The sequence below is a fragment of the Panthera tigris genome, chromosome E3, assembly GCF_018350195.1.
Source record: "Panthera tigris isolate Pti1 chromosome E3, P.tigris_Pti1_mat1.1, whole genome shotgun sequence".
Lineage (NCBI taxonomy): Eukaryota > Metazoa > Chordata > Mammalia > Carnivora > Felidae > Panthera > Panthera tigris.
In genome coordinates this window covers 1,232,653-1,366,374 of record NC_056675.1, presented here as the reverse complement: position 1 = coordinate 1,366,374, position 133,722 = coordinate 1,232,653, and the positions used below count along the sequence as shown (strand labels likewise).

Sequence of the window (133,722 nt, the reverse complement as noted above, 5' to 3'; positions counted from 1 at the left end):
GACGCATCAATCCCTGAGGTCTGTGACAGGATGGGAGGCCCCGAAGCCCCCGGGACGGGGTGCGGGGGGGGGGGGGCTTTCGGGAGGAAGCCCACGTCTGGGGACATTTTTTTTTTTTTTTTTTGGGACAGAGAGAGACAGAGCATGAACGGGGGAGGGTCAGAGAGAGAGGGAGACACAGAATCGGAAACAGGCTCCAGGCTCTGAGCCATCAGCCCAGAGCCTGACGCGGGGCTCGAACTCACGGACCGCGAGATCGTGACCTGGCTGAAGTCGGACGCTTAACCGACTGCGCCACCCAGGCGCCCCAAGGGGACATTTTGATGGGGACTGTGTCTCCGTGGGCCCCAGGAAGCCCAGGCCAGGGGCCAGAGAGCCGGCGGCCGACAGTCTTAGGGGTCCACGTCTCTGGAGGAGGCGCGCTGGGACCCCTGCGCTGGGCCGCTCAGGGACAGGAGCCCATCCGTTGTGAAGGCAGGTGGGGACCCCGCGGGCCACCTCGATTCCTGGGCCTTGCGATCTGGCGGGCCAAAGTAGGGAGGCAGCTGGAAGGAGGGGAGGGGGAGAGACGCTGAGAGAAACAGGGGTCTCCGAGAAACCACAGGAAGTCCCAGGCCGCGCCGGCTCCCGGGCTGTGCAGGCCCCACGCTCAACCCGCACACGACCTGGGAGCACACGGACGCCTGAACCCCCCCTGCAGCCGGGAAGACCAAGGCTCAGGGCTGTGCAGGTGAAGCCAGTGGGACTGGGGCCACAGCATCGCCCCGTTTAACCCTCGCTGCACCAGAGGAGGTGGGCGTCAGACTCCCGCCCACACAGACTGGCGATGCAGCCACGGGGGTCAGTGGTCCCGACGAGATCCACACCCAGATGGCAGGGACCCGGAGGCCAGCTTGTGGCCCCCGCTGGACGGTGGCAGGGCAGGGCAGAGGGTGTGGCCCCGGGCGGCACCCCAGCAGGCAGGGCCGGTCCGGCAAGGTGGGCAGGCAGCAAGGAGGAGTTTTCTGGGTCCAGGGAAAGGCCAGGACTTCCCCAGAAGCGACAGCGTCTCAGACCAACCCTGGCTGCCGTGAGGAGGAACCGCGGAGGTCCGGAGGCCTCACCGTGGGGCCGGACATCCCGGCCACCCCTCCCCGGCCTGAGGCCCCGCCACCGAGCTGCTCGAGGGGCCCGGCCGGACAGCCGAAGGAGCCGCCATGGAGGTGAGCTGTGGGCCCCAGTTCACGGGAGGGGTGAGGGGTCCAGGCCGGGGTCCCATTCACTCCAGTGGGGCAGGGGCTCTCAGAGAAAAACGCCCACACCTTGAAATTCTGGGAGTCCCAGCGTCTGTGCCCCACTCCCTCTCCCCTCAAGAGGACAGGGCCCGGGCAGGCCCCAGAATGCCACCTGGTAGCCAGAAATGGTCCTCAGGCCAGCACCCCAGCCCAGCCCCGCATAGAGACGGAGGAGGGCCTCCAGGTACACACCCAGGACAGCCAGCTACCTCTGGGGCAACGGGCAGGTACAGGCAGGCCCTGCACACACAGCTTCTCTCTGGGGACGGAGGTGGCACAGAGGAGGGGGCCGCCAGGGAATGCGCAGGAAGGACGGGGGAGCCCCAGAGGAAGGGAGGGAGGCCCCCAGATCCCACGCTGGGGTCCCCCGGGGCTGATTGGCCCAGATGACGAGAGAAGCCTACGGCAGGCGACCTGGCTGGCAGGACAGCAGGACTGAGACGGCCGTCCTGGGCTGTCTTGGGCTCCAGCGGCCTGCGGCCACCTCCAAGAGAAACAGGTGGCAGGGAGCCCGGGGCACGCGGGGGCTCCAAACACAGAGGGAACCGAGGTTCAGAGAGAACCAGGGTCTGCCCAAGGTCACGGACACAGAGAGCGGCGCATCAGGGTCCCACCCCGGTGCGTCTGACCTAGGGCCCTGGCCCAGGTCAGGAGCCAGCGTCCTGGAGCCTCCCTGCTCACCCAAGTGTGTAAGGGGGCCCGGAATGAGAGCTGGAAGGACCCGCCGCCCCCATCCCTCCGTGGCCCAGAGGGAGGGAAAAGCGACTCGGGGCCCCGGCTAGTAGGTCCCTTCCGCAGCCAAAGTGATAGGGCCACAGAGGCCCCACCGCTGCCCCACTTCTCCCAGCTCCCACACAAGTGGTTTAAAGGCCCGAGCACCCAGGACCCTTGGCTGCCAGGGGCCCCAGTCCAGTCACCCCAGGCCCCAGGCCACGGTGGGTATTAGTTGAGTCAACGGCCGCGTGGGCTGTAAGAAAAGCTTGTGGCAAACCCTGTCTGCCACTCCCAGGGCGCCAGCAGGGGAGGGCCCCCGGGAGAGTCAGAGGACTCCGATGGGGCCAGCCTGGGGGGAGCGAGGTGTCTCGATGCCCCCACCGCCGTGCCCCAGCCCTGCCTCCGCCTGCCCAGGGGTGGGGGTGGGGGGCAGGGAAGGGGCTGCGAGCCTTCAGTGATGTCCCCAGGTGGCGGCCCGTCTGAGAAGGGGGCTGGCCTGGCAGGGCAGGTGAGGAAGGAGGGCCAGGGCCAGCAGGAAGGCCAAGGAGGCACGGGCCGTGGGTCATCAGCGGTGAAGGGCAGGTGTGGGGATGAGGGCTCCCAGGTCTCAGCCGCCCCACAGCCCAGCCAGGACCTGCCGGGAGTCCAGGCAACTGGTCACTGTAGACAGGGGTCAGAGGCCCCGGCTGCCCGGATCTGGGCAGGCAGGTCCGTCCTGTGACCGGCTCGGTCAGCGTCCAGCCCCAGGCAGGGAAATCAGGCCTGGCCGGCCCACCACCTCTCCTGAGTGTGCGTGGACCGTGACACCCGCGGCCAGGGGTGGGGCCACATTCAAACAGCCCCACGGGCAGCCAGGTGGCTGAGGAATCAGCCGTCCTGGCCCCCACGCCCCCAGGGCCGAACCCCAGCCCCCACCCGGCTCCTTCCCCTGCCGCCCTCCCATGCTCCACCCACCCAGGCTCCTTCTCTCCAGGGAGAGCCCTGGGGCCGGACCCTTTCCCTGAACTGAGAGCAGGCCGAGGGGGGTTGTCCCAGGCCCCCACTGACGGCAGGTGTACGACAGGCCGTACCCCAAGGAGCGGCGGGAGAACTCAGACTCGTCCGCACAGATGAGAAAGCAAAGGCCCAGGGGGGTGAAGGTCTCTGCTAAGGTGACCGCCCAGGGCATGGGCAGAACAAGGCCCTGAGGGCCGGGGCTGCCCCCTGAGCGACAGGTCAGGACCCGGAGAAGGAGGGGAGGGGATGGCCCCCACCTCGCAGGGTCCCAGGCTTCTAAAGGGCACGCATGGCTGGCGCTGGTAGGAAGGCAGCCATTTCCCAGAGTGTGCAGGAGGCCCTGGAGTGGGGACCCCTGGAGGCCTTCCTGGAGGCAGTGGCTGAACAAGAAAACTTGAGGGCAGACCTGGCCTCCGCCATCAGAGCAGGGGTGGCCTTGGGCAGAAGAGGATCCCAGACGTCTTGTCCCCACCTGCTGCTGTGCCCCACAGCGTTTCTGCCTTTGAGAAAGCGGCGCTTGGAAAGTCCCTCCGTCTGGGTCCAGGGTCCAGGCCTCGAGCCTCCCCAAAGCCAGGCCCTTCAGTGCCCTCCCAGAGGCCTGGGCCTGCTGACTCCAGCTAGGAAGTCCTTCTGACATCTAACCACAGTGCCCCTGCTGCATTCCCAGTCACTCCAGCAGCAGCCTGGGAAGGATGTAGGCCTGTTTCCCCGCCTGTAGCACGAGTGGGTTCCCCAGGCCCCTGCCAGCCCCGTCCATGTCCCAGAAGCTGAGTCTTCTCCCTCGAGGGTCCCCAAGCTATTGTCACCAGGGGCGATGATGGGTGCTACCTCCAGAATTGCCCCATAAAGATGACAGCCACGTCCACGGCCGGCAGCACCACCCTGCACACAGCGACGGACGCTCCTGCGGGTCCCGGGGCACCGGCTGGGAGCTGACATCGAGGGATCAGGGCACACCAGACTGCCTACCCCCCACGTCCGGGGATGGGCACGGCAGCCCCTGTGCAGGGGGTGGGGGGCAGCACAAAGCCAACAGGTGGACAGAAGTGCAGGTGGGATTTGAAGAGGAGACAGGACCGAGTGGGTGACATGCGAGCCTGCGGGACGAGGAGACGGCTGGGAGAAAGGTCGGTGTGGAAGGTTCCAGGCAGTGCTCAGAGGAGGCCCGCTGGGGGTGATGCGGAGTGGGGGGCAGACTCAGGCAAGGCCTGTCCTCAGGGTGCTCCCCGGGGCTGGTGTGTGCAGGGGTGGGGCCGCAGACACGCGGATGAACCTCTCTGAGCCCCCCACCCCTACATCTAAAAGGGAACGGTAATTCCAACAATTCAGCCCTTGACCCCATCGCCCAGGTCTGCGGGGAGCGTTACGTGGCACAGAGGACACGGACGGGGTGTCCCCATCACGGGCACAGAGCAGGCACTTGGTCCTGGTACCCACGGCCGCAGCATGAACGCGTCTGCGACCAGAGCATGGCCCCGACCCCGACGCCCCCTCCAGAGACACAGCAGACACAGCTGTTCCCCAGAGGGCCTCTGGGCTCAGGGTTGAGCCCAGGGCAGCAGAAGCCAGGCCCCCAGCGAGCCCAGTGACCTGTCTGTCCCCCTCCACCCCTCCACCCCTCCACCCTGGAGTGTTTCCAGCATACCTGTGGGGGACAGGGTGAGATTCTCACAACGCAAATTCACCCATCCTTGAAGCAAACCGTTTCACCGCATTGAGTGCAGCGGCCTGCCTACCTCGGTCCATAACTTTGTCATCGCCCCTCACGGAAACCCGTGGCCCCATGCAGCCCACGCCCACCCCACCCACCGAGACTCCTGGCCGCCTGGGGCCCAGGCAGGAGCCACCTGACCGGCTGGCACAGGCAGGTGAGGGCACCTGGCGGCCTGTAGGATCCTGGGAGCCAGCTGCCGCCGGCCAAGATAGAATGTCAACCGCAGGGGGGAGGGGACAGGCCTCAGCTCCTCCCACTCCTGCTGGGCCCCTCCCTGCAGGCAGCAGCTCAGGTGGGCTACCCTGAAGAGGAGGCTGAGGCCGCCCCTCCCCAAGCCCGATACGGCCTCCAGATAGCAGCCCTTCCCCACCCCCGTGGGGCTGCCACCAGGGCCACGTGGCCACACAAATGACCAGCCAGGCTTCCCTGGAGGCCGGGCCTCCCAGGGCCGGGCCTGAGCTTCCTGCCTGAGAGGTAGGCGCTGGGTCGCTACGGTGGGGCCGGAGGGAGGGGGAGAGGCCCGGGAAGGCCTGGATGGGAGAGGGGGAGGTGCCCGGTGCCCCAGCTGGCCGGCAAGCAGCTGGAGAACTGGCATCCGGGGCCGGCGAGCGGGCTCGGGGCGGAGAATGGCCCCGCAGCAAAGCTGGGCACCCCGACAGTCCGGCAGGTTCCGGGGAGCCGGTGGGTGCCGGGCCGAACTCCCCATCGGCTGCCGCGGGCAGTGCTGTCCGACTCCACCCCGGGCAGCCAGGGCAACGGGGGCTCCCCCACTTTCCCAGACACCTCCGGCCCCTAACGTGTGGGGTCCCCGCAAACCCGAGCAGTGGAGGCGGGCACCACCCCAGGGAAGGAGGGCGTCCCGGGCCCAGGCCTTGGAGCCGAGTTCCTGTGCACGGAGCTGCCCAGGGCTGCCCGGGGTCAGGGGAGCGGGCCAGCCGGTCAGACTCCGGCCCCGCCTGCAGCGACGGCTGCCCCCTCCCTGCCCCCGCTCCCTCCTCCCCGGGCTGCTCCCAGCTGCCTGGGCCCACCTTTGCCCTCGCTCCTCCCCGCATCCTCTCTCACCTCTGCAGATGACTAACGCCTCGGGGCTCCTGGGAACATGGCCACGGCCCAGCCCCGGGCCGGCTGTGCCCACCGTGCCCGCCGGGCCGCAGATGGACCGCATGGGGAACAGCTCCCAGGGCGCCTCCCGGCTCTTCCTCACCACCGCGCTGGCCCGCGGCATCTCGGGGGTCTTTGTGTGGACCGCCCTGGTGCTCACCTGCCACCAGGTAAACCCTCCCCTCTGCGTCTCCGGGTCCCCGCTCTCCGTGGGACGTGGTCCTGGCTGGCCCTGCTGGCATCTGGGACCTCCAGCCACGAGCTTGGGGCAGACATCAGAGGCGGCAGCAGGCCAGGGCACAGGGGCAGGGGAGGGGGCCTTGTCCAGAACGTGGCATGTGGGAGCCAGGGATGGGAGGTCTGTGCCAGGGACAGAGCTGGGCTGGGAGGACAGGGCGTAGGGGGGCCGCCCCCTCAGATTCAGGGAAGCAGAGGAGCCCCCCGCCCCAGGCGGTGACAACCCCCGGCAGACAGGGCAGCCCCCCAGAGGGGGAATGGCCGCGCCCAGCAGCGAGGAAGAGCGGGCGCGGGCAGCAGGTCTTGGGCCTGAGCGCAGGGGCGGGGCAGTGGAGAACGGACATTCGGGGAGGCACCGGGGCGACAGCGAGGTGGGAGGCCAGGGAGCCGGCCGTCTGGGCAGAGGGCACTCAGGACGCAGAAGAGCGGAGTTTGGCTTTCAGCCTGGGGGGTGTGGGAGCCAGAGAAGGCGATGGGGGGGGGGGCTGGGGGGGGGCAGTGCCGAGAGCAGAGCTGGCCTGCAGGGTAGTGCAGCCGGCACTGGGGGAGGAAACAACTGGCGGGGGCTCCGGACCAGCAGGCAGGGGGGTGGGTGGCCCAGCGGCCTCCAAAGCACGGAGGGGTGAGCAGACTCCCACCTCGATGAGAGCTGCCTGCTGTGTGGTCTCAAATCACCACAATACATGATAGACACAAGGGTGTGATGGGGGCCAGTGGAGCACAGTGCAGCTGAGAGCGGCAGGGGCCATCAGGGAGGACAGCCTGGAGGAGGCAGTGTTTGCACCGCCCCTGGACAGGTAGACCGCACAGGCGGGTGGTGCCTACTCCTCGGTGGAGGAACAGTGTGGGGTCTTGGGGAGGCTGTGATTTATAGAGCAGAGAGCAGCAGAGTCCTGGGTCCGGGTGTCCGGGTCTCGGCTTCCCCGTCTGCGTAACCCTAACCTTCTGCAGCGCTGGCGACTGTGTGTGTGTGTGTGTGTGTGTGTGTGTGTGTGTGTGCACGTGCGCGCGCGCGCTTCCTGGGCCCCCACCGCCTAGACAGGGCAGTCAGGGACCCCCCCTCCCCACCATGGAACGCAGCTCCCGTCCCCGCCCACACTGCCAGGCCCCCGGAGCTCAAGGGCAGCTAGACTCTGCCCTTCCAGAGCCCAGAAGGACAGAGCGAGACGCAGCCTCTCGCTTTAAAGACGGGAAGGCAAGGCCGGAGAACACGGGGAGTACTTGCCAAGGCCACCCAGCCGGGCAGCGCCAGCACCGGGCAGAATCCACGGCTCCTACTGGCTGGTCATGCCGGGCCCCTCCCACTGCGCCAGCTGGGAGTGAGGGACTGATAAGGAGCCTGTCCCCCGCCCCCGCCACTCCCTGCGGGGTCCGCACGGGGCTCCACACACAGCCTCCCCGTCAACCGCCCTCTCTCCGCCTGGCACTCAACGGCACCTCCTCTGGGAAGCCTTCCAGAGGTGCTGTGGGACCACAGCCAGCCCTGTATACCCAGCGCCCTGGTGCATCTTCCTCGTTAAGACCCCGTCACTGGTTTTTCACGTCCTCACAGACGACGTGGAAAATCAGGAAAGGTTTATCGATAAACAGTGATCACCTGTATCTTCCTACCGTCGTGGAAAGACAGGGATCTTTCCTTTTGGGTCTGCCCTGCGTTTCCAAGGCGTGCGGGGCCGTCCTTGGTTTGTCTTCTGGTGTTTACTCGGCACCTGCTGGAGCACGTCCCCGCGTGGGCATCTCGGGACGCCCCCTCCGCTGGCTGTGTGGGGCTGCTCTGGGGCAGCCTGGCCCCTCGGCCGCGTATCCGCTCCGAGGGACAAATCCCGGAAACGGGTCAGGGCCCCGGCCCCGGCGACGGCCCGTCACGCTGAAATGCCAAACTGCCCGCCCAGGGGCCACGGACGGCCCCTCCCCCGGGGAAGTTCTCCTTGGACGAGTGAACACACGAGTGCGTGCATGCGTGCGCGTGTCCGCTGAGAAGGGGCCGCCGCGCCCGGCGAAGTCCTCGCTGCTGCCTCCCACCGCCCCTCTGGCCCGTCGCGCCCACGTCTCCCTGGCTCTGTCCGCCCAGATCTACCTGCACCTGCGCTCCTACACGGTCCCCAACGAGCAGCGCTACATCATTCGCCTGCTCTTCATCGTGCCCATCTACGCCTTCGACTCCTGGCTCAGCCTCCTCCTCCTGGGGGGCCACCAGCACTACGTCTACTTCGCCTCAGTGCGTGACTGCTATGAAGGTGAGCGCCCCCTGGCTCCGGGGAGGGCCCGAGGGACGCACAGCCGGCTCCGGAACCACCCACCCTCCGGGGCCGGGAACCCCACCCTAGGGGGCGGGGAACGGCTCCGTCCAGCCCGGTCCAGCCCTGCGGGAACCAGACGCCTGAGCCTGACGGTCAGGATTCGGGATGCGAGGGCGGGGTCCAGGCCCTGGGTGGGGCATCGCTGCCTCAGTGACCGATGAGGGCTCCGCCCGCCCCGGGGTCACCGGGGATGGCGTGGGCTCCCAAAGCTGAGTGAGGGTCCTGGGCGTGGGCACACAGGGGGTCAGAAAGCCCTCCTGCAGCCGGGCGTCCCCGGGGAGCCCAGGCTCACTGCCGCCCACCCTGCCCTGCCCCTCTGCAGCCTTTGTCATTTACAGCTTCCTGAGCCTCTGTTTCCAGTACCTGGGGGGCGAGAGCGCCATCATGGCCGAGATTCGGGGGAAGCCCATCCGGTAAGCCTCTCGCCCCGGAGCCCACGGGGGTCCCTCCACGCCCAGGGCAGCAGGGAGGGTCTGGGGACGCGTCCTCCCGGAGCCCTGCTTCAGGGACTGGTCACCCCAGGTCAAGCTGCATCTACGGCACCTGCTGCCTCCAGGGCATGTCCTACTCCATCGGCTTCCTTCGCTTCTGCAAGCAGGTGAGTGGGGGTCTTGCCTGCCTCTGCCCTCCCCTCCCAGCCACCGCCCTGAGCGCCCCCACGCTCCCCTCCCCCACCCAGGCCACACTGCAGTTCTGCATCGTGAAGCCCATCATGGCCGTGGTCACCATTGTCCTGCAGGCGTTCGGCAAATACCACGATGGGGACTTCAAGTAAGGCCAGGCTGATGTGCCTGCGGGGAGGGGGCGGGCCCGGCCTGGTGGGGGCACCGTGCTGGGCGGAGGCAGGCAGGGCCTGGGGGAGGGCTCAGCCCAGGGCCAAGTCCCCATGTGAACGGACAGGCCTCGCCCTCCTCTCGGGAACCCGCCAGGGCAAGGCCGTAGCAGGCAGACCCACGTGTGCCAAGGACCCCAGGACCTCACAGCCTGCAGCCGGCCCACCCGGAGGAGAACGAGGCGGGGGGGGTTAAGGCATTCAGGTGCGGGGCGCCGCCGGGGACCTCCCTGGTACCAGGAGCCCTGTGCCAGGTCCACGCCCACGCCAGCCCGTGCACACGCACAGGCACACACAGACCCAGCTCGCACGCACGTGTCCACACCCACGCCAGCCCATGCACACGCACGGACCCAGCTCACATGCTTATGCGCACACAACACTGACTTGTGCACGTGAACACACACCCACAGGTCACACCAACATGCACACACATGTTCACATACACCCACCCGTGTGTCCACGAGGTAGAGGCCCGCTCCCGCAGGCCATGCCCAGGTGGACAGAGGAAGAGAGACACAGGGTTTCACAGGGAGAAAGGCTACCTCCTCACTGCTGTGGGGGGCACCTCAGCTCCCTCGCTGTTGCCCTTGGGTACCGTCCGCCCGCCACGCAGGGAAGGTCCAGGTCTGGGTTACTGTCGGTGCCCAGGCTGGAGCGCATGGGCCAGTGATAACGGCCGAGACTGTGGGGAGGGCACGGGGCAGGGTCCTGCCCTGACCCCCGACCCCTGCTCTGGCCCCAGCATCCACAGCGGCTACCTCTACATCACCCTGGTCTACAACGTCTCTGTCAGCCTGGCCCTCTACGCCCTGTTCCTTTTCTACTTGGCCACGAGGGAGCTCCTGCAGCCCTTCGAACCTGTCCTCAAGTTCTTCACCATCAAGGCCGTCATCTTCCTCTCTTTCTGGCAGGGTGGGTGGGCTGTTGGGGCAGGGGCTGGAGCCCAGAGCCTGTCCCAACCCCATCTCCGCCCCGGTTCCCCGGGTGCCCTTAGGCCTGGCCTCAGTCTCTCTGGTTGTAGCACAGGTCAGTACGACCGCTCCCTCAGCCAGAAGCCACACAGCCCCTGGTGCAGGGGAAATGTCGAGTCCCTGTCCAGTAGGTCTGGCCTGTGGTGGATGGAACGGACAGGCAGAGGCCCTGGGCCAGGCTGGGGACACTCCCAGACCCCACTCTGCAGAGGCGGGGGTGGGGGTGGGGGGGTAAGTGTCAGGCGGGCCCCAGCTCTGGGACCAGGGAGGTCAGGGCAGACGCTTGGGGAGCGCCCAGATGGCCACCGTGCTGAGACCCTGGCTTTGGAGGCACCCCTCCCCGTGAACGTCAGCCACCCCCCAACCCCCACCGTGGGACAGGACCACACGGATGGGAGGTCCCAGGGCCTGACCCTCGTCCCCTCTGCAGATCCCGCTGAGCTCACAAGGCCCGTGTAGGGCGGGTGCCTGAGCGGCTGTCACCACCCCCCAGGGATGCTGCTGGCCATCCTGGAGAAGTGCGGGGTCATCCATGAGGCCCAGGTCATCGACGGGAGCAAGGTAGGGGCCGGCACGCTGGCCGCGGGCTACCAGAACTTCATCATCTGCATCGAGATGCTGTTTGCCTCCATCGCCCTGCGCTACGCCTTCACCGTCCAGGTCTATGCCGAGAAGGAGAGCTCGCCAGGTACGCGGGCCCCACGGGGGGTGGGGGTGTGCCGAGGGCCTGCGGACGGGCCCAGGCAGCCCCGCCTGCCTCTGGCCGCACCACATCTCTGTCCCGCCCTCCTCACGGGCCCAGGGGATGTCAGCAACACGGACAGGGAGACAGCCCCATCGGAGGCTAGACGGGTGCGGCGTCTGCTTCTGGCCCAGGGGCAGCGAGGTGCACGGCTCCGAGCTCGGGGTGAAATGGCTGGACGGGACGTCTGGGCCCCAGGGCCCCGGGCATCCCTAGCGAACGACGCTCAGCGGCAGAGATGGCCTGCGGCCGCTCCAGCAGCCTAAAGTGACAAGTGTGAAGGGCTCACTGTAGGCCAGAGAGAAGACAGGAGCCAGCCTGGGCAGCTTCCCCCTGTGGCCCCTGAGGAGTCCCGGCTGGGACAGTCCCAGGGTAGAGGAGCCAGGCTGGGATTCAGAGGTCCTGAAGTGCCCCCTACTGGCCGAGCCCGGGGCCTGGGGATGCCAGACCCCAGCCCTGGGCAGCCCCGAGGCCGGTGGGGGCAGGGCCGTGTCCCCAGGGCCCAGGCCCCGGATGGGGGGCGGCTGGGGGGTGGGGGGAACAGCTCCAGAGCGCCCTGGCCCCACCCACGTGCTGTCTGCCCCCAGCCCCCGAGGCACCCATGCACAGCATCTCCAGCGGCCTCAAGGAGACCATGAGCCCACAGGACATCGTGCAGGACGCCGTCCACAACTTCTCACCCGCCTATCAGCACTACACCCAGCAGGCCACTCACGAGGCCCCGAGCCCTGGTGCCCACCCCAGTGTGGCCGGAGGCTCTGGCGGCCTCAGGAAGAGTCGCAACGTGGAGAAGAGAATGCTGATCCCCGCAGAGGACCTGTAGGAGGGCCACGGGGGTCCCCGGCCGCCTGCCTGGACCAGGCTGCCCAGGCCTCTGGGAAAGCACAGGGCCCCTCACCCTCTTGCCAAAGGTGAAGCCCCTCCTGGGAGCCCTGGTGCCAGGCCGGTGGCACCACTTCCCGGCCTTCCTCCCGCCAGCAGGCCCGTGGCCCCAGGAGAGGGCGCCTGAGTTTATCTGACGAACCAGGAACCCACCGGGCTCACCTGGCCGTCATGGGGCTGTCGTGAGGCAGGCACTGGCAGGGCAGGGGCGGATGGACGGACCTCACTCTGGGCCCTGGGAGAGCGAGGCAGCCCCACCCTGAGGACGCCGGAGCTGTAGGCGCTACGGGCCGGTGGGGGCAGGGGACTGGGCTGGGCAGAGGTGCTTTGCACCCCCTCCAGCCCTGGGGATTCCTGAAAAGCCTCCACCCGGGGAAGGCGTGCCTGATGAGCTCTGGGAGGCGCCCAGGGCCACCTGCACAGAACCTTCACCCTGGGCAGCCCGCGAAGCGTGTGGGGCTCCTGGGGGCATCACCTATTTATACATAAACAGCCTGCGTTTTCTAGTGACTCCCGTGGCCTCTGTTCCTGCAGGGTCGGCACCCGGTGGGTGGTCACGGGAGCCCCACTGTGCTAAGTCTGGGTGTCGGGGCAAGTGTCCCGGGCGACGCTCAGAGCAGGGCAAAGAGCTCACGCATGGACAGAGAGCCCTGCCCTGTGGCTCGGAGAGACCCAGGGTCGTGCTCACCTTCCTCCATAAGATGGGCCTCCTGCCAGCCCCGCCCTCGGTGGGTGGATGAAGGCCACGGACGCAAGCCCGGAGAGGGCACGGGGCGCAGACCTGGAGCCTGCCTTCCTTCGTCCTTCTCTCTTCCTGTGCGCCAGGCCAGCACCCCGAGAGACACAGGCCCTGCCTTCCAGAAGCTGTGACATGCCCGAGCGGCCTGGGAAACATGAAAGAGGGGCCAGAAGCAGCCAGTGGGGTGGGGAGGCCTCCGGGAAGGCCTGTGTCTGGGAGGGGGTGTGGGCAGGGGCCCGCAGGTGTGGGGAGCCAGGGCCGCCGGCCGGGCAAGAGCGGCCTGGTGGGCGCCACCCAGTGACAACTTCCCGACCCGTCACCGGGGAAAGAGGGAAAGGCGCTGAGGGTCCAGAGACCCCGCAGGGCAGGAGTCAACTACCAGCATGGGCTCACCCCGAGGCCTCCTTGCTCCCTAGGCCTGGAGACACAGGACTCAAGGCCACAGCCTCTCCAAGGGCCCGGATGGGCTGCCCGACAAGATAGGCCAGGCTGCCTCCCCGAGCGAGGCCCCCACCCGCCTTATCATGCCCTCTGCAGTTGGCGGACCAGAGTCCGCCCAGCTCGGGCCCCACAGGCTGCAGTCAGCAGGTTTGGGGACAGGCGTGGCGCCTCCTGCAGAGACCTGTGGACCACGGCTGGAGGCTGTCTGGAGGAGGCGAGACACGGTGCCAGCCCCACCATGAGCGAAGGAGGGGGCTGCCCTAGAGGCCCGTGCCCGGGAAGGGCCACCCCTTTAGGGCCCAAGGTGCCTAAGGCTATGTGCACAGGGTAAGTGGGCCAAGACCCCCTTCAAAAGACCAGACGCACTGCGGGCTCCTGGCTGCAGGGGCGCCCTCGGGCCAGGCCTGTGCACTGGGGGCAGCCTGGTCAGCTTGGCACTTTGGGGTGAGGGGAGACCACGTTTACCGAGCACCCACTGTGGGACCCGGCCTACGCTTAGTCCTCACGACAGCCGCAGGGAAGGTGACGAAGGCCCAGAGAGGTTAAGCCACTTGCCTGAGGTCAGAGCCGGCAGGAGGCAGACCAGCTTCCCAAAGGCCAGCTCTCCCACCTGTCCAGCCCCTACAGACACCTCTGCCCAGACCAGACCCCGCTTCTCCTGGACACCCACAGGGGAGCACAGAGCCTCAAGGTCAAAGCCGCTGCAACCCCCTCACTGGCCTCGTCTGCCAGGGGGGAGCTTGGGTGCTCTGGAGGCACGTCTCACCACCTAGGACAGCAGGGCCGGCTTCCGGTTCTGGGCCCCACCGCACAGGGCCAGGAGCGGCCGGCTTATCTAACTTATCCTGGCCTCCGTGCTCTTATGTGGGAAATGACCCCGACAATCCAACACCAAGGAGGCAGGCTGGAGACGTGGGTGGCCAGGGCGGGGCAAAGGGGTACCTCTTACTTCCCAGGGGCCCGGAACAGGGCTGGGGTCCATGCCTCCCCAGCTCATACCCACAAGCTTGCTGCCAGCTGCGGTCACCTGGCCGCCCCAGGGCTCTCGCAGGAGGCACAGGCCGGGCTTCGGGGGCGTCTGGCTTAGCCGTGGGCCATGGTGACCCCATCGTGCTGGCACACTCGGCCCCCTGCCGAGTTCACAGAAGGGAGCGCTCGGCTAGAAAGGGGAGGGAACGGGCCCTCCGTCACTCAGAGGTTAAAGCCAAGGCGCTGAAGCACCCTGCCCACAAGTGACCGCAGGAGCCACCCTGTCAGCTCAGGCAGAGGTGTGGCAGGAGGGCTGGCGGGGCTTGGAGACCCTAAGGCCACACCCACCAGCCCGCCCTCCGTCAGCAGCTAAGGCTGAGCTCGGACACGTCTACCCCTCGGAGGAACAGTGGGAAGGGAAGACCGGTAAAGAGGGGACAGCATCCCCAGAGGATGGGCCCTCCACTCCACTTACTTTAGGCCACCAGGCAGGGCACCTCGCTGCCCACCCCGGGCAGGACGTCTCTCTCCCCACCTCCAGTAAGACCTGGCCTGAGACGGGGGCACAGGCCGCCGGGGGGGTGGGAGGGAGCAGCCCCAGCTGGAGAGGGAGGGCTGCCTAAGGGCTGGGGGGCTCCTGGTCTCGGTGGATGGGACCCTCGGGAACGGTGCCCACCATTCAGAAGGCCAGCTGGCAAGCTCTACCAGCCTGACCCCCTGCACGCACCGTGGCTGACCGGACGGACCCCGCAGCCAAGGAGACCCATCGCAGGGGAGGGCGACCGGGTCGGGGGCTGGGATGTGGGGGGTGCAGCACATTCACGGCCCCTGCACTCGAGGACTCGGCCCAAAGCACCAATCACAAGACCAGGCGGGTCTGAAACCAGAAAACTCTTTATTGCAAAGGTACAAAAGCATCACAGCAGAGATGTACAGCAATAAATTAGGTGGTGGCCGTGAGGGGACAGGGCGGGCGCAGGGCACATGTCATACGGACAAGGACCACGACGTGGGGTCTCTTCTCAATAATTTATACCATGATAAAAGCAGCACAAAAATAAATATTGAAATGGAATAGCTGAGTGACCAAGGCCAGGAAATGGGAGGCCTTGCCCCCTGGGAGGACAGAGTCTGCCTCCCTCGGGAAGGACCCCGAGTCTGAAGCACAAGAATCAGGAAAACAAACCCAAGGGACAGAGATCCTTGCCTTTTAAATAAAACAAATCCATATATTAAAACGGGGACAATGAAATCTCAACGAGCTGAAAGGAAAGGCATGAGAGAATGCTCCGGTCTTCCTTCCCCGGCCCCTGGTCCCCGGGAGCGGGCAGGCATGGCGAGGTGCCCCGGGCGGTGAAAGAAGCCCCCTCCGGGCAGGGGCGGGGGGGAGGGGGGGGAGAGGGCATGCAGGGCGCCAGCACTCCCGAGGGCAGCAGGCAGCGGCGACAGCCCCCGGCTCCCACCCCCCTACTCCAACCGCAGCTCTGCTCGATTAGGGATTTACAGTAAAAACAGGAAAAAAGTTACGAAAAATCTGTACGATAAAATGTGTATATAATTTTATATATATATATATACTTTTCTCTCTTTTAAATATTTCCCCGTGGTCCTTATTGATATCCAATGTGGATTACCTACCATGGCTATGGTATCGACAGCTTTTTTTTTTAAATTTTTTTTTTACACACTGGGCCTTTTGCTCCTTAAGGATCCAGCACGCCCCAGACCCCTCACCTTCCCCCAGGACAAGGCCAAGGCCGAGGCCGCACGGCAGTGCGGCCGGAGAGACCCAGACGTCTTCCGTAGGGAGCTCTCCGGCGTCTGTCCCGCCCAGTCTGCCTCTTCCCGCACAGGGGCCTTGCAGCTCGCTGGGGGTCTCCCTAGGTGGCGGGGGACAGGCCAAGAGGAAGCCGGGAGCCCCAGCAAAGGTCACCGAGGTCATCAGGGGCTCCAAGTGTCAGAAAGAAAGAGCAGGTAAAAGTTTCAGGCGAGGAATAAGCACCAAGGTGGCCGCGTCCCCTTGTCCTCTGCACCAACAGACCACCCGGGAGCCCCCAGAAGGCTGGTCCCGGCCCGGTGCCTAGCGTCACCTCCTTGGCCATCACACCCTCCTCACCCTCGGACTCCACCGGTCACTCTGGCGGCGGGACCACAGCCCACTCCCGAGGCCGCCGCCGACTTCCCACCTGCCCGGCAGGGATAGCTCCACTTCTGCCCCGGCCCCTGCCGGCCCTCCCTGCGCAGGGCTCCCGGCCAGCTCCCCGCAGCGGACCTCCCCGGGGTCGGCCCAACAGAGGGGAAATTCCCGAGTCCTCGTGCAACTCTGCACGTGTACCCCGGAGGCCCCCAAGGGACCACCCGGACCAACCCGCTCCTCCGAGGCCCCGCGCCGCCGGCACGCGGGTGTCACGGCAGGCGCGCCCCCAGGCGCGCGCGGCCCTAGAGCAGCACCCCCTCCCTCCGCCTCGCGGGGCGCGGGCCTCTGGTGGGGCCGAAGCAGGCTCAGGGTGCTGTTCGTCACCGGGGACACACGGCTCCTCCCCAGGCACCCAGAGCTCAGTCAGGGCAGGGAGGGGGTGCCCGCACCGGCCGCTGGACCACGACAGGCCACTCTCGGGAGGGGTGGCAGACAGAGCCCCTGCCATCCGGGCCACAGGGCCGGCGGCCTTCTGAGGACCTTCCCTCCATACGCCCCGACGCCCCCTGGCGCAAGACACGCGCCCCCGGGGACCTTCTGGAGAGCGCCGGCGGGGCCCGGGGGAGGGCCGGCCGTGTGCGTGCGCGTGCGTGCGCGTGCGTGCGGGAAGGCGTGCGGCCCGCGGGCTCGCCAGACCCCATCTGCGGCCGCACCCTCGGCCTCGTCCCCGCCGGGAGTCTGCGCTTCGACTGGGGCGTTAAGGGGTCCGCGCGACGCGGACCCTCCGGCGGGCACCCCCCCCCCCCCCCGCCCGCCCGCCCCCCTCCCGGCGGCGGGCCACTAGGAGGCGGCCGAGAAGGGCACGGAGGCGGAGGAGACGTCGGCGGACTTGACGATGGTGATGACGCTGGTGGTGGCCACCTTGGTGGGGGCGACGGGCCCGCGGGCCACGGTGCGGGCGAAGGTCTGCAGGGCCTCGTACTTGGAGCGCAGCGCGTCGAGCTCCAGCCTCATGCTGCTGTTCTCCCGCGCCAGCTTCTCCACCTCCTGCTGCAGCTCCACCCGCTGCCGCTCCAGCTCCTCCTTCTGCGTCACGCGCTTGATGCGGCAGCTGGCCGCGTAGCCGCGGTTCTTGAGCGTGCGCCGGCGCTGCTTCAGGCGGGCCACCTCCTCCTTGGTGAGGCCCCGCAGGTGCTGGTTCAGCTCCCGCACCGACATGGACACCAGCTCGTCATCGCTGAGCACCGGGGCGTTCTCGCCCGCCTCCTTCTTGACCTGCGGGGGCCGCGCGGCAGGGCGGTCAGCGCGGAGGAGGGGGTGGCGGGAAGGGCCCCGGAGGGTGGCCCGGCGTCTGCCCGGGAACGGAGGCCGCGTGGACGAGAGCCTGGTTCCGGGCAGCAGGAGCACCCGGAGGCACCCTCTCTGCCTCCCAAGCCGGCCCTCACGCCTCCGTCGGGGCGGGGGGCCTCCCGACGTCACGCACGCGGCAGAACGCGGGTGGCTCCCTGACGGGGAGCCCCGCTGCGCCTGCCTGTCACCTGGTTACCACCTGCCGTCCAGAACCTGCGAGGCTGTGGCCCACCCGTGCGCAGCCCTCTGTGAGTCTCCAGTGCCTGGTGCGGGGGTGACGCAGGCAGGTGGGGGGAGAACCCAGGCAGGTGAGTGGGGGGGACCCAGGCAGGTGAGTGAGGTGGGATGGGGGGGACCCAGGAAGGTGAACGGGGGTGACCCAGGCAGGTGGGGAACCCAGGCAGGTGTCCAGGGCCAATGCAGGCAGGTGAGCAGCGGGGGTGGGGGGGACCCAGGCAGGTGTGCGGGGCCGACGCAGGCAGGTGAGCAGGGGGACCCAGGCGGGTGAGTGAGGTGGGGTGGGGGGGGACCCAGGAAGGTGAACAGGGGCGACCCAGGCAGGTGAGCGGGGGACCCAGGCAGGTGAGCGGGGGACCCAGGCAGGTGAGTGAGGTGGGGTGGGGGGGGACCCAGGAAGGTGAACAGGGGTGACCCAGGCAGGTGAGCGGGGGACCCAGGCAGGTGAGCGGGGAACCCAGGCAGGTGAGTGAGGTGGGGTGGGGGGGGACCCAGGAAGGTGAACAGGGGTGACCCAGGCAGGTGTCCAGGGCCAATGCAGGCAGGTGAGCAGCGGGGGGGGGGGGGGGAGACCCAGGCGCAGGTGAGCGGGGGGACCCAGGCAGGTGAGCGGGGGGGGGGGGGGGGGGGGGGGGCCAGGAAGGTGAACGGGGGCGACCCAGGCAGGTGAGCGGGGGACCCAGGCAGGTGTCCAGGGCCAATGCAGGCAGGTGAGCAGCGGGGGGGGGGGGACCCAGGCAGGTGTGCGGGGCCGACGCAGGCAGGTGAGCAGGCGGACCCAGGCGGGTGAGTGAGGTGGGGTGGGGGGGACCCAGGAAGGTGAACAGGGGCGATCCAGGCAGGTGAGCGGGGGACCCAGGCAGGTGTCCAGGGCCAATGCAGGCAGGTCAGCAGCGGGGGGGGGGGGACCCAGGCAGGTGTGCAGGGCCGACGCAGGCAGGTGAGCAGGGGGACCCAGGCAGGTGAGTGAGGTGGGGTGGGGGGGACCCAGGAAGGTGAACGGGGGCGACCCAGGCAGGTGTGCGGGGTCCACCCAGGCAGATGAGCGGGGGACCCAGGCAGGTGAGCGGGGTCGACCCAGGCAGGTGAGCCGCAGGGAGGCACAGCAGCCTGTCCTTCCACACCCCTCGGACAAAGTGGGGCCTCGGAAGGGGCTTCGACGTGCATGGCCCACGAATGCACGGAGGTCCCCTGTCCCGCCAGACCCAGCTCTGTTCCCAAGACGAGATAGCCGACCCAGGAGCCCACGCCAGCCTCAGAAGCTGGGAGGGCCCGGGGAGGCAGCACGCTGGGCCTGGTCGGACCCGGCCCCGCGAGCAGGAGTGCCGAGGTTGACACGCGCCCTGCCGGTGGTACTGCGGGACGGAGGCCACGCTGCCCACCCCTGGGGGCCGGGGATGACCATGTCCTAGCAGGCAGGGATCCACACCTGCCACTCCCCCCCAAGGAGGCCATCCCCCCTGGACGCCAGGGCCCACATCTCCTGAGGCCACAACCCCCAATCCTGTCCCCAGCTCCCTGGCACGGCTCTGCTGGCCAACAGCCCCCACCCGACTGCAAGGGACAGGGCCTCCCTCTTCACACTCAGGGCAGTCCTGGGAAAGAGGGGCTGCTGGGGCCGGAACGGACCTTTCCCAAGCCTGAGCCCGAGGCAGAAACGGGGTCTGCCCACCCCCACCCCACTTACCTTTAATGCCTTGTTTGGTTTGGGATTAGTCGTCATAACCTGGGCACAGTCACCCGAACAGAAGGGCTTGGAAACTGGATCTAGAAAATCAGACAAGAAACAGAAATGAGTGAGGTGAGGTTCTGGCCAGGCTGGGGACGGGGCCGGCTGCCGTCGCACGTGACCTGAAGCAGGGACGTCCCCACCACAGAGACGCTCCAAGGAGGCTCGGCCTCTCGGTCCACATCCCCCCGAAAACAAGACAGGAGGCAGCCGGGACTGAGGGGGCTCCCCGCAGGGTGGGCATCCCGGCCACGCTGCCCAGTCCAGCATCAGCCCACGAAGCAACCCAGACCCACCCCGGCCCCCACGCTGGCAGCCACCCGCCTGGGGGGCACCAGGCTTGGGCGGCCACTGCCTCCCGTCCGACTCCCCCTAAGCTGAGCCGCTCGCACCCTCGAGGCACGGGACGCCACGTTAAAGGGCCAGAGCGCACGGCCCCAGAGCCCCCTCCCGAGAACCGCCTCACCCGGCACACGAGGAGCACCGCTGGCCCCCAGGACGGCACCCTGCCCGGGCAAGAGCCCCCGTGACTCCTGACCTGGTCTGGCTGCAGAGAGGAAGGGCCCCTTTGGGGAGCCCCTGCGTTTGCCCAGCACACCCCCAGGGGCGGGTGCAGCCCCACCCTCCCTAGCAGACCTACCTCCGCAAAGGGCACTGCAGCTGTGACATCACCACCCCCGCCTAGGCTGCCCCACAGCCCTGACCTGAGGCCCGCAGGATCCCGGAGGTAGGGGCCGCTACTGCGCGAGCTCACCGGCTGTCTGGCGGGAGCCGTCCCCGCCGCCCGCCAGCCCCCCCCTCCCCGCCGCTGCCCGCCCTTCTGGTTTTGGCGTCTGCATTGTGTCACACATTCTAATCATTCATGAAAAAGCCAGCCAAAGCATCCCAAGCATGATTCCCCTCTGATAGTTGCCATGGCGACCTTGGGAAGTAGCCAGCCCCTGATGGTCGTCATGGAAACAGAGAAGCCCACAGCAACAATGGCTTTGGGCAGGCCGGTGCAGACATCACAGGTTGTGGGACAGTAAACAAACCAGTGGGCCCCGGCGGCTGGGGTGGGGGGCGGGAGGGCCCGGGCTCTAGATGTGCTGGCACATTCTGTAGCTGGCTTAGGAACCAGGGTCCACGTTCCAAACGCCAGGCAAGGTGAACTGAGCAGAGGGAACATCAGAAAACGCACGGGGGAAGGGGGGGGACCCGGGCCCCAGAGACGGAGCCGCACCAAAGCCTTCACCCTGGGGTGAGTGGGGCTCGGGTGGACGGTCTCCACCCCTCCTTCGCCCACAGCCCCAGGACCCTTGCTACAGCACAGCCTAGACGCCACGCGCCCCCAACAGCCCACCTGCCTCCCACTAGCAGGCGTCTCAGGTCTCAGCACCCGGGCCACCGAACCCCCTGGTTCACTGTTGCCTCTGGCAACACGGCCACTGTCCCAGGCACTGACGACGGATGATGGAGAGCAGGACAGCAGCAGGGCCGGGGCCAGGTGCACCCTCAGGAGGCTTCTGGCTCCTCCGCGCCACCCACGCACGCGCAGGAGGCAGACGCGCTACAGCGCGGGGTGACCCCAGCAGGAAGACAGGAGCTGCTTCCTGACAGCGGCCTGACCCCCAGCATCTGCAGGGGCACGGCGGGCCCGATGAGTGCCCCTCCCTCCAGGTCCCGGGGTCAAAGCCATGCTAGAGAAGCCACCTGGAGGGCCAGCAGGAGCCAGGCGGCGGGGAGAGCCATGAGAAACTTTTCCACGGGAGCAGGAGGGGTGGCCGGGTGTCATTCCAGCACACGTCAGCGCACAAGGGCCTGGGCCGCCAGGGCATAGCTGTGTGGTGAGTCACGCCTGTTTACAGAGCGAGGAGCTCACATTCCCACAGACCCAAGGCCCTCCCACCCCGCACGGACCGCCCAGCCCGCCCGGCTCCAGCGGAGGAGGGACCTCCGCTCAGACCCCCGACCAGACAGGGGTTTCTGTGCCTCACCACCCCCCCCCCCCGCCCCGCCCATGACGGGCCAGCTCAGCCAGGACCCCGGGCCACAGCGCTGCGTTCAGGGCAGGTACGCCCCGCCCCCTCTGGGGACCTGCCCTCCGTGACCGCGCGAGGCGGGGAGGCCCAGGTAAGCAGGAGCTACACAGGACTGGACTCCGCGTCCTCCCCTCCACACAGACCTACGAGGGTCGGCTGGCAGGTCTGCAAGGTCGAGGTCACCTGGGGAAAGCCCTAGGTCCACCAGCTCTGAACCCACCTTGCCCAGCTGCCTGGCCTTCTGCGGGCAGGACACAGACAAGAGCCCGGGCAGAGACGGGAGAAGCGGGACCCCCGGGGCCGGCCTGGGCTCCAAGCAAGGAGGGATGCCTTTCTGCGGGAGGGCGCCACGTGCGGGTCTGACCTCCGGGGACTTCCTGCAGTTCTCAGACCTTCTGTCCAACAAGAACAACGTGAGGCCTGAGAGAACGGGAGTAAACGTAGACACGAACCTGGAGAAAAACCCAGCAAAGCTCTTCTCTCTGTGGGCCTTACGCTCTTCCTCTGGAAATGAGAGCCTCAGAACCAGGGGCCCCAGGTTCTGTCCACCTCGCAAAGGCCTCGGCGGAGCCGAGCAGGTGACTCAAGGAGACGCCCTGACTGGGGGGGGGGGGGGGGGTTCCCTCTCAACCCCCAGGGCTCCGGGGGCCTGGACCGGCACCCTCCAGAAGCCAGAGACCCCGGGCCAGGTGAGCAAGCCCCAGGCAGGAGCAGACACTGCCCCGCGGCCCCGCGCTCGAAGACACGACCCCCACAGCCTCGGGCGGACCAGGTCTTGGCTCCTGCCCCCTGTTCAGGCAGCCGCCCCGCGGGAAGTCTCCGCCGGCTGACGGAAAGCAGGAGTGTCCCCCCCGCCTCGAGAGGCGGCGCGCAGACCTGGGCTGCAGGTTCAGGGGCCCGGCTCCGGGAGCGCAGCGTTGGCCCCGGCTGCCCTTCCTGCGAGACCTCGGTACGCGGACAGTAAGGGCACGAGGGCTCACCTCTACCCAAGCCACACGAGGTACATGCAGTAGTGACCCGAGGTCGCTTCCTGCACGAAAGGCAAAAACCCGGCAGCTTCTGGAAACAGGCTCAGAGAGAAGTTTGGTGCTTGTGACGGTGCGTAAGACAAAGGACTTTAAAACAACTGCCCTAAAACATGTGTTTATAAACCGCTGCACCTCAGGCCACCTCCACGGCCACCAGAGCGCACACAGGAAGAACTGTGTTCTGAGACTCAGGGGGGGACCCAGCCGGGGTGAGAGGCCACAGCCTGAGAGGCAGGTGCACCAGCCACTCGGCCTCCCTCCCCTCCCGCCGCAGGCCGGACGCCCCGTCGCCGTGTAAGAAAACACCCACCCTGCCCCCGGCAGCTTCACGAGGGGTCGCTCCGGGGATCGGGCCCCACAACCATCGGTCACGGCAACGCCAGCCGGGCCGTGCACGCAGCCCGCGCTCTCCGCCGGCTCTTCTGAACTCCGGTCAAGTCGCGGGAGCGGCTCAGCGGCCGGAGCGGGTGGGGGGGTGGGGGGGCCGGGAGCGGGTGGGCCTCCTCCGCGCCCGCCTGCCTGTCCGTCCGCCCAGTGAGAGCACGGACAGTCTCCCACAGCCCTCCAGAAGCTTCTGGTCAAAAAGTCTGCGCGGTCAGCACTTCTAACTTGGAACACCTTTCAGGCGACCACTTCCCCAACTAAAGAGGTCGGTTTTCAACCCAACGCCAGAAATTCGCTCTGACGCGCCCCTACACGAGGTTAAGGCAGAGGCCGCTCTAAAAGACACGTGCCAGCAGCCCGGACAGGGCCCGGCTCTGGGGACGGCACGGTTGAGAGTAAGTGAGGGAGCCGGTGCCGGCCCTCCCTCCCGGGGCCCACGAACAACGGGACCGCCCTTCCAGAGGCCAGGATCTCAGCCCCTCTACCCCCCCAGCAAACGTGTACCTCTCGCCCGTCGTCTGACGCAGCTCATCTGGGGCGACTCACGGCCCCGGGTCATCCCCACTGTGCTCTGGCCTTCGCGGGGCTGGACCCAGGCTCGGGGCCCGGGGGGGACGCTTTCTCCACCGGTAAAGCCAGGTGGCTGACGGCAGCAATGGCCGGGTCTAGATGGTGTGGCAGAAAAGGGGGTTTAGAGTCTCACGGGGCTCTTAGGTCGGTTAGACCAGCCTAGACGGGGAGCTTCACGTGCACAGGAAGCCACAGCTCTGGCACCTAGCAGGGCGGGTCTCAGAAAACACCTGTTCCCGCTCAGGGTGGAGTGAGGGCGCCCACCGCTCCCCGGCCGGCTACACCCGGCCCTCCCAGAGGACTGCTCCACGCCGGCTCTCCCAGGCCTCCCAGGGCGGCGGGTCCAGGGAGAGGGAGGGGGCAGGGGGCAAACAGGCAGAGAGGAAAGGGGCTCTGTCCTGGAGCACGTCTGCGCTCCCCCGATGGGTGCAAACCCCAAAGGCACAAGCCACGCTGACGTGACCGCCTCTGTCCCAGGGGTGCCGAGCGCCCCTCCTGCCAGCGCCACAGGACGCACCTGCCCCGCGAGCAAAGGTCAGCACGGCCAGCGCGCCCCATACGCTGACGCCTCACCCGACCGAAGACGGGCCCCAGGAGGACCGGGAGGGCTCCCACGCCCCGCCCACCCCAGACACTGGGTGTCCGTGTCCCATCCGGCTCCCTCAACGTGGGGGTGCGTCCTGCCGCTCCTCGCCGCCCCCCCCTCCCCCAGCCCGGCCCACACCCAGCCTGCAGGCCGGCCCTGGCCGGCCGCCCTCCGGCAAGACACGACTGTCTGCCTGGCTCGGAGGACGTCTGGTCACCTTGTGTTTGCGGTTCGAGGAAGCTGTGTCATCCTGGCTCTGTCCAGAGGTGACTCAGGCAGCTGCCAGGCTGACAGCGGGCCGAGCGCCTCACCTCCCCGGCCACGCCCTGGCCCCCCACTCCTCTGGCCCCGCTCTGGGTGGTCCTTCTGTCTCTAAGCTCCCCTTTGGGGTTCTGTTCGCTCCACAGCTGCCCAGGGGTCCCACCAGCCCCCACCTCCACGTGCAGCCAGGCTGAGACAGCTTGCGTGTCTGACAGACCCCAGAGACGTGTCCTGTCCTTGCACCCGCCCTCCTCCTGTGTCTCCAGCTCAGGTGATGATCCATCACGCCGTTCACGCAGCAGTCACCCCCAAGACCTTGTCCCTCCTTCCGTGGCCACCTGCTGAGTCGGGCCTGCTGGACTTGGCCCTCCAGGACTCCCTGGCTCAGGCCCCAGCTTCTTCCGTCTGGACCGCGGTCCCTCAAACGCAGCGCCTCAAGGTGGTAGAAAAACCCCCTGCTTGAAGTCCCTCCTGAGCCCCTCCCTCACTGCCTGGACCGCCTGTTGCGTTCCAAGCCTCCCCCTCTGTCTGTGCTGGGCTCCCACCCTCCTTCCCCAGCCCTTGCTTCACCGAAGCCCCCTCCTGCTCTCCCTGTGATAGGCAGACACCCTCTCCTGAGCCTCCATCGAGGGCCGTGCCCAAAACTTGGTCCTGATCTTTCCGTCCAAGGCTCGCTTCCCTTGCTGGATGGAGGGCGGGGGACATTCTCACCTACACCTGCTCCCCGCACCCCCCGGCGAGTGAAAGGCACGCTGCCTGGGGACGTGCGTCAGCACCGCACCCGAGGGCAGCGGGGTCTGGGCGCCCCACCTCAATACCTCTCCAGCCTCCCCTCATCCAGGACAGCCGACAGGCAGCACAGAAAAGCAGGCAGGGGGCCACCCCAGACCCCGGATGTTAGACTCCGCGGCCGCAGGCCAGGTACCGAGGTCTCGGGCTTGGTGTCCTTGGGTAAAATGGGGTGGGGGTGGGGGTGGGGGGTATGTGTGTGACACGATCCCTACATTCATTTCTACCCGTTCTGAAGTTCTATGATTTGAAGACAACACTTCCAATTTCCTGAAACTGCAAGAAAGAGGAAACATGACGGACAAAAAGCAAAAGTAAACACGGGAGCAGCGCATCTTCCATGAGCAGGGAGCAGGGAGCAGGGAGGCGGGGAGCAGAGGGGAGGGTGAGTCACTGTTTACTGCTACGAGGAACAGCCACACAGAGAACGCTCACAGCTGCCCGGGTTCCATTTCCCGTGTGGACTGGACCCTAAGCCAGAAAGTCCACTCCAGAAACCTTTAGACTCGGGAACAGCCAGGACGCGGGCAGGACTCGTCCGCCGCCTGAGATGGTAAACAGACTCTCAGCTACCGGAGCCCCGAGAGGGACAGCGCGGTGGACAGGGGCGCGGAGAACCTCCGGAAAGCGGCCTCGCTCAGCACAGCCCGGGCGCTGGAGATGGGGCTGGAACGCAGCGAGCCCCGGAACCACCTTCCCCGAGGAGCCCCGATTCAACTCCCATTTTTAGCAGCCACCTTGAAAGTGAGTGAGGCTGAACTTGGAACGCGTCCCTTAAAGTCCAGCTCCGTTCACGCGCGGAAGGCAAGTGTGCTCCGGAGAGAAGACTTGCTTTGTGTTTTCGAGTTAGTAAACTTCAGTGTGGAACCGGGAGAGATCCCCTCGTTAAGTTCTAAAAGCAGACCCCCTCTAAGGAGCTCAAACTCCAGCATTCCCACTGGTTTGCCCTGGGAGGGAAGTCCTCCAGAGATGTCAGCTACCCGCAAAGCGCAAAGCGAGAGAGGCTGGCCAGTGAGTCTCGCCCACCTGCACAGCCCACCGTCAGCTTCCGGACCCCTCCCACCTGCTTAGACGGACGCTCTTTAAAGAGCCCAGCCCCAGAAGGCGGCAGATTGAGACGGCCCGGCACACGGCTGCGCTTTATCAAGATACCTGTGCAGTGAGGGCTGTAAGGGCAAATCCTCACGGAGGCCAATAAGGGAGAAGGGGCAGGGAGAAGGGACACCCAAGCCACGCTTGCGGGAACCCACTGACTCTATCTGCTGTGTGGGGCGTGGGTGTTCGAGACCAGGGAGCTTCCCGGGCCGGCACCTGGTGAGGGAAGGTGGCCGGATCTTCCACACTGACAATTCATTTGGCAGGGGAGCACCTCTGCCCCGGCCGCGAGAGCGGCACGACAGGTAAACAGCAGCATAATCATTAACACAGCTCGGAGAGCAGGAACTTCCAGCGGCCCCAAACACCAACTCCACCAATGTGGAGTCTTTGTCAAAAGACGCCACAACACGTGGCGAGGAGCAGTACGATCAGAGACAGCAGGCAGAGCGGTTTCTTTTACCTAAGGGAGACCTAGGTGGAGAGAGACACGTTTCCTGTACCCTCCCCAGGCTCCCGGAAAGGTGTGCGGAAGCCGGCACCCTGGCACACTGTGTCCCGAACGCGGCAGGATCACAGAGGAACCCGCGGTCCGACTTAGAGGAGATGGAGCCCCCCACTCACCGATGAGAAAACTGAGAACCACGGGGCTCGGGAGAAGGGACACGTTCGCCCTGTCCCCCTCCCCACCCAAAGCTTCCACATCAGGGCCTCCCTCCGGGGAACCCCTGGCAGGTCAGCTGCTCAGAACGTGACATCGGTCATGAGTCCCCTTCTCCTTGCCCTCCCACCCCCTCCCCCGGAGCGCGGGTGGAAGCCACCGCCGGGTAGGGCAGCACCGGCCGAGCCGGCGGAAGCACCCAGGTGGACGCGGCCGGGTGGGCCCTGCGCGACCACGCGCTCCCCTGCACGTGGCCGTGTATTTTCGCCCCCGCCTTCCCGCCTCGCAGCGGACCTCCGCGGGCTAAAGGCGAAGCAGGTGGGGAGGGCAGGGCAGGGGCGCCGGGCCCGCAGGAACGTCCGGGCTCCCTAGGCCGCCCCCCCGGGGTGGAGGGGGGGGGCACCGCCTCCGGCTCGGACAAGGGGCGGGCGGGGGCGCGCTCCCGGGCCCGAGAAAGAAAAGCCCCGGCCCGCGCGGCGCGCTCGCGGTTGGGCACCTGACGGCAGGTGCGCGGGCCGGGGTCTCGGGGTCCCGCCCAACTTCGCCGCGGATCCGAGGCGCCGGTGACTCAGCGGCGCGCGGCCCCGACCCGCCCCCGCCCCGGCCCCGGCCCCCGGCCCGGCCCGACGCGGCCGCTCCTCACCTGGCGTCGCGCGGGGGGGCGCGGGCGCGCGGCGGCTCCTCGCGGGCACGCGCTCTCCTCGCGCTCGCGCTCACTCTCGCGCTTCCTCTCGGCCGCCGCCTCGGCCGCGCGCTGGGGCTCCGACTTCGCGAAGAACAACAAGTCCCCCCCGCCGCCCGCCGCCAGCCCGCCCGCCCGGCTCCCCAGCATCTGACACCGCTTCCGGGATCGGCGTCGGCGCGCGTCACGCCGCCCCGCCCACCGCGCGCCGCCGCCCGGCCCGCCCGCCCGCGGCCCCGCCCACCGCGCGCCGCCGCCGCCCGGCCCGACCCCCGGCCCCGCCCATGGTTAGGCCCCGCCCCTAGGCCCCGCCCCTCGTCCACCGCTGCCCCGCGCGCCACCCGAGTCGCTGTTCCGGATCCCGCAGTGTTGCGGCTGCGGGAGCCGCCGGCTCGCCGCCCCCGCGCCTGCACCTGTGCCCACAGGTGTCGTGCGCCCCGCGTAGTGACAGTCCTCCGGTTGAGGAAGCCTGCCCGGGAGCACCCCTGTTGCCCACAACGGCGCTCCCTGGCCTCGTTGCTCTTCTCCCTGAGCACCTACTTCCCAGGTGGCCCGGCGCGCAGGCCCTCAGCCCCATCAGAGCCCTCAGGAGACAAAGGGAGTCGAGCTGGAGTACGCTCGCTCTCCCCGAGGACAGGGCGCTCGACGCTAGGGCCAGCCTCAGGGTCGCGGTGTCTATCACAGGAGATGAGTGAATGCATCACAGTGCCCACCACCCTGTCCGAGGGCAAGCAGGCCCTGCAAATGAGGGAAGGGCACCTGGCATTGCCTCCACCCCGGGCCTTAGACATCCCCAGGAATTTCTCTTTGGATAAGGAGGATTCTTCTCCATCATAGGAAAGACAGCAAGGTAAAATGGTGATAAGTGGCTTTGACCTACGTCCTCTGTGAAAGTCTCAGAAACTCAGGAGCCTGGGGAACGGTGCCCAGCTGAAGCCCCAGCTCATGGTTTCAGTGGGGAAACACAGGCCCAGCAAAGGCAGGCACGGACGGATATTCTGGTCTCAGATCAGGGCCCAGCTCCTCCAGGAGAGAGCAGCCTGGTCCTGTCCCAGGTGGAGGACAGAGCTGGAGAGAGGACCCCACTGTCAAAATCCAAAACAAACAGAGACCAACCTTGCAAACTCCCTGAACAGACACCACCAGTTTGGTCATACCAACGAAGCTGAAGGTAGCAGATTTTGCAAGGCTAAGTTGACCCAAGTCATTTCTTGCTGTGCCTCTGAAAATCAGAAGCAAGGCTTACTCTCTTTTCCGAGGTTGATGTGAAAGGGCCACTAGCCAATTCCATCGCTTAGGAAAATTCTGATATGAAAACAAATCCCTGTGGAGAATGAACACTGTGCCTTCTCACCATAGAAGCTGCTCTTTAAGGACACCCCCCTGAGCCCTATTCCGTGTTTTGGTTTGAGTGTTCCTGGATTTTCCAACTGTCTTTTTGGTGTATACACAACAAACTCAATAATGACGGCTTTGGCCATTCGTTGGTTTTATTTACTTCTGTTACATAGGGACTTTTGACGTTTCATGGTGTCAGAAGTGGGATTCAAACAGAAGACAGCCCCCCACCCCCACCCCACACACAGACCCCGAGGCTGCTGAGCAAACAGACCCTGGCACCCACAGAGCCCACTGAGCTCACCACTTTCTTGTCGACCCTGAAGAGTGAAGGTGAGTCTCTCGAATCTGAGCTCTCTCTCTTAGGTTCTAAGCTGCCCAAATTTATTGTGCATGCCTGCTCAGATGGCCAGTGTTTGTGTGCAAGACTCTCTATTTGCAGCCTGTAAGGACCCTTTTGGAGCTGTGTTTTGGAGTCATTTTGTCCTTTAGCAGCTTCTGTTTGCCAATCAAAGAATGTATTCCATTTTCTCTCTCTTGTTTTTGAATAAGCTATGAAGGAGATGGGTTTTTGTTGTTATTGTTTTGTTTTGGTTTTGGTTTTGGTTTTTCTTTGGGGGGGTAAGGGAGAAAGGAAATAATTTTGTCTTGAATTAAAATGAGTGTTCCAGAATAAGAAGGGAAAAAGGACAAGATCTAAATGGTTAAAGAATGTTGCAGGTTTGTGGAAAGAGATCTTGAAAAAGGAATTTAATGTGAAGTCAAGCTAAGATTGGAATGGATTTATTTAACTTAAAAAAAAAAAAGAAGATTTTAGGAGAGCCTGGCTGGCTCAGTCAATGGAGCATGCCACTCTTGATCTCGGAGTTGTGAGTTCAAGCCCTGTGTTGAGCGTGGAGCCTACTTAAAATTAAAAAAAAAAAAAAGGGGGCGGCTGGGTGGCTCGGTCGGTTAAGCGTCTGACTTCAGCTCAGGTCATGATCTCGTGGCCCATGAGTTCGAGAGCCATGTCGGGCTCTGGGCTGATGGCTCAGAGCCTGGAGCCTGCTTCCAATTCTGTGTCTCCCTCTCTCTCTGCCCCTCCCCCGTTCATGCTGTGTCTCTCTCTGTCTCAAAAATAAATAAACCTTTAAAAAAAATTAAAAAAAAAAGAATTTTAATATCAAAAGTACATGGTACAAAATTAGAATTTGGTTTCTGCTGTTAAAATCACATTTTTTTTTTAGATTGTCAGTCTGCCCCTAACAAGAAATTGTAAACAAAGGTGTTTCTGTACTTTTAATGTATTTTGCCTGCAAAGCAAAGATTCTGTATTTTATGAAAATAATTTCATGTGCTTTGTCCTTACCAAGTCTTGGATTAGGTAGGAAAATAACTGAGTCCTCTGTATTAAAAGAACTGAGTTTCATTTTTGCAACTCTAACTTTCTGTACCTGCCTCTGAAATTTTAATTGTCACTTGGTAGGAATGAATAACTAAGTACTTTACTGTTTTCACAGTGAACTCTGATCCTGTTTGATCACGTGTTTTAAACCTTTGGATATTTTTGACAAATTTCTCACATATCAAATTCTAAATGAAGTCCTTTTGACCCCAAACTAACTTCGGGATTTTAAAAAGGATTCCTAGACTATCTCAAAAGATTTGTTCCCTCTCCTTATAAAAGAGATGCTGAGCAAATTATGTTTTGTTACATTCCATGGGAAGCATTGTCAAATAAAAAATGAAGTCTTTAGCTGATATCTGTATAAATATATGTTAGTAATATAAGCATTCCAGAATTTCTATGAAATTCTTAAAGTCTGACATGTCTTGCTATAATGTTATCAGTCATAATTCAGGTTATTGTTTTAAAATGTATGTCACATAAAATAACCAAATTTCTGGGGCTTCTGGGTGGCTCAGTCGGTTGAGTATCCAACTTCAGCTCAGGTCATGATCTGAGAGTTCATGAGTTCGAGCCCCACATCAGGCTCTGTGCTGACCTGCTTCAGATTCTGGGTCTCCCTCTCTCTCTGCCCCTCCCCTGCTTGCTCTTTCTCTCTCTCTCTTTGTCTCTCTCAAAAATGAACATAAAAATTTTTTTTTAAATAAGAACCAAATTTCCTTGTCAAAGGCATTATAATGAACTCTCACTACATCTTTAACCATGGCCATTTTTAAGCCTTTTGCCATTTACAGACACTTACTGTTTTATTCTGATGCTTTCACAAAAAAACGTTCCTGCAAAAATGCTTCCTTTACAAAGACATTCATGGGAACAACCCTAACAAGCAGTCCAGAATGCAGGTTCTCTGAAAACCTCAAGACCATAGCACTGAACTGAGTGAGGATTTCTGAAACTTTAATGGAAAACTGATTGAGTCATAAAGCCGCTAACTCAAGATGAAGCAAAACAATTTTAATTACAAAACACTGACAAACTGATAGAGATGACTGTAATTTGGACGACTTCATTTACAACGTTGCTGGTTCTTTAATGTCTTGTTTTCCAGATGTAAAGGATCCTTTTTCTCCTCTGTCTGAAGTTATCTATGACTCACAACAGTTTGGTAAAGTGTATCTTTGCAACAAAGGTTGAAACATTTTTCTTCCCCCTCCCCCCATTCCTCCAGAAATTAGAAACTCTTACTATTCTCTTTTTAAATTGTTTTATTTTTTAATTAAATATTCTTATTTTTCATGACAATATGTGTGTTTGCATAAGTTTAAAAATAATCTGTTTTCCCTATAACAAGACAAAACTGGCTTGGCTTCCTGGCCTGGAGATGCTTTTGAAAGTCTAATCTGAGTTCCTTTATGAAACATTCCAGCAAAGTAGATTTAAAAGCACCTATAAGGGGGCGCCTGGGTGGCTCAGTTGGTTAAGCATCCAACTTCGGCTCAGGTCATGATCTCATGGTTCACGGGTTTGAGCCCGTCTTCAGGCTCTGCCTTGACAGTTCAGAGCCTGGAGCGTGCTTCGGATTCAGAGCCTGGAGCCTGCTTCGGATTCTGTGTCTCCGTCTCTCTTTGCCCCTCCCCTGTTCTCTCTCTCTCTCTCTCTCTCTCAAAAACAAATAAATAAACATTTTTGAAAAGCACCTATGTGATCAATCACTATTCCTGTGTACTTATGTAAATAATCATACCAAGTATTTGGAAACAGTCTTAATTTGCAAGCAAATTAGTCTTACTGTGGTTATCTTTGATAGAAACGGGATGATTACAGAGAGAAAAATAGGCTTCGATAATTAATCTTTGTGGATATCAGATTCTAGTGCTGTTTCTGGTCTCTGAGATTTTGTTTTCTACCTGTAATCTGGACCGGATCCTGAATTCTTCCAGTGTCCTCCAAAATTTGCCTAGAATTTTCCAAACTAACATTTCCAATTCTCCCATTCTCTGGACTTGGAATCTTTATGAAATTAAAACCATCCTTTGCCCAACGCTGGACAACTCGATGTCAACTTCGGAGAGCTCAGCACAACAGCTCGTGTGTGGACGCGACCCGTGCCTGGGGCCGTGTGACTGCTTGGAAAGATCCCCAGGCACATTCATGCCGCAAGCCAGAGAAACGGGTCAGATGACCACTGCCCTGCTCTCGCCTCATCTGAAGAGTCTCCAACCCCGACGTCTGCAAACTCAACTGGCCACTCTCCAGACACAGAAACTGAATTTGTAATTTGCTTGAAGTATTAACCTTTTTCTTTTGTTGCCGTAGAAATGTCTGTCGTTAAACTACCCGCTCGCTCGCGTCCTATAGAGACCTGATTTAGATGGAGCCCAACTGAGGCACTGGCCAACACCCTCAAGTTCACCCTGTCCTGGGCAACTGTTGGGCGATGCGACTGTTAAGACATTATGCATGCTTTTGAAAAATAACTTTAAAAAAATATAACCCATTTAATGTATTTGAATTGTGACATCTTCGCTCCTGGGAACCTCAGTCCTCGGGTATTGCTGCCCTTACTGTCATCCTGCTGGCCTCTCCAGTATCTTGTACACTCTCCAGGGTTTGAAACGCGGTAGGCAGCTCCTGGTGTGCCGAATGGTACCCATTAGGACCAATCCCCTGGATGAAATCAACAAGAACCACAGAAATGACGGAGACTGTGACCACGGCCCTTGGGCCTGAGGACTCAGCAAGTCTGAAGGTGAGGGAACCCCACTGACAGAGCCACCAGAAAGGGGACCCCTCTTTCAAAATCCAAAACAAACAGAGACCCACCTTGCAAACTCCCTGAACAGATACCACCAGTTTGGTCATACCAACGAAGCTGAAGGTAGCGGATTTTGCAAGGCTACGTTGACCCAAGTCATTTCTTGATTGTGCCTCTGAAAATCAGAGCAAAGCTTCCTCTCTTTCCCGAGGTTGATGTGAGAGGACCGCTAACCAATTCCCTGCCGTTTAGGAAAATTCTGATACGAAAACCAAACCCTGTGGAGAATGAACACTGCTTTCTCACCATAGAAGCCGCTCCCTAAGGACCCCCCCCCCCCCCCGAGCCCCATTCCGTGTTTTGGTTTGAGTGGTCCCGGCTTTGCCAACTGTCTTTTTGGTGTATACACAACAAACTCAACGATGACGGCTTTGGCCATCCGTTGGTTTTATTTACTTCTGTTAGGTAGGGATGTCTGGCGCCTCCCAAGTCACGTGGCCCACCAGCCCACCAGCGCCACCCCCCCCCCCCCAGCACTAGGATGGGAAGCCGAGCCCCTTGACCGTTCCTGGGTCCGTCTTGCAGAAAAAGCGAGCTGCCTCAACGAGGCTGCACGTCTGAGTTCCGGACGAAGAGCGGAGGAAACTCGCCAGGGCTCTGGGGGCGACCACAGGCCTCCCGTGGGCACGGCTGCACCTGCTGAGGGGCGTTCAAGAGCCTCAGTTGCCTTGTGGGGGGGATTCCAGGAAACAGGCAGGAGAAAGTGCCAGGAAGTTTGTGGGCCTGTGGTCCACGGTTAGCGCCGCAGAGTGGCTTGGTATTCAGGAAGCCGCCCGGAGAAATGGGCCTCTTCCTGAGCGACCTCGTTCTCACTGGGCGTGCCGGGCCTCGGGGGCTAACCGGGCACACGGGTGTTTGCTGACCGCCTCAACACCGGCCCACCGCTCCAGGGTCGATCCCCCACCCCCGCCCCGACGTCCCCTCGGATGTGCAAGGGGCCTCCTCAGAGGAAAGCTGGGGCTGCCGGCCCCTCGGGTTGTGAACGATTTGGTTCCTCGCGTCCACTTTCCCCTATCTGGACCTCAGCGTCTTCTAGAACGTTTGGTTTCTGAGAGCAGCTCCGAGGTTCTCCCACATCAGCTCCCCGAAGGCAGGAAGAGCCGGACCCTGGGCGGCTGGGACGAGGTGGAGGGTGCAGGTGTGACCCGGGCACTCCTCACTGCACCGTCCTGGCCTCAGTTTCCCCAACTGTAAAACGGGCTCAGTAAAATAGAAGTAAGGTGGGTTTTTCAATGAGTCATGTAGAAACAGCGTGACGACCATTTACAAAAAGAGGTCCACACCGCACATCAGTATTGTACATTTCCAATGGACCAGAGACCTGACGGTCTTAAGAAGAAGCCGTTAAGTGATGAAAACCTTCTGGAAATGGGCTGTGGAAACGCTTGCACAACGAGAACGTACTGGGTGCCACTCAGCTGTGCGCTTAAAAGTGGTGAAAATGGAAATCTTGGGGCGCCTGGGTGGCCCAGTCAGTTAAGCGTCCGACCCTTGGTTTCAGCTCGGGTCATGATCTCACAGTTTGTGAGTTCATGCCTCACGTCAGGATTTGCAAAGACAGCCCGGAGCCTGCTTGGGATTCTCTCTCTCTCTCTCTCTCTCTGCCCCTCCCTGCTCTCATTCTCTCAAAATAGGTAAATAAACTTAAAAAAAATAGTAAACCTTATAAATATTTTCCTGCAATAAAAAATGAATTTAAAAAAACATTAAAATATTTGCAGAAAACACGAATGACTCCTTAGAAAACTTGGGAGCAGGAAAAATGTTTTTAAATCACAATTAAAGACCCAGGCCCTGGGAGCGCCTGAGTGGCTCAGTCGGTTGAGCCTCCGACTCTTGATTTCAGCTCAGGTCATGATCCCAGGGTCATGGGATCAAGCCCCACATCACCATGCTAAGCATGGAGTGTGCTTAAGATTTTTTTTCTCTCTCTCTCTCTCTATGCCCCTCTCTCCTGGTCACCTGCTCTTTCTCTCTAAAATAAACCCCCAGACACACTAAAAAAGATTTAAGGCAAAAATCACCATAAGCAAAGTCACAACACAAAGTATACACTAGGAAAAAATATTGGCAACCCACATCACAAAGGTCTATCTCCCTAATCTACAAAAGGCTCCTAGGATTATAAAAGGAAGCGATAGAAAGGGGCAGAGGATAGGAACAGATCCCTCAGGAAAAAACATAAAATGACAAACACAGAGAAAGCTGGGTGTGATCAGAGCGGTGCACGTTCACACGGTATCCAAATCCCATTTCGCAGCCATCAGAATCCAGAATCAGGCGTCGCCGTCGGGCAAGGCGTGGGGAGCAGGCGGCCGCGGCCGCCGGTGGGGGTGCAGGAGGGGAATCCGGGGGCTCCTTCCCCGTGGACCCTGCCCGTCCCCAGACCCGGCCTCCCCCCTCCCAGGGCTGGCTGCCACAGGCGCACCTGCTCACGTGTGAGACCTGGGGCGCGCGCGGCTCATCGCGGGGGCGCCGGTCGTGACAGCAAAAGGTGAGGCGGCCACGTCCTCGCTAAGGGATCGGCCAGGTGAGCGGCGGGACGCGGGCACCGGGCGCCCCACGCGAGGCACACGCCAGGTCACGTGCGCGGGCGCGTGAGTCTCGTGAGCGCCGCGTGAGTGGGTGGCCTGCGCCACCTGCGGCGCCAGGAGGGAGGGAGACCCCCGTGTGTCCGTGTGTCTGTCTGTACCTGCCAGGCGGACGCCGCAGGAAGGACAAGGTCAGAACGAGCGTCTGCCCGCACCAGATAAAGCGCCCGTCGGAGCCCCCGGGGAGCCCCGGCGAGAGGCGCCACCTGCCCCTCGACCAGCTGTGCGCGCGGCCCCGCCCTCCTTCCAGAGAATCACACGTTGGCAGCGCCGCCCGGCGGACTCCGGTGGCCCTGGCGGAGGTCCGGGGAACGGGAGGGACCCCGAGGCCCCGAGTTTGACTCCTCCGGGGGAAGAGGAGAGGCAGGGGCCAGGCCAACTCCAGCCCCCCCCCCCCCGAGGGGGCACCCTGGCCCCGGAAAGGTGGGGGTTGGGCCTCGGACAGCCGGGCCTGGGGGACCAGGTAGGGCGGGCGAGCCGGGCCCTCTGGGAAGTCAGCGGGGCGGGGTGCTTGCGCCCCACGCCCTGTGAGGGGGAAGCCTTTGCAGGCGGATGTTTGCTGACCCGGAACGGATGAGTCATGCGTCAGCGCAGGGCAGGCGGTGCTGGTGCTCGCGACGCCCTTTCCTCGGCCCTCCCGGCCCCGACTGCCCCGGAGGATGAAGCTTGGCAGGGGAAGCCCCCCTCCCCGCGCCCGGGGAGCCGGCAGCTCTGCCTGGGCCGGGGTCCACCTGCTCTCAGGGCCCGTCCTCAGCCTCGCTGGGGAGTGTCCAGGGCCTCAGCCCGTCCCCCCGCGTGCGGGTCCCACCCGTTTCCCTGCACCGGAGCCCCCCCCCCCAATCCTGGGTCCTCTGCCAGGAAGCAGCGATGGCTACCGGGTGACTTGGGGGTGGCCGAGAGCCGCCGTCTGCTTGTCCCCGGCTCACTTCTGGGGTGGAGGACTGGGTCGGCTGGGCTTGGGGAGGGGCCGGTCTGGAAACCATCTTTCTTCCGCTAGTGGGGGGAGAGGGGCCCCTCCCTCACCGCAGATCCGGAGGGAGCAGAATTTGTCTCCCCGGCGCTCCCCTGGCACTGGGCGGCTGTGTGGCCTCGGGCGGGACGCCCGATCTCCGAGCCTGCCTCCACGTCCCTAAACTGGGAGGAGGACTGCCTGAGGGTCAGATGCAGCGAGCTCTTTGTAAGCTGCCGAACGCTCCCAAACGAAAAGGCCCCCGTCGCCAGGATGATGGTATTGATGAAGTAATAAAGTTGACATCCATTCGACCGGGTCAAGATTCCTGAAGAACAAACTTCTCCCGACCCCTCCCACCTGCCCCGGGCGGCAGGTCCGTCCTCTGTGCAGTCCGGCGAGGTTCCTGCTGCCTCCTGGTAGAATCTCCAGCCTGGTCGGCTGCCAGCAGGCCCCTCAGACAGAGAACGGTCTGGCACCGATGTGACTAGCGGGACGTGGAAGTCTCAGCGGGACAGCCATCTTCGCTCGCCCCAAACGACCGCAACGGTATCGATGAGCAGCCGCGGATTCTCTCGCTCTCGTGCCCCAGACCCCGGGGGAGGTACTTACTGTGGATTCATCAGACCCTTCCGAGGAGCCGGGCACGGGGGCTCTGCCGTCTCCACGTGACGGAGCGTCAGGGAGCCAGGACTGGGGCCTGGACACTTGTGAGCAGGGGGACTCTGGTTCCGGTGAGAGGCCCGGGCACAGGCATTTATTCTGGTCTTGCCAAACGGAGACAAGCTGCGTGTCCACGCCGGAGGGCGTGGCCCTTACCGGGGCGGCCGGGAGCCAAGCTCCGTGACCACAGCAAGCTACACCTTCTAGGGATGCCGGGACGGTGCCTTCCCACCAGGAACCTGGCCAGACCTTCCCCACGGCCTTGGCCGACAGAGGACGGCGGGCGTTACGTCCGGCGTCGCGAAGGCCGGGTCGCGAAACAAATTGTCGCGTTTTCCCAAACGCCAACCATTTCTCCCGCTCTCCAGCCCCGGCCGGGCGTCGCACGATTCAGTTCTGTCTCCACTAGGCACCGGCACAGAGCACAGGTGAGGCGCTCCGTCCCCAAGCTGCCCCCATGTCCCCGGACGCCAGCGCAAGCCCCGGGTCCCCAGGCTGCGCCCGTTGCTGCCCGGCTGACGACAGATTCAGGGTCAGTAATTCTCTGCGATGGAAGCCATCACAGTGCTGCTCACGACGTGAGAGCGTCACGCGTAGGGTGACAGCGTTACCATAAAGGAAACAAGGCAGGAACAGTCAGAGGAGGACACGCATCAGAGGAGGACACGCATGGACCAGAAAAGAGAAGAGGGACGAGGGCCTTTGCGCCCTGCCCAGGCACATCCTCCACATCCTTGGGTTTGCCCATCGCCCCGGAGCGGCCGCCTCCGCCCCCTCCCTGGGGGCCCAGGCCTCTAATCACGCTGGCCACGGTCACGGCCTTCCCCCGCCCCCGAAGCTGACGGCCCCACCAGTAGTCACCTCCTGAGTGCAAACTCAGGTAAGGTCAGGGCGGGCTCATCGGGGATGACAAAAGAGGTTCCCACCATTCAGGAAACACCAAGGCTTTTAGGAACCCGGGGGGAAGACGGACGTATCTTTCTTATTTTAATGCATCACAGCGCAAAGCAGCTCTGGGAACCCAGAGCCACGTGGTGCGGAAGCCCGAGTCACGAGCAGGTGAGCAGGGACGCTCGAGGACGAGAAGCACCCAGCCGAGCCCCGTCGACCCGGCCGTAACACATCACAGCAGAGGATCCGGTGGAAGCGTCGGTTGTAAATGATCGATACCACGAGAAACGCCAATTTGCACCTGACGTCAAGATGCCAAGATCTGGACACTCCTTTCTGTGCCTCCACTGAGCCCGAGGTCACTTTGGACCCGCCCCAACCTGGGACACCTTGTCCCTGACCAGAATGTCGGCACCGAAAGTCAGGGCGCGGGGCGCAGGACGAGTGTGTGGTGGCACTTTTCTGCGAAGGAAACACGGGCTGCGGCTGCCGTCAGGACACCGCGTGGAATTCCTCGGACGTTTATTTTACGTATTTATTTACTTTTAAGAAAAGCGAATGAGGGTCTTTTTCTCGTTTCAAACCTACTAATATGCTCTTTGCAGAAAACTTGAACCCCAAACAAGGAAAGAAAACCACGTGTAACCCCCCCCCCCCGCCCCCAATAGGACAGCATTGGGGACACTTGGAGGGCTTATAGGGACAGTGAGACAAAGTGTGAAGTCAGGTCTGTGCTGTGCAGGGCGGGAGGGCTACAGTCACTGCTCTGGGTCCCTCCCACCCCACCCCACCCCACCCCACTCCCACTCAGCCCCCGGACCAAGAGAGAAGGAAGGGGCACAGGCCGAGGGACTGTCATCCCCTGAGGAGATGCCGCATCTGGGGGACGAGACTTTCCCCATCCATGCCACCTTTCGGTCCTGCCTGACGTGGGCTGCGATCTCTACCCAGCCCCATGCCCTTGGCCTCTGCCCCCCCCCCCCCACTGCTGACCGGTCACAGGGTGTCCCCAAGAGCTCCCACCAAAGAAGGCCTAGGGGTGCCTGGGGGGCTCAGCTGGTTAAACGTCCAACTCTCGACTTCGGCTCAGGTCACGATCTCACTGTTCGTGAGTTCCAGCCCCGCGTCGGGCTCTGTGCTGACAGCTCAGAGCCTGGAGCTGCTTCCGATTCTGTGTCTCACATTCTCTCTGCCTCTCTCTCTCTCAAATAAATAAGTATATTTTTTTAATTAAAAAAAAGAAACAAAGAAACCCTACATCCCCTCTTCAGCTTCAGCCTTTCCAGGGGAAACTTTGGAATGTGGGTGAGGTGCTAGCTGGGAGTATGTCGCTGGGCTAAGGGATTCCCTCCTCCTCAGTCCACGGCCCTGCTTGCACTGGTTCCTAAACTGTGGCCCCCAGAAGCCCCGGGTCCCACAGAGACAAGCCATGCAGAGGGGCCCCGGGAGCACCCAGCTTTCATCTGCCCTGCCCTTTGTGCCTGACACGAGTGTGCCCCCTCAAAGGCTTGCAGGGGTGGGGATGTCACAGCCGGCTCCCCTGCGTTTCCACTCCGGAGCCCAGAGCTGGGCGGCCCCGAACTCAGCCTCAGCCTGGGTCCCGGGAGTGTGGGTTACACGGGGTGGGGTCTCCAGAGCACGAGCTCCTGAGCACTGGGACATCAGCGTGTGACGTCGAGGGCCTCTACCCTGACCCTAATTGAGGACAAAGGGAAACTGAGGCCCGGCCAGAGGGGCACAGTTGCCATGGGACCAGGCGCGTTCCCCGCAGCGACTCTTTGCGCACTCAGGGTCCCGGAGAAACTGCTCTCTGCCACCACCAGTGTTTCCTCCCGGCAGCACGTTTGGGTGCTAGGTGCCCGGACCCCAGTCCTGCTTCCTCTACCCCCCCCCAACACTTGGGGGTGCCCGCAGGTGAGAAACCCAGGACTCGGGGCCTCCCGGGGTCAGAGAGCTCGTATTCCCGTGCCTGTTCCTGCGGCTGCTTGCTCCCTTCCCGTGACGGGGGACTCATTTCCTCGTGAGCCAGCCCGTTCTATTTTCAGACAATTGTTGGAAAGTACTTCCCGCCTCCAGCCAGAGGCTGCCTCCCCGGAGCTTCCGCTCGCTGCCCGGCCGAGTCTCAGATATCACACCGCTCGGCCCGGCTGCCAGGGCCCCGGCCTTCCTGGGCACTGGCAGAGCGCGGTCCCTACGGCCCCCTCGCACGCAGCCCTCCAGCCTCACCGCAGGGGCGTCTCACGGGCGGATTCCGGCGTCCCGTGCTCTGCAACGGACTGTTCGCTAGCAGAGGAAGTTCCAGAAACCTCCGCCTGAGCGTAGACGGGTCTCCGAACTTGCCCCAGCCCCCCCCTCCCCCCCAGCACACGGGCATCTAGGTCCTGATAACCGCTGACTCATGGCTTTGAGACTCAGGCACCAGACTGGTGGGGCTTCCGGCAGGGGTGAAGCAGTTTCTAAATTTAGTGGACGAGGTAGTTGGGAACCGACCAGCGCCCCGGGGAGCCCTGGGTCTCCTCTCCCCGTCCCCCCCACCCTGAGTGCCGGGAAGGGCCAGGCCTGGGCTGGGGCTGGGGACACCGACCGGCCCGGGCCCCAGCTGCTTCCTGGCCCGGAGGCAGTTAGGCCACAGGCAGCTGCGGGCCCGCCACTCTCCCCGTCTCCCCTGGGGGGCTGGCAGGTCCCTGTTTACCTCCGTCCCTCCCTCACCCTGCGGCCACCCAGCCTGGCATTTCAGCTTCTGGGACGAGCTGCCCGTCTGGTCCCTGCTGCAGGGAATGCCCCCACCCCCGGCCTTGGTGTCACCCGAACCACCAGTCGCCAGGTCAGGGCCAGGTGCGGGTACGGTTCTCGCAATGACCCTGGGACGCGGTAAAAATGAACGCGTCTGCCCCCCTGACCTGCCCCTCAGGCCTGTGCCGGCTCCTGATGCTCCTGGCTTCCCTGACCGGGACCTCGCCCTGTGGGTGCTGTTCCTTGGTCCTGGCGGGTGGCCCTTGGATGCAGCAGGAGGCCGCAAGGACAGTGGTGCAGGCTGCCCACTGGGGGACGAACAGCGGTTCAGCAGTGACAGGAGGTTGTCAGGTGCGAGCTAGGTCCAGGGGCGTTGGGGCCGTGGGTGTGGGGGCGAAGGAAGAAGGCCACACCAGCAAAGACCGGTGATGGATAAAGGCAGCTATGGGAGGGGGGGCTCTGATGTGGGAGTGGGGGGCTCCTGATGTGGGAGTGGGAGTGGGGGGGGGCTCCTGACATGGGAATGGGAGTGGGGGGCTCCTGACGTGGGAGTGCAGGGGTGGGGCTCCTGTCATGGGAGTGCGGCGGGGGGGGCTTCTGACGTGGGGGGGGGCAGCTCCTGATGTGGGAGTGGGGGGGCTCCTGATGTGGGAGTGGGGGCTCCTGACGTGGGGGGGCAGCTCCTGATGTGGGAGTGGGGGGGGGCTCTGATCTGGGAGTGGGAGTGGGAGTGGGGGGGGCTCCTGACATGGGGGGGCTCCTGACGTGGGAGTGGGAGGGCTCTGATGTGGGAGTGGGGGGCTCCTGACATGGGTCTACAGGGGGGGCTCCTGACATGGGAGTGGGGGGGCTCTGATGTGGGAGTGGGGGGCTCCTGACGTGGGACTGCAGGGGGGGGCTCTGACGTGGGGGGGCTCCTGACGTGGGAGTGGGGGGGCTCCTGACATGGGGGGGCTCCTGACGTGGGAGTGGGAGGGCTCTGATGTGGGAGTGGGGGGCTCCTGACATGGGTCTACAGGGGGGGCTCCTGACATGGGAGTGGGGGGGCTCTGATGTGGGAGTGGGGGGCTCCTGACGTGGGACTGCAGGGGGGGGCTCTGACGTGGGGGGGCTCCTGACGTGGGAGTGGGGGGGCTCCTGACATGGGGGGGCTCCTGACGTGGGAGTGGCGGGGGCTCTGATGTAGGAGTGGGAGTGGGGGGGGGCTCCTGACATGGGGGGGCTCCTGACATGGGAAACAGCAAGAGCAGAGTCCAGAGAGCAGAGCCCCACGAGGCGCCGGCACGTGGCTGCCAGGGACACACGCCCACGCTCCCCGGGCGGTGGCCCCACACAGTCGGGCCACATTTGGAAGCGGTCTTTGGCAGTCTGAGTCAGGTGAGGGTCTGAGATCACCCTGGATCGGGGCGGCCCTCGGCCACTGACAGGACGGGGGAGACACGGACGCAGAGGCCACGGAAAGAGGCGGCAAGGGCTGGGGATGCCAGCTCCTCCCTGAGCGAGCCACGAGCGCCAGCTGCCGCCGGGAGCCGGAGGGACGCCGAAGGACCCTCCCCCGGAGCCGGAGGGGGAGCGCGGCCCTGACACCTTGACCTCCGACTCGGGCCCCCCGCACCTGCAGAGAATAATCCCCCGCGGTTTGGGCCTCGGTCTGCGGCGTGTGCCACGGCAGCCCCGGGACGCGACACAGTGCGTCTCAGGGAGGCACCTGTGCTGGCACCCACGGGAGGCCGTGGAAGGCAGACCCCTGGGCCCGGCCCAGGCCCCTGCACTCGGTTCTGGGACGGGGCCGCCTCAGTGTCCCCCGCGAGCCCTCCCCCCCCCCCCAACGAACCGTGGCGGAGTCCGGGGTGCAGCTTCGGTGGCGGAGGCAGTAGGAGAAGAGCAGCACAGCTTGCCCGGGGAGGGAACCCGGAGGGCTTCTCGGAGGAAGGGGTGGGGCTGGGAGGTTTTGAGGCAGAAGAGGGGCGTGTGTTTCCGGGGGTCCTGCAGGCAGCACGCGGTGGCGGGTCCTGGGCGGGGAGGTCTGCAGGACCTGGGCAGAGGCGGTCCCCCTGCGCCCGGACCCTGGGACCCCCCACGGGCGAGCTTCTTCGTCAAAGAAAACCGCCTCCAGGGTGGTCAAGCCAGAGCCTGCGTCTCCAATCCTGGGTCAGAGGTCAGAGGTCGGGCACAGCCCACTTTCCGCCGGCTCTCGCCAGCCGTCCCATCTCCCCCCGCACGCGGTTGGCACCGGGCAGAACGTCGGCAGACTCGGGAGTGTGGCTCTGCTTTGGCCCTTCTTGCCCTCCTCCCGGCCCCTGCCGCCCGCAACGGCCCAGCTCCGCCCGCCCGGGGAAGCCTGGAGGAGGCTCTTCCCCTACGCTCCCCGGGGCAGCCTGGAAGGGCAGGTGGGGAAGCTGGCAGCCGTCGGCGGTGGGAGCAGACGCTCAGCCCCAGCCCCCTGCCCGGGGCTCGCCCGGCACCTGCCCCTCTCCCGTGACCTGCCTCCCCTCCGTCTCTCCTCCCACCCGCCCAGCCCAGCCGTCTGTACCAAACAACCTCCACACTCGGTGGCTTCGAAAAGTAAGGACGAGCTTCGCTCACGATGGGGTCGCGTCAGCAGACGACAAGCCAGCCTCGCGGGACCCCACTGTCCAGATCTGGAGTGTCTCGTGCCTGCGATAAACAAAGATAGTGAAGGACCGAATCTGCTGGATGAGGAATCCTCGAGTCCATCCTGAGGGGAAGGTCACGGGCCAGCGCTGCGGGCGGGGGTGGGGGGGAGGGGAGGGGAGGGCAGCTCTCCCCGACATAGGACGAGGACGCGGGAGGACGAGGCAAGCACAGAAGCGCCTCCCGCCAACTGTGGTCGTCGTGACGGCGTCGGGCACGGGTCAGCAGGGAAGCTGAAACAGAGTGGCTGAACGTTTGGAGGGTGAAAGACGGGAGAAACCCAGCAGACGCCCCTCGAACCAAGTAATCAAGTTATCGCCAGGAGTGAGATAAGTTACACTTAAGGTCACGTGCCTACTGATGGGGAAGAAGTTAGCGTCTCTGCACTGTCCCTGCCAGAAATGTGTAACCTGAGCCTAATTGTGAACCAGCAGACAAGCCCGAATTGGGGGGAATTCTACACAGTAACAGGCCTGGACCCTTCCAAAATGTCAGTGTCGGGGCACCTGGGTGGTTAAGTCCGTTGAGTGTCTGACTCTTGATTTCTGCTTAGGTCACGATCCCAGGGGGGTGGGATCGAGTCCTATGTTGGGCTCTGCACTGAGCATTGAGCCTGATTGGGATTTTCTCTCTCTCTCTCTCTGCCCTCCTTCCCAGCTTGCTCTCTCTCTCTCTCGCTCTAAAATTAAAAGAAAGAGAAAAAGAAAAAGAAAGAAAGAAAAAGAAAGAAAGAAAGAAAGAAAGAGAAAGAAAGAAAAGAAGCCAATGTCGTGAATTACCCAGGAGGGCTCAGGGACTATTCCAGAAGAAAGACTACAAGGGTGGGGGTGGGGGGATAGGGCCATGGAACGCAATGCAGAATCTTGGATTGTCTCTGCCCTAAAGATATTGCTGGAACAGTGGATGGGGCCTTGATAAAGCCGTAGATTAATGAAAAGCATTGCTTTGATGTTAATGTCTTGATGTTGCCAATAGTCTGATTATTGTATAAAACAGCTCCTTGTTTTCAGGAAATACACACTCAAGCATTTACGGGTGAAGAGGAATCTTCTACTCATTCTTAAATGGTTCAGGAAAAAATTATGAATGGATGGAAAGAAAGGGATAGAGCAGAGACAATGTTCTGGGATTCAGGATGAAGGCTGTCTAGAATACTCGGTACTATTCTTGCAAATTCTGACAACACGTCCCCCGACTTGTTTTAAAGGATTCCTCTTTTGTTGTTTATTTATTTTGAGAGAGAGAGAGAGAGACAGAGCATGCAAGCGAAGGCAGGGCAGAGGGAGACAGAGAATCCCAGGCAGGCTCTGTGCCATCAGTGCAGAGCCCGATGTGGGGCTTGAACCCACGAATCGTGAGATCATCATGTGTGCTGAACCCAAGTCGGACACTTACTGAATGAGCCACCGGGGCGGCCCTCAAATTTCATTTAGGCTTCAGGGGCTTAAAAGAACAACGGTCACCACCTTGCTCGAGGGTCTGCACTCTGGGCAGGGCAGCAGCGGCGGTCTGTCCCTGCACCCCCCCCCACCCCCCCGTCAGGTGGCACAGTGGCTGAGTCACAGCTTGGAGCCTAGCAGGAGCGGTGGGCCATCCCAGCGACGGGGAGGGAAGCGGGCACGGCAGGCTCCAGAGCGGGCACAGAGGCTGGGGTCTCAGACAGCTTTGTTTCAAAACCTCACTGCCCTCCAAAACTATGTAACTGTGTGAGAACAAGGAAATGCTAATCAGCTGGATTGTAACAATCGCTTCGCACAGCGTACGTACATCAAACGTCGCACGTCGTACCTTAAATACCCACAAATTTTGCCAATTATACATCAGCGAGCTTGGAGACAAGTAAGTTTTTTCTGGCTCTTTTCTCGATAACTTTATTGGGCTACAAACCGTAACATTGACCGTTTTGAAGTGTGTGATTTGGAGGTTTTTGGTGTTTTCACGCGTTGTGCGTCCAGAGCCATCCTCAAATTCCAGGCGTTTCTATCACCTGGAGAGAAACCCTGTGCCCGCTCAGCAGCACCCCCCCCCCCCCCGCTGCCCTCCCCACCCCCAGCGCCCACTAATCTGCCTTGCGTCTCTGGGGATTTGCCTGTCCTGGGCTTTTCATATCAATGGAACCAGACAACGTGTGGTCTTTCTTGCGTGGCATGTTTTCGAGCTTCTTCGTGCCGTGGATCGTGCTTCCTTCCTTTTTATGGCTGAAGAGCATTCCACCATGGGGACAGACCACTTTCTGTTTATCCGTTCATCTGTTGCTGGACGTTTGTTTCTACCTTCTGCCTGCTGCGAACAGTGTCGCCGGGAACATGGGTGTGCAAGGCGTTTATCTGAGCGCTTCCCGTTCTCTGGGGTGCACGCTCGGGAGCACTCTGGCAGGGCTCCGTGGCAGCCCGGCCCCTTCCCACCGCCGGGCCACATCTTGGCCAGCACTTGTTGGTGTCTGTCCTCGCCGGGTGCAGCGGCCGCCCTTCTGCTCTGAGCCCTACTCCGTGCCCACGCTGAGGACCGAGGACCAGGCGGTGACCCTGTCCTCCCAGCCCACGCACAGGGCGCCGGCCCGGGGTCCTGGAGTTCCCGCAGGGCAGGGATTGAACGTGGGGGGCTGCGGGCAGGTGTGGCTGGCACACCGCCAGGCCTCCGGCGGCCTCTGCACTGTGAGTCACGGCCACCTGCTGGAATGAGGGCCCACGTCCCTCTCCCACCCCAGAAAAGCAGGTGCGCTCCTGCTGTGGGCAGAAGGAGGGCTTCGGACGGGGTCTCGGCTGCGGTGGCTACGGCGTGGTACCAGGTGGGGGCCAAAGAGCAAACATTTCCTCATCATGGTTCTGGAGGCCAGGAGTCCGAGATCCGGGTGCCGCAGCCCCGGTGTCTGGTGGGAGCCCGCTTCCCGCCTTGCAGACGGTGCCTTGTCGGGTCCTCATCTTGGAGGGCTGGGGAAGGAGTGGGGGAAAAGTCTCCCAGCTCCCGGCACTTCTTATCACGGCACCAATCCCAGGACCAGAGCTCCACCCTCCAGCCCTGGCCCTTAGAGCCTTCCCCTGCTGAGGGCAGGGCCTGGGCTGCCAAGCTCCAGGGACCTGCCGGCCACTTCCTGGGGCCCGTGGTTCTGAGTAAGGACAACGACCACGGCAGGGAGCGTGGCGCCTCTTTGGGGGGGGGGCGCTACGGGGCACCGGGCACCTCCCATGGGCTTTCTGAGTTACACCCTCCACTGCCCTTGGCAAGGTGACCCCACTGCTGCCTCCCTCCCCTGGCAGAAGGGCCCCCACTGGCCACGCCAGGGGACACGGCTCTGGGCTCCCAGTAGGCCCCCCCCCCCCGTGACAAAGGATCCTCGCTCGTGCCTGCTGTGCCCACCGGTTCTACCAGCCACCGCTGACAGAGGGACCCCCGGTGGGGCCAGCAAGGCCCCTGCCCCCTGCTTTAGAGCATTCGCTAAACGGCTTGCAGTGGTGTGCCCTCCTGTGTCCCTCTGAGACACACGTGGGGACCCACAGCCATTCCTCTGAACGTGACCGTCACGAGGGTGGTTCCGTCTCCCCTGTCTGGTCACTGCCCGCCTGCGGACACAGCTGGCTACGCGTCCACACTGACTGACCGCCCTTTGCAGGTCTTTACGTGGGCCCCACTGCCTCCTCCTCCCCTGAGGCTCGGCCCTTCCCTACCTGCAGCCGCCACTGAGGAAGGTCCCTTAACTGCAGACCGCTGCTTTGCCAAAGCTCAGGTCCAGTAGGAGCGCCACGCTCGGGGTTCCCACGGCCTGTCCCTTCACGCCAGGCCGCCCACTCTACAGAGGAAGGCACCTGGCTGGCCAGTGAGACTGTGGGCCGGGCAGTCGCTCTGGCCTCGTCCGTTCGTGGTGCAGGGTGGGGCTGCGTCGGGAGACCCCAGGACACCATGGTGACCCCTGATAGGAGGGGGGGCGTGGGGTTTCGTCGCCATGGAGCCGCACCCCGGGAGGGTGGACACGTCCTCTGCCATCAAAAGGCCTGGGAGAGGCAGCAGAGCCCCACTGTGCAGGCGGGGAAACTGAGGCTGGGATCCCCGCTGCAGACGTGCCCATTCGCAGCCCTGGGCTCCCTCTTCGACCCAACGCGGGCATCCCAGAAACCTGGCCTTTGACAGCCAAACGGGAGGGCGGGACCCTGAAGGTGCAGCACCTCCGGTTCCGAGTCCCCGCGACCCCCTCCCTGAACCGCGTCACCCTCACCTGCAGAGGGCACGTGCCACTCAGGTCGGCGACAGCGAGGCTCGGCCGGCCTCCCGCCGCCAGAGGGCGCTGCAAGCACCGCGCAGGCGCCTCCCGCCCAACCCGTGCTGTTTTGCTTCCGGTTGTTCTGGAAGTCGTGGTGCCGAGGGTGGCAAGGGTGGCTTCCGGTTCCGGGACGGCCGCGGCTGGGGCGCCGAGGCGGTTCGCTGGGCGGGTGGTGTGCGGGCCGGGCCGCGGCTGCCGGCGGTACCGATCCCTCCCCGGCGGATCCGAGGCGGGGCCCGCGCGGCCCCCGAGTCGCTCCGTCCTGCGGGGCCGCGGCCCCTTCGCCCGCAGGCCCCAGCCCCGGACGGCCCCGGGCGCGAATGAATGAATGAGCGAGCGAGGGGACGGCGGATCGGCGCCGGCCTTCTCCTCGGGTGACACCGCGGCGGCGAGGAGCAGTGCGGGGAGGGGGACAGAATGAACCGGGCCAAGCCCGCGACGGTCCGCAGGCCCAGCGCGGCGGCCAAGCCCTCAGGTGTGGGCTTCTGCCTGCGGCCCGGGTTCCCGGGCGTCGGGTCTGGAACGGTGTCCCTGGGCGGATGGGCCGGTTGCGACCGCCTCCGGGAGGCCGACTCCCTCTCGGGGCACACCCGAGGCTGCAGAGAAGCAGCTGAGGATCTCGCTGGCCGGGGGCGGGCGGCAGCACGGGCCGGAGCCGGGCTGCCTAGCGCCGTGGCCGGGCGCATGTGACCGTACGTCTCGGTGCCTCGATTTCCTCCTCTGCAAAGCGAGAGGACGGGCGCCTGTGTCAGAATCTTGTTGGGATCAAGTGAGCCGACGCTCCCAAAGCAGGGGTCTGGTCTGGTCTGTAGTAAGCACCGCGTGACTGACCGCACCAGACCCTGCTCTGCCCTGGGCTTGCTGGCAACTGGTTTCTTGCCTGCCCTGCCGCTCGTCTGAGCCCCTCTGAGAAAGCGGGAGGTTGGAGTCCCTGCGCAGCATCCTCTCCCCGCCCCCCCACCACCGTGTAAAGGTGCACGTGTCCCCATCTCCCCTCTCTGCAGGGCACCCTCCGCCGGGAGACTTCATTGCTCTGGGCTCAAAGGGTCAGGCCAATGAGTCGAAAACGGCGTCCACCCTGCTGAAGCCTGCCCCTTCCGGCCTGCCTTCGGAGCGCAAGCGGGACGCCGCAGCCGCTTTGGCCGGTGCCTCAGCGCTGACCGGCCTCACCAAACGCCCCAAACTCTCCTCCACACCCCCTCTGAGTGCCCTGGGGCGCCTGGCTGAGGCTGCAGTCGCGGAAAAACGCGCTATCTCTCCATCGATTAAAGAACCGTCTGTGGTCCCGATCGAAGGTAAAGCCGGTGTCCGGACTTGGCGGAGAGCAGGCCCCACAGCTCGTCTGCCGGGGGCTCAGGAGAGGCCACGTCCAGGCTTAGCGTGGGTGCGGCACAGGCGGAAGGGTGGAGAGGAGTCCTCTGCGGGTTTGTTCCCCAAGGCGCTTCTCACGCAGGCGCCTCCACCCACCTCGAGCCGGCGAGCTCGTGACGGGGACGGAGACCGGGAAGTGTTAATGCGGGCTAGGGCTTGGCACAGGGGGGTCTCGGGCCCCGGCGTGCGGCAGGAGCAGGTGTCCACAGCGGGCACGTTGCTGCAGTGAGCCTCAGCGGCCTTCTCTGAGGTTAGGGTGACCCACGGTTCGGGATCCTTACCCTGAAGCACGCCCAGCTTGTGCCCGTGCGCTGTCTGCTGGGAAGCGGCTGGGCTTCGCTCTCTCTGCTCTTCAGCCCCTCTGCGGGGCTGGCTTGGGGTATGACTGGCCGCACTGCCAGCCACTATCCTCCGTGAGCAGCTTCTGTCCTTGGCTCGCCTCCGCTCTGGGCACTGGGGGTCAGCAGTCACCGAGGCAGACCAGAGGGGGCCCTGTGTTCTGGGGAGTCCCCCTCTGCCCGCGCTTCAGTGACCCTCGCCAACGGGGCAGGAAACGCTAGGACATTAACGTCAAGAGAAAGTACGTTAGTTCTGTAATTTACAGAAAGGCTTTGAGCTGCGCGCATCTGAGATCGCTCCTGGTTTTCTGTGCCATATTCCCACTGATTAATTTTAGCTGCTCCATGAGGCCATGTAGATCAGATCCGTCAAATAACCAGCCAGCCCCAGGTTTGGAACACACAGGTACTCACGTGACAGTGTTGGCAGAGAGAAGCCTCACGAGGGAACTGTAAGGTGCAGGTGAGCCTTAAAGGCTGGCTAGGATCTTGACAGGTGCTCGAGGATGTTGGGGAGTAAACCGCCGGGCAGAGGCCCGCATTCCGGAGAGGAGAGCGTGCCGGGAACGGGCTAGGTCCCGGCAGTGCAAGGGGCGAGAATCGAGGCTGGCCGCCGGAGAGGTGCTTGTGCCTGATTCGGTTGGCGGTAGGGAGCCCTGGGGCATGGGGAGCAGAAGGCACAGCTGGGGCTAGCTGCGCTTTGGGAGACGAGTCAGGCCTCCAGTCCAGGCCCGAGCCTCGCGGGGCGGCAGCCCCCCGCCCCAAGGCGCCCTCCCCTGGCAGCGAGGGCAGGCAGACGCTAAAAGCACACACAGGGCTGGGGCTCCTGCCCGGGCCACGGCTCTGCCAGTTAGTAGCCGTGCGTCTCCCGTAAACGGTGGTTCTGGAGAGCAGGTGGAATGCGGTGTGGAAAGCATATCCTGAGCGATGAGGCACTTTGCAAACAGGAGGCCGCACGTAGCTGTGCGTAGCCCCGGGCGTGGGGGACGTCAAGGTCTTCAGCAAGTCTGGCCCACCTGCCCTGCCTGCTCGTCCGCCGTCCTTGGCCCGCGGAAAGCCTTCGGTGAATATCACTGACTCTGTCCTCGTTCGGTGAACTCAGCGGTCGACAGCAGCGCCTCCCTCTGTGTGTTTGCGTATTTAAAGACGACCGGAAGGATCTCTCTGGTCAAAGCAGACGGCAAGGGGGAGTGGGAGACACCTGGACCCGAGCGATAGCGGGTGGCGCCAGGAGAAGGCGTGGTGGCCCCAACATGCTTTCGGGAGGCACGCTAAGCGAGGTCGCCGCTGACTGTGCGGGGAGGTTGGTGCTCGGAAAGAGGGAAGGACTGAAGACATGGGGGACGTGAACACGGGGGACAAGGTCAAAACCCAAAAAGGGTGCTTTGCAGAGACTGTTAAGGCAGAAACCTCCCTGCAGGCCAGGTCTGGGGAGAGGGCAGAGGCGGGGTCAGCGGCGGTGGGAGGAGACCCCCAGAGAAGCAGCCGCGGTTAGGAAAGTCGACAGTGCGAACCGCATTGGGTCAGTCAATTGGAAGACTTAGAAAAAGTGGGCTCGTTTCTAGAAAAGCGTATTCTGGGAGCGGGTAACTCCAGGGTAGCCGTGTGGGACGTGGTAGCCAGTCACCTGGAGGTGACGGGGCCGGCGCTCTGAGGCTGTGGGGCACTGTCCCTGCTGCGGGCCGTCGATGGCTGGGTCGGCCCCGTGAGCCCAGCGAGTCCTGCCCTGCTCCCGTCCTGGCGGTTACTGTTGTCCTTCTTGGAGAAGGGGCAGCCACAACACAGCCCTGAGACCCCGCTTGCTGGGTTTCAGCCCTGTCGTCCCATGTCTTGGGGGGGGGGGGGACCCAAAGGTGGGTTCTGCTTGTGGCCGACCGCCCTGACAGAGCCCTTCCTGTGCCTGCCAGTCCCGCCCTCGGTGCTGCTGGACGAGATCGAGGCCGCTGAGCTGGAGGGCAACGATGGCCGCATCGAGGGGGTGCTGTGTGGGGCCGTCAAGCAGCTCAAGGCCACCCGGGCCAAGCCAGACAGCGCGCTGTACCTGAGCCTCATGTACCTGGCCAAGATCAAGCCCAACATCTTTGCCACAGAGGGTGTCATCGAGGTGAGGGCTGTGGGTGGGAGGGGACGGGCCCCGGCGCCCTCCTGCCCTCCTGCCCCCCTCCCCTGACGACACGCCGCCTCCCGCAGGCTCTGTGCAGCCTTCTGCGGCGCGACGCCTCCATCAACTTCAAGGCCAAGGGGAATAGCCTGGTGTCCGTGCTGGCCTGCAGCCTGCTCATGGCTGCGTACGAGGAGGACGAGAACTGGCCTGAGATCTTTGTTAAGGTGAGGCCGCCTCTTCTGGGAGCTCGGCGCGGCTCTGGGAGCAGGAAGGGGCAACACTGAGTGTGCGCTGGCCGGAGGCTGGATATCTAACGGCCTGAGGCGTCTCCCCTATGCGGGCCGCCGCGGGGTGGGGGTGGGGGGTTCGCCCTGGGAGGCCCCCCCCCGCCCCCGCCCAGGGAGCTGGGACATCGGGGGAGCGGTGGAGGGCAGGCGGAAGCGAGCTGCCCGCTGGGGCACGGGACGCGGACTTGTGTCACGTGCAGGTGTACATCGAAGATTCCCTGGGGGAGCGGATCTGGGTGGACAGCCCGCACTGCAAGACATTCGTGGACAACGTCCAGACAGCGTTTAGCACCAAGATGCCCCCCAAGAGCATGCTTCTGCAGGGGGAGGTGGGGCGCAGCGGCGGGGATCTCAGTGCTGGTGAGAGGCACCGGTGGCCGGGCTGGGGAGAGGACGGAGTTTCCGTGAGGGGAGGGCTGGGGTCGCCTCCCTCCGCAGAACCCGGCGTGGGCAGGCGTGGGTGCTCGCGGGACGGCTGGGGGGAGGGGGGGTGTCCACGAGTGGCTCTGTGTGCAGGCGGCAGCCCTCACCCCTCGCTCACGGAGGAGGAAGACAGCCAGACGGAGCTCCTGATCGCCGAGGAGAAGCTCAGCCCCGAGCAGGAGGGCCAGCTCATGCCCAGGTAGGCGCCCCGTGCGGCCCCCGTCGGCAGGGCCCGCGTGCGGCCGGGAGGCAGACGGGGTGGGCCCGTGAGGAGAGCCGGCCCTCCTTCCTTCCTCCCCGCTCTGGCCTAGGTACGACGACCTCACAGAGAGCGTGGAGGAGTACGTCCTCGACATGCTCCGCGACCAGCTCAACCGGCGCCAGCCCATCGACAACGTCTCGCGGAACCTCCTGCGGCTGCTCACCTCCACCTGCGGGTACAAGGAGGTGCGGCTGATGGCCGTGCAGAGGCTGGAGATGTGGCTCCAGAACCCCAAGGTGAGGGCGGGGAGCCCCGCTCCCGGGCCCTGTGGGTGCCGAGCTGTGTGCGGGGCTGACGGGGACCCCCCCCCCCCCCCACGTCCCCGCAGCTGACCAGGCCGGCCCAGGACCTGCTGATGTCCGTGTGCATGAACTGCAACACGCATGGTGTCGAGGACGTGGACGTCATCTCCCACCTGATCAAAATCCGTCTCAAGCCCAAGGTTCTCCTCAACCACTACATGCTGTGCATCAGGTGCGGCCCTAGTGGGAGCGAGGAGGGCGGCGGGAGGGCAGGGCGGGGGGCGGCCGCGGTCCGCCTCAGGGCCCCTTGGCTCGGCTCGCGTCCAGGGAGCTGCTGAGCGCGCACAAGGACAACTTGGGCACCACCATCAAGTTCGTGGTCTTCAACGAGCTCTCCAACGCGCGGAACCCCAACAACATGCAGATCCTGTACACGGTGCTGCAGCACAGCTCAGAGCTGGCGCCGAAGGTAGGGCGCTGCGCGCGGGGCGGCCTGGCGCTCGCGGGCAGGAGAGCGGCCCCTGGCGCGGGGGCTGCCTCGGCCCGGGAGCCCCACGCCGGACTTGGGGGCTCCGGGCCGCACGACCGGGCGTCTGGGTGGAGGCGGCGGTGTGGTGCAGAGCCGCGTGGGAGAGAGCCCCGGAAGGGGACAGAGGGCCCAGTGAGCCACGGTCGCTCCCGATCTTGGGTCAGTTCCGGAGCGGGTGCGGCCGTGTCACGGGATTCTTCCTTAGAAGCTGAAACCGGATTTGTTCCGGAGGGGGCGGCACCGAGGCCTGACAAACACAGCCGTTTGCAAGCGAAGTTCCCGTCCGGCCACCCGAGGGGTGGACTCTCCCGGTGGGGCAGGCGTCTGTGGCGCTTCGCAGCTCTGCGAGTCCCTGGGATCCCAGGGTGCTTTGGGAGAGCGAGAGCAGTGCTGTTTTTAAGGGAATGGGCTACGCTTGGAAACAGCTGTGTGCAGGGTGGCCGGTAGGCGAGGCCCCTGTTGTCACGGCCGCTCCTTCGTCCTCGTGGCCTGCGGTGCGGCGTGAGGGGGTCTGGGCCGGCTGAGCCAGCGCGTTCATGCCTGAAGCTCGGCTGCCGCGGTGGGGACCGCGTCTTGGTCCATCCCCTCGTCTAACGAGGGCCGGCCCCCTCCAAACTGGCTGCCAGGACAACTAAAGATGTGTCCCCTGCCGTCCTGCTGTCCGTGTGGCGCCCGCTTGTGCCCGTGCGCTCCCGGGAATCGGGCGGGACGTTTTCTCGGAAGCGTTCTGGGAAGCTTCCCGCAGGACGGAGGGAGCCCTGAGAGCAGGCCTGGGGCGGAAGGAAGCTGACGGCGGTGAGGAGTGACCCCACGTGCCCCTCTCTCTGCACAGTTCCTGGCCATGGTGTTCCAGGACCTGCTGACCAACAAGGACGACTACCTGCGGGCCTCGCGGGCCCTGCTCCGCGAGATCGTCAAACAGACCAAGCACGAGGTCAACTTCCAGGCCTTCTGCCTGGGGCTCATGCAGGAGCGCAAGGAGTCCCCGTACCTGGAAATGGAGTTCAAGGTGCCGCCGCCGTCCCCTCGGCTCCCGCGCGCGGCCACCTCTCGGGTCGTCTGTGGTTGGCGCCCCGTGTGCCCAGCGGCCGGCCCCAGAGGGCAGCACGTGCGGGTCACGTTCTGTGCCTGGCCGCATGTGGGCGACCTCCCGGCTCGGCGTGCGGGCGGGTGGGGGGGAGCCGAGGGGCAGTGTGCCCAGGAAGCCGGGGCTGCAGTGACGTGTTTGTGAGGGGGCGGGTGGTCTGCTCCAGGGAGACTTTAGACTTTGGGGGGTGGAGGGAGATGATGGGGAAGAGGAGGATGGGGGCAGGTGGCGGAGGGCCTCGAGGGCCACGCGGCAAGTTGGCAGCTTCGTTGGCTGAACCTTCTTCCCGCGTGTGACCCGGCCCTGGTCCCCAGACCTCCTCCCGCTGGCCCTCGCAGGGCACAGGGTCCCGGGGCGTCCTCCTGTCCTGGCCGCCTGTGTGCGGGGGGCCTGAGCGAGGCCCCCCGGGCACAGGCCCTTCCAGAGCACAGACCTTGCCCCGTGCTTGCAGGAGCGTTTTGTGGTGCACGTCACAGACGTGCTGGCGGTGTCCATGATGCTGGGCATCACGGCCCAGGTGAAGGAGGCTGGTGTCGCCTGGGACAAAGGGGAGAAGAAGAGTAAGGACCCGAAACAGGCCCGACTCCGCTCGGGTCACGGGTGGGGACAGCAGGGTGGCAGCGGCCGCTTCCGCGGCTGCAGGCCGTCCCCCGAGGCCCAGCAGACCTGCCCCAGGAACCCTGGGGACCCGGGGGCTTCCTGGGGGCGGCTCCCGGAAGCTGCGCCCGCCTGGTCTCTGGTTGGGTCGCCTGCTCGCTCCAATTGCGGTCTCCCTCACTTCGAGCGTGCCCCGCGGCCAAGGACGGGAGGGGAGCGGGGCGGTGCTGGTGAACTGTGCCTGGTTTGGCTCGTCACGAACCCCGCCGGAAGCCTGGTGCAGACACCTTTCCGGTGATTCACTACCTTAGTGAGGTTGTGAAGAACTCGAGGGGTGACATCATTTGGAATTTGAGATCTCGTTGAAGTTTTCTTCCACGCGCTGGAGGCTCGTCCGGTGCTCCCTGCGGGTTCTCCCAGCCGCATCGGGGTGTCCCGTCCACCTCTGTGTCCCCTCCGTAATCCTTGGGGGGGTGCGGTTGGGAAGCTCCGAGTGTCCCCCAGGCCCGCCTTGAACCCGGCCCCTCCAGCTGCCGTGCAGGCGGGCCGTAATCCCGCGTGTCCTTTTCAGACCTCGAGGTGCTGCGCTCCTTCCAGAACCAGATCGCCGCGATCCAGCGGGACGCCGTGTGGTGGCTGCACACCGTCGTCCCGTCCATCAGCAAGCTTGCCCCCAAGGACTACGTGCACTGGTACGGGCCCGGCTCGCTCCGCTTGGACGACGCTCCGGAAAGCCCCGCAGCCCCTTCCCTGGACCCAGCCAACAGGAGCCAGCTGTCCCTTGAGCGGGGGACACGGGCTCGCCTGGGGGTGTCGGGGCTCAGGCGGAGCCTGCCGCCGTGAGGGCAGAGGCGGGGTCCTCTCTGGCCAGCCTCGCTGAGGCGGGGGCTGCGGGAGGCTCTGGAAGACACCACGGGAGCATCCGCCTCGAGTGGGCAGCTTCCGCACCTGCGGGGGATGTGTCTTTCTGGGGCCTGGCGGGGTGGGGGGAGCTCGCCGGGTCCCCGCGGCCCGACCGCTCGTCTGTCCCCCGCAGCCTGCACAAGGTGCTCTTCACGGAGCAGCCCGAGACCTACTACAAGTGGGACAACTGGCCACCCGAGAGCGACCGCAAGTGAGCATACCTGCTGTGTGTGCAGGGGTGGGGGGCTGGGGGTGGGGCGGTCGGCCCCAGGAGGACCACGCAGTCGGGGCCCCCTCGAGCACACCCTGTGCCTCGTCTCCTTCCGGATCCCCAGCCCCGGCGTGCTGTCCACTCCCAGGGGGCCAGCCGGCCACACTCCCCGGGTCAGTGTCACGGCCCCGTCTCCCCGGGTCCGGGGCCACCCTGCCCTGTGTGTCCCCCGTGCCCCAGCTGTCTTCACCACTGGGCCCCCGCTGCCCCGTCGGCTTGCTCGTCCCCTACCTCCCGTGCCCTGTGCTCTCCTCGGGCCGCACTTCAGCGGGTGGTGGGCGGTGCCCTGCGTGTTTGTGCCACCGGGGGCGAGGCGCCTTCTCCCATTCTTACCTGGTGCGGCCGGGCCTCGCCCACAGGGGCCTCCGGAGCGAGGGGACGGGGGAGGGGGTGGCTGCCCGCTTCCCTGTCCAGCCGAGCCTCGGAGCTGGGGCTCTTCCTTCCCGTGGGCACGTGCAGCCCCCGCCGAGCCCACCCCTGCCTGCTCTGCCCGCAGCTTTTTCCTCCGCCTCTGCTCGGAGGTGCCCATCCTGGAGGACACACTGATGCGGATCCTGGTCATCGGGCTGTCCCGGGACCTCCCGCTCGGGCCCGCGGACGCCATGGAGCTTGCCGACCACCTGGTGAGGCGGGCCGCAGCCGTGCAGGCCGACGGTGAGGGTCCCCGCAAACTCTGTCCGGGCCCCCCCTCGGTGGCGGCCTCCACCGCCCCGCTCGGGCGGGCCTGCCTCCACGGTTGCAGCCAGGCGTCCGCTCCTCCCCGTGGCCCCGGGCTCGCCGGACCCCACCGGTCTCTGGAGTCGGGGATCGGGCAGAAGGTTTGCGCCTTCCGTGGCGACGTGCCGCGTGCTGCTTCTGGAGCTGCCCTGGGACCTGCACACGTTGTCCGTGTGATGAACCGAGGCCCCGTGCAGGCCGCCACCGCGGTCCCACAACCCCGCTCGCGAGGCGGGCGCCCCTCTCGCTGCCGCCGGGCCGGCGTCTGGCCCTCGGTGTGCCGGGCAGGCCCACGGTGCCCAGGGCGCCCGCGTCAGCCCCCGCCCGCCCTCGGCTTCTGGAGAGCTAGCCCCCGTCCGCGGGCTGTCTGTCCGTGGCCCAAACCCCGTGCCTCGGTGGCGCACCACCACATCCCCCCACCGCCCCCGGCACGCGGACGGGCTCCTGAACCTGTGCGTGGCTCTCGCGTTTCAGATGTGGAGGTGCTGAAGGTGGAGAGGATCCAGCTGATCGACGCGGTCCTGAACCTGTGCACGTACCACCACCCCGAGAACATTCAGCTGCCCCCTGGGTACGGCGCCCCCCCCCCAGCCGGGCTCCCGTCCGCCGCCCCCCTGCGCCGGCCCGTCCGGCCTGCAGACGCCCGTGAGGCTGCACTGCCCCGAGCGGCCCCTGCCTCCCTGCCTCCCTGCCCGCGCCTGCGCCCCGGGGACGCGCTCCCCTGCTCTGTCCGTGTTGCTCTGTGCTCGGCACGGACGCTCCCGCCCTGTTTGCTGACGCGCCTGCTCTTCTGCGTTTTCTCACGTGTCTTCTCGAGGGATCGTCCGCGTGTGTTTCACCCGCTTCGTGTTGCTGACGCGTTGGTTTTAGTAAATTCCCGGGATGGGCCGCCATCGCCACAGGCCGGGCGTAGAACAGCTTTGGCCCCTAAAAGCCCGTACCCGGGAGCCGTCCCTGCCCCACCCCACGCTGCCTTAGGCAGCCACTGATCTGCCCTCTGTCCCCGTGGCTGTGACTCTGGGGACACGTCACGTAAACAGACGCACACGTCGTGACCTTGTGCGTCCCGCCTCTGTTACCGGGCAGCCCGTTTTCGAGGTTCACCCGTGTCGTGACGCTTAACCTGGGAGGCGCTACTTCGGGTGGACGCCGCGTCGTGTTCACCACCGTCGGGCGGTGGGCTCGCGGGTTCTCCCTGACCGCTGCGAACGTGCCAGCCACGTTCCTACCCGAGTGTTCGTGCAGACGCGTGTTTCCGGTTCTCTTCCTGGGGGCTGCCTTACCTTTCCGGGGAGCTGCCAGGCCTCGCGGATCTCCGTTGCCAGCAGCCGTGCCCGCGGGCTGTGGTCCCGCCGTGTCCTCGCGAGCTGTCAGCTGGCGCACGGTGACACCGGGAGGTGGTGTAGATCCGCGCTTCCCCGACCACCTGGGACGCCGAGCCTCTTGGTGCGCTCGTTGGCCGTTTGCACGTCTTCTCCGGAGAGGGGTTACTCGGGTTCCTTGTCCGTTATTGGGTGTTTGAATTTTTGTTGTTGGGTCTTGGGAGTTCTTTACATATCGTGGACCTAGACCCTGAAGAGGTGACCTGCAGGTGGTTTTTCCTGTTCACACCATCAGCAGTGTCCTTGGAGACACTAGGAGACGGTGGCTTTTAATTCGGGGAAGGTCTAGCTCGTCTGGTTTTGTTCGTTTTTTTGTACTCTTGTGTCATTTCTTTTTGTTGGTAACTTTATTTTGAGACAGAGAGTAAGAGACTGTGTGTGGGGGGGGGAAGCAGAAAGGGAGACAGAGAACCCCGAGTAGGCTCCACACGGTCAGCACAGAGCCCGGAGCGGGGCTCGAACTCCCGAACCGTGAGATCGTGACCTGAGCCCAAGTCAAGAGCCGGAGGCTTCACCGACTGAGCCACCCAGGCGCCCCTTGCGTGTCGTTTCTCATCCAGGATCGGGAAGATTTGCTCTGTTTTCCGGTTTCAGGTCTTGAACGTAGGCCTTGGATCCTCTGAGTTGGTTTCGTGCGTGGAGGGAGGCAGGGTCGAACTCCGTTCCGCTGTGGGTGGACGTGCACGCGTGGTGGGCCTGGGGCCTCAGCTCTGTCCCGCACAGGGATGCCCCGATGACGTGGCCCCGCGTGTCGCTCTGCTGCCACGTGGGCTTGGAGCCCTTCCCAGGAAACCGTTGCCCCACCCGGGGTCACAGGCCTTTCCTGTGTGTTCTCCTAAGAACTTCCAGGTTTTAGCTCGTAACGCTCGGGTCTGCGACCGTCCTGAGCTGATGGCAGTGTGGTGTCAGCGACGGGTCCGACTCCCCGCTCTTTCACCAGGACGGCCAGCGGTCCCGGCGCCGTTTCTCGAAAAGACTGTCCGTTCTCCCGTTGAAGGTTTGGTCGCCCTTGTCGGCGATCGGGTGACCACAGATGCGTGGGCTCTCCCACGCGTTCAGGCGGTCTGTGTGTCTGCCCGTGTCGGTAACACCCTGTCATCGCTCCCGTGGGTTGTGCTGAGGCTTGACATTAGGAAGTGGGACTCTTGCCGCTGTTCTTCCTCAAGACTCGCGGCTGTTTTGGGCCCTCGTATTTCCGTGTGAATTTGCAGGGCAGCTTGTCCGTTGTCAGAGAAGAGCCATCCGGGATTTTGGTGGGTGTTGCTTTGAACAGGTAGATGACGTCGGGGAGCATGGCCACGCTGACAGCGTCTGGTCCGCAGACGTGGGACGTCTTGAGTATCTTTCTGTTGCCGATGTTATCGGTCGCACGTGGGATTCGCTTCTTTGTGTCTTGGGGTGCTGGTGCGCCCTGCTTCCCGACCTGATCGCTGTCCATCTCCCCGAGTCGGCTTCTCGGATCTGCTCCTTTCTTAACGACGATTGTGCCGTTGCGTCACCTGGAACGCTCTGTCCTGTTACTTGAAAGAACCGTAGTTTAGTCGTAAGTGTGTCGTAAGCGTGACGTTTCAGTCACAACGACGACTTCACGGTCTGTTCCGTTGGAGACCAGGGTTGTTTCTGGGTCTCTGGTGGACACAAGACGAATGCTAACTAACACTGAGCTTTGCCGTCGCGACTGCCCTCGTCTCCACGTTGTAGACGGGACACCGGGACTCGGCGATGCGCGGGACCTGTCCAGGGGCTCGGCCCCGGCGCGGGGCTCTGGGCAGCGTGGTGGTGGTCACAGTGCCCTTCCCGGGGATGCCGGTGTGGCGGGAGGCCCAGGCCCGGGGGTTTGCGATCTTTCGTTTCCTCGCCGGTCAGTCAGGAGGTCGTCTCCGGGCCGTTCCACCCTGGGCAGGACCCATTCCCGTCACCGCCTTGCACGGCCGAGGGCGAGCCGTGGGTGTCCTTGCGTTTCAGGTACCAGCCCCCGAACCTGGCCATCTCCACCCTCTACTGGAAGGCGTGGCCCCTCCTGCTGGTTGTCGCGGCCTTCAACCCAGAGAACATCGGTGAGCCTCCCCTCCCTGGCGGGCTCGCGGTCGTCCCAGCCGGCTGTTGCTCTTTGTTCCTGTCGGGGCGTCGTGCTGGGGACCTGCAGCAGAGCCAGGCCGGGACCCAGGCGGGGCAGTGGGGCTGTGGGCTGGCCGCCACCTGCCCTCCTCTTGCTCCCTAGGCCTGGCCGCCTGGGAGGAGTACCCCACGCTGAAGATGCTCATGGAAATGGTGATGACCAAGTAAGTGGGCTCGCGCACCGCTGGGGCCAGGGCCCCGTCTGCGGGACGCTGGGAAGCGCAGCCGATCCCGGAACCCCGACTCGCTCCGAAGCGTGTCCCCTGTTGCACGGCCACTCGGGTTTCCTTCTCTTGCGGGCTTGAGTTTTCGAGTCCGGGCCCGCGAGCGTTAGCGTCCCCTCCCTGCCGTGGGCTGAGGAGGGAGTAGGATTGAGGCGGGGCCTTGGCGGCCGAGGTTCTCCAGTGACGGCAGCGGGGGCAGGCCAGCCGACGGCTGGCGGCACACCAGGAGCCGGTGGGGGTGTGTGGAGACAAGGGACGCGGTGGGCCAGGTGGTTTAACGGTTGCAGACGTGAACACGGCCCAGGGTCAGCTTGGGTGACCACCGTGTACGCACCACGGTACGCGGTGACCAGGTGTGTGTGGCCCATTCTGAGGGGTTGTCCTGTGGCCGTTGCGGGGGCCCCAGGGACAGATCTGCCGCAAACGGCCATCACAGGTGGTGGGTTTGAGCTCAGCACGTGTGACAGCAGGCAGCTCGTGTATCTCAGAAAAGCCGCAGCTGCCTGTGGGAGCAGCCGGTCCACCTGCGATGCCCGTGGGCTGGAGACGCCTGCCCGTGGGGAGGGGATCTGGCGCAGGGTGAGCGGGTGTCCAGGATTCTGACACCCGCTGGGCCTGATTCTGGAGGTGGCCGGTGTGCTGTCCCGTGGAAGGAGAGCGGGTGGCCGGCGTGGGGGCTCCCTCCCAGAGGCCAGACCTGGCGGCGTTGCCGATGGCCCGGCCAGGCTCTCTGATGCGTTTGGTGGCCAAGGTCGTGCACAGGGCGGGGGCCTCGTGAGCACCCGCGACCTTCTCTGTGCGCTGTCTGGTGGCCGCGAGCCTCAGATGGGCAGGGCTCCGGGTTCTTCCCGTCTGGTCCCCAGCAACTACTCCTACCCGCCGTGCACGCTGACGGACGAGGAGACCCGGACGGAGATGATCAATCGGGAGCTGCAGACCTCCCAGCGGGAGAAGCAGGAGATCCTGGCGTTCGAGGGCCATCTGGCAGCCGCGTCCACCAAGCAGACCATCACCGAGAACAGCAGCCTTCTCCTGTCTCAGCTCACCAGCCTGGACCCTCAGTACGTCGCACCCGGGTCCCCAGGGTGGGGGCGAGGCCGGTGGAGCAGCTCCTGGGCCTCTGCGTGGCGCCGGGCCCTGGAAACGCCCTGGAAATGCTAAACGCGCTCAGCGGCTGGGGGCGGGGCGGAGGGCCTGTCTGGCCCTCGAGGGGAGGCTGCTGTTGGGCGGGGAGGGAGGTTGCCACCCTTGCTCCCAGGTGCCGCGCCAGTGGCTCCCTGACACGCTCGCGTCCTCGGGGACCTTTAGGGGACCCCCTCGGAGGCCTCCCCCCCACATCCTGGATCAAGTGAAAGGCCTCAACCAGTCCCTGCGCCTCGGGCACCTGCTGTGTCGGAGCCGAAGCCCGGACTTTCTCCTCAACATCATCCAGAGGCAGGCGAGTTCCCCGCGGCCCTGGGGTGGGGGGTGGGGGTGGGGGGAGGGGGAGGGGGCCGGGACCGCGGCTCTGGGCTAAGTGAGGCCAGAGCCGGAAGGGGGCGCCCCGGGACACGGGGGCCGCCCGGGGACGGGTCCCCTCCGCGTGAGGCGGCTGCCCGCACAGCCGCCGGGAACCACGGCCTCGGGAGGGTGGGGGCCGGCGGACGGGCCGCCGGGGGCGCCGCTGAGTGTGTCCGTGGCCCCGGCCAGGCCTCGTCGCAGTCCATGCCCTGGCTGGCCGACCTGGTGCAGTCGAGCGAGGGCTCCCTGGACGTGCTGCCGGTGCAGTGCCTGTGTGAGTTCCTGCTGCACGACGCTGCCGACGACGCCACGTCCGGGGAGGAGGAGGAGGAGGGCGAGAGCAAGGAGCAGAAGGCCAGGAAGCGTCAGGTCGGTGCCCCCGAGCGCCCCCAGGCCCACCGCGGCCCCGCGCACGGCCGCGCGGGCCCCTGAACGGCCCCCCTCGCCCCCGCAGAGGCAGCAGAAGCAGCGGCAGCTGCTGGGCCGCCTGCAGGACCTACTCCTGGGCCCCAAGGCCGACGAGCAGACCACGTGCGAGGTGCTGGACTACTTCCTGCGGCGCCTCGGCTCTCCCCAGGTGGCCTCCAGGGTGCTGGCCATGAAGGTGCGGCACGGAGGGGGGTGGGGGCCGCTCTGCTCCACCCCTGCTCCCTGGCGCGGCTTTGTCCCTGGCGCCCCGGCCGGCCGGCGTCTCACTCGCCTAGGCTGCGGCTTAGCCGGTTTCGCGTCGAAAGGGTGGCGGTGGTGAGGTCGGGAGAGGCAGACCCTGTGTCCCGCTGGCCCGTGATCCCTCCCCGGGCGCCGACGTGAGCTCCCGGGAGAGACTTAGTGACGGAGTAGCGGTCTCGCCGCCTCTTGCGAGGTGTCGCACGACTTTCCAGAGATGCGGCTCCAGCTGCGGCCTTTTCGTCGGGTCGGGCGTCTCTGACGGGACGCGGTGTCTTTGCCAGCCAGGCCAGTCCCGCCCCCGGGGGCTTTGAGGGAGCGTGTCCGGCCCACACACGCGTCTGTTCGCAGGGCTTGTCCCTGGTGCTGTCGGAGGGCAGTCTGCGGGACGGGGAGGAGAAGGAGCCCCCGATGGAGGAGGACTCGGGGGACACAGAGACGCTGCAGGGCTACCAGTGGCTGCTCCGGGACCTGCCCCGGCTGCCCCTGTTCGACAGCGTCCGGACCTCCACCGCCCTGGCGCTTCAGCAGGTACGGGTGCCGGGACGCTGCCGGGCGGCTGAGGGGCGGCAGTGGCACGAGCGGGAGCGGGGGCTGCCCCGCGAACGAGCTCACGCGACCACCCCTCCCCCAGGCCATCCACATGGAGACCGACCCGCAGACCATCAGCGCCTACCTGGTCTACCTGTCCCAACACACGCCTGTGGAGGAGCAGGGCCAGCACAGCGACCTGGCCCTGGTGAGGGGGTGGGACGGGGCCCTGCACCTGGAGGTCGCGGGGCGGGGGGCGGCACAGCCCCCCGGACCGGGGTGGGGGGTGGGGGCCGCTGCAGGAGCCCAGCCTGCTTCCCAGGGCTCTTCTGCCCAGAGCAGGTGTCAAGGGTGTGAGGGTTGAGGTGTGTTTGCGGCCAGAGCGGCCGTGGTGCTCATCGAGGCCTGGCCGTGTCCCTTTGTCCCCAGGCCGATGATGCCCGGGCCGTGCAGATGGGGTTTGCCTGCCCACCACCCCCCCCAACCACCCCCCAGGGAGCACTCGCTCAGGGAGGGAGGACGGGGTGCCGGGCCAGCCCATCTGTGTTCTTCTGTGTTGTTCTTCCCTGCAGGGAGGGTGGTGGCCCAGGGTACGGGGCGTTTCCTCCTCCCCTGCCCTTTCTGGAGGGCCTTCTTCTGACCTTGCTGTCCTGTCCGCCCACTCTGGCTCCGACCTCGGGCGGCTCCCGTGGGCCCGGTGCTCTGTGGGATGAATGGGTGCAGGGAGCAAGGGCACGGGCGGGCAGCTAGGGGTCCCTGGAGGCGGGGTTCTCCCCACGTGTGGGTTCGTCGTCGAGGGGCCAGCCTGGGGACCGCTCGTGGCCTGTGTGCTGCAGGAAGTTCACGCTCCCGCCCAGGGCTGGTGTCAGCGTTTCCCCCTCTTTCCCTACCCCCCCCCCCCCACCCCGCTCGGAGCAGGAGCACGGCGGGTGGTGACGTCCGTGACGTCTGGGTCGCCGTCCGGGCCGGTGGGCGTCTGCCTCGCTTCCGTCCCGCCCTGCCGTTCCCGGCCCTGCCTGGTGGTTTCGTCCCTGTGTGTGCACGCGGGCCCCTCCCTCTGCTGGTCCCGGCGACCCCGGCCCCGGCCCCGGCCGGCACGAGGCTGCGTGGGCTCGCGCGATGCGGCCTCGCGGTGGGCTGGCGTGGCGGCGACGAGAGACGGCGGGGCCGGCCCGCGAGGCCCTCTGACGGCCGTGCTCCCCGCCCCCAGGATGTGGCGCGGCTGGTCGTGGAACGCTCTACCATCATGTCCCACCTGTTCTCCAAGCGCTCCTGCAGCGCCGAGTCGGACGCCGTGCTGGCGGCCCTGCTCTCCATCTTCTCCCGCTACGTGCGGCGCATGCGCAAGAGCAAGGAGGGGGAGGAGGTGTACAGCTGGGTAAGGCTGGCGGCCCCCTCCCCGGCCCCCCCCACCCCCCCCACGGCCCCCCTCCGCCCAGCCAGCCGCCTCCTCTCCTGCAGTCGGAGTCACAGGACCAGGTCTTCCTGCGCTGGACCGGCGGGGAGACGGCCACGATGCACATCCTGGTGGTCCACGCCATGGTCATACTCCTGACGCTGGGGCCGCCCCGCGGTGAGTGGCCTGCGGGGGGGCGGCTCCCGGCCTCCCTGCCTTGCTCCTCGTGCCCCTGAGCCCCAGCCCCGCCGGGCAGGGTCGCGCAGAGGTGGGGGGAAACACCGCTGCCCCCGCCGGGGGCTCTGGGCGGGGGTCCCCGCAGGGTGAAGAAGACGGGACCGTCTCGCTGACCCAGAGTTTCGGGGAGAGCGCTCCGGAGCCCCCGCGTGGCGGGAGGTCTCCTGAGCCGTCGAGCTCCTCGGATTAAGAAGCCCGGATCCCTGGCGCGTCCTCGCCACCCCGGCCCGTGGCCTTGCGTCATCAGGACGTGATGCCCGTCTGTGTGTCCAGGCCTTCGCGGCCCAGCCAGGGAAGCCCACGGTTCCGGCCAGCTTCCGCGGACTGTTCTGGCGCGTCATCGCGTGTGGGCGTGGAGGGCGGGGACGGGGCCCCTTGCTGGGGTCAGTGCCGTGTGGGCTCTGCTGGGAAGGCGGCCCCTGTCAGGAGGGCAGGAGTGTGTGAGCCTTGGGCAAGGAAGGGAGGCTGGCCCTTTGTCAGTCCAGGGGCGTCTGCGGGGCCTGGGGGCGGGAGGGGGGCGGGAGCCCAGGGACAGCGCCGGCCGAGTCTCACACAGCCCCCTGCGGCAGACCGGCCGGCCTCGTGGTACAGCCCGCGCCCTCAGCTGGAACGGGGTCGCGGAGATCGTGGGGTTAGACCAAGGAGGGGCAGGCACGGCGCGCAGGCCGCCCCTCCCGTCCCTCCGCAGCCTCCGTTCCCACTTGGGGCTCTTCCGGCCCTGGCCTCCGGCCCTGGCCTCCCGCCCTGGCGGGGGGCGGGGGGAGGGGTCTCACCGCGGAGCTCGGGGTGGCCCTGCCGAACCGTCACGCTGCTCGCCACGTCGTCTCTCCCGAAGCCGGGGACGGCGAGTTCCAGGCGCTGCTGGACATCTGGTTCCCGGAGAAGCAGCCTCTGCCCACGGCCTTCCTGGTGGACACGTCGGAGGAGGCGCTGCTGCTGCCCGACTGGCTCAAGCTGCGCATGATCCGCTCCGAGGTTCCTCGCCTGGTGGACGCGGGTACGGGCGGGCCGGCCGGGCCCGGGGGTCTGTCGCCGGGGTGGCCCGGCCCCCCGCTGTGGCGCGCCGGGGAGAAGGCCTTGGCCTCCGAGGCTCAGGGCGTTCGTCACTCAGCAGGTGCCCACGGGGCTCCTGGTGTGGCTGGAGCTGTGCTGGGCTTTGGGGCGGGCGCCACGCTGCCCCTGGCCGCCAGCCCCTCACAGTCGGGCGGGGAGGCCAAGGGCCTCTCTGGAAGCAGGCGGTGCCAGAGGACAGAGGGAAAGCGGCCCGGGGGTTTCGAGGGGAGCGGGAAGGGCCGGGTTCTCTGCGCTGGCTCTGGAAGGATGTGGGGGCTGGGCGGCCTGCCAGAGGCTGTTCCCAGACGAGGCCACAGACAAGGCCAGCGCGGCGTCTGGCAGGGAGCGCCGGGCAGGTGGAGGGCAGCCTGGGAGGCGGTTCAGTGCGTAGCGGGGCGAGTCGTTGACGCGCAGGGAAGGACACGCTGTAAGGAGCCGCAGGGAGCCAAGGATGGTTCCAGAGGGCTCAGGGGTGAGGGGAGGGGGCGCAGGGCCGGCACAGTGCCCCGGGTGGCGAGCTGCGGAAGCCGGTGGTGAGCCTCCTCGTGGGGAGAGGCTGGGGCTTCAGGAAAGACCCCGCGGGCCGGGGTGCCGAGCAGGAGGGGCACCGAGCGAGCGTCCCTCTCAGCCTTGCAGGACCTGGAGCCCCAGCAGCTGCTGCTGTTCGTGCAGTCCTTCGGCATCCCTGTGTCCAGCATGAGCAAGCTGCTCCAGTACCTGGACCAGGCGGTGGCCCACGACCCCCAGACGCTAGAGCAGAACATCATGGACAAGAGTGAGAGCCAGGGACCCCCCCCCCCCCCCCCCCCCAGCCAACACCGTGTGCGACACACCCCGGCCGAGCATTAGGGGGCGGCTCCGGGGCGGGGCGGCACTCCCGGCAGGAGGTCCGGCCTGGAGCCCAGTCGCCCTGTCCCAGCAGGGCCCGGGTGACAGCGCCTGCCGGGGTTGGAGGCGGGAGACGCTGCGGGGTGCACTCGGCCCCAGCAGGCCCTTCGTGAAACGTCCCGCGGCTCAGCTCTGGGAAGCTCGGGCCTCGGGAAGCCGGGGTGTTGGGCCGGGGGAGGCGCTTGCTCCCGCGGGCGCGGGGACGTAACCTGGCTGCTGGCTCCCAGATTACATGGCTCACCTGGTGGAGGTTCAGCACGAGAGAGGAGCGTCCGGAGGCCAGACCTTCCATTCCCTGCTCACGGCCTCCCTGCCTCCCCGACGAGGTACTGCCCGACCCCGACCCACACCCCAGCACGCGGACCCGGGGCAGGCTCGTCCCGGGCGGGTATCCGACATCCCGCCTGAAGGCCCTGCTCCTCCCGGGCCTCCGCAGGCCTGAGTGAGGCGGGGGGCGCAGGGGATGTGGGGGGCGAGGGCCCCTCCGCAGGGCCTGCTCTCGGGTGCCGGGCCCGCGCTGGACGCCAGCTGGGAAGAGTCATCCGCTGAAGCCCCTTCCCCTTTCCGCGCAGACAGCGCCGAGGCACCGAAACCCAAAAGCAGCCCGGAGCAGCCTTCGGGCCAGGGGCGGACCCGGGCTGTGACCCAGGTGCGGGTGCTCGGCCCCGAGGACGACTTGGCCAGCACAGTCCTGCAGGTACCGCCACCGCCTGGGACGGTCTCTCCAGAAGCGGGGCGCCCCGGGCTGCCCAGTCCTTCCTCCCGCCCGGAGAGAGGGCCGCTACCCCAGAGCCCACACCCAGATGGGGAGGGCTCCCCGGAGCCAGCCGCCTGGGTCAGAGCCGCGCCTCCCTCCCCGACGCTAGACGACCCTAGCCCAGCCGCTTGGCTTCCCGGCCGGAACGGAGCTGGAAAACCTACCTCAGGCGGGTTATCTGGCGTGTTCCACTTGAGACTGGCTCCGGGGGTCCGAGCTCTGAGGGCCGCCTTGCCGTGCTGCGCGTGGGCATCGCTCGTGCTGTGCGATTTCGCCCACCAGAGCGGACGCCTCTCCAGGGCCGCGCACCGTCGTCTGTGCTCGGAACGGTCCTGGGAGCGCTCGCTCCCTGGCCGCCGCCGCCGTCGTACTTCCTGCCCCCAGGGCTTTCCCCGTTGCGGACACGTGTGTGCACGGCGAGCCCCGCAAGCCCGGGGCCTCCGTGCCGTGTTCTCGCCTCCCCGCATGGCGACGTTCCTGCGGAAGGCTCGCGTCTTCCTGCGCGCGCAGGCACGCGCATTCGCGCTCTCGAGCCGGCTGCTTCCGCTCTCCCCCACCGGCCTGCCCTGACGCTCCCGCCTTCCCTCTGTCCAGATCTTCCCGCTGAGCCCGGGCCCGCGGTGGCAGAGCTCCAGCGCCCGCCCCGTCGCCCTCGCGCTGCAGCAGGCCCTGGGCCAGGAGCTGGCACAACTCCGCCAGGGGAGCCCCGAGCTGTCCGGCGTCACGGTGCGCCTCCTGCAGGCCGTCGCCACCCTGCTCGGCTCCCCGCACGGCGGGGCCCTGGTGATGTCCATGCACCGGAACCACTTCCTCGCCTGCCCTCTGCTGCGCCAGATCTCCCAGTACCAGGTGGGCGCGTGTGCGGCAGAGGCCTGGCCCGCGGGGAGTCACGCGGGAGGGTTGCTGCACGCGTTCCAGGGCCCGGGGCCTCGGCCTTGAGTCCACCCTGAGTCCCGGGCCTTCCGCAGAGCTGGCCCCGGCCTTGCCCACCGGCTGCCCTCACGCTGTCCCTGTGCGGGCCTTCGTCCTCGGCTTCCCAGGGCAGGGAGGGAGCTGGCAGCTGCAGAGCCGGGCGTAGAGCCCCACGTCTGTTCGGGGAGGCGCCCCAGTAAGCCGGGGGGGGGGTGTTACCGGTCCGCGTCTGTCACCCCGACTCGGTGACCCTGCCGAACTTGCTCATCTGCCCGCGTCCACGCGTGCTGTCACTCGTGTGTGCGCCCGTGGGGCGTTTCCTCTTCCTCCCCGAGCCGCAGCCGGGCCGGTTGCAGACGGGAGAATGGCTCGCCGGCTGTGCGGTTTGGAAGGGTCGGAGGTCCCGCCTCTGAGCTGCGGGTCCCCCCCCCCCCCACACAGCGCCGTGTGCCGCAGGACACCGGCTTCTCGTCGCTCTTCCTCAAAGTGCTCGTGCAGATGCTGCAGTGGCTGGACGGCCCCGCCGGGGAGGGCGGACCCCTGCAGGCCCAGCTCAAGCTGTTCGCCGCCCAGTACTCGGCCCGCCGCAGGATCAGCGATGGTGAGGGCCTCGGGCTTGCTGCCCCTCCCCCGGGGGGCAGTGGGGAGGGCCCAGTCCGTTTGGGGGTGTCAGCCGTTGGGCTGTGTGGGCCCTGCGTGGGCGTCAGGGTGGACGTGGCCCAGGGATTGGAAGACTGGGGCTGTGGGGAACAAAGCGGGAGCCTTAGCGGGAAGTGGGGGGGGGAGCCGGGGAGGCGGGCAGGCTGGGGATCGGGGACGGGGGCCCGCGCCAGACCCCGGGTCACACGCGCGCTTCCCTGCAGCACGGAGCGGGCTCCTGCGCCTCGCCGAGGCCTTGGCGTTCCGCGGGGACTCGGAGGTGGTCAATTCTACTGTCCGGGCCGTGGTCGCCACCCTCAGGTCGGGCGAGAAGTGTGGTGTGGAGCCCGAGCTTGTCGGCAAAGGTAACTCGGGGCCGGGCGCCATGAGGACCCCCAGCCTGGCTGCCGAGCCCAGAGGTCCCTCTCCTAGGTGCCCCCAAAATGGGGCCTGTGGCCAGGAACGGCGGTCTGCCGGAAGGCTCCTCCCCTGGCCCAATAGCCCTGGCCTGTCTGTCCCAGAGTCAGGTGGCCCGGGGCCCGCCGGTGCCCGTCCCCGGAGCTGCAGTGACGCGGAACGTGCTCTTTTCCCCCGCAGTCCTCCGGGGCCTGATTGAGGCGGGGTCGCCCCACCTGGAGGAGCTGCTGGCTGCCCTCTTTGCCACCGCGTCCCCGACCTGGAGGCCCGTGGCCGTGCTGAGCTCCCTGCTGCTGCAGGAGAAGGAGCCCCCGGCCCCGGGGGAGCCCGAGGCCGACAGCTGCAGGTGGGCTGGGGGCGCTGGGAGGGCTGTGGCCTGCCCGCGCCGCCCCCCACCTCTCCCCACCTCCCCCCACCCCCGCCCCAGGCCGGCCGTCTCTGACCCGGCCCCGCATTCCCTTCAGCCCGGAGACCGTGCGGCTGGGACCCTGCTCCGGGCTCCTGGTCGACTGGCTGGAGCTGCTGGACCCTGAGGTGATCAGCAGTTGTCCCGACCTACAGCAGAGGCTGCTGTTCTCCCGGAGCCAGGTGGGCTCTGCGCACGGACCCGGGCCAGCCCCCGCACGGGCCGGCTTTCCCTCGGTCCCGGCGGAGGCCCAGGCCTGACCCTCGTCGGCCAGGGGTCGGGGGGGTGCCCCGTCCCCCGTGAGCGGTGACTGCGGCGGTCAGGTCGGGTTGCTGGGGCGGGCAGGCCAGAGTGGGACCGGCAGCGCGTGGCCCCGGGCCTCGTGCAGGGACGGGAGGCACCGCTGGCGAGCCCCATGGAGAGCGGAGCCCGGCCGCCCGCCCGGGATGGGTCCCCAAGGAGGCTGTGGGGCCTTGCGGGGCGGGGGCGGGGAGTCTCAGCGGTGATCACCCCCTCCTCCGTCCCCGAGCCTCCCGAGGTGCTCCTGCGGCCCGTGGCGGTCTCTGGACCAGCTTCTGAGGTTCGGGAGCAGGAGATGGGGATTTGGGCTTTGCCGTTCCCGTTCGCGCTCACCGTCCCCAGGAAGCTGGTCCGGGCCAGCACGTGTTCTGGCTGTGGCGACTCCGGCCGGACCCCACGTGGCCGGGACTGCCTCCCAGGCGGGGGCTCCGGGTCTCGCTGGGAACGGCCTCCTCCCTCTGCTTCCCGGCGGCTCGAGTGGGGCGTCGTCTGCTGACCCTACTCGGCAGACGACGCCTGGCCGGTCAGCCCAGGTGTCCTTCCTCCGCAGGGCAAAGGTCATCCGGGCCCCCAGGTGCCGTCTTTCCGACCCTACCTGCTCGCCCTCCTCACCCACCAGTCCAGCTGGTCCACGTTGCACCAGTGTATCCGTATCCTGCTGGGCAAGAACCGGGAGCAGAGGTGTGCGTGCCCCCCCTCCCCCCCCGCCCTCCCCTGAGGGCCAGGCAGCGTGGGGGCGGCATTGAGGGGCCTCTGGACGTCTGATCCCGTGCTCCCCACCCCGCCTGGCTTCTTTGGGTGCCTGGGGCTCTTACCCGGAAGGGGGCCCTGCGGTGGGTCTCACCACCCTCGGGATACAGACACCCTCCCCCCGCTGTCCAAGTTTCCCTGCCCCGGGCGTCCAGCAGGGCAGACGGCCAACAGACAGAACGTCCTCTCCTCGGAGGGTGTCCGTCCACGCCACGCGCAGGGGTTCCGGGTGCCGGGGGTGGCCAGGGCCGTTGGTTTCGCTGGTGTGAGATGCGGGGAGGTCAGGTGAGGCGGGGTGGCCCTTACCTAGAGAGCTCATCGGGAGAGACGTCCGTGGTGCACAGCTTCCACCGCCGGTCACGTCCTGCCCTTCGTTCTCTTGTCGCGACGGTGGCTTGCGTTCTGCGCCTGGAAACCGAGCCAGAGCTGCTGCGCCCTTGCAGGTTCGACCCTTCGGCGTCGCTGGACTTCCTGTGGGCCTGCATCCACGTGCCGCGGATCTGGCAGGGAAGGGACCAGCGCACCCCTCAGGCAGGTGTCGGGTGGGGCGGGGCCCGCGCCAGCGCCTCCGCTCCGGCCTGGCGCTGACGGGCGGTCGCCGGTTGCAGAAGCGGCGGGAGGAGCTGGCGCTGCGGGTCCGGGCGCCGGAACTCGTCGGCCTGGCGGAGCTGATCCTGGCGGAGGCGGAGGCCAGAAGCCAGGACGGGGACGCCGCCGCCTGCAGTCTGCTCCAGGCCCGGCTGCCCCTGTTGCTCCGCTGCTGTCGCGGGGACGACGCGAGCATCAGGACGGTGACGGCGCACCTGACCGGCTGCATCCAGCAGTGGGGCGACAGGTGAGCGGGCCCCCCTCCCCGGCCGCGGCCCCCGAGGCTGCCGCCCGCGGAGCCCCGTGCGCCCAGCAGCCGCGCCTCGGTCTCTTACAGCGTGCCGGGCAGGCGCTGCCGGGACCTGCTGGTGCAGCTGTACCTGCAGTGGCCAGAGCTGCGGGCGCCCGTGCCCGAGGCCCTGCTGCACAGTGGAGGCGCCACGGGCAGCAGCACCTGCAAGGTGAGCGGGGCGGGGGCGAGCCCCGGCGGCGGTGAGTGCTGAAAGCCTGCCTCGAGCGGGACGCTCCTTCGGGCCCCCGGAGACCCTCCCCGGAGCCTCTGTCCGTGGAGCGGCGACGCACGCTGCTCGTGGGCCACCTTGCACTCCGCGTGGTCCCGAGAAGCGGGTGTGCTGGGCGTGCGCGGATGGCTCGCTCCTTCCTTGGCCGTGGGGTCGTCCGCCGCGTGGCCGGACCCGCCCGCTCATGCCCCCCGCCCACCGTGGGCCCGGGGACCGTCACGCGGCACGGCCCGTGTGCGGTGCTTGCCTCCGCTGCCTTGGGCAGATACGGGGCCGGGGCCCAGGCATCCGGGAGGCCTCCCGCCCCTGCCTCCGTGGTGGGATCTGTCACCTTCCCTGTTTTCAGCACAACGTAGGGAAATTGGTTCTTTCTAACCCTGTTGCGTTCGCTTTTTCGTACGTGTCGCTTTGCAGAGTTGAGATCGTGTTTTACGCACCGTGTTGCTTTTTTATCTCAACGTACCACTTTGGCGTTTAGCCGAGGGTGTCTGTCTTACGTGGAGGGTGACTGAATTCCGTGTGCGAGGCTGTCTGGAAGCTTTGGCTCCGGCCTGTTTGACGTGGCCCCAGAAAGCACAGGGGGACAGCTTTCCCGGGTCCGCTGCGTGGCCGGGGCCGGGTGTGGGCCTTCTGCGGGTGGCCCCTGGCCCTCACCCCGCCATCCCCTCAGCTGGACGGCCTCATCCACCGCGTCATCACCCTCCTGGCAGACACCAGCGACTCAAGGTCGTCAGAGAACAGGGTGGCCGACGCTAACATGGCCTGCCGGAAGCTGGCCGTGGCCCACCCCATCCTGCTGCTCAGGTACGGGCGCCCCGCTGCGCTCTGGGGGCCCCGGCAGGGCGTCTGGTGGCTCCTCGCGTCCTGCCTGCGCTCGGGTGGTTTAAGAGCGGGCTCTGCATCTGGAAGCTGCCGGGCCTCGTGGCCCAGTGGCGGCCGTTGGCTTCTTCCTGACCGAGCCGAGTCTGAGCTGGGAGGGCCCGGGCACAGCCCCAGAGGCCGGGTCAGGACACACGGCACCTCGTAGACCTAGAACCCAGTGGGACGGTCAGGGCGTGCCCCGGAGCTTGTTAGGGGTGGGCCCGGGTGTGGCCCAGGCCACCGACGGACGGGCGGGTTTCCTGTGGGGTCGAGCGGCCACCCACGAGCACCCTTCGTCGCCCCCAGGCACCTGCCCATGATCGCCGCGCTCCTGCACGGCCGCACCCACCTCAACTTCCAGGAGTTCCGGCAGCAGAACCACCTGACCTTCTTCCTGCACGTGCTGGGGGTCCTGGAGCTGCTGCAGCCGCAGGTGTTCCAGAGCGAGCACCAGGGGGCGCTGTGGGACTGTCTGCGCTCCTTCGTCCGCCTGCTTCTGGTGGGTCTGCCGCCAGCTTGGGCCCCCTGCCTCTCACCGCCGGGCGGTGGGGCTCCCCCCCGGGGCGGTGGGGCTCCCCCGGGCCAGGCCCGTGTGCCCTTGTTCCTCCTCTGCCCACTGGCACCCCCACGGCTCCCACCACCCTCCGCCCGCTTCTGCCCTCACAGCCTGGCCAGGCCTGACCTGCCTCCGTCCTCTTCCGCCTGAGGCTGTCGGGTGAGGGCTCCTGGGGCCTGTGGGAGGGCAGGGCTGGCCCGCACCACCGCAGCAAGGGCAGGGCCAGGCCCCCTACCCGGTGGTTTCTGCCCCCCACCCTGGGCACCAGCTCCCTGCTTCTCGTGCGCCTGGGGACACAGCTCGTGTTCTGCAGCCGGGGCTCAGCACAGCCCTCTCTGCGGCCTTGCTGCCTTGCTGGGGTCTGTCGTCCATCTGCTTTCACGCTCCAGCTAGCCGTCTGCCTGTCCACGCTGGCAGTTCACGAACGGCAAGGCCGTTTTGGAGACTTTAGCGTGGCGGCCGGCAGGCGGTGGCGTTGCTGGCGTCTGGGGGTCCGTCCTGAGGCCTCCAGGGCAGGTGTGGCGGGCAGGGTGGGGGCGCCGCAGCTGTGAGCACCCGGCTTCCGCTTTGCAGAGCTACAGAAAGTCGTCCCGCCACCTGGCGCCCTTCATCCACAAGTTCGTGCACTTCACCCACAAGTACGTGACCTGCAACGCCCCGGCGGCCGTGTCCTTCCTGCAGAAACACGCGGACGCGCTGCAGTGAGTGTGTGTGTGTGTGTGTGTGTCCAGCTTGCACAGGCTCCGGCAGGTGAGGGTCCAGCCCAGCCGGAGGGAAGGCTGTGGGAGGGCAGTCAGTGCTCGGGTCGGGGCGGGGGCACGGGGGGGGGGTCCCTGAGGCAGGGTGGTGGCCGGGAATGGACGCTGCCTGAGGGTTGGAGCCCGGTGTGGGGAGGGGGTGGGGGGTGGGGGGTGAGGGCTCGGGCCGAGTCCCACTTCTGTTCTGAACCCGCTCCCGGAAGCTCCTTGCCTCCTCCCACACCCGCCCATCCCGCCCCTGTGGCGTCTTCCTCACGGAGAACCTGTGTCCTCCCCAGCGACCTGTCCTTCGACAGCAGCGATCTGGTGGCTCTCAAGTCCCTCCTCGCAGGGCTGAGCCTGCCCAGTAGGGACGGCAGAGCCGACCGGGGCCTGGACGAGGAGGGCGAGGGTGAGTGGGCCCCGCAGGGGCGCTGCCGGGAAGGGGCTGGGGCTACGGGGCGTACAGGGGCAGCTGTGCGGGAGCGGGCGGGCCCCGTGCCCCGGGCAGAGTCCGTCGCCGGGCTCCGAGCGCTCGTGCTGCCCCCAATTCCGCCGAATCTTTTGCTGGAGTTTGTAGAGACCTCTGCCGTGGGGCCCGCGCATGCCTGTTTTGGGCGCCCGCTGGGTGCCGGGGCTGCGGCGGGGCGGGTCGCCACTCTAGCCTCGAGGTCACGCTCAGGCAGGTGCAGAGAAAACCCGCACTGGGTGTGGCAGGTGGCGGGTCGGGCCGGAAAGTGCCGTCTCCCGGACAGCTCCCAGTGGGCTCGCCGCCCCCCCGTTGAGTGGGTGCCCGCTGTGTCCCAGGCAGCGTGCTCACCCCGGGGCAGCGGCTGCAGCCTCCACCCTCCCGTGGGATTCCGCGGGTGCTTGGTAGGGACGGCCCCGCTTACGCACAGGGTCCGGAGCCATGGCGATGAGCGCCGGCAGGCCTCGCCTCCAGGCGGGTGGGTGCTCCCGGCCCGGGTGGCTCTGTTTCCGGCCTGAAGGCACCGACTTCCCGGCTTCCAGATGAGAGCTCGGCCGGCTCCCTGCCCCTGGTCAGCGTGTCGCTCTCCACCCCTCTGACCGCAGCGGAGATGGCTCCCTACATGAAGAGGCTCTCCCGGGGCCAGGCCGTGGAGGGTGAGTTTGGGAGCCTGGCTCCTGCAGACCGGGGCGGCCCTGTGGCGGGCAGGGGGCACCCATCGTGGCCCCGTGGTGCCCTGGGTCTGATGGGACACCCGGCTATCCAGAGGCGCGGGGTCCTTGCCGGAGGAGGGAGCCGGGCTCTTTCCTCAGGGGCTTGAGGCAGGGATGGGCCCCCCTGCCGGCGGCCTCACAGGCTGCGGACGCGGTGGAGAGCGGGGACCCCGGAGCCGAGCGGCACCCGCGGGGGGCAGGCCTGACGGGCCGGCGGGGAGCAGAGGGGCTGGGCGGCCGCAGCGGCTCGGGCTCCCGGGCACGCTGTGGGGCGGGTGTGTGTCTGGGCATCAGCCGACCGGAGCAGAGCGGGGTGTGAGGGGCTGGCCGCCACCTGGCAGCAGGAGTGTCTCGGGACGGCCGGCGACGGGCAGTGGGGACGGCGGTCCCAGTGCAGATCCATGGCCTCCTCCCTCTGCCGGACGAGGGTCGGGGGTGGCGGGGGCACGGTACTTCTGGATGCTTCCTTGTCAACGGCGCCTACAGCGTGGGGTCGTTGGCCTGAGGGAACTGGGAGCCGGGTGCTCTTCACCCCGAGGCGCTGGGGGCCTCCCAAGCTCACCAGGCACCAAGGGTGGTGTGGAAGGTTCCAGAGGGCACTGGTGCTAGCGTTCCGATAGGCTGCACCGCGTCTGGAACACCACAGCTCTCTCTGTTGGAACCTGTGCGGAGACCAGACCGGGGACCGGCCAGGGTCCTGGTGGTGTCCTTGCTCGGCCCCTGCCCGGCAGGCGGGATGGGGGACGGTGCGGGCTGGGGCTCCTGCCTCTGGGCTGCGTGGGCACACAGAGGTCCCGGCCCGGGTCCAGCAGCCGAGGCCTGGCCCTCACGTGCTCCCTCTGCCCACCTTAGATCTGTTGGAAGTTCTGAGCGACATAGATGAGATGTCTCGGCGGAGACCGGAGATTCTGGGCTTTTTCTCGGTGAGGGAGCGGAGGGCCCGGTCAGCCTTCTGTCAGAAGCGGGCCGCCGCGGGGACGGGGGCAGCCCGGGTGTGAGCCTGGCCCTACCCCAGGTGCCCCCAGGGAGCGGGGAGCCCAGCCTCGCTCTGGGAACCTATGGCCGGCTGGCCGACGCTTCCCACCTCGTGTTACGAGGCCGTGGGGGTGGGGGCTTGGGGAGCAGGGTCCCCTGCCGACCCTCGCTGCTGTCGCTGTCCCGAGGCCGATGGCCGAGAGCCTGGGGACTGGCGGTCCGAGCTCCCGTCACGCCCCCACCCCTGCAGACCAGTCTACAGCGGCTGATGAGCTCTGCCGAGGAGCCGTGTCGCCACCTGGCCTTCGGCCTGGCCCTGCGCTCCATCCAGAACAACCCCAGGTGAGCCCCGGGCCTGCCCTGACCCTGCTGGCCGAGGGAGCCCCGGGCCAGACTCTCGGGGGCCAGTTAACCCCTCCGGGGCCTGGCCGCGGGCTCCAGGGTGGTCTTGGGCGCAGGGGGGAGGCGTCTGTCTGAGCGCGTGTCTTTGCAGCATCGCGGCGGACTTCTTGCCCACGTTCATGTACTGCCTGGGCAGCCGGGACTTTGAGGTGGTGCAGACGGCCCTCAGGAACCTGCCAGAATACACCCTCCTCTGCCAGGGTGAGTCCCGACCCGGCCCACGGGGAAGCGGGCGCTCTTCTTCCCACAGCCCGCTGCCCGTCGGGACCCTGACGTCCGTCCTGTGCCGCCCACAGAGCACGCGGCCGTGTTGCTGCACCGGGCCTTCCTGGTGGGCATGTACGGTCAGATGGACACCAGCGTCCAGATCTCCGAGGCCCTGAGGATCCTGCACATGGAGGCGGTGATGTGAGCCCGCGCGGGGGCCCGTCTGCTGGCCGCCCGGTGGTTCCGGGTCAGGGAGGGCGCCGAGCCAGCGCCGGGCCCGGCAGGGGCAGCGTCCAGAGCCCACGGCCCCGCACAGGAGGATGCCGCCGCCCCGGCGAGCCTCGGAGAGGGGCTGGATTTAAATAAAACGTTGTGAATTACCTGAGTGTCGGCTGCCTGGTGCTCGCTTCCCTTGAGACGCCTGCGGGTTGAGCCGGGGCGGGGAGGGGGAGCCCGCCCGCCCCCTGGCCCACCTGCCACAGCCCCTGCTCCCTGCTGTCCTGCTCCACCTGTCCGGCCCTGAGCACTTCTGTCGGGTAGGAGCCCCTGGGCCGAGACTGGTCCCCTCGCTCCCCAGAGGGGCCACAGGCCCAGGACCCTTGGCTGAGGGCACCAGTGCTGGAAGCCGGTGCCGGCCGAGCGGCCTAGAGCGTCCCCACCCGCGAGTGTCCCCCCCCCCCCCCGGGGAGCTGTGGGTGCTAGGCTGGGCGCCCTGCCCGAGAACGTGGCCCCAGGGGCGCTGAGGGGCAGGGGCAGCGCCCCATAAAGCCGGCCCCACCCCCTTCATGCTTCTCAGCAGCACAGATACCGCCCCGCCTTACCCCTACCGGCTCCGGCTCCCCACCCCTCACCCCCTAGCAGGCTCCCCTGCCCGCTTGTGCTCCGCTGGGGCCACCAGGGGGCGCCGTGGCTAACAAACTGACCCCAAAGCTGCTGGGCTGGGGTCAAGGAGGCGGGAGGCAGACGTCCAGGCCGAACCTCCGCCCCAGGAGGGAGACTAGCCCTGGGGAGTGGGAGAGTCGCCTCCTTGCCCCGGAAGCCCCTGTGCCCCAGCCTGGCCTCACTTCACCCAGCGGACAGCGGCAGTGCTCCTCCCGGTGTGGAGAAGGCTGGCGTCCCGCCCCTTCTCCCGAGCCCCTTCCCGAAACCCTTGCTCCCAGCCCCCAGCCTCCCTGGTCCCAAGCTCCCGGAAGTTAGCATCCCAGCCCCCACCCAGTGCAGCCCTGAGACCCCAGAAGGGCGGCCTCCGAGGCGGCACCCCTCCCCCCACCCCGACCGGAGAGGACGGGCGTTCCGGCTGCTGGGACCCTCATGACCAGAGAGCCCGGTCAACAGCATGTGACCCGGAGCCCCCGCAGGAGGGTGGGACTCTCCCCTGTCAGAACCGCGGCACCAGGGTGTGCGAGGGATCCCAGGAGGCAGAGGAGGCTCTCGGGGGCAGTCTCTGGGCCCCCTCGCTGCCCAGTCTCACCAACCTCAGGGCCTAAGGTCAAGGCCCCCGAGGGAGATCAGGTCCGGGCGCAGCCCGGGCCCCTGTCCGCCTGGGCTGCCTCGCCTCCTGGTTCTCTCAACGGAACAGCAGCGTCGGCGGGTTCTGAAACCTCCCGGTGGAGAAGCGCGGGAGGCAGGGGCTCCAGCAGCCGCGAGATCCCACCCTTGTCCCCCAGCGTGGCCAAGACCGAGGGTCCCCGCATGGGAGTGGGCGGGCAGGCCGGGCGTGCGCAGTGGCCGTGGAGGTGGGGCTGCAGGGGGCCTGGGCACGCCTGCAGGGCCCGTAGGGGACGGCGGGCTTCGAATCAGGTGTGCAGTTTCCACCATCACACGGAAGGTGCTGCTGAGATGCTGGCTGTTACCTTCGGCACCGGTCTCCCCTCACCCGCCAGGAAACTGAGGCACAGGGGTGGGTGACGGGCCAGGTCTCTGGTGGGGCCCCGGCTGGGCTGAGGGAGTGCTGGGGGCTCAAGGGCGGAGTCGGCGCCCCGACCCTGGCCGCACCGCCCGTGGGGCCCCTGGAGTGTGGAGGCGGACGGAGGCCAGGCCTGCGCCCCGGTGCGGGGGGTTGGGGTGTCCTCCAGCCCACGGCTGTGCGGGGCAAGTGCTCCAGGGAGTGGAGGTGTGGGGGCCGAGTCACCTGCCTGCTGGGCCCCACCGCCAAGCTCCGGGCCCGAGTGGGCGGGGCTTTGTCAGCACAGGCTTAGCGAGACCCCTGAGCTCAGCCCAGGTAGGACCTCCGGGTCCTGCGCCCCCTCCCCCGGGTCAGCACCGCTGGGCTCGGGGCCTGCTTGCCGCCTGTCCCTCCACGATGGCAGGGCTGTGGCAAAGCCCCACGGGCCGCCTGTGTGCTCCTCCCCACCCCGCAAACCCGGGCTCCCCGCGGGGGTCCCCTCACGCCCGCGCGCTCAGTAGCCAGAGGCCCCCCAAAGGCTGGACCGGGTCTGGCGAAGGGGATCCTTGGGTGTCAGGGAGGTGGCGGGGGGGACAGTCCTGGGCCTCTCTGGGCCTCAGTTTGTCTCTAGCTGACGGGCTGCAGAAACCCAGCAAGAAAATGGAGGCTACCTGAGCGGAGGTGTCCCACGTGAAACACGTGGTGGCGGGGACAGGCGACAGGGCATCTGCCCCCCGGTGAGGGGATCCTCCCGGCGTCCCTGTGACTGCTGGCCAGCGTCCAGGGGGCTGGTACCAGGCACCGTGACTGGGTGACTCCAGTGGGGGCGCCCGTGGGGCGGACGGTCCCGGCCCTTGCACACGCCAGGCTTTTCCACGTCCCCTGGGGACGGTACCGGCCACAGAGGCGGCGTGGGGGCCTGGCGTCCACTGCGTGGGCCTGAGCCTGTGTTCACGGCACTGTCTCCAGTGGCCGCACTGCAGACTTGGGACACCCGAGCCGAGGTCCGGCAGGTGCAGGTGTGGAATCCGCGCAGGGGGGCGGGAAGTGGGGGCGGGGCCTGTGGTCCCTGCCCGTCTGTTCTGGGATCAGCGAGGGCCAGCGCTGAGCCCGGTAGTGAGCTCCCCGTTGCAGGGGCCAGTGTGGCCCGGACAGCTCTGGGAGTCCACGGGAGTCCAGCCCCAGACTCTCGGCCCCCTTCAGTCTAGGAGAGAGGATGCTGTGCAAAGGCCGGGCTGGCTGCAAGGGCTGCTGGTCACTGGGCTTCCTAAGGCAGGTGGGAAGGGGTGGGGCCGGGTGAGGCGTTGCCATGGTGATGGTTTCAGGTGCTTCCCCAACAGCTTCCAAACAAAACACCTGGTTTCATTTTCAGTCCCGGGAAGGGGCGGGCCCTGACCCACAAACACGCCCTCGTCCTGCAGGCCAGGGGCAGAGAGGCGCGGGCAGCCCAGATCTCTCCCCACGAGGCTCCCCGGGGCCCGTGCCCCTGTGTTTCCCCGGGGAGGGCTGGCTTCTGCCCCCATTTCGCAGATGAGGGCCGTGAGGCCCACGCAGGGCAGATCCGCTCCTGTCGAGGGTCAGAATCATCTCTCCTATTTCCTTCCTCAGGGCACCCCAGAACTGACCCGGATAGGTCCAGCCGGGCAGAGGGAGGGTTATTTCAGGTGTCGGAGGGGGGACCTGCTGGGAACACTCTGGGGGAGGCCTGTCCAGTTCCCTCACCAACCAGACCCCGGTCCCGTGCCCGGCCCAGGCTAGGCCCCCAGAGACCAGAGGTTGGATCCCACAAGGCCTATGCCAGGGGGAGTCTGGAAGGGTTCCTCGGACAAGGTAGAATGTCACGTGGGTCTTGAAGGATGAATAGGAGTTTTTGAGGTGAGGACTCAACTTACCATCCTGCAGTTGGGGCCACAGGGTTCTCCTCCTTTATCAAGTGTGAGTGATGAGCCCACAGCCCTGGTTTTCTGCCGGTGCCCTCCTGGCCTGGAGGGGACTGTGGGGCTTCTTGGTGTGGAACAAGGGCGGGGCCTGCACATGGTGGGGCTGGGGGGACATTTGTGCAGGAAGTGGCCTGGCCCCAACTCTTCCAGACGGAGCTCAGGCCCTAGGAGGAGCAGTCAGGGGGAGCCGCACACCCCAAGGTCACAGGGCCACACACAGAGAGGGGACCTGGGTTGGCGCAGGACTTCCCGCTGCACGGCCCAGGGTCCCTCTGACCGTCTGATGGCCCACGGCCACCTGCTCTGCACACCCGGGCCGCTGCCACTGTCCTCAGCCTCCCGCTGGCCTCCCGAGGATTTGGAGCTGGAGCTGGGGTCCTGTGGAGGGGCCGCTGGGTCCGAGACCCTCTGCTCCCCGGGCAGCGTGACAGTCAGATCGCAGCCCCGAGGGCCTTTGCGATGGCAAAGCGTGTGGCCGCGAGAGTCGAGGTCAGAGGCCAGCCCCGGGGGACCCCCGGCCCCAGGAGCTCCTCACCCCGGATCTGAGTTCCCCCGCCTGGAGCTCGCCAGTCCTGCTCCCTGGAGGCCCCAGCCCGGGGATGGGCAACACCTGTGGCACAGAGCCTCCCGGGGTCTGACGCCAGCCCAGCCCTTGGGCTGTGGCCTTGGGCAAATCCCCCCACCCCCGCCCGGCTCCACATCTCTGAAATGGGCCTGCCGGTAACACCCAGGGCTCAGGGTGGCCCTCGAGCAGCGTCCTACCCGGAAAGTGCTCAATAAATGACCTGTTCCGTGAACAGAGACGTGCCGTGATCCGGCCAAGGACGCACAGCCATCAGAGGCGGGGCCGGGCTTCCGTCGTCGGCCGGCCGGGTGCCGCTGCCTGGCCGCCCCCACCAGCCCCTGCGTGTGCTCTGTTTACCAGGGGCCGGGCGGGCCGGGCCTCATTACAAGAGGCTCCTATAAATGGCGTGAGGAGGATTAATAATGTATTTATAACACATCATCGTGGTAGCCGAAAATGATCTATAAATGTGCGGTAAATGTTTTATAATGTTTTTGTAACCCGTTATAAATGATAAATGGCGGACTATAGATGCTGGATCAAATATTTATAACGCATTGTGCGCGACGCCTGGCTGCTACAGTTCAGGAAAGCCATTAATAATAAAGTGGATGGAAATGTAAAAGTTACCGACATGCCCAGCAAAGCCATTTATAATGAAATGTAAAATTTGGCTGTTGGAAGCAACCCACGAGCCCTAGCCCCAGCACTGGCCAGGTTCTCCCGGAGCCCAGGAAAGGAGCGGGGTCATGAATTATTTGTGAAGTGTTCAGACGAGAATGTATACTATCCATAGCACGCCATATAAATATGCTATTAATATACCCAAGGCAGCATGAATTATTCATTGGGCCTAATTAATTAATGGGTGGCCCCTTAAAATGAGGTGTCACAGCTTCTAGCCCCCTCTCCCGCCTGGAGCCACGGGCATGGCGTTGGCCTCCACAGCGCCTGAGCGAGCCCCTGGCCGACCTGACCGTGGCCTTGGGAAGTGGGGGGAGGGACAAACCTTGGCTGTTCTGCGAAGCCAGTATGACCCCCCAGCTGTCCTCTCCGTGCAGGTCGTACGTGAGGGGGCTTCCATCCACTCCGGGGGGGGGGAGGGGAGCTCTGGCCACCTCTCCCCCACGAGGGTGCGTCTCCTACTGCCATGATTGCGTGGCCCCAGGCAGGGAGCCCTATTTCCACGGGGCACCCCTGGCCCCTTCCTCCCTAAACACCCAGGGATGAGAGGCCCTGTGTGACCCTGAAGAGGTTCCATAGGGTCCCAGGGCAAACCAGTGTCTGACCGAGAACTCCAGCCCGGCCTCGGTCCGCCCGTCTCACTCCGTGTTTCCTGAGGAAGCCGGGGCGCCCGCTTCTGTGAGACGTTCCTGCAGCAGGGGTTCTGTGGGCAGGTCGGCTTGGGAACCCCTGTGCAGCGTGGCCGCTCCCTTGGGAGTCCTGGGGTACTGCAGGACATAAAGGCTCTGAGAAGTCCTGCAGGGAAAGCTGCAGGGCCAGGGCACCTCCCTTTGTTCTCTTGCCTCCCACCCCCATTCCCTCTTGCCCGGCTTCTCCCCCTCTGCCCCAGAGGCTCAGGCCTGCTGTGTTTGGGCGAGTGACCCTGACTCTGTTCCGGCCTGGCCCATCAGTCTTGGTCAAATCGGTTTCTTGGGGGCTGAATCCAGGTGACGGGTCTAGAGTGCCCCGCCGCTGCGACCCTCCCCAGGGCCCTGTGGCCCACACGTCCCCCAGAAGCTAAGTGGACACACAAGCTAGAGTTGGCTTCTGGATTGAGATTAGTGATGCCTCTGGCCCTGTCCCTCCTCGTCTTCCCAGGGTGGGTCCCCCACCATCACTGAGAGAAGCAGAATGTGCTGGAAGCAGGAGGTGGGGGAATCAAGACCGACCGGCCCGGAAGTCCTGCCCCCGACCAGGGCGGCCACTCGGGCGGGACGCCGGCCTGTGCTGACCCAGACTCCTCGGGTCCTCACCCCATGTCGGGGCCTGGTCTTCCCGGCTGAACAGGGGGTTCCTTCTCTTGTGGAACCTCAGTTTCTTGGGCTGCAGGATAGGTATGCTCAGCCTACTTTATCTTTTTTTTTTTTTTTTTTTGAGAGAGAGAGAGAGAGAGAGAGAGCGCACACGCTGGGGAGGGGCAGAGAGAGGGGAACAGAGGATCCAAAGTGGGCTCTGTGCTGACAGCAGCCATCCCGGTGTGGGGCTGGAACTCACGAACCTCGAGGTCGTGACCTGAGCCGAAGTGCGGTGCTCAACCAGCTGAGCCACCCAGGTGCCCCCGGACCACTTTTAAAGGGTGCTGTAGGGACACCTGGTGGTTCAGATAAGCGTCCGACTTCAGCTCAGGTCATGATCTCACAGTTGATGAGTTCGAGCCCCGCATCCGGCTCTGTGCTGACATCGTGGAGCCTGCTTGGGATTCTCTCCCTCTCGCCCTCTGCCCCTCCCCTGCTCTCTCAAAATAAATAAACTCAAAAAAGTTCTTTTAAATAAAGAATAAAGAGTGGTTCTATTCAAAGGTAAAGTGGTTGTGAAAATTGATGGGCTGGAGGAGGGAGCCTGGCCGGCCCTGCTCCCTCCCCAGTTCCTCTGTGGGAGTTACACTCACCTTTCTGTAGTCCTTAGACCTTCATTCCCGCCTCAGGGCCTTTGCACGCACCATTCCCTGTGCCTGGGAAATTCTTTCCTGCCCTCTGACCACATCAGCTGTGCTTATCCTTCAGGTCTCAGCTGTCACGCTCCCTCCTCAGGGACGGCCCCTCCTGCCTTCTGAACCAAGACAGGGCCCTTCTTTTACCACCGAATGAGTGGCACTGCGTGTCCCCTTGGACTGCCGTCACAGGTGCAATTTTGCCTCCGCTCGCCTACATGCAACGGAAGAGGAACGCCAGCTAGCTGCTGTAACAAACACCCCCAAGTCCCAGCAACTGAGCCCAGTGCACGTTAACCTCCCCCTCGTCCAGAGGCCAACACAGCCGTTCCTGGTCAGCCTCGCCCTGCAGTGTCCCGTGCGTGCGGCCAGCAGGCAGGGAAGATGGTTAGTCTGGAGGTAGACATATCACCTCCATCAGCCAGAACTCAGTCACACGCCCCCCTCCCTCCGCACCTGCAAGGGAGGCTAGAAAATCGGCCCAGGCAGAGAAAAGAGTGAATGCAAAGGTCCTGAGGCAGGAACATGAGCCTGTCTGAGGGGTGGTTGTAGGAGGAGGACAGGTAGGAAAGACACCGACCGGAGGGAGGGGTGGATGGCCCGTCATAAGGACCGTGCTTTCCTCATGCGTCAGGTGGGGGTGCAGAGGAGGGCTTTGGGCAGGTGTGGCACACCCTCACCCCCGCTGTTACAGATTTTGTGTTGAGAATGGACTGTAGGTGGCAAAGCGGCCGCGGAGGCGCTGTTAGAGGGTTTCTGTAGAAATCCCGGCTCATACCAGGTGGTGGCTCTGGCCGGTTTTCTGCTGGACTGCGTGTGGGCATCGAGAGGACAGGATGACAGGGGCACCCGGGCTTGTGGCCTGAGCAACTGTGGCCACGGGTGGGGCCTGTCTGGGGTCCTGGAGGAGTGGCTGAGTTCAGGGGACCAGTAGGTCAGAGGCTCTGAGGCCAGAAGGGGAAGGGGGGGTGCGTGGGGAGGGTGAGGTCAGGGAGCGGCAGGGGTGATAAGGGCCAGGAGGCGTGACAAGGGGCCTGGACTTTATTCCAAGCGCTGCCCAGGTCAAGCAGGAAAGCGCCTGGCCAATTGGCTCTCTAGAAAGATCCCTCAGCTGCTGGGGAAGGGTGGACTATGGTGGCCAGGGGGGGCAGCAGGAAATGGGCGGGCTAAGGGGTGTGCTGGTTTGGGGGTCCCGGAGGGGAGCAGGGCTAATGGAAAGACATGAAGTGCTCATGGGGACACTACACTGTCCCCAAAGGAGGCTGCGTGGTGACCGGCAAGGCAAGACTGCAGCTCAAACTCCCGAAGACCAGACCTCTGCCCGCCCCCCCCCCCAACTTCCTTCTGAGAGAGGTGGGCCTCAGGCCTGTCTGCCCCTCCTGCACCCGCGGACCCCTGCCGCCCCCGCCCCCACCGGCCCTTCCCTTCCTCGCTGGTTTTTCCAGTTCTCCCAACTGCTGCCCTCGGAGTCAGGAAAACCCTGTTCGTTCTAGGTTCCAGGACCAGCCGCCCGTCTGGCTGAACCAGCAGGACATCGTCCTTTGTCCTACTGCTGGGAAAGCCCCAGCGGGGCAGGGCCGGGCAGGGTCCTGACCGCCTTGAGCCCAGGGCCGGGAGCTCCCCGTCTAGCACCTGCTTGCACACCCCCTCCCCACAGGTCTCACTCACACTGTTAGGCAGCTGGGTGTCCACCCCTCCGGGCTGGGCCACGGGAAAGAGCTGGAATGCCACGTGCTGGCTCGGGCCCCGAAGCCGTTTCTGCTCCTTCTAGTGGGCACAGAGCGGCCTCCCTGCAGCCCTGCCAGGGGCCAATCAGGAGGAAACACCTTCCTTCCCGCAGGCCATGTCTGGACAAGCCTTGGGGCCTGGTGGCTGGGTGGCTGAGGTCATCTCACATTTCTGCTGCCCACTGTTTCCCGGCTGTCCATCTGCGAGGCCACAGCCAGGGCTCCACAGAGAATGTGGCCGGGTGACTGGGGCCCCCACAGGAGGTACCCAGTGGAAAGTCAGGAACATCAGGCCAGCATGACCCCCGAGGGGCGTGGAGCCCCGGAACAGCCCGGTGGACAGGCCCCAGGGGGCAGACTTGTGGGGGACAGCCCGCCCCGCCCCGCCCCCGCCAGCTGGCCTCGCGGGCACGCGCCCCTTTACCAGCCTCAGCTGCGCTCTGGAAACCGAGAGGCCGGGCTTCGCCTGGACCCCCGCCAGCAGGAGCACCCAGGAGGAAAAGTCCTCTGGAAGCCCAGAAACGCGAGGGGACCTCCCGCGCTGGGGTGGGGGCGCCCTCCCGGGAGGCCAGGGGTGCCCAGGGCCGAAGACTGGCCAGACCGCCCCACCGTTTATTAGCCTCAGTTTCCCCGTCTGTAGAGGGGCTTTGTCCTGCACTTCTCCACGAGGGCGGGCGGCGCGGGGTGGGGGTGTGTGGGGTTGAAAAGAAAGTCCGACGCCGCCCGGGAGCCCTGGAGGCCAGGACCCCGGGACAGGGGCGGGAAGGCGGGTGGGCGTGGCTCCGGGCGGGGGCGGGACCTCGCGGGGCGGGCCCTGGAGGGGGCGTGGCCGGCTCGAGGCCGTTGTCTGCGCTCGGGACTGGGTGGGGCGGGGCCTGCAGGGGGCGGGGCCGTGGCCCTTGGAGGCGGGCCTCGGGGGCGGGGTCTCGCCGGGGCAGGGGGCTGGGGGCGGGGCCGGCGGGGTGGGGCGGGGCCTGCCGGGGGCTGGCTCGGGCTGCACTCCCGCCGGTCGCGCGGCCGCGGCTCCTCTTCGTCTCCAGGCTCGGGGCCCGGGGCCGGGGCCGGGCTCGGGCGGCGGGTCGGAGCCGGGGGTCGGCGGCGAGGTCGGCCGTCCGGCCGGTCGGCGCGGGCGTCGGTCCGCGGCTCCGGGAGGCGCGGTTGGAGCCCCGGGCCGCCGGGGCGCGCGCGCTGCCCGCATGGCCGCCATCAAGGCGCTGCAGCAGTGGTGCCGGCAGCAGTGCGAGGGCTACCGCGACGTGAGCATCACCAACATGACCACGTCGTTCCGCGACGGCCTGGCCTTCTGCGCCATCCTGCACCGCCACCGGCCCGACCTCCTGTGAGTGCACCTCGGGCGGGGAAGCTGAGCCCCAGGCTGCTGGCGCCGGGGAGCGCGGGTGGGGGAGGGCGCGCGGAGCGGGGTCCTGCGGGCATGACCCGCCCGGTGGCCTCAGTTCGCCCGTCCACCAAGCGGAGCTGGGCCGGAGCCAGCCCTGCCGGCCGCCCCCGCTGACTTAGTCAGTCCGTGAGTCAGGCCGGCGTCCGGACTCCGGCCACAGCCACTCCTCCCCGCGCGTCTCCCTGGGAAAGGGCCGGCGGGGCTACCCTTCTGCGCCGCCTGAGAGCCCCGCCGCCCCAGGGACCACTCACCGCATCAGGGAGTGGGTTACTCGGAGCTTCAAGGGCGCTATGCCCTTGACCCTGCCCCAGCAGGTCCAGGCACCTTTGGGAATGCAGCCCAGGGGCGCCGTGGGGGAGGGGCCGACGCAGAGCTGGAAGCCCCAGACTTCCCCGGGTCTTGCCCTGCCGGGGCACCCCAGGGTGACAGGGTATGAGATGGGGGCTGAGCTCCCATCCCCCGGAACCAAGGCACGTGGGCAGGGGAGAGGACTAGGGCGACTCCCCAGGGAGGGTCTTGGAGTGGTGGCTGGCACTTGTTGCTGGACCTTGTCCCCACCTGGGACCCACTCCACCAGTTATTCACTCAGCAAACGCTCCGGCTGGGCTGCTGGGACCTGGCTTGCTGGGACAGAGCTGTCCTCAGAAAGCCACCTGCCTCCTGGAAACAAATGTTTAAAAGCATTCTGAGAAGTCGTGGCTGGTTCCAGGGGTGGCTCGGGGTGCGCGTTTGCCAGGGAGGTCTCAGGGTTGCGAGGGGCCAGAGGCAGCTCCTCAGTGAGGCCTCTCTCTGTACAGATAGGGAAACTGAGGCCCAGAGACGAGACACCCTTGTTCAGGTTTCAGAGCACATCTGCAGAGCCAAGGCTGGCACTTGGGGCTCCTCCCCCTCACCCAGCTGTAACCTGTAGTCCCAGGCACTCTACCGGGAAGCTAGTCTTGAGAAAGAGGCCTGCACGTATTTCCTCCTCCTGCCCAAGGTTGTGAAAGACATTTGTGGAGCTTCATGGGGAGTCGCCCCATGTGGTACTTGGGCAGCAGTGTGTGCCCCCTGCCCAGGGATGTGCCTGGAGGCAGAAGACGTTGAACACCCTAAGCTGAGCTTTGATGGGGAGGTGGGCTGGGGATGGGACCAGGAGAGGAGGTGGACAGGCCGAGCCCCCCCCCCCCGGGTGCGGGCAGGTCCCTGGTGAGGCTGGCTGGGGACTGAGCCCAGGCAGCCTGGAGGTCCGCACAAGTCTGCAATTGTAGGGAAGTAAGGTACAGCTGTCTGCTGGCCGGGAGCCTTGGGACCACATCACAGGTATAACTGGAGAGTTGGGGCTTTTCGGAGCCCCTAGAGCTTCTGTCTGCTTCTAGCAGTGCTGGTTCGGAGGCCCGTGTGTGTATGTGTATATGTGTGTGTGTGTGTGTGTGTGTGTGTGTGTGTGTGTGTGTGTGTGCGCGCGCACGCGCGCGCGGGGCACTTGAGCCTGTCCCAGCATGCACTGCCTGAGCATGAGCACAGGCTCGTGCACGTGGGTGTGTACCACGCTGGCACAGGCAGGCGTCATATAACTGTTCATTTAACCGTTAATGAGTTTCTGCTCTGTACCCTGCACTGCATACTGAATACGGTGGACTTGGCCCCTGCCTCAGGGAGCGGCATTGAGGGCGTCTGGTAATCTCAGTTACTGCTGCCTTGGTCAATGTCCATCCGTCCCCACTGGGCTTTTAGTTCCAGGAGGGTGGGACGTCTTTTTTGTTCCCTGCTTATCCTCAGCGCCTGGAACTGTATCTGGCACGACAGGTGTGTGGTGGGTAGGAGCACAGAGTTGGTACAGACAGAGCTATTACGGTTGAGGGCTTGCACTTGGGACTCTGCAGATACAGTAAGAGTTTGGCAGGTGTCCTGGCAAGGTGGGGGTCCTGCAGGTCCCTGTGTGCAGGAGGGAGGGGAGGAGGCCGGGGGTGCAGGCAGGGGGGTAGCAGTAAAGAAGAGGTGCTGGGTGCCGCCCTCCCAGGGTCGCCTCCAGGGCCGGACTGGGGGCGACCCCCCACCCCCATGCTCCCCATCCTTCGGAGACCCTCCGGCGGCAGCTGACTTTGCCGCCAGGAAGTCCTTCCCTGCGCCTCATGTCCAGCCTTCCTGCTGCACAGAAGCTGCTTCCTCCCTGCGACCTCCTCGGGAGCAGCTGTGAAGGAGCCGGGCGCCCAGCCAGACAGGTGGCGATTGTGCTACGCTGACGCTAAGTCCGCTTCTGTTTCTGCCTCCGCCCATGAGATCGTGCGGCCCTGCTCCGGGAGGCACGTGTGACCTGTGGTGGCCCCGCGGGGACACCAGGAGGCGAGCATGGGTTGGGGGGTGGGCCCACCCAGCGAGGCCCCACTGGGAGTTAGCCGGGCAGCACCAGCCCGGGCCCCTGGGGTCTCTCATATCGGCCTCAAGGGAGCCCGCTGCTCTGCCCTCGGGTCTGTTTCCCTGGCTATGCCGACCTCTGCCCAGCAGGCAGGTGAGCGCAGGAGCTGCCCGGGACAAACAGCCCCCTTCCCACTCGGGGCAGAAAACCTGTAAGGGCTGGGCTCCTGCCCCTTCTGGGCTGACCAGAGGGGGCTGAGGGCTTCAGGGGACAGGCAGGAGGCAGGGGTGGCAGCTCCCGCCAGGGAGGAGGGGCAGGAGCCCTTCCGGGCAGCAGGCACAGGGCTTCCGTGGGCTCCTCCTCCTGGGCCGTCTGTAGGGGGAGCGGACAGACCAGGCCGGTGTGTCAACAAGGCCGGTGGGGCGGGGGGGGGGGGGGGGTTCCTGCTGCACAGTCGCTGGGCCTCCCAGACCCTCAGGCCCATGGGGAGGGGCACCTGGTCTTTCTCCAGGTCCCTCCAGCCTGGGAGGCCGATGTGAGGTGTCAGGGCTGGGGCACAGCAGGGGCTGGGGGCTCTGCCCCTGGCCATGGCAGGGCTCCCTGAGAACCACATGCAGCCCGGAGTCAGGAGAGGCCCCCCACGCAGATGCTCGGAGACACCACTGTTTCTCTTCCTGGCCCGGAGCGGAGGGTGGGCTGGGCCCAGGCGGCCGGGCTGGCCTCTCCTCCCACGCCGGCCTCTTGGCCAGCAGAAAGCCTCCTGGGGACAGAGGCCTTCTGTTCCCCAGCCTGAGGGCCTGCTTCCCGGGCCCCCGCCACCGCCTTCCGGCCAGACTCTCCAGAATGGACACAGCAGGGGCTGCAGGCACCCTGTGACGCCCCACTCAGGCCACCGCAGAAGCCCCAGGGCTGACTCTCTCAGATGGGCCCTGCCCTGGGCCAAGGTTGGGGGTCGGGGTTTGCTCCAGCCTGGCAGTGAGGCTGAGGTGTCTCACTTGCCCACTAGGTGCAAGGAGGGCGGGGCCTGGGCCCTGCACCCACCCCAGACTTTCTCCCTGGGGCCTTGGTACCTCGTCACGTCCCATGTCTCCCCGGGCTGTGCACTCTACCGCAAGGTCGGTGTGCCCAGCGTCTCCCTCCCCACTGCCGTGTGGCTTCTGTCTTGTCTCTGTCCCTCTCCATCTCTGTGGAGACACGCGCATCTCTGAGATGTGTCTCCCCATTCCAGATGTGCTGAGGGTGCCTGGAAAAGGCACCTTCCCAGCCCAGCGCCCACCCCCCACGTGGTTGCGTTTTGTTCCAGGAAATAAACAGCGTGAGGTCAGCTCTCCAGGAATTTGGAAGGGGGTACACATTCCCAAGGGCCCCAAAAGCCCGGGGGCCGGAGGCTGGCCGTCTCAGCAGTGTGAGGTCAACGGTGTTGGTCAGACGTGGCCAGGGGAGGGCCCGTGCCTCAGCTCTCTGGGCCACGCCAGGCCAGGCCAGGGCTGGACGCACGCTGGCACCTGGCACACGGCCGACAGGTCAGCGTTTACACGACGCCCACATAGACCCAATGGGTGCGTTCACTGGCTCACACTGAAAGAATAGACGCCTCAAAAGTCCCCTCGTTTGGCAAGCATTGGAAGAACTCATTCATCAGAGAGCATTTATAGTGCACCAGCTGTATGCAGGTACCTTGGAGTTTTACCAGAAAGAACCTGAATTCAAATTACAGGAGTTTGACTCAAACATGATCTAACTTGGGGAGTGCCCTGGGCCGCAGCCGCCTCGCCAAGGGCCAGCGAGGGCGAAGCTCGTGCATGCTGGTCCAGCAAGGCCTTGCACACAGATTGGCCGCCTTCCGGAGGGTTGGCCAAAGCTGGGCTGTCTGTCTGTCAGGCCTGCCCTAGGAGGCTGAGTCAGGTGCCCGAGGGCAGCCTCCTCCTGAGGCTCTAGGCCTCTCCCCCTTGGCTGTGGACGGCCACTGTCTCCCCTTTGTGCGTGTCTGTGTCCCGATTTCCCTTTTTATAAGGACGCCAGCCATTTTGGATAGGGCCCACCCTCCTGACCTCATTTTAACTGGATTCTGTCTATAAAGAAGACCCTGCTTCCAAAGAAGGTCACATTTTGAGGTTCTGGGGATGAAGACTCCAACAGATCATTTTGGGTGGGGGGCACGGTTCAGCCCTTCTCAACAAGAGTCCTCCCCGCACCCCCCCTCCCCCCCATGGCGGAAAGCTGGTCACACCGGGCTTCCTGAGAGGGATGGGCGTGGTCTCTACTTGGCTCTCTCTGAAGGGGTTTGCAAGGCAGCTCAGTCCAGAGATTTCTGCCAGCGCGCCGGCCCCAGAGCTCCAGGCCAGGCGGCCTCAGGGACAAAGGCGATGCCGGCTGAACCCCATGCTGCGGGGGATGTGAGCTCATGGGGCCGCCAGCCAGAGGCAGAGAAGTGTCCACTCAGGGACCTGCAGGGTGCCTGCAGGGAGGGACCCCGGTGGGGTGTGTCAGGCAGGGAAAGTGTGTTCCAGCCGCCCAGAACAGCGTGAGCCAAGCTTGGGAGGCTGGGAGGGCAGGACCCTCCGTAGAGAGCTTGGTTCAGGAGGGGTGTGAAAGCCATGAGACTGGCCAGGGTGGTCCAGCCCCACTGTGGAGGCCTTGAGGGCCCAGGGAAGCGGCTGGGACAGGGTCCTGAGGGTGGTGGCCCTTGAACTTGAGTGGGAAGGCAATTCTTTCTGCAGCTTCAGACCCGCACCCCCTTGACCTGCTCAGCGGGGGCTGGCACCACTATTGTGGGCACCGGGACCTACCTGGAGTGCTGAGATGCTCACTCAGGGTCCGGGGGAACAGAGGGCCCCCACGACATCTGCCGGATGCAGCCACTGCAGCCCCCTCCCCAAGGCAGATGCAGGGGGCAGGGGACCTCCTTCTCCTGCATGTTTGGAGACAAAACAGAGCTTGTGACCCTGCCCTCCTGCCACAGGAGCATCTTGCTGAGACACGGCCGTTTGGGTCAGTGACCCGGGGCAGGTCTGGAAAAGAGATTGAACTTTCAAAGGGATGGGGTGGGGGAGGGTGGGAAGCCACTGAGATTGGAGGCCGGGGCCTGCCAAGAACCCCTTGGGGCGATGCATGGAGACGGGCCACTCCACGCGCCATGGACACTGGTGGGACAGACCCAGGGTGAAGCGCTCATGTGGCCTCGATGATGAAGCAGGAGGCTGCCATGCCCACCCCCTCTGGCCATGTCTATCTGGAGATAGAGCTGCCCGCCATCTTGTCCTTGCACAAAAGCACCCTCTGTGCTCACGGGGTGGTCTTAGCATCTGGAACACGTTACCTGGGAGGTGGTCCAAACGGAAACAGTGAGGTTTCCCCAAAGCCAGCCAGGGTGATGGACGTGGGGCTGGAGGCCGGCAGGGGGTCCTCCTAGGAGGGAGGTGGGCCAACGGCAGCCCCGTCCCGTCCCTGCCACGTGGCCCGGGGCCCTGGCCCTGCTCTGTTGGGACCCGCTGCAGCCGGGCCCCCCCAGCCTGTGGTCAGAAGCTGCTGTCCCCCTCTCAGATGGGCACCGTGGCCTGAGAGAGGAGAGGGCTCCCCCAGGGTCCGACGGTGCAGCCTGGCTGAGTTGGGATGCAGATTTCAGCCCGAGCCCTTCCCCACACCACAGGGCTTCCCGAACAATCCAGTGCACACTGAAGGGGCAGAACTGCCATTGAGGACCCCACAGACGGCAGAGAGGACAGACAGATGGGTATTTGAACGGCCCTCCCGGAAACGTCAGCCTGCATCCGGCTGAGCCCCTGCTGGGCCTGGCTGTGTTTTCTGCTCTGAGCGACCCTGCAGGGGTGCAGTGGGCTGAGATGTGCCCGTGTGGGTGTGGGCACCGAGTCCCGGGCCAGCCTGGCCCTGGTGCAGGGCTTGCCTGAGTGTCTGAATGTTGGCTTTGCTCTTGGCCTCTCCAGGAAGTCCCACTATCCAGGCTGGGCCAGCGAGCCCATTCGTGGCTGCTGTGTGACCTCACTCCTTCCCAGCTGCCGCTCCTGGCCTCGGTTTCCCTATTTCAGCAGGATCACCTCTGAACTGCTTTGGACACCTATATTTTTGTCTTCCAGAAACTTTGATGCTCTCAGGAAGGAAAACATTTATGAGAACAACAAACTGGTGAGTGCCCCCTGTTCCTGACTCAAAGCTGGCTTGGTGGGCCTGCCCTGTGCCGGCACCCAGGTCCTGTGGACCACCCTCGGGCACCTCCGGGGGCAGCTGTGGTAGTTGCTGCCAGGGCAGATGAGCACATGGAGACCGGAGGCGCGCTGCCGAGTTCCGCAGCCGGTCCTGAGCCGGGTGACCCCAACCTCAGAAATAGCCTCCAGTCTGATGCCCAGGCCCTCCCGGCCCCCTTTTTCCTGCCGGGGAAGGAAGGGGTTGCGAGTAGCTGAGCGGGGTCCAGATGTGGCTCTGGGAGGATGGGGCCCTTGGCTTGGCCCTTCCCCACCCTGTGGGGACCAACCGCCCTGAGCTGGACTGTCAGACTGGCCGCCAGGGTCTCGAGCACACTGCCTGTCGCCGCTCTCTGCTGGCTGGCCAGGCCCTGCCCTGTCCTCGCCTCAGTTTCTTTGCTGCAGAATTAGCCCCATTATCTCGATGGGCTGACGCCCAGAGGGGCAGGCAGACGCACGCCCTGCGGCCGCGGGTCCAGAGCTGGCTTTCCAGCGGGGGTGACGGGGGTGACGGACGGAGCCCTGCAGGTCAAAGCTGCGTGTCCCATGCGGTCCCTGCTCGCTAGTGGACGATTTCAATTTAAGTTTAACTGAATTAAGAAGAAATAAGATGACAACTTTAATTTCTCGGCAGCACTGTCCACACTTCAAACATTCCCATTGGACAGCTTGAAAGAGAGCTGGTCCATCGTGACAGAAAGTTGTGCTGGGGCACTAGCGCGCGTGTGCGGGAGTGAACACGTGGGGACAACGGAGTGGAGGTGTATGCCGCCGTGGTCTTCATGAGCGGGGCAGGGCAGGCCTCTGCAGTGACAGTGGGCCCTGTGGACTCTTGGAGGAGGGGCGGGCCTGGTGGGGGTACTGCCAGGGGCCAGGGCTCTAGGCAGGAGGGCACCTGGCTAGGAGGAGTAAAGGGGGGCGGGGGGGGGGGGGGGCGGCCAGAATGGGGGCGTGACCGGAACAGAGTGGGGTGTGGCTGGAATGGAGGGGGCGTGTCCATAACAGTGTGGGGCGTGACCAGAGCAGAGGGGTGTGGCCATAACGGAGTGGGGGCGTGACCAGAACAGAGTGGGGGTGTGGCCGGAACATAGTGGGTGCTTGGCCAGAGCAGAGCAGGGTGCGGCCAGTAAGCCAGTAGAGTGGGGCCTGGCTGGAACAGAGTGGGGGTGTGGCTGGAACGGAGGGGGCGTGGCCAGAACGGAGTGGGGGCGTGGCCAGAGCAGAGGGGTGTGGCCAGAACGGAGTGGGGGCGTGACCGGAACATAGTGGGGTGTTTGGCTGGAACGGAGTGAGGGCGTGACCGGAGCGGGAGGAGGGGGTGCGGCCGGAACAGGGTGGGGGCGTGGCCACAGCAGAGGGGGGTGTGGTGGGAAGAGTGGGGGTGTGGCTGGAAGACTGAGGGCGTGGCCCGAAACGAGCGGGGGTGTGGCAGGAGCAGGGCAAGGGAAGCACTTGGCTTCCTCCCTGGGGGCTGCTGTGCTGGCTGCGCTCGGGGTCTGCAGGGTCTATGTTGACAGTGGGGTGGGTGGTGAGAAGACGCTGGTGGCAGCAGGAGGAGTCAGATTTGGGGTGTATTTTGAAGGGGAGTCAAAGGAGATTGGAGGTCTTTGACCTGAGTGTGGAGGGACATCACCGCTGGGCGGGCTTAGGTCTGGGAGGGCTCAGGAGCCCCGTTTCGGACACCTAAAGACCCAGGTGTCACCCTCAGACTTTGCAAGGGCGTCACAGCAGTTTAGGGGAAGGGTCCAGATGGGGACTTGAGGGTTGTCAGGTGAGGGATGGGCGTCTACAGGCAGGAGATGCCAGGCTGGCCAAGGCTGAGACCCACTCCCCAGCAACTTCAGTCCTGTGTGGTCGCACTATGATCCCCATTGTACAGACCGGTAAACTGAGGCTCAGGGAGGTCATGTCTGAGCAGACCTTGAACTTCGAACCCAGAGCTTTCTGGGCCTGACGGGGTTTCTGGTCTCCTTCCGGGAGGAGCTTGGTGGCCTGGCTGAGAGGGAGGGGGGGATGTCTCCCAGCCCACCCGTGCTGACTACTCCCACTCCCACCCAAGGCCTTCCGTGTGGCCGAGGAGCAGTTGGGCATCCCGGCCCTGCTGGACGCTGAGGACATGGTGGCCCTGAAGGTGCCCGACCGGCTGAGCATCCTGACCTACGTGTCACAGTACTACAATTACTTCCATGGACGCTCCCCTAGTGAGTCGGGGCTGGAGGCCTCCTCTGCCAGCTCAGCACCGGCCCCCAGCACTGCCCGGCGGGGGGGCGGGAAGCGGGAAGCCAGTCTGTTCTGGCACCCCTCTGGTGCCGCACATGTGGGGCCCCCCATGATCCCCATGCTTCCCCTCAGGGGAGCACGGCCCCCCATCGTGCTGCTGCAAGGGTTGAGCAAGGGTCCAGGTGTGCCCGGCCCCACACCCACTTGTCCACTGAACGCATGAACCCAGATCCTGCCTGTCCTTCCCCTCTGGGCCTCGGTTTGCCCATCTGCACCCCTGAAGCCTGTGCCCACAAATCTTGCCTCAGGCGGCTTGGCGGACCCCAGGGTGGGCTCCCGGGCCTGACTCCAGAGGCCCTCACCGCCCCCCCCCCCAACCCCCCACATTTGGCCTTACAGACACCAAGCTAACCCTGGCCGGGTGGGTCCTCCGGGCAGGGTCATGGCCGGGCCCAAGGGAATTGATTCCAGCTGCTTTATGCACCCTGAAGCTCAGCCACTGCCCTCCCCCCACATTCCTCATCCAGCCTTAGAAATCCCCGGAACAACTCTGGGCACAGGACCAGCCCCGCCTTGATATTTCCACTTTGTGCAGAAACAGAAAAGTCCCATTTCTCCCGACCCAGATCAGGGCTCTCAGAGCCAGAGGGAGGGGCCCGGGTGAGGCCAGGCCCCTGCTGGGAATGTGCACTTGTGGTTGCTGGGGCTGCCCCTCCCAGGCCCCCAGAACAGCAGGAGCTGCCCCTCCCAGCACCCCCGGCTCCGGGCCCCGTGTTGGGCACTGGCATCTGCAGGGCACCCAGAGCCGGGGTGGGCCCAGATGACTTCAGAGCCTGACCCTCTGTGTCTTGTGCCAGTTGGGGGCATGGCCGGTATTAAGCGGCCCCCGTCGGGCTCCGACGAGGAACCGTCTGGGAAGAAGGCCCTGCCCCAGCTGGCCAGACCCTCACCCACCCCAGCCCAGGGCCGGCCACCGTCTCCAGCCAGCACAAAGCCCGCCACCCAGTGGAAGGATGGGAGCTCAGAGGGCCCCCTGCGGAAGACTGTAAGCACCCCCGGCCCTGCCTTCCTTCTGGCTCTTGGGACCGAGTGTGGCCTCTCCACCCTGGGCACCTGGGATTGGGGACCCTTGGGTCCCTGGCGCGGCCTTAGCTGCTGTTTATCAGGAACCCACCGGGATTGACTCCACGAGCTCCTTCAATCCTGTGTGGTCGGGATATGATCCCCGTTGTACAGATAGGTCAACTGAGGCCCAGGAAGGTCTAGGTCTGCTCTGAGCAGGGCTAGAAACTTGAACCCAGAACTTTCTGGTTCCTAAGCTGTTTCTGGCCTCCCAGGTGGGTCAGGAAAGAGCCCTGGGTGTGTCCTTCCTGCCTGTCCAGCGCTTTAGGGTGCCCCCACTTTCAGAGGTGGGGACGGAGGACGAGTGACATGCTGTGGTTGGGCGCCCCCTGCTGTCCAAGGGACTGGAGCAGCCGGCGGCCGCAGCCTTAAGATTGCTGGGGGGGGGGGGGGGGGGGGGCGGAGCAGCAGGAGGGCCCGAATCTGTCTCCTGTTCCCCCAGACCCTCGAGGTCAGGCCCCAAAGCCCCTCTCCTTGGGCCGGGCTGCAGACCTTGCACTTGGGAGTCCAGCCGGCCTGGGCATGGGCCATCCTGGCTGCGCCTGGCAGGCAGCTACCCTCGGGGCCTCAGCCCTCTGGTCCAAGCAGCGGGATCTTCTTGCCGCGGATGAGGCAGCTGTCGGGAGGGAGGGCTGGGGCACGCGACCTACGCTGGCCTGGGCCGGGGGCTCAGACATGTCAGCTGCCCCCTCCGCCCCCGCCCCCCCCCCCCCCCAAGGGCCAGGCCTCGGTGGGCAGCTCCATCAGCAGCACCTGTGGCGTCTGTGGCAAACACGTGCACCTCGTGCAACGACACATGGCTGACGGGAGGCTCTACCACCGGAACTGCTTCAGGTAGGGCCTGTGCACGTGCACGTGCACGTGTGTACACGCGCACATTTGTGAGCACGCGTGTGTGCCGGGCCGCGTGTGCGCGTGTACATTTGTGCACGTTTGCACGCGTGTGTGCGACTGCACCTGTGCGTGAACGTACATACGTGCACGTTTGTGAGCCCCTGTGTGCCGAGAGGCACAGATGCCTCCTGGCTTTCTGAGCCCCCAGCGGGATCCTCGCGGAGTCTGTGACTCAGAACGGTCGCTGTGCGTGAGGAGGGGTGTCCGCTGGATGAGCGTGCGCTCCCGGCACAGTGTGTGACGGAGAAGTGCACGCCGGCCCGGAGCCTGCTCACGGGTCCTCCTCTGCCCTGCACCAGGTGTAAGCAGTGCTCCAACACGCTGCACTCGGGGGCCTACAGGGCCACCGCCGAGCCCGGCGTCTTCGTGTGTCCCAGCCACCACCCCGAAGCCACCTCTGCAAGCCCCACGTTGCAGCGCGTGGCCCCCCGACAGCCCAGGGCTGTCGCCTCGGACTCCAAGCCGCCCAGAGCGCCATGGAAGGCCCAAGAAGCAAATGGGCACAGAGACACGGGGACAAAGGCCAGGCCGGCGGCCTGCGAGCCTGTGGTGGGCAACTCAACTCCCAAAGGTGTCGCCCCCGCTACGACTGAGCCTCGGGCCACCGCCTCCTCCCACGTCCACGCAGGGAGCCCAGCCGGGTCCTCGGCGGGCCCGCCGGGTGGCAAAGCCAACGTGCCCGTGGCCAACAGTTCCCCGAGAGGGTGGTCGTCGCCGGGACAGGACAGGGCAGCAGTCGGCCCCCACCCTGCCGCGACCCCAAGTGCCCCAGACTCTCGCCCAGCCACGCCGCAAGGCCGGGTGACCCCCCAAGGGGCAGCCCCCCAGACCAAGCTCAGGTTGGGCCCAGTGTCTCCGGTCCCGGCAGACACCCCGGACTGGACCCCATCGGCCTCCAGGACACAGCAGGCCCGGGAGAGTTTCTTCCAGACGCCCGCAGCTGCCCCCAGCCCAGCTGGCAGGGCCCCAGCTCCCGCGGATGTGCCTTCTGGGGACGGCGGCAGGGAACAGGCACTGAGCTTCCTGCAGAAGACCCTGCCGGGGCTCAGGGACACCGGCGCTCAGGAGCCTGGCAGGTGGGTGGGGGCAGGGGCGGGGGCAGCCAAGGAGGGTTCCAGGCCTGGCCTGGCTGTAGGACTGACTGTGGGGCTGTGTTCCCCAGCCTCAGTTTCCTCAGCTGGGAAATGGGGAAAATGAGACGGGACCCAAAGTGCCCGGTGGTCGGCAGGAGGGGGGGCGTGCCGGACACACTCTTGGGGGCCGCCACCTGGCACATCCTGAGCCCCACCTGAGGACCCCCGATGGGGAGCCAGAGGCCGCGAGTGCTCGTGAGTGGTCCCGGTGTCGAGTCTGGCCTCGGCGGAGCTCAGCCCCCCCGCCCGTGTCGCACACCGGACACAGCAGCCTCTGACGGGTCAGACGGTCCCTGCGGTAGTTTCCCGAGGCTGCTGGGACACACACCACACGCTGGGGGCTAAAGCAACACAAAACCGTTCTCTCCCAGTTCCTGAGGCCCGAAGGCGGAACTCCAGGTGGGCGTTCCCCACGAGGGCCAGCGGGGGGGGGGTGGGGGTGGGGGGGGGGTCCTGCCGCCTCTTCCAGCTCCCGGTGGCCCCGGTTCCCGGCCTGTGGGCACACGCTCCCTCCTGGCCTCCAGGGTCACCTGGCCTTCTTCCCTCTGTGTCCGTCTTCTACTTCTCTGTCTCTTATGAGGACACCCCCACTCTAATCCAGGATGACCTCATCTAAACTTGATTCCATCTGCAAAGGTTCTATTTCCAAATGAGGCCACACTCTGGCCTTCCGAGTAGACCTGAATTTGGGGGGGCGCCACTCACCACACGACGGTGGCCTAGTGAGTGAGGGGATCGCGTGCCAGGCTGGCTGCTACCGCTGTGCCCGCCGCCTTGTGCTGACCCTTGTTTTGGGGGGAGCATTCTGGCCCCTCTGGATCAGCTGGGGGTGCCCAGGGAGGGTGAGCCTGCCCCCCTGCTGCAGGCCGGGGGATGTCCGAGCACCTGGGGGCCAAGGCTGCTTGGCCGTGTGAGGGCTCTGCGTGGGGGACCCCCTCCTCCTGGCTGCCCTGGGCCCAGAGAGCAGCAGGGAGAGAAAGTGGCTTCAGAGGGAGAACAGGGCACAGAGCAGCGGCCCTGGCTGGAGGAGGCGCCCAGCTTGCCGCCCTGGGCCCTGCTCGGTGCCCGCAGCCCTGCTCCCTGCACGCAGGTGTGCCCCAGGGGATGCAGGGCCGCCCAGTGACAGGCAGCCCTGTGGAGGCCTCGAGCGTGTTGCTGAGGGTGGGGCTAGGCAGGCCCGGCTGGTCCACGGCTCTGGGCAGGGCGCCCACAGTGAGCCCCAGGTGCCTCTAGGCAGGTAGATGGAAGGGGGGGCCTGGGGGGGCTATCCCACGCCCCACGAGGGGTGTGTTTTGGGGTATTTTAATCTCAGCCGATGCCGAAATTAAACAGGAAGGTAAAATCAGGTGCCGCTATACAGCTGTGTCAGAAGTGGGTGCCCTTGGCCTGTCCCTCGGAGGGGCTATCTCCCTCAGGAGGGTGGGCATTAGGAACCAGCTGCCAGGGGAGGCTGAGGGGCTTCTGCCTGGGAGGCATGGTTGGAAGGGCTCCTGGATCCACCTGTGCCTGATGCCTCCTCTCTCACCTGTAGGCCCTCCCCAGTCACCTCCCCTGCTCTGAAATCCTATACCAGAACGGAAGGGCCACGAGCAAGTCCAGCGGCCAAGCTGTCACCGCTGGCATCTCCCCAAGCCCTTAATCCCCCTGCGAGGACTGAGCCACCAGCCCCCCTAAGCAGAGGCACCACCTCGCAGGCTTCCCCGCCACCCCAGAGCTCGCCTGTATCCTCGGGGGCTGGCAAGGCGGGTGCTGGCTCCAGGCTGAAGCCGGAGGTCCCACTGGCAAAGGGTAAGAGCTCCCCCGATGCGGGCTGGGGTGGGGGAGCCCGGGTCTGCCACTGCGCTCCCCGGAGATCTGCCGGCTTCTGGCCTGGCGCCCAGGCTCCCGCTCCGTGTCCCCGTCGCTCACGCCGCTCCACAGCAGCCGCCGGCCCTCGCTCTCTCCCGGGTCCGCCTCACTCCAGGTTAGCGGTGGCAGACGCCCCTCGGCGTGGCGCGGCCAGACGGCCACCGCTCACCCGCCCCGCCGTCCCAGCCCGACAGCGCCGTGTCCCCAGTGACGGTGTGGGCGGGCAGGCAGCTACCGTGCTCCTGCTCTGCCCCGGCCACGGGGTCACCGCCTCCCACGAGGCTCTACATCCACGGTTCCCGAGTATGTCTTTCCTTCCTGCCCTGTTCCGACGATGGTGCCCTGTGCTCTGCGGGTCCCGAGGCCCCCTGGACACGGGGCCCCGCCTGGAGCCCGGAGCCCCCTTGGACCGCATCTCGTTTCATGGCCTCACCTTCCTGGGCTGCTCCTCACGCTTTTTTGCAGAAATACAGAGGTGGCTCTCTTCCGGGCGCCTGGACGTCTCTTAGTGCTGAGCAGTGAGCCGGGCTCAGAGAGCACCCCGCGCAGAGGGTTTTGCCGAGCTCGCTCCTTTGGCTGAGCCCCCATCATGAAAGCCACTCCGTTCTGAGCCAAGGGGGCCTGCCGACGGGCTATCACGGCTTAGCCACATGCCCGGCAGACGCACAGCTCACTCGGCATCCGCGGGCCTCACCTGGCCACACCCTCACCCATTTGGAAGCAGGGGAAGTTGAGGCTCAGAGAGGGGAGCGATTCCCCTGAGCACACACAGCACAGGTGGTCAGGCTTGAAGTCCTGAGCCCGATTCCCAGCCGGACTCTTCCCGTGGGCCGAGCTGCTCTGTGTCCACCTGAGAGGGGACGGCTGCAGGCAGGTGGAGGCGGGGAGATCCAGCCTTTCCCAGCAGACCACCCTTACCCGGAACACCCCCCCCCCCCCCGCCCATGACCTGTGTCCCTGCCCTCACCTAGGCCCCAGTGCCAGCCCCCAGGAAGGCCAGGAGGACGGGCCGGCAGGATGGAGGGCCCGCCTGAAGCCTGTGGAGAAGAAAAACCCTGCTGAGAGGTGAGGGGTGGGTGGGGCCTGAGCGGTGGCCTGTCGCCCAGGGCTAGCACCGGGCCTGGCACACGTCAGCAGACGCCTGCAGGTAAATAATGGCACATGGACCGACTGAGGCACCCGTGGGAGGGGTCTGTGCACAGCCGCCCGGACCTCTCTCCCGTAGCAGAAGCCAGTTTGCAGCAGCCCGAGCGAGGTGGGGGCCGTCACACCGGCCTGCATTCCCTTCATGTAGCTGGAAGGTTGGGAGGGTGGGCAGGGGGATGACAGCCATGGGCTGGTGGGTGCCCACCAGGCCTGAGCCCGGAGCGGGGAAGGGGCTCGGTTAGGACGGGGAAGGGAGAGGCTGCCGCAGCCTTCCTTGAGCGAGGCCACGGGTACCCTGGCCAGACAGTCACACGCGCCCACCCCGGGGGCTGGACGCGCCGGTCCAGGGTCACCGTACAGAGTGGTCGCCCCCCCGCGTAGTACGATGCCCAAGGGCAGGCAGCACACTTGGGGACCTGCCCCAGGGCGGGTGTCTGGGTTCCGGGGCGCCATCAGCTGAGCACGTGCTTCCACCCACAGAGCTGGGTGCGTGTGTGAACACGCACCTGTGTTCTGGGGGTTCACAGCCGGTCGGGTGCGTGTGCTTGGAGCTCCTTCCTGGCCTCCAGCGTGGGGGTGTGGGGGACGGCCCGTGCCCCCCTTGGCTGACCCCCTGCCCTCTGTCTAGGCGTCCGGAGTCGAAGGAGCCACGGGTCCTGGGAGAGCCTAGGGCGGGCGAGGCACCCGGGAAGGTCCCTGGGAGCTCTGCGGGGCACGTCCACACCCCCCCGGCCCCTCTTGGGCCTGAGAGGACACGGGGCGCAGCGAGCCCTGGGCCCGGCCTCTCAGGTAATACTGGGCGGGGACCCGGCCCCAGGGTGCCCGAGGAGCTGGTGTGGGGGTGGCGGCCTATGCGTGCCTTTACGCTTGCACACGTGTAAGCGTGGCTGTTCCCGCACACTCAGCTGCCCCTGGATCCACATCCAGCCCCCACACTTCTTCCTGTGTGACCTTGAGCGGGTCTCCAGTCCCCTGGGCTCATCTGCCCCTGTGCTGTCGAGGGTACAGACCTCCCTCCCTGTGTGGACGTGGGCACGGGGCTGTGAGGACTGACCCCATGTTGGCCTGTGGGGCCCCGGGTTGGGGAAGCGGCAGGGGGGAGGGCGACGAACCTGCTGGCTCGACACGTGACCCTGTCCCCTGCCCTCGGGCAGCCGCATCCCCCTCCCTGTCCCCGGCCCCGACCCCAACCCACCGCAGGAAGCTGGCTGTCCCTGCCAGCCTGGACGTTTCTGGAGACTGGCTTTGTCCTGAGCCCCGGGAGCAGGAAGCCGCAGCCGGGAGCTGGAAGAAGGAGAAAGAGAAGCCCCCTGCTCAGGACGCACCAGGTCAGCCCCGAGACACCGGCCCCCATGCTATCTGGGATGCAGAGGAAGGGGCTCATCTGAGGAGGGAGCGTCTGGTGGGGTTTGCAGGGTGACGAGCCCACGGGGCCCAGGACGGAGGGAAGGCAGCAGCCTGGGGCACGCCTGCAGCTCTGAGCAATGCAGGCGGGAGGGGCGGCCGGGAGCCTACGGGACCTGGGACCCAGCCCCCAGCACTTCCCTGCCATCGCCCACCGGACAGAGGCCCCGGCTCCTCCCGGCACCCGACTGGCCTGGCGATGATGGGGCGTTCGCTCTCGGCAGCTCGCCGGATGGGGTGTCCGGCTGCTGACCCCGGGGGCGGGTGGGGACCGGGGGCGGGCGCGGTGCACTTCTCACGGCCTGCTGGGTGGGGCGGGGGCATCCCGGGCAGGCGGGATCTGGGTCGCGTTGGGCCTGGCGCCCCCAGGTCCAGGAAGGAGACTTGTCTTGCCCTCTCCAGGGAGGCCCGTGAGCTCGGCCGGCGCCCCCATCCTACCTGGCAAGGCAGTGACCAGCGCCAGCAAGGTGAGTGGGCCAGGGTGCAGGTGGGTAAGGTGCACGGCCCGGCCTCTCCGACCGCCCCTCAGCACCCCTCTGTCCCCAGCTGCACCCTGACTACGTGCCCGAGGAGATCCAGAGACAGATGCAGAACATTGCCAGGCAGCTGGACGCCCTGGAACTCAAGGGCGTGGAGCTGGAGAAGCGTCTGCGTGCGGCCGAGGGGGGTGAGCCACGTGCACGCCGCCCCGGGCCGGGCCAGCCCCCTCCCGCGTGCCCGGCCTGACCCGTCCCTGCCCCCCTCCCCAGATGCCTCGGAGGACGCGCTCATGGTCGACTGGTTCCAGCTCATTCACGATAAGCAGCTGCTGCTGAGGCAGGAGTCGGAGCTGATGTACAAGTGAGGGGTCCTTGCCCGAAGGGCCCTCCCCGACGTGGCCGCCGCCTCCGGGTGCAGGCTGGGCTCAGGCCGCGGGGCGGCCGGCCAGGCGGGGCGGGCCTCACGCCTGTGTCCCCTCGGCAGGGCCAAGGACCAGCGCCTGGCAGAGCAGCAGCTGGACCTGGAGGGGGAGCTCCGTCGGCTGATGGCCAAGCCCGGTGCGTCCCGCCCACCACCGGGAGCCTAGCCCGCCAGGGGTGGCGCTCAGTCCTGGCCGCGGGCACGGACGTGGCATTCCCAGGCCCCTCCAGCGGGCTGCCTGGGTGGCCACCCCTTGGGGAGGCTCGTGGGTTGTGGTTATGGCACACATTCTGGAGCCCGGGGTCGAGTCTGTGCTCCCCCACGCCTGGCTGTGTGTCCTTGGCCGGGGCACTCGACCCCTCCGTGCTTGCAAAGTGGGGACACTGGCCTCCACCTCCCTCAGCCGCAGCGACTAAGTGAGCTAATATGTAGGCGCACACAGCCCAGACTAGCGTGGCCTGTCGGTTTTGTGGATGGCGTGGCCGAGGGCCCGGGGCAGGGGCTCGGGTCCCGGCGGTCCCGACTCTGCCTTTCCTTGCCGTGGGATGGGGCAAGCAGCGCCAGGTCTCTGATCTGGTCGTTCTTCCACTCATCCCTCCACTCGTCCACCCGTCCACCCATCCATGCACTCATCTGTCCATCCATCCATCCATCCGTCGTCGACTCACTGGTCCGTCCGTCCGTCCATCCGTCCATCCAGCACCGCCAGGAGTTCACTGCAGAAGGGCAGGCTCTGTCCAGTTGCTCCCAAGACCCTCCCCCCACCTCCAGTGGAGGAGCCTGACCCTGAGGAGTGGGGACAGTGTGTCCCTGAGCAGGTTGGGACGGCAGGGCTGCCGCTGAAGGCAGGCTGTCCCTGCAGAGAGTCTGAAGTCGTCCCAGGACCGGCAGCGGGAGCAGGATCTGCTAAGCCAGTACGTGAATACGGTGGATGACCGCAGCAGCATTGTGGACGTCCTGGAGGAGGACCGGCTCAGGTGAGGGCGGGGTCTTGGGGCCCAGGTGACGGGCGCCAGAACCCTGGCTCCTCCGTGCCAGGTCTGGACTGGCCACCTCATGCTCGGAACCTCCCCCCCGCCCCATCGGCAGGAAGGTCCAAGACCCCGCCGTGTGCGTCCCGCAGGCGGGGGCGCTGAGCCCAAAGGCAGACCCAGCCTAGGCAGCCCGACTCAGAGGTTCTCCCCGACAAAGCCCCTCGAGCCCCGTGTTCCCCGACCCTCGGGGGTCAGCGCCTGCTGACGGACTTTCGCAAGGACGGAAACGTTCTATGCCGCCACTGGCTCACCGTGGCAGCCACAGGTGGCTACTGGGCACTTGCAGTGTGACCCGTGCAACAGAGGAGAGAAATTTACACTTTTTTTTTACTAAATACACACAGCCACCTGTGTCTCCTGGTGCTGCGCTGGGCCGCCAGCTTCGTGACCACCCCGACGGGGCGTTTCTGTCCCCATGTGTAAATGAGGGGCCTGCCGAGGCCACGCAGAGTCAGGGGCCGAGGTTCTTAAGACGCGTCCCTCTATGAGCTTGCCCCCAGGTCCTCCTAGGGCCCTTCTGTCCCCACGGCACGGACGAGGGTCTGGACCCCGAGAGGGTCGGCCGAGGGGGCGGGGAGAGCAGCTGATGCAGGTGTCAGGTGGGCTCAAGGCTCGGGCGTGAGTCCGACAGAGGCCCGCCGCCCTCACTGCCACACCGCCCCCGTTTCAGAGAGCAAGAGGAGGACGAGGTGCTTCAGAACATGATCCAGAATCTGGGTAACTGTGGGAGCGGTAGGAGCCGGGCCTCCCGTGGGGTGGGTGCCAGGCCCCATCTGGCAGATGCGGCCTGAGGACAGAAAGGCTCACCCCAAGGGAGCAAGCTTCCCATCGCTCGGAGGAGCCCCAACCGGCAGCTCCTGATCCTGTGGTCGGGGCGAGGGGCGTGGCCGGTGCCGGGGGTGGGGGGGGCTCTAAAGGCCGGCGCGTAGGTGGTTCCCACGAGGGAGGGCGGAGGGGCTGGCTTCCTACAGGCTCCGGGGGCCCGGGGAGGGCTCTGGTGGGTGGGAGGGAAGGGCGTTCTCGGCAGGGGCAGTGTCCTCAGTGTCCGTCCCCCCCCCCCCCAGACCTCCACAGAAGCAGCGGGGACCAGAGGAAGAACCCCAAGTTCCGCTTGTCCAGGATCTGGTCCCTGAAGGGCAGAAGCAAAACCCCTGAGTGAGCTGCCTGGCGGGGACGCAGGACCCTCGCCCTTGACCCGGACAGGGCCGGCACCGTGGGGGTGGGGACCTGGGCCACCCTGTCTGTGGGGTCTGAGCGGTCTCAATAAAGAAACTGACCACGTGGCCTGGCTCCCTCTCCTGTGCGCCACGGGCTCCCGGGCGGCCTGGAGGTCGTGGCCGGCATCCAGTTCTGTGCCAGCGTGGACGTGTCTGTGGCCTTGAGCAGGCGCTGACCCTCCCTGGGCTGGCCTGGACCCTCAGAGATGGGCATTTAAGCTGCTTCCTGGCCCGGCTCCAGGGACAGTTGCCGGGCACAGAGCGAGTCTGTGCCAGCTTCACTCAGGTGCGGGCCCCACGCACGATCTCCAAAGCTCGAGATCTGTGACCTTGGCCTTTAGGGCGGAGGTGAGCTATGCCCTGGGCTGGAAGCATCATTGCCCCAGGCCCTGGTGTCCAGCAGGGAGTGGGGCTCACCGCCTTTCCCCACCTCTGGCGGAGAGAGGGCGTGGCCAAGGCAGAGAAGGCCGAAGGGGCGCGGGTTCCCGGCAGCTCACCCAGAGCCCCTGCCCAGCACTGCCCGCACTCGGGGGACCCAGGCCTCAGTGTCCCCTTTTGTGTGGGGAGCTGGCGTGTGTCTGTGCTGTCCCCAGCCACGGTGGGAGCCCGCTGCGGTGGTCCTCGTGGACCTTCAGCAGTGCCACAGCACCAACACTCCCCAGCCTGGTGGCAGACGGGGTCGAGACCCCATGCGTCCCAGGCAGGACAGAGCGGGGAGACCCTGCTGAGTAGGCCGGGGCCCCACGGGGCTCCCACTGCATCCTGTTGCCTTTACGGGGTGCTGGAGGGTCTCAGCCGGGGACTCTTGGGACCTGAGGTCAGGCTGTGACATGGGACAGGGAGGGTGGCTGCCTGGCACAGACACGATGCAGAGACGCTCAGCTCTGTGGCCGTGGACCAGAGCCCCGCCCCCTCTGAGCCTCTGACCACCTACAGCTGGGCTGCACGCGGGCTGTGAGGACCGACCCGGCCATGGGGGTGCTTCTGGACACCTGGGCCGGCGGCAGTGTGGCCTCTTCACCACCAGGGGGAGGCAGAGGGCCAGCCAGCGGGGACGGGGCAGCGGAGACCCGGGGAAGCTGTGTTTTACAGACAAGGAAACAGGCTCAGAGAGGCCATGCGACCCCCCTGAAGCTACACAGCGTTAGGTGGGGCCTGGGCCTGGAGCCTGGGACCCTCCCCCGAGGCTCAGGGAGCCCCTGGCGGGCTGGGGCGCGTGTGGAGTCTTTGAGACGGGGGTGGGCAAGGATTCCAAGGACGGCATGCCGTCCCCAGCCAGGACAGCCCGGGGAGGGGGGGCGGGGGAGACAGCTGGGGACACGCACCTCAGGCGTCCCCGCAGGGTGAGGGTGTGCCCCTCCCCACGGCTGCTCCCTGGGGTGCTGGCCGGGCACAGGCTGGTGCTCGGCAACAGAGCCCTGCTGGTGGTCGGGCCTCGTGCTCCCTGCCGGGGCCGGTGCCTGCAGACCCCGTGGACACTGTGACGGCAGGACACGCATGCACGTGACCTTGGGGACACAGGGCTACCAGGTCCTGCAGTGTCCATTCAGCCAGCGGGCAGAGCAGGAGGGGAGCCCCTGGGACGGCCACCCCTGGGTGGAGGTGGGGCCTGGCTTCACCAGGCCCCGCCCCAACTTGGGGGACCCGCCCAGACCCCACCCCCGCCTAGAAGTTTCCGGAAGGCACAGCTAATGAGCCAGACGCAAGCCCACGTCTGCTGTGTGGTTCCAAGGCTGCGCTGTCTGCATACAGGAGGTGCTCAATACGTGTCTGGGCCTTTCTCTCCCCACATGGGGCCCAGAAAGACCAGTGTTCCCATCAGTAGACCTGGGGAGGGGGATGTCTTCGTGGGGGGTCTCTTAAAGGCGGGCCGTTCCCGGGCTCCTGACATTCAGCGCACACACATCGTCAAAGCCTCTGAGGCCTTGTGGGTCCAAGGCTCTTGGCCCCAACTAACTGAAGGACGTTCAGGGCAGAAACCCATGGACTGAGGGCTGGCAGAGTACAAATCTGGGGCATCTCAGGGAGGGGAGTGGGCCGGTGTGGGGTGCAGGGCGGGGCTCCTGCATGCCCCGCCCACCCGGGAAGGCGGGGCTTGGGCTGGCCTCCCACTTCCCCTCCCCGGCTCGCTCTCGCTCTGTTCACAGGGCTCCAAGCAGACACAGCACAGGGCCTTTGCACTGGCTGGTGCCTCTGTCTGGAACCCCATCCCCCACAAGGCTGGCTCCTTATTTTTCAGGTGTCTGCTTAGCCGTGCCCTCCTCAGAGAGGTCTCCCGAGCCCCCTGGCTCTCTGCCGGCCACCCCAGCAGGTTTTCTCACTTGGAGGTCACCTTCTGGACTTAGGTATTGGTTTTGTGTTCTCTAAGACGGACATTCCCCGAGTCAGGGAGCTTGTCTGTCCCTGGCACTGCTGTGTCCCCAGCACCCAGAACATGGTAGGAGTGCAGCAAATGTTTGTTGAGTGAAACCCGTGTCCCAAGCGGGGACATTGGACCAGCCAGGAGCCTTTGCAGGCCTCGGTTTTCTCTCCTGCGCACATGGGTAGCAATGGTACCGGCCCAGGAGGGAGGCCCTGCCTGAGCCCGGGGCGCGGTCACAGACGCCCCACCCGGGCCTGGGGGAACCTGTGCTTCCCCGGGGCAGAGTGCCCACCAGGGGTCCCCAGGGAAATGGAGGGGTGCAGGAATCTGGGGGTGCAAGGTCTCTGGGGGGATTTTCTGGGGCGTCGCAGAGCTGAAGGCCTAGTGTCCCAGACCCAGAGAGGGAGCCCGGACCCATCCCCGGCCTCGGCCCCCTCCCCACGTAGGGGTCTGCACAGCGCTCAGGGGACCGGAGGCCCAGGGATGCCAGAGAGGGGCTCAGTGCGGCGACCCTGTCCCACACAGCCCCCTGCCAGGAGTGGAGGCTTCATATACAGCTCTAAATAACGGTGGAGGCTACGCCTCACCCCTGTAATCTCCACTGACTAGACCCAACCCTCCTCCCCCAGCCCCTGCCCTGGGCGGCCCCCCTGGATGGGGGTCTCCGTCTGTGATGGGTGAGGCTGCCTTGGCCCTTCCCGTGGACGGTATCTCAGCCCCTGTGACCCCCTCCCATTCTGGAGAAGGGGATCAAGGCCCAGAGAGGGGAAGGGCCTTCTCAGGTCACACGGCAGGGACAGAGGCTGGAGGGAGACGGGGCAGCAGGGCTGTCCTTGGGGGGGCAGGGCTAGCGGGCTGGGGTCATTGGGGCTACCTGGGGAGCAGACCTCCACAGAAATGGGGGAGCGTTAGGCGGCACTCCGTCACTTTGACAAGAGGGGAAACCGAGTCACGGAGGAGTGCCCGGGGTCACATGTCAGGCGTGGCGGGCCCTGGATTTTGGTGCCCTTGGCCTTGATCTGGGAGGATGCAGGTGCAGCGACCCTGTCCGGCGGGGCCTGGGCGGGAGCCGCTATCACCCCGCAAATGACATCTCTGTGTGGACTTCGTGTCCACCCCGTGTCTCTGGGGTCCCGGGAAGAAAGGGCAGCCCATGTGCTGCCTCCTGGGTCTGAGCCGGGTCCTCCCCACCCACTCACATCCCTCCTGGCCCCCCAACCCCAGGGCCAGCTGCCCCTCCGTGTGTCCGCAGAGAAGGTCCTGCTGACCCAGCAGCCGGCCTCGCTGGAGCCTCTGGGCCCAGAGGCAAGAACAGAGCCCATGGCTCCCTCCCTCCCCCTGCGCCTTGGTCCTGCCCTGGGAGGGCCTCCCGCATGTGCCTCGCTTCCTGCCTGGGACTGTGCGTACTGCCGGTCGGGGTGGGGGGCTCATCAAGCCCCCAAAACGGGTTTCAGGGCAGCCTGGAGCCCGGGGTGCCCAGAATACTTTGTGGGCCATACTTGTAAACTTGGGTCATGTCCCCAGGGCCCAGCAGCTCGTAACCCACGGGCAGGGCTGCGGCCGGAGGACTGGGGTCTCAGCCCCTCCTCCCACCCACCGTGCCACAGACCTCGCACCCTGCCTCGTGGAGGCTGGGACATCCCTCCCTCTGAGGCTGCTTTGGCTCCCATTCGCCCGCCAAGCCTCTAGAGCTCCGGCTGTTGGGGCCCTCCTGCCCCGGGCCCCCCTCCCCTGCCCCCCCTGGGGCCCTGCCATTGTGCCGGTCCACCTGGGGGTCTCCTCCTAGCCCTCCCACCCCAAGGCCGGGGTTTCAGAGTGTGCACTCACGAGGTCTCCCAGGTGGGCCGGAAACGCTGATGAAGACGGATGGCGCGAATGTGGCCCATTACGTTGTTAATAAAGAATATCACACACACACCTTAATCTGCAGCCAGCCTGACACTTTACAAAGTACATTAGGATGTAATCCAATTGAAGCCGCAATATCGAGAACATCTTATCTTATCACAAATTGAAATTATATCATATTCCTCTTTCCTTAAATTAAAAAGCTAAAACCTTTCCGTTTGTTCTCACACGGTTGTGTAAAACTTAATCAGTGGTTTTAACAACATTATATTTCCATATGGGCCATTTCTATTCTCATTTCTTTATGAGGGAGAACTTTCTAGAAAGGGGTGATTGCATCAGTGGGTGGGGGCTGGTGCCTGGCGTGGTGGCTGGGGTCAGGGGTGAGGCTCCGGAGGGACAGGGCCGGCCTTTGCGTTTGTGTCACAGGAGACAGGGACGATGGGTTTGGGGTTCCGCGTGTCCTGGGGCTGTGGAACAGAGCGCCAGCTTGGGCGCTTCAGACAAGCGAGACTGACCCTCTGCCAGCTCCAAGGCCAGAGGTCCGAACTCAAGGTGTCAGGGCCGCGCTCCCTCCCAGGGCTCCAGGGGAGGGTCCTTCCCGCCTCGTCCAGCTCCTGGTGGCCGCCGGCAATCGTGGGCGATCCTGGGCCAGTGGCCGCGTCACCCCAACCTCTGCCTCCGTGGCCACGTGGCCTCCTCCCTGCGTGTGTGTCCGTGTTCCCTCTTCTGTGAGGACACTAGTCCCTGGACTGCGGCCCTCCCTGCCCCAGCTTGACCTCAACTTAACCATCATGTCTGCAGAGTCCCTCCTTCCAAGTAAGGTCAGGTTCACAGGTCCCAGGGTCAGGACTCAGAACGTTCCTGGGCTCCAGGGTCAGGATGTAGGGAGGCTTGTGGGTTTTGGGATCAAGACTCAGAACGTTTGCGGGTCCCAGGGTCAGGACAAGGGAGGTTCATGGGTCCCAGGGCCAGGATGAGGGAGGTTCGTGGGTCCCAGGGTCAGGACTAGTATGTTCAAGGGTCCCAAGGTCAGGACTCAGAACGTTCGCGGGTCCCAGGGCCAGGACGTGGGAGGTTCATGGGTCCCAGGGTCAGGACTAGTATGTTCGAGGGTCCCAAGGTCAGGACTCAGAACGTTCGCCGGTCCCAGGGCCAGGACGTGGGAGGTTCGTGGGTCCCAGGATCAGGACTAGTATGTTTGAGGGTCCCGAGGTCAGGAGTCAGAACATTCACAGGTCCCAGGGCCAGTATGCAGGAGGTTCGCGGGTCCCAGGGCCAGAACGAGGGAGGTTCGCGGGTCCCAGGGTCAGGACTAGTATGTTTGAGGGTCCCGAGGTCAGGACTCAAACGTTCGCAGGTCCCAGGGCCAGGAGGATGAGGCTCGCAGGTCCCAGGGCCAGTACTAGTATGTTCCTGGATCCCAAGGTCAGGATTCAGAACGTTCGCGGGTCCCAGGGCCAGGACGCAGGAGGTTCATGGGTCCCAGGGCCAGGACTAGTACGTTTATAGGTCCTACAGTCAGGACTCAGAACGTTCGCAGGTCGCAGGGCCAGGACGCAGGAGGTTCGCGGGTCCCAGGGTCAGGACTAGTATGTTCGCGGGTCCCAAGGTCAATACGTGGGAAGTTTGCGGGTCCCAGGGCCAGGAAGCAAGAGTTTCGCGGGTCCCAGGGTCAGGACTAGTATGTTCGAGGGTCCCAAGGTCAGGACTCGTATGTTCGAGGGTCCCAAGGTCAGGACTCAGAATGTTCGCGGTTCCCAGGGCCAGGACGTGGGAGGTTCATGGGTCCCAGGGTCAGGACTAGTATGTTGGCAGGTCCCAAGGTCAGGACTCAAACGTTCGCAGGTCCCAGGGTCAGGATGAGGGAGGTTCGCGGGTCCCAGGGTCAGGACTAGTATGTTCGAGGGTCCCAAGGTCAGGACTCAGAACGTTCGCCGGTCCCAGGGCCAGAACGTGGGAGGTTCGCGGGTCCCAGGATCAGGACTAGTATGTTTGAGGGTCCCGAGGTCAGGAGTCAGAACATTCACAGGTCCCAGGGCCAGTATGCAGGAGGTTCGCGGGTCCCAGGGCCAGAACGAGGGAGGTTCGCGGGTCCCAGGGTCAGGACTAGTATGTTTGAGGGTCCCGAGGTCAGGACTCAAACGTTCGCAGGTCCCAGGGCCAGGAGGATGAGGCTCGCAGGTCCCAGGGCCAGTACTAGTATGTTCCTGGATCCCAAGGTCAGGATTCAGAACGTTCGCGGGTCCCAGGGCCAGGACGCAGGAGGTTCATGGGTCCCAGGGCCAGGACTAGTACGTTTATAGGTCCTACAGTCAGGACTCAGAACGTTCGCAGGTCGCAGGGCCAGGACGCAGGAGGTTCGCGGGTCCCAGGGTCAGGACTAGTATGTTCGCGGGTCCCAAGGTCAATACGTGGGAAGTTTGCGGGTCCCAGGGCCAGGAAGCAAGAGTTTCGCGGGTCCCAGGGTCAGGACTAGTATGTTCGAGGGTCCCAAGGTCAGGACTCGTATGTTCGAGGGTCCCAAGGTCAGGACTCAGAATGTTCGCGGTTCCCAGGGCCAGGACGTGGGAGGTTCATGGGTCCCAGGGTCAGGACTAGTATGTTGGCAGGTCCCAAGGTCAGGACTCAAACGTTCGCAGGTCCCAGGGTCAGGATGAGGGAGGTTCGCGGGTCCCAGGGTCAGGACTAGTATGTTCGAGGGTCCCAAGGTCAGGACTCAGAACGTTCGCCGGTCCCAGGGCCAGAACGTGGGAGGTTCGCGGGTCCCAGGATCAGGACTAGTATGTTTGAGGGTCCCGAGGTCAGGAGTCAGAACATTCACAGGTCCCAGGGCCAGTATGCAGGAGGTTCGCGGGTCCCAGGGCCAGAACGAGGGAGGTTCGCGGGTCCCAGGGTCAGGACTAGTATGTTTGAGGGTCCCGAGGTCAGGACTCAAACGTTCGCAGGTCCCAGGGCCAGGAGGATGAGGCTCGCAGGTCCCAGGGCCAGTACTAGTATGTTCCTGGATCCCAAGGTCAGGATTCAGAACGTTCGCGGGTCCCAGGGCCAGGACGCAGGAGGTTCATGGGTCCCAGGGCCAGGACTAGTACGTTTATAGGTCCTACAGTCAGGACTCAGAACGTTCGCAGGTCGCAGGGCCAGGACGCAGGAGGTTCGCGGGTCCCAGGGTCAGGACTAGTATGTTCGCGGGTCCCAAGGTCAATACGTGGGAAGTTTGCGGGTCCCAGGGCCAGGAAGCAAGAGTTTCGCGGGTCCCAGGGTCAGGACTAGTATGTTCGAGGGTCCCAAGGTCAGGACTCGTATGTTCGAGGGTCCCAAGGTCAGGACTCAGAATGTTCGCGGTTCCCAGGGCCAGGACGTGGGAGGTTCATGGGTCCCAGGGTCAGGACTAGTATGTTGGCAGGTCCCAAGGTCAGGACTCAAACGTTCGCAGGTCCCAGGGTCAGGATGAGGGAGGTTCGCGGGTCCCAGGGTCAGGACTAGTATGTTCGAGGGTCCCAAGGTCAGGACTCAGAACGTTCGCCGGTCCCAGGGCCAGAACGTGGGAGGTTCGCGGGTCCCAGGATCAGGACTAGTATGTTTGAGGGTCCCGAGGTCAGGAGTCAGAACATTCACAGGTCCCAGGGCCAGTATGCAGGAGGTTCGCGGGTCCCAGGGCCAGAACGAGGGAGGTTCGCGGGTCCCAGGGTCAGGACTAGTATGTTTGAGGGTCCCGAGGTCAGGACTCAAACGTTCGCAGGTCCCAGGGCCAGGAGGATGAGGCTCGCAGGTCCCAGGGCCAGTACTAGTATGTTCCTGGATCCCAAGGTCAGGATTCAGAACGTTCGCGGGTCCCAGGGCCAGGACGCAGGAGGTTCATGGGTCCCAGGGCCAGGACTAGTACGTTTATAGGTCCTACAGTCAGGACTCAGAACGTTCGCAGGTCGCAGGGCCAGGACGCAGGAGGTTCGCGGGTCCCAGGGTCAGGACTAGTATGTTCGCGGGTCCCAAGGTCAATACGTGGGAAGTTTGCGGGTCCCAGGGCCAGGAAGCAAGAGTTTCGCGGGTCCCAGGGTCAGGACTAGTATGTTCGAGGGTCCCAAGGTCAGGACTCGTATGTTCGAGGGTCCCAAGGTCAGGACTCAGAATGTTCGCGGTTCCCAGGGCCAGGACGTGGGAGGTTCATGGGTCCCAGGGTCAGGACTAGTATGTTGGCAGGTCCCAAGGTCAGGACTCAAACGTTCGCAGGTCCCAGGGTCAGGATGAGGGAGGTTCGCGGGTCCCAGGGTCAGGACTAGTATGTTGGCAGGTCCCAAGGTCAGGACTCAAACGTTCGCAGGTCCCAGGGTCAGGATGAGGGAGGTTCGCGGGTCCCAGGGTCAGGACTAGTATGTTCGAGGGTCCCAAGGTCAGGACTCAGAACGTTCGCCGGTCCCAGGGCCAGAACGTGGGAGGTTCGCGGGTCCCAGGATCAGGACTAGTATGTTTGAGGGTCCCGAGGTCAGGAGTCAGAACATTCACAGGTCCCAGGGCCAGTATGCAGGAGGTTCGCGGGTCCCAGGGCCAGAACGAGGGAGGTTCGCGGGTCCCAGGGTCAGGACTAGTATGTTTGAGGGTCCCGAGGTCAGGACTCAAACGTTCGCAGGTCCCAGGGCCAGGAGGATGAGGCTCGCAGGTCCCAGGGCCAGTACTAGTATGTTCCTGGATCCCAAGGTCAGGATTCAGAACGTTCGCGGGTCCCAGGGCCAGGACGCAGGAGGTTCATGGGTCCCAGGGCCAGGACTAGTACGTTTATAGGTCCTACAGTCAGGGCTCAGAACGTTCGCAGGTCGCAGGGCCAGGACGCAGGAGGTTCGCGGGTCCCAGGGTCAGGACTAGTATGTTCGCGGGTCCCAAGGTCAATACGTGGGAAGTTTGCGGGTCCCAGGGCCAGGAAGCAAGAGTTTCGCGGGTCCCAGGGTCAGGACTAGTATGTTCGAGGGTCCCAAGGTCAGGACTCGTATGTTCGAGGGTCCCAAGGTCAGGACTCAGAATGTTCGCGGTTCCCAGGGCCAGGACGTGGGAGGTTCATGGGTCCCAGGGTCAGGACTAGTATGTTGGCAGGTCCCAAGGTCAGGACTCAAACGTTCGCAGGTCCCAGGGTCAGGATGAGGGAGGTTCGTGGGTCCCAGGGTCAGGACTAGTATGTTTGAGGGTCCCGAGGTCAGGAGTCAGAACATTCACAGGTCCCAGGGCCAGTATGCGGGAGGTTCGCGGGTCCCAGGGCCAGAACGAGGGAGGTTCGCTGGTCCCAGGGTCAGGACTAGTATGTTTGAGGGTCCCGAGGTCAGGACTCAAACGTTCGCAGGTCCCAGGGCCAGGAGGATGAGGCTCGCAGGTCCCAGGGCCAGGAGTAGTATGTTCCTGGATCCCAAGGTCAGGATTCAGAACGTTCGCGGGTCCCAGGGTCAGGACTCAGAACATTTGCGGGTCCCAGGGCCAGGATGCAGGAGGTTCGTGGGTCCCAGGGTCAGGACTAGTATGTTCGCGGGTCCCAAGGTCAATACGCGGGAAGTTTGCGGGTCCCAGGGCCAGGAAGCAAGAGTTTCGCGGGTCCCAGGGCCAGGACTAGTATGTTCGCGGGTCCCAAGGTCAATACGTGGGAAGTTTGCGGGTCCCAGGGCCAGGAAGCAAGAGTTTCGCGGGTCCCAGGGTCAGGACTAGTATGTTCGCGGGTCCCAAGTTCGGGATGCAAAACGTTCACGGGTCCCAGGGCCAGGATGCAAGAGTTTCGCGGGTCCCAGGGTCGGGACTAGTATGTTCGTGGGTCCCCAGGTCAGGACGCAGGAGGTTCAAGGGTCCCAGGGTCAGGACTGGGAAAGTTCACAGGTTTCAGGGTTAGGACGTGGATGTATCGTTTCGGGAGACATGGCTCACCCCATAATGCACAGCATAGTCAGCAGGCTCCCTGAGGCCAAACACCCCTCTGTCAGGTGTGTCCCCACCTGGACTGTGGGTCCTAAAGGGGGAGTCAAAGACACACAAGTGTGACTGGGTAGGTAATTCCCTCGGGGAAGCTGTGGGCGGTGCTGGGAGCCCAGCGGGCAGCTGTCCAGGGGTGGGGGCAGCCAGATGCAGAGCTGAGGGTCAGTGGCTGGGCCACCCCACAGAACCTGGCCTTCTCCGTGCTCCACTCCCAGCCCCCACAACATCCCTGCCACTTGCTTTCGTTGCAGTCCCGTCTGCCACTCTCTCCTAGGGCCCCGGATGTGCATCCAGGCAGACGCTGCTGCTTTTCCCCGTTTTGTTCAGATGTGCCCCCCTCCCAAGCCTAGGAAATGAACCATCCTTAATGCAAGCCAATCACGGCCATCCACACACGTCCCTGATATTGGAGGCACCAGGAAGGTGTACCTTCTTCTGTGTGGGACATCGTACCTACTTGGGATGCATGGTGCTACAGCAGCCACTTTGTGACCACGAGAGGGAATGTGGCTGACGTACTGAAGATTGCAGAGCGGAACCGATGAAGACACATGGGCCTTTGATGACATCAGTGAGTGACCCACTGGATTATTCAGTCCTAAAACCTCTTTATCCTCTGGATTTCTTAAGATATATGTGCCCCTAGGGCTGTCATAACAAAGTGTCACAAACTTGGTGGTGTCTTAACAGAACAGCAATTTATTTCGCCTCAGTTCCAGAGGCTAGAAATCTGAAATCAAGGGTCAGCAAGGCTGCTTGCTTCTGAGGCTGTGGGGGTGAGTGTGTCAGGCCTCACTCCCGGCTTCTGGTGGCCGTGTCACTCCTGCCTCTGCCTCCATGGGCATGTGGCCTCTCCTCCGCGTGCATGTCTGTGTCTAAATGACCCCGTTTTATAAGGACACCAGGGACACTGGGTCAGGACCCACTTTAATGACCTCGTCTCACCGTGATCGCCTGCAAAGACCCTGTGGTCTGTGCACTCTGAGGTCTGGATGGACGTGAACTTTTGGGGGGCGCTACATCTGGGGTAACAATCCCCTCTGTGCGTAAACTTTTTCTCAGGCTTTCTGGTATTTGTGGATGGAAGCGTCCTAGCTGATGTGGAATTTCGTGCCAGGACTGGCGGCGTTATAGGTCACGGAACTGCGGCCGGGTCCGCAGTGGGAACCGGCCCTCCGGGCTGGGAAGTCAGTCATTGGGAGGCACCCACAGCAAATGACACCCAGTCGACCCCGCGGGACCTGGGTCCCGGACCAGACTTCATCAGGGCTGGGAATGCAGCAGGAAAACAGAATATCAGGAAGCACGGACTGCTTCTTGTGGCTCTCGGTGTCGTGCAAGAGAGGAAGGTCTGGTGGAAGGTGGCCCGTGCGAAAGCTGCGGGAAGGAGCTCCGGGATCTGCGACGCGGGCGCTTCCGTCCGAGGCCAGACACCTAAGCCGATCGAGTGTCCCACAGGCTGGAGCCCGCCGCGGGAGGAAGGCCAGCCCTCCCGGGGAAGCGGCAGCTCTTGGCAGGGGTGAGAAGAGGGACAGGCTCAGCAGGAGAAAGCGGGTTTCCAGGCCCCCCGCGAGCCTGCCATGAGACAATGCTACGATTACGGAAAGACGCCCACCCCGTCTTTGCCGGGGGCACTGCGGGATGGGCATCCAGTAGGGGGCTCGGCTGGGCTTTCAGAACATTCAGGTCAGGGAAACCCAAACAATTCTGGTTCGTTAGCCGCCAGAACATGAAAGAAGGGTCTAGACTGGCTAATTCAGCGCTCACTGACCCCAAAAGGACATCAACAAAGTCCCGGGCCCCTTCCCTGCATCTGCCCCACCACTGTCTGCACGGTGGCTTCATCTCCCCTCATGGCCCCAAGCTGGCTGCTGTGGCACCGTGAGTCCCGAGTCCCGCGTGGGACCTGGAGCTCCTTGGAGGCAAGGAGCTGCCCCTGACCCACTTCCCGGCCTGTCAGGACAGCGGGGCCCCTGGGCTCGGCCACCGTCCTGATGGTCCCCGGCCCCCCACGGGGCCTGCATCGGCTCTGTCACATGGTGTTCTCGCCAGCGACAGTGAGGACGCGATGATAACGGCACAGCCCCATACTGTGCGGCATGCGGGGCTGGCTTTGTGGGTGCGGGGTGCTGCTGGTGGCAGCTGATGGCTGGTGCCGGGGACGGCGGCCCCTCGGCAGGCGTGGGGGGCTCGGCAGCTCCCCATCTGCCTGTTCAGGTCTGCCTACCACCAGGCGGCATCCGAGGTCTGGAGGAGCACGGTCCCTGCCCCACCCCGCCTCCTCCCCGACCTCCCTGGCCTTCTCGGTGACGAGGGATAACCTAGTGGCCCGGGAAGTCCTACCGCCCACCCGACCACTGTGGGAGGCTGGGGTGTGGCCAGGGTCACTTCACCCCCTGGTCAGATGTGGGGCTGGGAGGGCTCTTTCCTCCTTCCGTTTGCTTAGGCTGACCTTTGTGTGACCCAGGCCAGAGCTCTCAGGAGGAGGGGATGAAGGAAGGGGAGGAGGGGGAGGGAGGAGGGGGAGGAAGGGGGATGGGGAGGAGAAAGGAGACGCAGGAGGAAGGGGGGGAGGAGGGGAGGAGGGGGGGAGGAGGGGAGGAGGGGGAGAGAGGACAAGGAGGATGTGGGGGAGGAAGGGGTGGAGAAAGGAGGAGGAGGGAGGAGGAGGGAGAGGAGGGGGAGGAGGAGGATGGGGAAGGAGGGGGAGGAGGGGCTGGGCCAGCCGGTAGCGCCCTGCTCTTGGCGGGGTTCCAGGCAGCAGCCAGGTAGCCGGCTGCACGCCTCCCTCCCTGGAAGTGGGGGACCCCAGGGGACCCCCGTGTCACATGACCCGTCAGCTGACAAAACAGGATGACTCAGCCGGCAGCTGTCGGCCCCCTGAAATAATGACAAAAACAATTAGCAATCCAAGCAGTAGCCTTTCCTTAATTATCTCCTCCGAGTTTAATTAACTAGCTAAATTATCAGCAGTAATGTAGGCATTAATTATGTCAAATTACAGTGTAAAACTCACAAAGTGTGGAAAATGTCAATTCAGCTTGGCTCACCTGCCAAGCGAGGGTGGCGACGGTGCGCCTACCTGCGCTCGGGCCTTCGGGCGCCGCGGGCGGCGTGGGGCCACCGGGGCGGGCAGGCCCGGGGCAGCAGCGGAGTCCGCCCGGGGGGACGGCGGGGAAGGCGTGGGGACAGGGTGGGCCGGGCCCTGGGGACACCCGGCAGGGTGGTGGGGACGCTTTGGCTGGGACCGAAGGAGGGAAGGGAACCTGATCCCGGACCAGATGGCCAGGATGCTGAATTATTAAATTATGAATATTAATACAAATCAGACACAAAAGAGGTAATAATTTTGCTGCCCTACAGAAATAATTAACATAATTTTGATAAATTACATGATAAGAGAACCTCAAAATTGAGGTAGATTTATCTTAATTAATATCTTGGACCGGCTCTGAAAGGTAAATTGTTCCTCGGGGGCTGGGGCAGGGGGAGTCCAGGGTGGGATACGGTCCCCGGCCCAGGTTTCTATTTGTCACGGGACTGGGGGGACAGGACGGGAAGAGGTGGGGACCCAGTCCGGCCCAGGTGCACTACAGTTTCTTAAGGGAGGGGGGCAGGCCCTCTCGGGGCCCCAGTTTCCCCTTCTGGAAGCCCAGCCCGATGCCAAGTTTTCCCACGGAAATTCACTGCTGTGCCCTGGGACACCTGCCCGCCAGGTGGGCCCCACGCCCACCTACTCTACCTGTACGCACGTGGTCAGGGAGGCAGGGGGCCTAAGGTGGTCCCAACAGCTCATCCCGAGGTTCTGGAGGGTCTGGAGGGTCCTTGTGCTCTCTGGGCCTCAGTTTCCCTTTGGCACAATGGGAGTTGAGACTATTGCCTGCCCATTTCCCTGCCGGTCCCCTGGTGACAGGGAGGGGGAAGAAGGTCACCAAACCAGAAGGGTCTCTGAAGACGGCGGACAGCCTGATGCAGCTGGCCTGACGCCCCCTCGCTCTGCTCCAGCAACGCCAGCCTCTCTGCTGTTTTCAAACGGGGCAGACGTGCCCCTGCCTCAGGGCCTTTGCACTTGCTACCCCTTGCCCGGAACGTTTCCTTCCTGGCGTGGTTGCCTGGCGCCCTCATCTACTTGAGGTCTTGGATTTTCAGGGGGCCTCCCAGACTGGCCCACACGACTTGCCATCCCTCTCCCTCCTGCACTCCTACTCACACTGACCAGCTCCCGTCAGGGCATCATATGTCTACTTGTTCATGGACAGCTCTGCACCCCCGGAGTGAAAGCCTCGTGACGGCCGGGACGGGATCTGTTCGCGGCTGAATCCCCGGGGCCTGGCACGTAGCGGTCTTCGACACGGCTTTGCTGAATTAATCAACCGACTGACCCATCGACTGACTGATCGAAATGGCGTCCTTGCCGTTACGTATGATCCCATCAGAGGCATTTAGACACAGAGAGAGCCTGGTACGTGGCCGGCCGTCGCACCCCCAGCCCACGTGCTGTCACCGATTCTGGCCGCACCCGCCACACCCACTGCGACACGCCCACTGCAGCCAGCCCTCCTTTGCACACGCATGTGCACGCACATGGGGATAAAACGCTCGGCTCATCCGCGTGCCGCACGGCAGGGAGTGTGTCACACACGTGTGCTCCTGGCACAGGACACCCACGGGACACGTCATACGCCAGCCACGTCACGTGCGCATCGTAAGAACTGCAGACCTGGCCGGCCGCCCAGCACAGACCCCCGGCCCTGCTGTGTGCACGCACACACGCATGTTCACACGCGTGGGTGTTTTTGTGAATGTGAACACATGTGCGTATGTGAGTTTCACGAGACGAGCTGAGGGAAGACAACAGTGAGTTGTCCCTGACTCCCTGTGAGAGGCTCCTTCCATCCTCTGGGCCTCGGTTTCCCCGCTTGGGTGGGAGGGAGCCCTGACAGCCGGGCGGGGACGGCGCAGCATCGTGCCCTGGCCAGGGAATGCCTCTCCAGGGTGGAGCGTGTTGGGCGGGGCCAGCAGGTACTAAGGCCCTGGGGCAGGTCGGCGTGGCGGAGACACGGGGAGGCGCCAGCGTGGCTGGACGGAGACAGTGTGCAGAGTCACAGGGCCCAGAACACAAGGGTCTGACGTTCATTCCGCGCGGTCCGGGCCCGGAGGCTGGATTCTTGGTCCCCGCAGCACTTTCCAGGTGGGACGCCAGGCTGGGGGTGCGTGTGGTAGAGAACGCTGGTCTCCAGGCCACACCCCTGCAGCTCCCGGGTAGCCTTGTCTTCCCGTCTGGAAAGTGGGTGCATGACACCTGCCTCACAGGGGTCCCGGACCCTGGCCCGGGGGTGGGGGCGGGCTTTGTGAACCACAAACAGCGATGCCCGTTGAGGTGACCCCACGGGGGCTGGGACCTGGGACCCTCCCTCCCAGCGCGAGAGCTGCAGACTGGGAACTGGTCCAGGGGCCAGAGGGGGCGACAGGAAGGCAACAGGCAGACGCGGGTCCCCGTGTGGCGTCAGGAGTGCGGGTGGGCGGGCGGTCCCCGTCCATCTTGTGGGCCGGCTTAAGACCTGAGGACAGATGCTAAGGGCTCCAGGAGACTCTGGCGGACGTCGGGCCAGGGCGGCGCGTCAGATCTGGGTCTGTTTTCTCTTACGTGTTTAATTACGAGACGTTTCCGAGCACAGAGGAGTGCAGAGAACAACGTCACAGGCACCCGTGAACCCACCACCAAGATGAAACAGATGTGAGTTTCTCTGCATTCAGGCAGATCTCCTGTGTGTGCTCTCTCTGTTTAAAACACACCTCTTATTTTCGGAAAGCGTAGGTTTACGGAACAGGGTTCCCGTGCATCCCCGCACACCGTCCCCCACCGTCAGCATCCCACCTCCCTCGGGGACGTGGGTCACAGCCGCGACACCAAGGCAGGTGCGCTCCTAGGAGCGCACGCGTGTTACTTAGATTTCCTGTTTCCCTCGCTCCCGTTCCTGTTCAAGAGCCCCACGCGGGACCCACGTGACACTGCGTCTTGGCTCCCTGGGTTCCTCTGTTTCGTGACCTCCCTTGCTTTGATGACCTTGGCGGTTTTGAGGAGTACTAGTCAGGGGTTTTGCAGAACGCCCCTCGGTTTGGGTTTGCCTGGGTTTGGGGAACGAGATTCCCACCATCAGATCTGCGTCCTGAGACTAGGAGTCTGGCTTCAGGGGAGCGGGGGCAGGGAGGGTGCAGCAGGAGACCAATGTGGCCGCATCTGGGCACTTTAGGGTGGGATGGGCAGGCCCCGGGGGCAGAGGGGTTGGGGTGCGAGAGGACAATGAGTAGAGGCCAGGTGGGGGTTCACGTCCGGAGCTCACGGAGGTGGGTCTGAAGCAGCTGGGGAGGTGGGGGTGGGGAGGAGTGGGCCAGGAGGACCCCCCTTTCTGTTCCGGGTGCTCAGGAGGGTAGAGGGCTGCCGACAGAGCTGGAGGGGGCCCTGCAGAGGGCCGCAGGGTGAGAGCTGGCCTGCTGGGGTCACACCCTGGCCCCCAACAGCTCCCCGACACGAAGGCTCAAGGCCACCACTCCGCACTCAGGAGCGAGGACGCAGACCCAGGGGTCTGGTGTTCTGGTAATTAACTCATCGGGCCCCGTGCTGGGAAGTCCGAAGGCGCTCCAGTGTTTAATGCCAAACTCGTGTGCAACGATGCACTTGAATTGCCACGGGAGGGGGGACTTGCTGGGCCCATCCCGCCACGCCCCGCTTCCGAGCGCCTCGTGTCCAGCCCTGGTTGCGAGGGCTCTCTGGAGAGCCGGTGGAGCAGGGGGTCCCCACGCAGGCCCAGGGGAGGAGGCGGATGCCCCTGGACAACAGCAGCAGGTGGAGGGGCGGGTGCCCATCTGGGGGTCTGTGAGGGCCGGCCAGGTCTGTGCCTCCCGCGCCAGGCAGGTGTCTCTGTGAGGACAGGTCCTGCGCTTTGCCGAGAGCGCTGTGGACACCCTCCGCCCCCCGCTCCGACCGTCCCTCCACCCATCCAGCGGCCGCAGGGGGCGTGTGCAGGGTTGTGCTGGCTGCCCGGCACGCACCTGTGTGCGTGCGCGTGGGGCGGGAGGGAACCGGCACGCGCTTACAGCCTGGAGGGACGTCACGGTCAGTTCTGAAGCCTTGGTCTCAGGCCTCTTGCCCTGAGAGGCCGGGGGACTAACCTGTGGGGGCTCTGACACTCCTCCCTACCCGGGGCTAGAGGAAACCGGTCCCTGAGCCCCGCTTTTGCTGTTACCTGGGACCGCAGAGGGGTGCGCGTGTGCATCAGTGCGGGCGTGGGGCCGCGTGCGCCCCTGCCGGGTGGGGACGGCCCAAGGGGCCATTCTCGCCCACGGTGTGGCCCGCGGCCGGGCTTTGAGACACACGCACTTTGGCTCCCCAGGGCCCCAGCCTCAGGCTGCCTGTCCCCACAACAGATGCTGAAGGGCCCGGCTGTGCCCCTCTCTGGGAGAAGGAGCCAATTCCCAGCCTTTATAAAGTAGCTGCGCGTCCTTCCTCCTAGGGTCCCGGAGCCCAACCTGCGCCAGGCCAGCTGGAGCCCGGGGGACCCCTGGGCCTGAGGTTAGGGACCCCTGGCCCACGGTTCGCTCTGCTTACAGCTGAGTCGTGGGCTGGAAACCTGTTCTCCTCACTTCTTGGGCAAATCACACTGCCTGAGCCTCCGTGTTCCCACCTGTAAAATGGGGCTGAGGAAGGCACCCTGGCCTGGCTCTCAGGCTGGGGGTGGGATGCCAGGGACAGCAGCGACATGGAGTCTGATGCCGCACCAGCACACAGTAGGGCCTCCCGAGACCTGTGGTCCGGCGGGGGCCGCAGACCTGCCCTCTTCTGCTCCGGGCTCTGGTAGGCCCACACCTGGGCCAGAACCAGCCCAGGATGTTAACCCACTTTCCCGATGAGGATACAAAGGCTCAGAGAAGTGAAGCGACTCGCTCAAGGCCACACAGCTTGGCAGGGGTACAGCTGGGGTGTGCACGTAGCTGTGTGTGACTGGGCCCCCGATGGCGTGGTAGCCGGTGGATGGGACAGGTGGGACAGCGGGGGCCTGGGGGCTGCGGGAGGAGGCCGGGCGGTGGGACTTGGGTAAAGTCATGCTTCTCAGGGTCCCCCAGCCCCAGGGGCTCCCTCTGCCCCTGGCAGCCCCTAATCCCCACAGACGCCTCCTCCCGGGGCGGGGGCGTGTGGTGGCCAGAGGCGCTCAGATTCCCGGTGGTGAAGCCACTGGCGCCCGGAGGGGCCCTGTGGGGGGCCGGCCGGGTGCGAGAGCAGGTGAAGCCCGGGTCCCTGTGCCGGTACAGTCCTTGGTGGATCCCGGACTCGCGACGTTTGGAGGGCAGGGGCAGAACCCGAGCGATTCGCTCCAGCTCCCCCGCCACACGCCGTCTGGATGCGGAGACTGAGGCCACTCCGGGAGGGACCCCGCCTCCCAGTCCTGCCCAGGACGTGACCCACAGCCCAGCCCACTCCTGAGGGTCCTCGGCCTCTGCCCCAGATTCCTGCTCACGTGGGGTCCTGGCGCCAGCACAGAAGGGGGGGTGTGGCCTGCCCCGACACTTCCCGATGCAGGCGCCTCTGTGTGCCTCACCTGTGAAACGGTGTCAGCACCCCTACCGCACAGTGGCGAGCGGGTCACACCGGTTTGCAGTGTGAACGACTCAATTAACAGGTAACAGATACACTTTGGTTTACTGGTCGTCGTCAGTGCCCGCTCTGCAGCGGCTGCGGGGCTCACAGCCCACTGGGTGGTCACTCCTCCTCGTGGGACCCAGGCGGGTGACAACTTCTCTCCACTCGGTTTCCTCACCTGAAAGATGGGCCCACATGATGGCAGGATCATGACACAGTGAACGCGCCTCCTGTACTCCTGGCAGGCGTTTGTGCCCGCTTCAGGCTGGACCCGAAAGCCGTGACCAAGCTGCCCACCTCTCCGGGGAACTGTAGCGTCCGGGTTCCCGGAGCCTGGCTTTAGCGAGGCTTCCCGGAGGGGACGGGGCGAGACCCCGGGCAGATGGGCGGGCCTGGCGGAGAGGCGGGGCTTAGGACAGGTGGGCGGGCCTGGTGGAGGGCGGGGCGGGGCCTCGGGGCAGGGGGCGGGGCCTGGAGCCGAACCGGGCAGGTGGGGCGGGGCCCCGAGCGGGGCTCGGGGTCCAGAGTGGGCGGGGAATGGGGCAAACGGGTAGGCCGGGTGGCTCGAGGGCCGGGGGCAGATGGGCGGGCCTGGCGGAGGGGCGGGGCCCCCAATCCAGCCTCACGCCCTCCCTGCAGCCCCGAGCGCGGTCGGCAGGTGGCGCTGCGGCGTCTGCTAAGCTGCGCGGGGCAGGTACTTCGTGGGCGCGCGAATTCCTTAAAAGGGAGCCCCGCCGTGGCCTCCAGGGTCAGGAAGGTCCAGCACTGCCAGCAGCCCACTGTGTGGGTCCAGGCCAGACCTCTCTGCCGGGGGGGGGGGGGGATGACAGTTTCTACCTGGGCCTGCCCTGGAGTCTGCACTGCAGGCCCGAGTGTTACCCCGGGGCCAGCCCTCCCCGATGTGGGTTTCGCCGCTACCTGTCGGCTACCTGAAGGCAGCCCTGAGGTCCACCTTAACACCCGCGCGCGTGAGGCGCACCAGGGCCTCAGCGTCCCCATCTGTGCATGGGGCGATGACGGGGGAGACACGACACTGCTGGCTGCTTGTCCAGGGAGGCCTCACTTGGGTGTGGTGCACATTTGTGCACGTGTCTGCACACACAGAAGGGCATAGAAAAACTGCCGCTGGGGTCGGCACCCCCCTCCAAGGAGGGGCCGCCCGCGCACAAGGGTGAGCGGCCGGCACCCTGGCAGAAAAGAACAGCCGTGCACCCCCCGCCCGCCGCCCCCCAGTCCTCCGTAAGCAGTTTCTCTGTGCAGGTCAACAGCCTGCATTGTCTGCTCCGCGGAGTTGTTTGAACACCCCGGATACACCGAGAACACGCCTTAATTAGATTCCTGACACACAAACAAAAGATATTAATATCAAGCGGCGCAGACTCAATTGTAGCTTACACAGATCAGAGAACGTTTTGGGTGCCAAGAGGTTGTGCGTGTGACTGGTTGTTACCTCAGAAGGTGGGATGTGGGCACGTGACAGGCCTGCAGGGGTGAGGACGGAGGGGAGAGTAGGGCAGGGGCCAGGCCAGGGGCGGGCCTTCTGGGCAGAACGGGCCAGGTTCCCAGCCAGGGACACTTTTACTACGACTACTGCTGCTCCCAGCTCGTGAGTCCCCCCAGAGAGCATCAGGCTCATGCTCGGGACGATGGCTGTGTTCCTCCTCTCTCTGTAATTTTTTTTTAAAGGAGGCTCCACGCGGGGCGTGAAGCCCGATGCGGGCATTGAACTCATGACCCTGAGATCAAGACCTGAGCTGAGATCAAGAGTCAGACGCTTGCCTGGATGCTTAACCGACTGAGCCGCCCCTTTCTCTTTGTATTTCACAGCTTAAAACTTTTGAGAAAAATCACGTCTTTATTGAGATAACAGTCACAAGAACTGGGTTGAACTGTGTCTCCAAAAAGAGGTGCGGAAATCCTAGCCTCTGGCAGCTGTGAACGTGGCCTTATTTGGAAATAGGGTCTGCACAGAGGTCACCACATGAAGATGAGGTCGCTGGGATGGGCCCTAAATCCAGGGTGTCTGGGCCCCTAAGAAGCAGAGAGGGCCGCGGACTGACAGGCGGAGGCGGCGGGGGGGGGGGGGGGGGGGGGGCGGGGGTGCAGCCACAGGACCGCCCGGCATCCCGCAGAGCATCCGGAGGGCTCCTCCCCTGTGGCATTTGGAGGGAGCTCACCCTGGGCCACCTTGATCTTGGACTTGGGGCCCGGGGCTTTCTGTGGTTTCAGATCCCCGAGTTGGTGTGCTGTGTCCCCACAGCCGAGGACCCTCAGCACCCTGTCCGCTTCTCCTTCCTTACACTCGTGTGTCTTTTGTGCGTTTGCAGAGCTGTGCAAGCACCCCAGTGTCTCATTTGAGAACACTGTCATCACCCCAAAAGAAACCCTGACCCTACGAATTAGCAGCCAGTCCCCATTTGCTCCCAAACCACTGCCCTGTCCCCACAGCTGTGCCCGCTCTGTACGTCTCCGGCGTGTTCTCTGTGAGTGGCCTCTTTCTCCGAGCAGATGTCTTCAAGCTTCATCCACGTGGAATCCTTCCGTGGCCGAGTAACCTCAGGCGTCTGCACGCACCCCGCCGTGTGGATCCACCCATCAGATGACGGACGTCTGGGTGGTTTCCACCTCTCGGCCGTCATGAGCGACGCCGCCACGAACATTTAGGTACACGTTTTTGCGTGGATGTACATTTGTGGTGTTTATACCTAAAAGCACTTAGAACTTCTTTAAAGACAAAGTAACAGGTGCAAAGGGGAAGAGGTGACGAGCTTCCCTTCCACCGCAGACCCGGGCTTCCTGCTCTGCTGTTCACAGTGTCCCGAGTATCCAGAAGCGCCCCACGAAGCCCCCTGCCTTCCCCCCGGCGACAGCGTGCACGCGGCGTCCTGCGCCTTTCCGGCCTGAGCCGCCTCGCCCGCTTCCGTGTGGAGCTGCACCGTCCCTTTGGCCGGCCGCCGGCTGTACCGGCGCAGGGTGTGACCACGGTGTCATCCGCCCGCCCTTGCCGGGTGTCTGCCGCGGGGAGCAGCCTGGGCCGCCCAGCTCTCTTGCAGGAGAGTGTGGACGGGGTAGGTTCCCAGAGCGAGGGTGCCAGGGCGAACGGTACGGGCCGTCTTACAGCCCGAGCTCCTGGCCTGGCCACTGCATCCCTCGAGGTACAGATAGGGAAACTGAGGCCTGGGGAGGGGCAGAGTCTTGTCCACACTCGCCCAGAGAGTGAGTGCTTACCGGGCACCCGCTAGGCGCCGATGCATCACAGACAGGGCCTCGCTGGACCCCGACACAGCCCAGGAGCCTGGCGTCCACCCCCCATGCCGAGCCACAGGGAGGCTCCTTCCTCTCTCTATGCCGGCCCCGAGGAGGCTGAGGTCACAATTCCCTGGCCCGGCCCAATTCCCCGGGTGACCTCAAGCGAGCGGCTTCCCTCGCTGGGCCTCAGTGTCCTCAGCTCTAGGCCGGGGTCAGCACTCCCATCCCGGCTCCGACTGTGGGGTCCACAAAGCCGGCGGAGAGGGCTGAGCACCGTCAGACGGGACACGGCCTCCCATGCGCTGCTGACGTCTGTTTGATCCCTCTGTACTAACTGTGTTTTCCCATTGCCCGCGTGTTTGATGCTCTGACAACTTGCCGGCCCCGGAGACGAGAGCACACTCTCCAGACGCAGCCCAGCCAACACAGAGCCCCCGCCCCAGCCCTCCCCCGTGGAGCCCTCATACCCCAGGCCCTGTCCTCCTGCCCCAATCACCCCAGACCCCAGGGACGGCCCCTGCGCCCCAGGACCCGCTGAGGCCATCCACAGCGGCCAGTCCTAGGCCTGCCCGCCCCGCCCGGAGTTTCGCACCCCCGCCTCCTGCCCTACCTGGTGCTTCCCGAGAGGCCCTGCGTGTTTCCAGGGGATTGTGGGAGTGACACAGACTCTTCCTTCACGACACCTGTTTCCCTGTCCATGTGTCTGCCTGCACCTGATTAAAGCCAAACCCCTGCGTACCAGGGGCCCATGCTTTGGGGGGAGAGGATGCTCTGGTGTGGCTGGACACCGAGCTCTCTGCGTGGGACGCTCCATGCGGGCAGCACGCCGAGAATCCTCTGGGCATTGTCTGTCTCTGACCCTCACACCAGCCCTTTGACAGAGGGAAGACGGGAGTTCAGAGAGGCGACACCACTCGCTCAGAGGTGCAGCCCGGGAGGGACGGCGTAGAGCCCCTGTCCCCTACAGGTGAGGGGGCCTGGGTGGCTCAGAGCCTCCCTCCTCTTCCCAGGCGCACGGGAGCGAGTTCGGAGCGGGTGGCCCAGTTGCTGGGAAAAGGAAAACATGATTGTTTAAGAGAAATGACGTCTGAGGGATTCAATTATACGTAATTTATATAATGGCTGCTGGAGTTTCCAGCCAAAAAAATAATAAGAAGAATCGCATGACTTTGCTTCCAGGGCCCCAGAGACAAATTAAAATAATGCAAAGTGAGTTCCTAATTGGTGTGGGCTGCGGGGCCTGGGCGGCCTCCAGGTGTGTGCTGGACACAGCACCAGCCTGCTTCCCCGCGCCGTGCGCGCACCTGTGTGTGTGTGTGTGTGTGCCCCGGGCCCTCCCCGAGTCAGAGGACGGAGACAGAGGGGTGGCCACCTAAGGGAGAGCCGGTCGGGGACGCCCCTCCCACCCTGCTGTCCCCGCCCCCAAAGGCCCTGGGGACTCGCCCCTGCCTGGGGACTGGAAACCTCTTTGGAACGCTTTCCCGAGCAAAACAATCCTTTTTTCCTGCTGGGAGATAAAACCCTGTAACAGCCTCCGAGGTGACGGCCCAGCATCAGAGCAGAGCAAGCAGAGGGCCTGTGTGACCTGAGCAACACCCCCCCCCCAACCCCGTCCCCCAGACCCTCAGCCTCAGTCTCCCCACCTATAAAAGGAAGCAAGGATCCCGCCTGGGAATCCGGGCCTGTCCCGACAGCCTCAGGATGCCACATCCGTGGGCCTTGAAGACGCCGACGCCGAGCCTCTTCCTCCCTTAAACTCATGCTTGTGATTCCCCATTCTGGGGTTTGAAGTCGGAGGCCCATTCGGGGGTGGCCTTGGGGGCAGGTTCTCCGTGACCCCAGGCTGGAGGTCTGATCGACAGGCCACCGCCTCCCTGGGACTCTCGGTGCCCCTGTGGGGTGCTCGGGGCCCCGGAGCCCTGTGCTCACACCATTAGTGCCCAGCGCACAGGGGTGCCCGTCCTGGGGGCTGGGTGCTCACCACAAGGGGTGCAGCCTATGGCCACGGTTCATGAGGCCGTATTGTCCAGCTTCCAGCGTGCAGCAGGATGGAAACGGATATATTTAAAATGAATCAATACGCTGAAAAACAGACAAGTGGACCAATGAAGAGGGAAGGACGCAGAGGGAGACGAGGCCTGCGCCCCCCCCCGGGCCCCAGCCCCCATCTGTGGTCCTCCCAGGGATCCCCACCCCCTGCCCTGCTCTGGGGAGAGACATTCTCCACGGAGGCTGGGCACCCCGGGAGGCTGGCCTGGAGGGACCAAATCGACCAGCTCCTTCCTTCTCTCCCCGAATCAATCACCCGGATCTGAAATGAACAAAAAGCATCCTTGACTTAGGAGACTAAACTCATTGACCTCAAAGGTGGAAGGGTGGGAGACAGCCGGGGGTCCGGGCCTCACTGCCTGCTGGCCCGTGCGTGCCCACAGGGGCAGCGACTCCAGCCCGACTGTTGGCACCAACCGGAACACTCTGGGCCTGCCCCTTGCTCCTGGGCTCTGGGTCACGCGTCCTGCCGTCAGGCCAGGCCCAGCTAGTACCCCGTGTTCTAGATGGGCCTGCAGGGGCACAGGCCTCCCTGGAGACGGCGTGGCCTGGGCAGCAGAGCCACCGTGGGGATCCTGGATCCCGGATCCCAGCTCCACACATGGAGGGGGGGGCAGCCCCTCCCAGATCACCTCTGTTTCCTCCGCCACCTCCTCTGGTCATCGGCCCCTCCTCCCCTGCACCTGCCCAGCGCCCTCCGAGCCTTGGGCCCACCATCCATCTGGCCCATCCCCCCCTTCCTCGCCACGCCCTCCTTCCTCCCCACTTCTGCCCTCACCCCTCTCCTGTCTCTAGCTGCAATCACAGCTAATCAGATACCTGAGCGGCTTGCGAAGCTATTAGCAGCTCTCCCTGCCCGGTGGGAAATCAGCCGGCTGGACAATTAGCTTTTTAGTTGCAACTCAGATTCTGATGCAAGCAGTAAACAACTCAGAGCTGGGCTCCCTCCCCCCCACCCCCGCCCCTCTTCCTCCCTTCTCCCTCATCCTGCGCCCCTCCCCAGCCACCCCACGCCCCCAGGTAGGGGCCCAGGGGCCCTGCAGGAGCACCCCAGCCGCCCTTCTCCCCCTGGCGGGGTCCAGCCACCTGACATCGACCGCAGAACACAGACCAGGCACTGGAATGCCCGCGCCTCGGTGCCAAGCCCCTGTGCTCGGGGTCAGATCACTGAGGGGTGGCGGTATGACGGCGATGGGCGCTATTTCGGGGGGATTCGTGCTTCCCACCCCACCCCAGGCTGGCCCAGGCCGGCCCGGGCCGGCCCCTCCCTGCCTGCTGAATTTCTTGCAGGCGTGTTTGCGTGTGTGCACGCGTGTGCGCGTGTGCCTGTTTGTAATTAAGCAGTTAATTGCGCCGGGTTCTTGATTAGCTTTGGGGGATGGTGGTGTTCTTGCGAGATGAGGTGTTGTGTACAGTTCAGAGTCATTCAGAGAAATTGGAGCTAATTTTGCTGTCTGCGCTTATTGCCGCATTAATTTAATTTGGGTTGCTTTTAGCTCATTAACACATCTAATTAATTCGTTGACATCACTATTAAGATGTCTCTTTGAAATTGGCGTCTCCAGATAATCAGGATGGAGAGGACACATCAGGCGAGGAGCTGCCTGGGAACGCGGGCAGGGGAGGGAGAGACTAATGAATTTTCCATCAGAATCGCAGGGTTTGTCGGAGGAGGTGCGAGGGGCGGGCGGAGGGGAGCGGTGGAGACAAAGGAAGGGGGAGCCCGAGAGCTCCGCGGCGGCTGGCCGCGTCTTAAATACTGAATCGGTTATGAAAACAGACAACTCACGACGGAGCAGGAATGCGCACTGAGTTTTGCTGCCTCCCTTCCCCGGCGTCCGGACGCGCACCCCGGACGGCGCTGGCCAGGCCAGCGCCAGTCAGCTCGACTGAGGGGCGGGGAGCCCAGTGAAGGGCAGACCTTGAACTGGAGGGGAGTTGAGGGCACAGGAGTGACCCCTTATTGAACAGATGGGGAGCTGAGGCCCGGGGCAAGGTGCGGGGTCGCCCAAGGTCACGGAGGAGTTTGGGGACGTCCAGTTGAAAACGGGGATAGCCCAGGTGCGTGCTGGGGAGCAGCCACATCCAGGGTGACTGGCGGGTGGCCTACAGGGTCCCCACCGCCCACACTCACCCCTTCTGTTTCCCAGAGGCCCCCCCACTAGGTGCACATGAGAGCAGAGGCCCGTTAACCTTCCAAGGCAGCCAGGATGGGGGTGCAATGTGGGGGGCCGCGAGTGGGTTCTGAGCTTGACGTCTGCTGGGGTGGAGCGTCCTGGGGGCCCCGGGCAGCCCCTCTCTTCTCCCTTCCCGTCTTGTACCCCACTGCCTCACTCGCTTCCAGAAGGTCCTCCCTTCCCTCATTGCCAGGGTGAACCTGTTTGTGCTTCAAAGAGTATTCTCAGGGGCGCCTGGGGGGCTCAGTCGGTTGAGCGTCCGACTTCGGCTCAGGTCGTGATCTCACGGTCTGTGGGTTCGAGCCCTGCGTTGGGCTCTGGGCTGACAGCTCGGAGCCTGGAGCCTACTTCGGATTCTGTGTCTCCCTCTCTCTCTGCCCCTCCCCTGCTTGCACTCTGTCTCTGTGTCTCTCAAAAATATATAAACATTAAAAAAAGAAAAAAAGAGTATTCTCAGATGTCTCCTCCTCCATAAAGACCTCCTGGATTTCCCCTTAGATTCTGGTGTGCAACAGGTGTCCACGGCAGGGCACCAACAGGCCACGTTCTCCTTGTAGTTAGCAACGTGAGGCCTTGCTGGTCTCCTTAAGAGCAAACCCAGAGACTCAGCTCAGTTCCACTGGACCAAGTCCACCAGACCAAACATTTGGCTGTTGACTTATTTCACAAGCATTCCTTAGAGGCTACTGCTCACTAGGCCTTGTGTTGAGCGCTAGGGCACAGGGATGAACAAGACTGGCGGGTGCTCATGGCTCCGTGCCTTTTGTTTAG

The 133,722-nt window shown here is 65.1% G+C and overlaps 4 protein-coding genes and 1 long non-coding RNA gene across 11 annotated transcripts; 4 read left to right on the top strand and 1 right to left on the bottom strand.

Annotated features, from left to right (window-relative positions):
* The first annotated feature begins 5,200 nt into the window (after positions 1-5,200).
* Positions 5,201-12,277, top strand: TMEM184A (transmembrane protein 184A). 3 transcript variants are annotated; one of them, XM_042971638.1, is made up of 8 exons: positions 5,201-5,379; positions 5,769-5,969; positions 8,108-8,273; positions 8,659-8,749; positions 8,859-8,934; positions 9,016-9,107; positions 9,914-10,083; positions 10,636-11,564. In XM_042971638.1, exons 1-8 carry the CDS (start codon positions 5,233-5,235, stop codon positions 11,148-11,150), a joined length of 1,458 nt encoding a protein of 485 aa, XP_042827572.1. In that variant the 5' UTR covers positions 5,201-5,232; the 3' UTR covers positions 11,151-11,564. The 3 variants fall into 3 exon arrangements, with proteins under 3 accessions (XP_042827572.1, XP_042827571.1, XP_042827570.1); XM_042971637.1 differs by having other exon boundaries at positions 5,259-5,969; positions 10,636-10,830; positions 11,472-12,277; XM_042971636.1 differs by having other exon boundaries at positions 5,259-5,969.
* Positions 12,278-16,884: 4,607 nt separating this feature from the next.
* On the bottom strand, positions 16,885-27,573 carry MAFK (MAF bZIP transcription factor K). 3 transcript variants are annotated; one of them, XM_042971840.1, is made up of 3 exons: positions 27,407-27,573; positions 19,327-19,406; positions 16,885-17,327 (listed from the first exon to the last, which is right to left on the bottom strand). In XM_042971840.1, exons 2-3 carry the CDS (start codon positions 19,360-19,362, stop codon positions 16,893-16,895), a joined length of 471 nt encoding a protein of 156 aa, XP_042827774.1. In that variant the 5' UTR covers positions 19,363-19,406; positions 27,407-27,573; the 3' UTR covers positions 16,885-16,892. The 3 variants fall into 3 exon arrangements, with proteins under 3 accessions (XP_042827774.1, XP_042827773.1, XP_042827775.1); XM_042971839.1 differs by lacking the exon at positions 27,407-27,573 and adding an exon at positions 23,306-23,762; XM_042971841.1 differs by lacking the exon at positions 27,407-27,573 and adding an exon at positions 20,009-20,132.
* Positions 24,103-25,819, top strand: LOC122234636. Of its 2 annotated transcripts, none has more exons than XR_006212486.1 (3): positions 24,103-24,489; positions 24,888-25,139; positions 25,246-25,819. It is a non-coding gene; the product is annotated as an uncharacterized LOC122234636 (long non-coding RNA). The 2 variants fall into 2 exon arrangements; XR_006212485.1 differs by having other exon boundaries at positions 24,103-24,657.
* A 20,293-nt stretch (positions 27,574-47,866) lies between the features above and the next one.
* INTS1 (integrator complex subunit 1) lies at positions 47,867-77,443 on the top strand. The gene is made up of 47 exons (XM_042971588.1): positions 47,867-48,197; positions 48,727-49,017; positions 51,339-51,535; positions 51,622-51,759; positions 52,023-52,182; positions 52,339-52,444; positions 52,557-52,743; positions 52,836-52,981; positions 53,077-53,218; positions 54,111-54,287; positions 54,817-54,925; positions 55,534-55,654; positions 55,999-56,076; positions 56,633-56,790; positions 57,328-57,424; positions 60,201-60,292; positions 60,457-60,517; positions 61,441-61,638; positions 61,886-62,015; positions 62,267-62,446; positions 62,532-62,681; positions 63,095-63,274; positions 63,378-63,482; positions 64,485-64,652; positions 64,736-64,847; positions 65,743-65,904; positions 66,589-66,735; positions 67,076-67,174; positions 67,421-67,545; positions 68,200-68,454; positions 68,959-69,118; positions 69,381-69,521; positions 69,754-69,919; positions 70,038-70,161; positions 70,830-70,960; positions 71,473-71,560; positions 71,638-71,864; positions 71,955-72,078; positions 72,809-72,942; positions 73,306-73,498; positions 74,129-74,256; positions 74,592-74,704; positions 75,304-75,417; positions 76,327-76,397; positions 76,700-76,791; positions 76,943-77,052; positions 77,148-77,443. Exons 1-47 carry the CDS (start codon positions 48,140-48,142, stop codon positions 77,261-77,263), a joined length of 6,561 nt encoding a protein of 2,186 aa, XP_042827522.1. The 5' UTR covers positions 47,867-48,139; the 3' UTR covers positions 77,264-77,443.
* Positions 77,444-86,925: 9,482 nt separating this feature from the next.
* On the top strand, positions 86,926-106,767 carry MICALL2 (MICAL like 2). Of its 2 annotated transcripts, XM_042971441.1 has the most exons (17): positions 86,926-87,167; positions 93,660-93,708; positions 95,824-95,965; positions 96,842-97,029; positions 97,825-97,940; positions 98,300-99,076; positions 100,665-100,921; positions 101,953-102,046; positions 102,756-102,916; positions 103,282-103,455; positions 103,934-103,998; positions 104,078-104,198; positions 104,281-104,371; positions 104,495-104,568; positions 105,294-105,408; positions 106,136-106,182; positions 106,530-106,767. In XM_042971441.1, exons 1-17 carry the CDS (start codon positions 87,025-87,027, stop codon positions 106,622-106,624), a joined length of 2,709 nt encoding a protein of 902 aa, XP_042827375.1. In that variant the 5' UTR covers positions 86,926-87,024; the 3' UTR covers positions 106,625-106,767. The 2 variants fall into 2 exon arrangements, with proteins under 2 accessions (XP_042827375.1, XP_042827376.1); XM_042971442.1 differs by lacking the exons at positions 95,824-95,965; positions 96,842-97,029.
* The last annotated feature ends 26,955 nt before the right edge of the window (positions 106,768-133,722 follow it).

What these genes read in the sequence shown, in the direction of transcription:
- TMEM184A (XM_042971636.1), top strand. Translation starts at nt 5,325, where the DNA reads ATGGCCCCGCAGCAAAGCTGGGCACCCCGACAGTCCGGCAGGTTCCGG. An exon ending in TGGTGCTCACCTGCCACCAG is followed by an intron (nt 5,970 to 8,107) that starts GTAAACCCTCCC and finishes CTGTCCGCCCAG; the next exon opens with ATCTACCTGCACCTGCGCTC. An exon ending in TCCTTCGCTTCTGCAAGCAG is followed by an intron (nt 8,935 to 9,015) that starts GTGAGTGGGGGT and finishes TCCCCCACCCAG; the next exon opens with GCCACACTGCAGTTCTGCAT.
- MAFK (XM_042971839.1), bottom strand. Translation starts at nt 23,360, where the DNA reads ATGACCCGGGGCCGTGAGTCGCCCCAGATGAGCTGCGTCAGACGACGG. An exon ending in CGTCAGACGACGGGCGAGAG is followed by an intron (nt 19,407 to 23,305) that starts GTACACGTTTGC and finishes CTGATTTTCTAG; the next exon opens with ATCCAGTTTCCAAGCCCTTC. An exon ending in AACCAAACAAGGCATTAAAG is followed by an intron (nt 17,328 to 19,326) that starts GTAAGTGGGGTG and finishes CGGCCCCCGCAG; the next exon opens with GTCAAGAAGGAGGCGGGCGA.
- INTS1 (XM_042971588.1), top strand. Translation starts at nt 48,140, where the DNA reads ATGAACCGGGCCAAGCCCGCGACGGTCCGCAGGCCCAGCGCGGCGGCC. An exon ending in CCACAGAGGGTGTCATCGAG is followed by an intron (nt 51,536 to 51,621) that starts GTGAGGGCTGTG and finishes CGCCTCCCGCAG; the next exon opens with GCTCTGTGCAGCCTTCTGCG. An exon ending in CCGCCGCAGGATCAGCGATG is followed by an intron (nt 69,119 to 69,380) that starts GTGAGGGCCTCG and finishes GCTTCCCTGCAG; the next exon opens with CACGGAGCGGGCTCCTGCGC.
- MICALL2 (XM_042971441.1), top strand. Translation starts at nt 87,025, where the DNA reads ATGGCCGCCATCAAGGCGCTGCAGCAGTGGTGCCGGCAGCAGTGCGAG. An exon ending in AGGGCCCCCTGCGGAAGACT is followed by an intron (nt 97,030 to 97,824) that starts GTAAGCACCCCC and finishes CCCCCCCCCAAG; the next exon opens with GGCCAGGCCTCGGTGGGCAG. An exon ending in CCCTGGGCCCGGCCTCTCAG is followed by an intron (nt 102,917 to 103,281) that starts GTAATACTGGGC and finishes GCCCTCGGGCAG; the next exon opens with CCGCATCCCCCTCCCTGTCC.